Here is a 142,556-nt window from a genome sequence, read left to right as displayed (position 1 = left end):
ATATTTGCCTGTATTGTCCCTGGGCTGGCGGTCTGTTGTCAGTCTTCAATATTTTGTGGAGTTTGGGCCCACCGTAATGGAACTTACCATGCGAATGGTGTTTGTTTTACTGCTCAGGATGGCTCGGTGGACCGTTCACCACGGCTTCATGGCCATTAGCTCTTCGTGGTTGGAGAACCGATGACTTCATGCGGTGCTGAGAGGTAATTTTGCTGTTACCGTGATGGATGCAGCACAGTAACGTGGGTAGAAAACAGTGTCTATTTATGGGCCTCTCATCAAGATATATGATCTGTAGAATGAAATGTTTTCTCGGTACCAATCCGAAGAATTGTGTATGAACTGCTGACAGCTCAGCCCGTGCCTTTGGTGGTGAGGTAGTGAGAAGCAAGGGAGATGGATGCAGCAATTATGATGGAGGCAAAGTCAGCCGACAAATTGGCCATTTCCTTTTTTCCATTCAGTTAGGAGTGACAAATGGTTTAATTTACATTACTTCCTTACATTAAACTACAGTGTGTTCAACTGCCTGGAGATTAATTCAGTCTATGGATCTGGCAGATCGCATTTATTTGAATGTGTTTTCTTTTTAAAGGTTCATGTTGAATTTTGCTTGGTTCTAGTCTGTTAGGCTCCTGAAATGCAATGTTTGCAAGAGACCTAGATGAAAGGATTACAGAGCAATTAAAATTCCTTGTCCTTTTTCTTTTTCCTTTCTGGCACCCCTGTTTGTAGGGTGGATTGTTTCTGTCTGGAAGATCTAATTAAGCTTGCAACACTGAAAGATGGTAAAGAGTTCGAGGTGGCCTTTGCCATTCAGCTTAGGTAGGGCACGAGAGCTGCGTGATATCTTACTTATGTCATGTTCTCGTGTCGTTTGCACTTGACGTGACAATTCAAAATCTCATAAACAGAGATGAGAAGGATTGTTTAGCGGAGTCGCATTGATTTACAGGACTGAAAATGTGGCTTATCCTTTCCAGAAATGGGATTAACTAACTCGAACTTCTACAAAGAGGAATGTAGAGGCCTTTCTCACCATGCACTAACATTTTAGTGGAATCAGTCTGAATCAGTCCTGCCAGCCAGTGCTCAGAAATAAAGTCTGGTGTTATTTTTAACTGTGTAATAATGGATACAGAAGACAGCTAATTTCTGGGAACGGGAGAGCAGTTAACAGAAATAGTGAGTGCTATTTTCATCAGGTTTGGCTCTGTTTTCTTCTTGAGATTCGTCCACTGACACATCGAGGTGTGGGGTTTATTTTGCAACGTATCTGCTTATCAGAAGCAGCCACTGAGTAATCTCTGTGAGTAAATTTTGGTCTGTGATTTGTTGGTGAGTGTGCAGCACTCAAATCCAAGCTGCTTTGAGTACATACGCCAAATAAACACACCTTGCCTAGGGCCAGCGCATATCCTGACTTCCTTGCAGTTTCGAGTAGGCCGAATTAATGCACAGGCCGGAAGTCTGCTCCTCTTGCCAGAGCAGAAATTGATGTCAGCAGTTACCTGGTGAGGAGGAAGATGCTTCTTAGAGAGGCGATCACAAGGCAGACGTCATTTCAGAGTGGGTCTCAGGTAAGGGGGACAGGCTGGATGAAGTGACCGAGTGCCCCTAGGACGGATCTCTAAGTGTCTGCTACATTCTTGTGGTTTCCTTTGTCCTTCGCTCACCCCCAAACTTTGCAGATCCCCATCTGCACTCTTTACCCTGCCTCTGCACTTCCACCCTGCATCTGTAAAATGGGTGCAGTGGAATTGCTTTCCTCCCTCGCTGGACTGCAAAGGCTTGGTCTGTGAGCAGCAGGGACTGCCTGGGACTTCAGGCATCCCAGCACCAGCAGTGCCCCACATTCAGCTGTGTCTCGCTGCTGCTAATTGACAGCAGAGCGGGTGCCAGCTCCTCGGGACGTGGGCTGGGTGTATTTTCCTGCAAAGCCTACTTGCGTCGTTTTGTGGCTAAACTAATAACGGGGCTGTCTTCTGCTGCTCCTTGTTACTTCTCACTGATCTTATGATTTCTGCAAGGCCTCATCCCAGGGCACTCTCTATCTATTCATGTATTTAGGTCCATTTTTTTGCTGTGCTGCCTGAGAGCAGAAAGCCCAGCGTTAGGCAGAACGGGAGCAAAGCGAGGAGGAGGCAGATCCTGACGGAGCTCGCAAGGCCTGGGCTTGGTGAGCGGTAACCAAGGCAACGAGGCCTCTTTGGAAATAAGTGCTCGCTGCAGCCCCCCATTTTGTGCGGAGAACTGGGCAGCGGTAAAGATTAGAGAAGGCAAGGTAAGATCTGTTAGGCAAACAAAGCTGTCAGGCAGGCAAGAAGTGCCTGCCACCGAGCCGACTAAATTAAAGTAGGCCCCAGGTGATGCTGATGATTTGGCTGGTGCCCTGCGAGTGGTCGAAGGGGCTGTTAGAGCTAATCAAGAAATGAAAATAGAGATTTCAAGAAAAGGTTTTGTGTGAAACTAAAAGTGGCCACAGTCTGCTCTAGTTCGCATCGTGACTCTGGCAGATCTCAAGCCGCCACTGTTGTAGCAGAGAGTGCAAGCTTAGCCCAAAGCCTTCACTGGAGGGAAAAATTCCTACAGGTCTGATTTGAATTGCTTGATTTGACATGGAGAGAGACATAAGTGACCATTTTAAGCTACTTTTGTGCTCCTATCATCTGTAAAAGGCCTTGGGGGTAAGCAGGCATTATGGCTGCTTTAATTTACATTCATAATGTAATGCTCTTTGGCTGAGCCTTTTACCTTTATATCCCTGAAACACACCCTGCGTCTCCTGGTCTATACTTAGGCTGGGGTTTTAGTCTTCTAGAGAATGAACTGTAGGGAGAGGATGTTGTATAGGGACTTGTGAACCTCCCCAGTTGTGGGACAATTGGATCTGCTAGGAGACGAGCCTAGTTTTGTCCAAGCACATTTAGAAACCAATCCCTGGAGCTGAACCACCAATATTGTGTTGTTTCAGGTGAGCCACACTCAGGACTCCTGTGCTGCTTATGCCTTAGTTGTGCGAAGGGTGAAGTCAGTCGCTGCATGGGCTGTGCAGGTAACCTCAGGCAAGGTTTGACTCTGCCCCTTAGCATCTGTCCTGCAGAATCCTTGCCGTGCACTTGTCCCACTGCTGGCCGGTGTGATCACAGCCCTCTGCGAACAAACCTTCAGCTGCTGGAAGGGGCAAACCTGCCTGAACAAAGGCAGCAGTGGAGGGCTCAGTAGCCTCAGCTGTTCTTACCGCCCGGTGGTTTTGGTCACAGTGAGCCCAGCCTTTTTACTGTGCAGCGACTTTCTGCTTCGGTACCTGGAGAGTAAGTGGGTGGATAGCCAGCTTTTGTCTTCAGCAGGGCCTCGTCTCAGCCTTGTTTAAGTTGCTGAAGCTAAAACTCTGTGATCTGCGATGAGCTTTGTGTCGAGGGGAGTGTAGGGGCGAACTGGAGCTGATCTGTGCTTGGCAGCCTGCAGGATGCAGAGAAGCAGACCCTGCGCTTCTCCAAGAGCTCCTCCTGCCCTCGGAAGAGCACCCAGTCTGCATTCTGCTGCTATTGCTATAGTAACTTTCTGCCTCCTGATTTTGTTATGAATGGCAATGGGAAAAGCCTCCATGCAGGCTCCAGCTGATACCCTGCTGTTTGAAACATCCTCAAGGCTGGCTTTCTTTTTTAACCCGTGAATGGATGGTGCTTTTTAGCTGGGGGGTTCCTTTGTGAGTCTGTTTTCTTCCTTTTGTCTCTCTGCATTCAACAACACGCCATATGTCCACTGTACACAGAGAGAGAACATTTGGAGCAAGCAGCTTTATACAGGCAAAGATCTGGATCTTTTTGGGGAAGAGAGGGCCAGGCGTTTCTGGGAAGCGGTAGTTCACAGTGGTGTTTTTGTGAGATGTACGAGTGGGGTTCGGCAGCTACCAGCACTGGGCTCTGAAGGCTGACTTTGTCTGCCTTTATCACGATCCAGGCATCCCCTCTGCAGACACAATGCAGCCCTTTTCCTTCTGCCAGCACACCCTCCCTCTGGGACTTGCTGCTACCATGGAAAACAGCGTAAAGCACGGGTGGATCTGTTCTTTAACCAGTTGTGAGCAGCAGGTCAATCTTGGCACTGCGATGTACCAAATGGATGGATGGATCCCACCGAACACATGTGGCTTGTTCAAAAGAATGAACATTAAAACTGGGCAAAAAGCTCAGGAACTGGGGTTGCTGGCACACCAACAAACTTGATTTAGAACAGCACCTAAATGAATCAACCTTGAAAATGACCTTGTGCTCGAGGCTGTACTTATGCAGGTAGCAGGCAAGAAAAGTGCGATGGAGGAGATGTTGACACACGAGAGAGAGACTGAATTATTGTCTCCAGCTAGGAGACAGGTCCAGAGACAGAGCTCCTGGTGTTCTATACAGGAATTGAACCCAGGTTCCTCCCTTTTCTAACCTAATTATTCTTCCCAGAGCTAGTAGGAACCATTTCTTCCCAGCATGCTGCAATTTATCCTCAGAGCATCTTTTCTGCATGACTAAAATGTTTAGCTCCCCCGTGCAGCCCAAAGTGCTGCTGAAACGTTTTTCAAGATTTGCCTCAACTTGAATTTTGCTGCTTCTCATTAAAGTTCGAAGGTGTGAATATATTCTAGGCCCACAGAATCTGTTCTGCCTTAAATTAAAAAGAGATATCCCTTGGGGAAAAAAAAGAAAAAGAAAAAGTAAAGCACATCATTTTTACTTTATATTCTTGGTCCTCCAAACCAACTGGACTGTAATGCATTTTTCAGATAACAGGTATACAGTTGGATTTAAGTCATGCACATGTTTTTATTAGAAAATAACAGCTTACCTTAGTACTGTTTCTCAAACCTGCCTTTTGAGATTCTGATTAATTGGTTATTATTATTATTATAATTCAATACACCTCTTTAGTGATTTTATTTCATTATTGTGTTTTTCGTGTTTCTTACTCCCCACATCTGAAAGCATTTTCTAATCACTAAAGAATGAACAAATCCATCCTCTTTGGAGGGGATTATATTGCCACTTCGTAGGCACAGGTGAATGCAGTGACCTGCTGAAGGTCCCAAAGTGAGTCGGTTGTGGAGAGAAATGGAGAGATGGAGTTTTCATTCCCCCTCCTGTAGAGCAGGCGGCTGACAACACTGCTTTGCTTGAAAGGTGACATTGAAGTATGGGTGCTAAAATAATCCAATAAATAATTTTAAAATCTTTGCTTGTAAAGACTCACTCAAGTATGTGTATTTATTTCAGCCCAATACCTAGCTTATGAAGCCTTGCAGATTTGAGCCCTCTGCCTGACTCTTCCATTTGCATGCATTAGCAAAGCAAACAGGAAACTGTGGAGCAGCCGGTGCATGTTTCCAACTATAATGCTAATTTGTTGGCTTCTGTTTGGGAAAGAAAATAGGGAATAATTTGAGGGTGTTCCTTTGTTTATTTTTTCCCTTTGTACGGCTGGAAAAACTGATTCTGGTTAGAAACTAGTTGGGTATTGTTGGACCTGGGGAGCTCTGGCGTTTTCTGGGGCTTAGACTTCAAAATGTGGAGCACCAAATCTGGTGAAACATCTGACTGCCGGCTTAAATCTTGGTTGGAGAAATTACTGATTCTGCTGAGCCTCTAACACATTTCTACATCCAGGCTGCTGCTTTGCAAGGAGATGCACAAATCAGTCAGAAGATGTAGGTGCTTTGTAGGTTCGTTTTGTTTCACATCCCAGTTTCAGCAGTGAAGCTGATGAAGAGCACAATTTCTTGCTTTGAGCATGTTTATCAGAGTTAGATGCTGAATTCATGCTTTTTTTTTGTTTGTTTGTTTGTTTTTGTTTTTTTTTGAAATGTTCTTACACTTGCAGTGGGGCAGTGTTAGCGATCCCTGGGGCATTCCCTGTGTTCCTTCCAAATCCCAGCTCTGCAAACAGGCCTGGGGCTGTGCTGCCCATGCTGCAGATGTGTAGCAGCAGTGTAAAGCAGTTGCAGTGTAAAGCCCTTGTGAGTATTCTTTATCCAAACATTAGCAGTCAATATCAAACCTATTTAGCCATGCTTAAGATGCATTTGAACACTTCTGCCAAATTATTTGAGGATTTCTTCCCTTTTCCTTTTTTAAAGGGTTAAAATATTCGTGCCAGTACTTGGGGAAAAAATGCAGTTTTTCATGTGGAAATCCATGTTTTTCTACGCAAACATTTCCTTTGATACTACGAACAGTTCAATTTAACCTTAAAAAAACTGCTCAGCCCCCAGATGGGATGTTTCATATCAGATGGAAGGTAGGGCAGTCTGAAATGTTGTATTTTGATTCACTGAAGTTTGTTTAACAAATTGTTTCATGTTGACCTCAGATCATAACAACAAAATCTCAGAGTAAAAGGGGGAGGAAAGGCTGTTTTGCACAGAAAGCAGCACAGAGCCTGACCTCCTCGTACTGCTGCTCTGTGAGTTACTAACACGCTGCGTTCTCACTGAGCTACAAGAAGCTCTTTGGGTGATTTTAAACAAATCTTGTTCAAGTATACAGCCCATATCTGAGTGTATACATCTTGTGCTCTTCTTAAAGCACCACTGTGTGCTGGTGACACGTTGCTGCTCCTTTCAAAAGCAGCAGCTGGCAGCCCTCTGATTAGCATGCTACAGATGGCAGCAGGACGCAAGGGCCCTCCACCGTCCCCTTGCCGGAGCACCCCTCGTGTTGTCACCTCCCTCCCTTAATTCAGGGAGCCTCTTGCTGCTTGCTGGGGTGCCCGGATCTCAAGATCTCACAGTCACAGCTGCAAAGCAATGAGCTGCAGCCAGGGCTCTGGCTTGCGATGCCTGCAAAGTGCCCTGAGCCTGTTTCGCTGCTTGGGAGCGATGTAATCAGCAGGGGTGGTGGTTTTGTGCTTGCTGCGAGGCTAAGGCATAGTCCATGCAGGAGTTAATTCCCTGGGCGGTCAGAGAGAGACACAGATTTATGAAATAAAAGCTTGTAATGCAGTTTAATGAGATTAAATTTATTTAATAAGTGCAACATGAGGATGTTGGTTCGTGCTAGCAGCGACTGCAAAGCCCCCAGACCTAATGGGTTCTGCAGAGCAGCACAAAGAGCTGGTTTTTCCATTGCTGTTACTGTTTTTAGTCTTCCTTTATACTAATACTGTTATTCCTGGGTTTCACTTTTTTTTTCTGCCCCTGCCTAGATAGAAGGGCTGAAAACTACAGAGGCAGAGTGAACAGAGCAGTGGTTGTGGCAAGGAGGATCCCCAAGCAGGGCTGACTACAGGCAAGGGAGAGCCTGGACCAGCGTCTTGCTGTTGCTCCGTGTGACAGATTTCTTCTGCGGTTTTAGGTGGGCCATTTGAATTTCTATGCCTCATTTCCCATGTGTACAGTGAGGCTAATAATGCTGCCTTTGTCTGTCCCATCTATTTAAAATGTAATGAGATGAGATTTTCAAAAATGACAAATGGTTTCCAGTGCCTCGTACGAGCGCTGAGCTGAAGGCGTCGTCAGAAGTGACCGAACTCTCTCCTGCTGAGCAGCGTGGCCTGGCGAGGTTTTCAAGCTGTGTCAGCAAAATGAAGAAACCGAGCAGTGCAGGCACAGACCAGTGCAGGTTTCTGCTTCAAGCTTTTTCCTCTCAGCTTAAAATTCAAGTTCAGCAACACCAATGTGTCTTACCAGCTAGCGTTGGTTCTCCCAGAGAGGCACACTGGGACAGAACCTTTGTAAAAGCAAAGAAGAGCAGTGAAGCTTTGCTTTGTCTTGCTTTTCAGAGTGTGGGCTTTGATGGCACAATTTGATTTTGGCTTTTCAATTTCCAACATGATTTTTTTTAAAACCACTTGGCCTTCACATTCTTCTTCCTTCCATTGAACCAAATTCAAGCTCATGTCCCTTGAAACTGATCATGACAAAAACCTTGGCTTGAGGCTTTTGGAACAGATTGCTTCTTTTCTGTATGTTTATAATATCCTATAGCACATGACATGCACATGGAACATACTGGGAAGCTTTTCCTTTAGCTGTGTTTCACTTTCAAGTGTAGCACTACTAGAAAATCGGTTTGCTTTGGTAGGGTTATTCCCAGCTTTTGCCATTTAAAGTGGGATCAACCTGAGACAATGGCCCAGCTTATCTGTGATGGTCATTAGTTTTCCACTGTAGTGGCTCTTTCTCTGGTATTACTGTCTCTGGCATTTTTATTGCAGAATAAAGCATGACAGTCTATTTATCATCATCAGGGGGCTCAAGGTACTTTCCCTTTCCCTCTCCTTGTGCTCAGCAAGTAAGCCACTGCATGTAGCTGTTTTCTAAATGCCTACCCGTGCAGGGTGTTTGAAATATTCTCCAACGCCATCACCAAACGCAGACTCCATCAAGTGAAGCTGCTTAATGAAGCTTTAGAATAAGGTGCTTCTGTGTTATGAGCTGGTAGAGCTTTCATCCAGTGAACAAAGTTGATGAACAGAACCATAAGCATAAATAATTTTTTTTGAATTCACTTGGATGTTTTCGTCCAGCATCCCTTCTTTACTTGGGTTAGGGTTGTGCCTTCAGTCTCCCTTCTTTTAGCATGTTCTGCTTGGTCTGTGCAGTGAAAGGTCTGATAAGAGACAGGGGAAGCACTTCTGTGGTTGTACATGTGTGCGTGCATGTGTGGTGAGTATCGTAAGCACAGTTCTGGTCCAGATGTCAATTACCTCACTGCCTGTGAGTGCAGAAAATGGGTTTCAGTGCCAGAGGAAGTCTTTTATGAGCCCATCATCCTATATCATGAGTGCAACGTTACAGACAATGTCCCAAGATGTTTTGTGGCGTTAAGTATTTCCATCCCAATAAATAGGGAGGCATTTCAGTTTACTGGGAAGCGCTACATGAATTGCCATGAAGTAGTAGGGATAGGAGGGAGCAATTCTTGAGCTGTTAATAGGGCAAGGGTGGAACAGAAAGGGAAGGTGAGGCTGGGCTGCATCTTTGAAACAGCAGCAGCATGTTAAGCCCAGTGGTATTTGTTTATCGTGAGTCTGGGGGTATTTCTAGTGTCGAGTTTACTGATGACTCTTATTTGTAGTGATATTGTGCCCTGTCTTAGAGGAAACCAGTGAGCTGTAATGCTCAAAGTCAAACGAATGAATCATTCATAGAGCATGAAATGCTTTAGGACCCTCACTATTATTGTTGTCATCATAATTTATTAACACGGCGCTTAGTAGAAGGTGTGGGTAGCCATGTGGATCATGGCTCTGGCATGCTTACAGTGGAAAGATCTTCTCTGGAGAGACAGACAGAGCAGTCGGGGTGTCCCAGTGACAATACAAACGGTAACATTCACCCATTCTTCTTCCCATTTTGATGGGAGCTCCCTGATTTGGAAGGTCTCTGGTTTATGTTGCAATACTAAAGATTGTCGTGGTCCATTTTGGGACCTTCTGGGAAAATGCTGGCAAAATTTTAAATAAATTCCAGTGCACAAATCAATAGCTATTTCCTGGTGAGTCCCAGTTCCATACAGATTTTAATGATGGTAAGGCTGTAGCTGTCATTCTTAGAGAGGTGTTCAGAGGAAATGTTAATATTTAATGATGCCTTTTTGTGGTCAGATGGGTGAGTTCTCTTAATGACTTTGTCTGGAAGAAACATGCCTCAATGCTCAGCTGTAATCAATCCGCACAAGCTATTGCTAAGGCTTCAAAATGTCTCGGGACGTGTATGGACCTTAATGAAATCAGCAATTTTGGTGGAGCTTCTGTCTTCAGCAGTGAGTCCTTCAGAGTGATTCCTATTGCTGCTGTCCGTGATTATTGAGAACAGCTCATTTCGGAGCAGCCTGGTCCCCTTCACATGCTTTTCTTTTACAAGGACTGAATTAGTAAGGAGGGATTTTGAAGGTAGTAAGGCTCTCCGCTCCGGCTGGAAGTCAATGGGAATTGCGTGCCTAATTTCCATTTGTGCCTTTGGAAAATCCCCTTCTAATTGGCTAAATATTTGTACTATTGGCTGTGGGCACGGTGGCACAATGTGGCTTTCAAACCATCTGTTTCCAGGGACTGAAACCCACTGGCAACAAACCTTGATTGGCAGAAGTTCACCAAGGCTGGTTTACATTAGTTGAGGTTGCCGAGGACAAAGCCATGAAGGAAAGCAGAGGTGTAGGATAAGCAGAAAATAAAAAGGTGCATGGAAATAAATGAGCTTTGTTTCAGCATCTGAATGGACTTCACTCATTTATCACAAGACTTTCTTCTGGTCTTCAATGTTTTTGAAATAATGTGTCTCGTCTTTGAGGGCTCAACGCCAAGAAAAGCTGTCAACCACTCCCGCAATTATCAGATCCTAAAGGGAAGATGGCTAATGATTTTTCTGCAGACAACTTGCTCTTTCAGTTCTTGTGCTCTGCCAGAACGTTTTCAGCCCAATCAATTATTAGAAGGTTTGGTTTAATTCTTAATGTTCCAGGAACATTCTGGAAAGACAGTTAATCACTGCCACCTCCTGATACCGAGCCTGCACCTTAGAAAATGGAAATTAGAGCATCAGATGCAGGGGTTGGCAATAGGTAAGGCAGCAGCCAGAGGGAGAAGTGGTGGCCTGCCCAGCTTGTGGTCAGGCAGTGAGATTCACAGGCTGTTGTGTGGCACATGCAACAAAAGTTGGTATTTTTTAGGGCTGCGTGGTTTTGTGAGCCATGTTGGTTGCAGCCATCAGCACCTGGTCCTCGGTGAGCATCCCTGAAATCTGCCTGTGGATTTACACTCAAGTTTTTCTTTGAAAATCACTTGCTGGTGTATATAAGGTGGTCATTGAGGCTCTGCTTTTAACCCCCTGCTCCCAGGCATCGTGAAGATTTTCCTCTACTTTCAGTAAAAGCAATGAGCTACCTTCACCATGGAGCCTCCTCTCAGTGGACCCAGCTGAAAACACGCATCAACTTGATGTAATTCTGAGGTCGGAGCTGTATTCTTAAGTTATGACCCAATTAAACTTAATTGAAGGATTGGCATTGAGTTAAAAATGTCTGGTTTTTCACTTGAATTTGCTCCTGAGTGTGTCACCTGCACTTCACTTAGCGTAAGCACGTGGCTTGGCACATAGACCTGCTGCATTTGTATGGGTGGCTGCAGCTTTCTCGGGTTAAGCTTCCACCTGAGGGCTGCTGTTGGATGTGGGAGGCATTGAGCACAGCACCTCTGCGGCCTGGGGCAGGTAAATTGCCCTTGTGCAGAGGGGCTCTGTCGTCGTGATTATTTGCTGGATATCTGGGCATGGTTGTCATGAAAACCCCAATCCTGGCTAGATCCTAGGCACCCTGTAGCTTTCAGGCTAGAAGTCTATAAGCCATGTCTTGATATTGCCTGGTGGCCTCTTTCTTTGCTCGTTTTCACTGAGGAATGGAGATTTTGTGGAATTTTGCCTCTGCAAGTATCTGTATTTCCATGGGATCCTGCCTTGCCTGATAAATTTTGCACCCCCTGGAAGTATTAATAATTAACTACTTGCCATAGGAAGAGCTCGAGATTTGGAAGTAGTTGCTGTCATTTAATTTAATAATGGCAATTTAATGGCAGAATATAGTACTGTAATTTCTGGCTGGCTTCTTAACCTTTAAATAACGAAGAAAATGCTGTATTTGCAGCAGTTGTGTCTCACCTAAGGGCGGGAGGCAACTAAAGCAACATCAAGCTTACGCTGCATTGTTTCTGATTCAAATCAAGTTTGATTGTTCAGCCTTACCCTGCACACGTAAGTAACTATGGCAATGAAATGTGATAAAGCATCCTTCATCGTTTTATGCACGAGAAGGAAGCAGGCACGTCTCGGCCAGACAGAGGAGGAGATAGAAACCTCCGGAGCTGCTGCGGGGCTGGGGAAGGAGCCCGGTGCCCCCACGTTCCTCGGGGCAGCCCACAGATACCCCAGTGTGGTAGCACAGAGGGAGCTGAATGTAAGTGAAGAGATCTGGCTTTCCACTTCTTTAACAAAGAGCTTGCCTATTCATGTCTTTGTGCTCACGTTTCCCCCTCTATATCAATATCTTTTTATTTCTTTTTATTTTTTCCCAAAGGATCCCTGTGAAATCCTCCTGCTCTTCATGGGGACGACTTCTTGTCTTTGTAAACTCAGCCGTAAGCTCTCCAGGCAGGGATTCTCTTTTGTCATGTGCTGCTGCAGCACTTAAGGTAGCGAGTACTTGTGTCGCTTCAGACCTTTGTGCACTGGCATGAAAGAATCTGAATTGAAGCCAGTTCTGCCACTGCTTCCCGCTGCAGCTTCGGGCAGGCTGTGCAAGCCTTCTATTCATCACTTCCCTTATTTACGGTGTGGAGATAATAGGGCTAGGAGGCACTCGCCCAGAGGGTTTGATACTACGAAAAGCCGATGCAGTGATGCCATTCAATTCCCCTCTTTCCTTTCTTAAATGGTGGTGAAGATCATTATTTTTTTCCATATATTTCTAAATAGTTTATCTGCAAATAATTGTTCGAGTTCTTTGTTCTACTCTGCTCTGAGACTCCAAGGAGCAGTTGATGCTCACTGCATGCTTGGAAGACGAGATGTCACCAAGGTGTCCCCACCTTTGCTATTAATGGGGCTGGGGATGAGCTGTTAGCTCTGGGCTTGTTCCTGTTGATGCTGGGTTTATGAAATTCAGGTGAGGGCCTGTGCCACTTCCAAAGTGTCAGACTACAGAAGCTCGGCTGGACTCATGCAGATAAGAAGTTTCTACGGCTGGTCCCAAAGTCAGAGTGATTTGGGGGGACTAATTTCCCAGTGCACTGGTTGCTTGATTGGGGCTTTACTTACGATAGCAGCCCTTCTGTAGGAAAAGGAATAGAGGAGGAGTAAAGCTAGGGAGCCACATAGATGTGTGGGAATGTTTCAGTTCAAGTCTAACAATAAAAATGGATTAAGTTTGCTATGGCTGAGCATTTCTCAAGATCTGACACGTGACTTTCACAGGTGGGAGAAGAAACTTTATACAAGTTTCCCCATAATTTTTCAGTGGCCATAGAGGTGCAATGTGTGTATTATCCTTCTGTGACACATCCAGTAAAAGAATGTAATCACAGGGGATGTTTTATAGACCTGTGATTGTTTGGGAGTGCCTGACTTTCCACGTGAGTGATAGAAGTCAGCGTTGGTTTGATCTGTGAGCCTGGTCAGGGGCTCAGTGGGTCAGCTTGGGGTGAGGATCCTGCCAGATTTCCCTCAAGGACACCTGGAGCCAAACACCAAAGAGTTGGAGACATCGCTGAGCGTGTCCTCAAGGCACCATGGAAAGGGGAAGTGCTTGGAGCTGGCTGTTGGATATGCGATTGCCCACGTTTAGAGGGTTTACTGGGAGAGAGATATCTGTATGGTGAGAAACTTCAGCTTTGGGGAGTGACTTTTACCGGGTCTGAAAGGTTTGGAAGCTGCAGGCTCTGATTCTTGTCTCTGCCACTTCAGAGCCTGTAGACTCACGTTCCTGGCGGATCGGTTTCTTTCCATCCCTCTGCAGGTGCCTTTGTCTGTGGCCATCTGAGCGTCTTCCAGGGACGTGCCAAGCGATGAACGAGCGTGATTTAAGGCTACTCCTGAAAGCTGCGTGCGTTTCAGCAGGCTGCAGAACGTGTCAACACAATCGCTTCAAGGCTTTCAGCTTGCTGGAGCCCCTGTCAGCACTCTGCAGCTTCTGTGGACTGCCTGATCAGCAGCGCTCTGACCATTAATATTTATAAACCTTAAATAATAAAGGACTTCAGGGTACCTGAGAGACCATATGTTGGCTTCCCGTTCCCTACACAGCACCTGAGATCAGTGTGGCTACAACCCGGGCTGCTCTGGCCCCAGAAGGGGAAGGGGGGAGCGTTGCCCCTGGAGGGCCTCCGTCTCCGGGTTGCTCCCCCCCTTCATTAGTTACCAGAGCACATCCCCTCCATCCTTCAGGGCCAAGCTGCAGGCTTCTGTCTTTCCTTTTCGGCTGGAGTCTTCATGCATTTATTACCGGCCTTCGTTTGGTTGTGACCTTGGCTGCTTGGTTGTCCTTTTTCCTCCCCACCTTTCAGCAAAAACGCGTTGATGCGCGAGGAGAGACGGCCCTGAGGTTTTCATTAATTTAGTAATTTATCGCTTTGGGTGGTTTTTTATTTCTTTTTTTTTGTCCTGAATCTTGCCAAGGTGCTTGGTAACCATTTGGCCACAGCTGCCTGTGAATTAGCATTTCGCGTATGCCTGTGCGAAGACGCAGCCCCATGAATAATGCATGGTAATAAACAGCCTGCTCATTGGGCTCGGGGCAGGGCGCCTCCACGTATGGATTAGCCTCGAGGACCCGGACGAGCGGTATTAATAACGTGTGTATCAGGTGGAGCCGAGCCCATTGTGTGCCACCCCGCTTACCTTGCTGATAAAAACCTCTCTCGGCCTCGCCGAGCCCTCCCCTTGTACCCTGCAAGCCCAAACCCTTGGGGGAGCGACCCCCTCTGCCTGGCCACCTGTGGGCTCAATGTCTTTGATTCATCCCCAGCGGGATGAGTGGTAAAAGGGAGAAAAGGAGCAAAATCCCCATCGGGAGGCCCGGAGGGAGGCCGGGAGGCTGTCAGGGGTGCTGAAGGGACAGCTCTTGGCACAGCTCAGCACAGCTCAGCACAGCTCAGCCCCTCCTCCAGGGCTGCCTGCCCTGAGCCCCCCCAGCAGCTCCTGGGGGGCTCCCGGCCTCGTAGAGGCTGCAGTGATTTGGGAGGCCATCGCTCCCAGCTCCCGGAGGTAAGTCCTAGGGAACGGCTCGCCTGCCTCCCTCGCCCTCCCGGCTGCCCCTCTCGCTCTTTTCTCTCCCCAGTGCCATCCATTGAAACCTCCGTGTCCCCCCCCCTTCAAGAAGAGGCCCTGCTGGAGTCACGGCAGCAGCGATGCCCCCAAATCCCAGCCGGCTGGCAAATCTCGCCTCCCGCCAGCCCCGCTGAACCCCGCGGCTCCTCCGGCTCCGCTGCTTCGAGGCAAGTTGGGAACAATAGGACGGATTCCCGCAGCACGCCACCATTGCGGGCTGGGGGAGGAAGAGGAGAAGAGGGGCTGGGGGGAGGAAGGCAGCCCTCCTTTCTCCCCTGCCTGGGGGAGCAGCTGGAGGCGAGGGGCGCTGAGGCTCCGGCAGCTTCTCGGCGACTCACGGCGGCGGGGAAGGAGAAGGAGAAGGGGAAGGGGAAGGAGAAGGGTGTGTGCGTGGCCGGGGGCTGCTGCTCCAACCTGCTCGAGTCCATTTGCCAATTCACCAGTCGCATCACTTCCGGATCAGTCCCCAGTTTCTGCTGCAGAGTGAGGATTTTTTTTTTTTTTTTTCTTCTCTCTCTCTCTCTCCTTCTCCCTCCCTCCCCGTCTGGATGCTGGGAACTTGAACCCTCCTCCCTTGATTGCAGCAGGATCTGCCCCAACCTTCCCTCAACTTTGCACCGCATCAAAGAAAACAGAGCGAGCTACAGACTGTGTGATCCCAATGGGGGCAGGGGAGCTGCCAGGCACAGCCCTTTGCAATTGATGTTGCTGTATCTCTAGGACCCTGAGCGATCTCTCTTCTTTTTTTTTTTTTTTTTCCTCCTCTTTTCGCTTGTGTGTGTGTGCGTGTGTGTGCGAAGGATCCTCCTGGTTACGGCTGTTGTTATTTTCCCTTAGCAGGGAGACCACACCGAGCCATGGCTGAGAGGAAGCAGTCTGGCCGGCAGGGCGAGGAGGAAGAAGTGCCAGCCTTCTTCAAAAACCTGGGCTCGGGCAGTCCCAAGCCCCGGCAGAAATTCTGTGGCATGTTCTGCCCGGTGGAAGGCTCCCTGGAGAACAAGACCATCGACTTCGACTCCCTGTCGGTGGGCCGCGGATCGAACAAAGTCGTGGCGAAGCAGAAGGACGTTGCCCACCTGGGGCCGGATGCTCAGTCCGTCTACTCGAGGCAGAGCGGGAAGGGAGGGGAGCCATCTGTTGATTTCGGGAGAAAGGTGGAGATCAGGAGTGCCACGGGGAAGGAGGCGCTGCAGAACCTCAACGACAAGGTGGGTGCACATGTGTGTGTGTGTGTGTGTGTGTGCGAGGGGCAACTTGCCCACGGATGGGCTGCAGGGGGACCAGATCCTTCCCACCCTGCAGTTCCCTGCTTTTGTCACTTGCACATACGTGCCGGCAGTGCTTTCCTCGGAGAAGTAGCATCCCTGCTAGAGCCTCCTCGCCAGCCCTCTAATGTTATCCGTGTGCTCTCTGCAGGTGTGTGTGTGTGTGCTCGGGGAGGAGGGCAGAAGAAGAAAGGAGCCCCTGCACACACAGACACCCTCCCTTTCTCCGCCCTGCCCTCCGATTTGGTGCTAGAGAGCGACTTTTTTGTTTCTTAGGCGATTTCCCCGGCACAACGGTAGCGAAATGCCCCACCCAGCTGGTGAATGCAGCTCACGGGAGCAGAAACACGATTGTTAGCAAAAGAGCATCACTGAGCCTCCACCTCCAGGGACCCCTTCCCTGCGGGTTTCTCCCAGGGGGAGCTCGGGGAACCCTCCCAGCCCTGCTCCCAGGGGAAGAGAGGCTCCAGGGTGACCCAGGGGAGCTGGATTTCGGTACCTGAAGGCCTGTGGCTGCAGGGGGAATTTTTGCCTCAGGAAGATGTGCTGGGACTTTCACAGGAATGTGGTGTTCTCTTAAAAAAACCCTGAGCTCCTCCCAGCCTTTTAAGACTCCTGAAGCTATTTTCTGTCTCTGTGTGTGTGTCATGGTGTAGCAGAGCCTGTCCTTTTCCTGAGGCCAAACCCATTCAAGCCAAAGGTCTAGCTGACCATGCACGTTTTCTTTCCTCCATGAATAGATTTAAGCAAGCTTTATTCAGCTCCGAGCCCTGAAATACTCGGTGTATCCCTCTGACAATGCTGGCTCCTATGCACAGCCTGGAAGAGCTGAAATGAATGAAGCACCGACCAGCAGAGTGATCAATTTCTAGCAGCATACTGGGAAAGAGTTTCTGTGAGTAGTCCCCCAGCGGCTTTAAAGAGCAGGCCTTCCTTCTGCCAGCTGCTTCTAGGCTGGGCCTCCTGATTTTTTACTAGTGGACTGCGTGTACAGGACAGAAGTCTGCCCAGAGCCTGTAGCGTGGCCTCGTTCCCCATTTTCTCCTGCTGTCAGAAATGTGAAACGTTACAGGAGTAACACACAGGAGTGATGCTGGGGGCTCATCCTCCCCAGGTCGGACCCTTCTCTGCTGCCTCCTAGGGCAGTAACCAGCCACATTCACACGTGCCAACACCTGCAGTCACTGTGAGACCACAGAGCAGGCCCTGATCTTCAGCAGAGCTTCACATCAACCTCGAATTAGAAGGGAGCTGTGCTCCGTGCCTCTCCATAGCAGGTCAAACTAAAGTTTCCCACTACAAACGCCCGTGGCTTGATTTGAGTATGTTACGTGCCTACTAACTTTCCACAATTAATAAGCCTAACAAAAGAGCACTTCAGGAGTAAGGGGCATGCACCTTTTCAGTTTGGGGAGTCAAAGGGTTTGCAGTTTGGGATGTTTTCAGGAGTTATTTGATGTGCTGGTGTCCTGCAAGACACAAATGTACACAGGTGATTTATTCATTCTGAAAAGATGAATTATTGAAGGGTGCAAGCATATTAAAAAGTAAGTATAATATGGTGAAAAATCACAAGTCCAAGCAGAATATTAATTACATTTTTGTAAAAGTGATTTTTTTTGGTTCTACTTTTAAAGGTTGTCATGTAATATCAACCATGAAGGTATGGAGTAATGGGATAGTGCTAAACATTTGAGTTTTCTCATTAGCTTGGCGTTACACTGATGCCAGTGGATTGTGCTGTGAGGGGTTGTGTGTGTTCGGGTAAGTGCAGCCTTTTATTATAAATGTCTTGCTATGGATTGGCACTTTATAGCAGGAGTGTTTTAGCTTTGATGGTTTTCCAGCTGACTGCATCTACAGCTTGAATCAATGGTTAGATTCTCAGCAGGTAAAGCTGCCTTTACTTCAGAGCAGTTATTAGGAACGTGTTTATGGTGATCAACGCACTGAAAAAAAGAAAATATTGCAGGAAGTGGCATTGAAGGAAACATTGCGTTAAAATAAATGCAGGTAGGAGTTGAGATGCTAAAGGCCTTCTGAAGTTTTGCAGCTGAATTTGGCCTATTATTTTTGAACCTGAGTAGTCTGTACACTATTTCCATGTGACACAAATCTAAATTACAGTGGAAAGAAACAGCCTGCTAATTGATAGGGTCTTGAAATTATATAAATTATTTCACAAGAGGCTAGAAATCTTACGGCTTCTTTTTCTTTAGCTTGAGGCTGCAAACAGCTCCAGCTGTTATTATATGCATGTAAGAGTGAGCACACAGGACAGTCCATCCTCTGTTTGAGCAAAACGACCACATCACGAGCTGACGGGAATGGGTGCCGACCAACTGGAGCCAGCGGAGATGCTCAGAAGTATTTTAGCCAGTGATTGGATCCAAAGTGGGTCTGCAAGACAGTCATCCTTTCTGTCACTGTATAGAAAGATCTCGTATTCATCTCCACGGAAATAATTAACAAAGCAAGACTGACAAGCTATATTTTATTTTTCTGAGGTCTTAACTGTCCAGAGGATAAAGAAAGGAATGTAATTATTCCACATTAAAATGCAATATATTGTTCTGCAGGCAAAGATAAGGGTAATCAAATCTGTTTGTGTCTATCCTGTCTAGGGTATTCTATAGGCATCTATCATAGCCTCGCTTTATTGCCTCTGGGCCGTGGTGCCTCATAATTCAGGGTTAAGATCATCTCCAGAGGCACCAGGAAAGCTTTCGATCTTAGTTTAAGCAGCTCTTTACAGCGAGGCCTCTGGAGGCAGCGCGACCCATTCAACAGGTCGGAGGCAAGCTGTGCTACCGGGCAGCTGGCAGCCTTGGAGAACTGGCTGTGCCTCCATTTCTTCTCCTAAACTTTGTCACCTTCCCTGGTTAGGCTGCTACTGTAATGTCACCCCTTGGTGTGTCTTGGTTTCCTGTGCACATCATCGGTGCTCCCTCCATCGTTCCCTTCTGTTGAGGTTCTTCAGGACGGAGGCTGGCCTTTAGGAGACATCTGTAGGAAGAAGTAAGGTTTGATTGCAAGAGGGAACAGCAAGCTTATGGCTTGCTTTAATCTAGTGTGCACGGAGAGCCTTAATAGATGCTAAGACACTTGAACCCAAGTACAAGCCCTTGGGACCACAGGTCTCTTCTTACATCGCTGGCTAAAGTTCCCATGGCCATGCTCTTGTTACTCTGCTGATTCAGGCGGTGTCCCTGTGTAACAAGCAGTTGCCTTTCCATTTTTTGGGTCCCTTAAAAACAGTTCATGGACCTTTAGGAAGTTCATAGCGTTAGTGTAAACTACCGGTCTACTACAACAAAGCTATGTATGATAAGTGAATAAAGAGACACTAGGAAATTGTTTTTATTTTAGCATTGACAGGAGAGGAGAGTTCAAAAACAGAGTTTCATGAAGCTATTGATACAACTGGGCTTCCTGCTAAAACCTCAAAGCTCTCAGGATCGTGCTTGTTCCTGGAGAGGAAGGATGAGTAACAAGATGTTGTTCAGCACTCAAAAAATCATAGACTCTGGAACATTAATGGAACTGTTGTTTGCAACAAACTTGTTCCAGACAGCTGGAAATGTGGTTCTGATTTTAATTTGTTACAATGCCTGTAATTTCTTTAGCCAGCCTTGTTTTGACAATCACTGCTTGCAAAATAATTATACAGGAGGATGACTTGCATGATTTTTCCAATGGATCATAACAATTTGTCTGGCTGCTGAAAAAAAAAAAATAGAGAAACTAACAATAATGAACACAAATGTCAAATTCCTCTGACCTCTCAGATTCCTCTCAAAGCTATCAATCTGCATAGCTGGAACGTGCTGGAGCTCCAAGGAGCATATCGTGGTCTGCTAGAGTCACGTCAGGAATTCACCGACACCGCCCCCTCTCCTGCAGAAAGGAGCAAAGGGCTTTGATCCAGGGCCAAGTCTTTTGGGTTCAAGACTGGAGGGAAAACACCACTTAGGGTCAGACCCTTCTCCACCCACTTTGGAGCTGAGCTAAATCAGAGGCCTGGGCTTTAGCAGCACCTTGCAGAGCAGGCTTTATCTTGGGAGTAGAGACGGGGACTGGCAGCTGTGCGTGCCACCCTCATGCCAGCGCTCTGGCGTCATTTGATGTGAGCCTTTTGTTTTTACCCGGTGCTGAGCCCTCATTTAGGTCTGCCCCAAAGCTCTTCACCTACAGCACCACATCTGAGTCCTCGAATTCCTCATCTGTCTTGTGGCACGTAAAATCTGAGTCTGTCTCCTGTGGTGCTGTTACAAAGTTAGGAAAAGACTTCAGTAGCAAAGCTCAAGTGGAGTTTGTCTGCTCTGCGAAATGGGCAGGGTTTGGGAGCAAAGTACCAAAAATCAAACCTCCTTACTGCAAAACTCGCAGACAAGTGCAAAATTGGGTTCTTCACCATGCAGAGAGCTGGAATTTAACTTGGGATGGGTCAGCATTTTTTTCTCCTTGTCTGGAGTAATGATTGCCTGGTACGTTACAGGTAGATAAAGCTGGCTGACAAGCAATGAGAACCGTTTCTGAGAGCCTAAGGCTTTGGTCTGTAGGTTTGGGGGGTGGAAAAGGGATTATAATATTAAGAAACAGTTTAAATTGCTGTGAAAATAACTGTCTCTTGGATCCTACCCGTGGTTCCTGGGGGCCTGGAGATACTCATCTCTTTGCTCGGAAGGTAAAGGAGGAGCAATGACACAAATGCCCAGTGCCTTTGCTCCAAAATGCTGTACTTACTGCAGTAAAGGTCAAAGCACGAGTGTAAACTGTTCAGATGAGAGCACATTTCTGCTATGTTGTGTACTACCCATAACAGAGCAGCCCCTGCTCGGAGCCCAGAAGAGGGCTGACTTTTCTCAGTGCTAAGAATTGGTAATACACTAACTCTAGGGCAGCACCATGGGCTTCTTTGAGGACAATTAAGACTGTAGCACATCTGAAATGCTCAGGATGTTGCCTCTAAGAAACATATGGTAATAGTCTTATTAGAAAGTTATTTCTCAACCTTATCAAGGCTTCTTGGGATTTTAAAAGAAACAAAATCAATTGGACAGTTAATTCTAATTTGTAGATCAATTGTGCCTTTCTTATTGACCTGTTTGTGTGGCCAGAAAATGAATTGCTCCCCTCGCAAAGTCAGATGGTTTGTATTCAAAGTAAAGCCAGGTTACTTCTTTGAGAACTTGTATGATTTTACCTCCTCGTATTACCATGTTTGACCTCTGGTCATTTCCATAGAATGACACTTTGGTTTATCTCATAAGAGAAAATTAAAACTAAGATGCTCATTGGCAAGGATAGTTTCCCTCTGTAATTTGATTTGTAGTGAGTAATACGGGAGGGTTCTTTCATCACATTTTGGAAAGAACAGATATACTCCTGCCCTGGACAAGCCTGTATTTAACCTTCCCAACACCTAACATGCTGCAGGGGGTTGCTGTATCCACAGGAAACTCCTTTTAAGTCTCAGAGACTAGGAACTGATGGAGCAATTGGCATGTGCAGAACCAGGACGGAAAACTAGGTCCTGATCAGCGAGCTCTTGAAAGCTCTTTTGGCCCAATCCTGCTGCCTCTGATTGCAGTAACAAGAGCCTTGCTGACTTTGGCACTGGGTGATTCCCCACTAGGGAGTGAGGATTATTGGCATCTAACAAGCCTAAGGGGAAATCTAGAGCTTGTTGATGCACTAGCACTAGAGTTTCAGATACTCCCAGCAATGCTTTAAATCCATCTCCGATCCCTATTTTAATCATGTATTTCCATTTATGGGTTTTAAAATTTCATGGCAAAATGTCCTGGTAGATAAACCTTTAAGAATTTAGTAGGAGTGAAAGCAATTGGTTGTTGCAGGAGTTCTGTGGGGTTGGTTGCAATTACACTGCAGTTCCACAGGGGAAGAGACCCTTCTGATATTTTCTTTCCAACCGTCCAGTAACTCCACTGTGGGAATAAAATTCCGTGCTAAGTGTGTAATGGTATTCCACAGGATTTGTAAAGTTAAGGTTCAGAGCTAATGCAGACCGATTTCCACTGATGCCCGTGATGATTTATTTTATTGCTGTACAGAGATTTTTATATTCTTGTGCAATTCTCTCTCTCGACCTTTCTAGAAGACAAATTTAGACACAGACACTCCTTTAACATGAAGCATGTTTCTGCTGCAAAAAAATCCTGCACAAAATATCTTATACCAGATATTTGCCCAGAAATGGCTGGGAGCAATCTTGTGTATCCAGTGGCCAACATAGCCCCCAGTGACCCTCAGGCTGGCAGTGCAAGCGTGGGTGTGATGCTTTGGTTTCTGCATTTCCTCCCCTGCTCTGCCATTTGGTGATTGTTGCCAGGGCCTGCAGCTGTGCTGATAGAGCATCATTAAAGATGTTTATGTTCTTTTACTCTTCCTCCGCCTCCAAAGTGACTTGGCTGCAGTGACCTTGCTGCTCTTGTCGTAGTGGTGCAGTCAGGGAGCTGGGATGGGCAGGCTGGCCGGCCTTCGTCGCTTTCCTTCGGTAGCTTTTGGCAAGGAAGATTTGGGAGTGTTCTGTAGCACCTTCTAATTTTAGCCTGCTCAGCCTGCATTGATTGACCTAGGGAAGACAAAGTGCATCAGTGTTATCTAGAAGTCCCATCACTTCCCGCAATACCTTGGCAGGTATCAGCACTGCTGTGTGACAGCTGGACTGGGCACCAGCCTGCAGGGATTTACTGAGCACATTCAACTCCCTTCCTTTACCCTAGGAGCTGACTCCTACCACTGACATTTCATAAGTGTCATTTTAACTTATGGGGAGGGGTTGACATAAACTATAGTTTCACTGGGAGAATAAATCAGCTTTTGTAAGGGGCTCTCTGTATTACCAGACTCTGTTCCCACCTGTTCTCATCTGAATGTTGCCCTTTAGCTTCACTAGCCCATCTTTATCACTAGTGGATATCTACGGCACATATGTTTATGCAGCAGATGTTATCAGTTCCCTGATTTTGTTTAGCAAGGCTAAATAAGGCAGTTTATAACTGCATTAGTAGTAATTTTATTTACTTGTTTATTTTTGACAACCCTCTAGCTATGACAAGAGAGGAAATTGGGCTATGTTGCCAGTTGGTATAGAAAACACAGGAAAATGTGCCTGGAAGCTCAGTTCTGGTCCTTTAGATACAAGCTAAATCATAGGAAAGTTTTTAAACCTTGGTGCTGTGTACTTAATATTGATATTAATATTAAACGACCATGTTTTTCAGCCCTTTAATATCTTTTTTTTTTTTAATTTTTTCTGTACTACTTAGGTTGTTGCTGCAACATGGTGATGGGAAGGAAAAGCTAAGTGTCATCTGAAGATTCATTATTTCTTTCTGAACCTAGTCAGTATTGGATTCAAGTTATGGAATGAATATATTCAAAGTTCAAGAACTCCTTTCCTGAATTAGAACTCCATGTCCTGCCCATGTGCAGTAAGGATTACCTTTTCAAAAAAGTATTTTAAATATGTGTCTTTGAGCAGGTGAGAATAGTTTCAGAAATATTAGTGTGCTGATGCCATCATTCCTTTAGAGGTGCTTTTTTTCTTTTACCAGCACTGCGGTTTCCCAACTTTGAGCATAATGTGGAGAAACGACCTGGCCAGGGTCAGGGAGGAGAGGGAGCTCTGCAGATCAGAGGTTTCCTGTGCTCATGTTTGTGTGTGTTTGTCTGTAATCCCATTTCTACTCTCAGGACGAGGTCTTGAGATGGCAGCTGGACTTAGCATATCTCAGATCAGCTGCCCAAGGGCCTTGATGCCCTCTCTCAAACCCTTTTTCTCAAACGTAGGTAGCGTTTGCTTCCTCTTTGATAGCTGAAGGCTCTCTCTTACCTGGCAAGCAAAGGCAAGAAGCCATTCAGATACACAGTCGAGGAGGAAAACTAGCAGTAAAGAGAGAAAAGGTGCAGCTGCACTGCCTAAATTCAGCAATTTGATGGAGGTGCTTTTGTCCATGTTCTGAGCAGAAATATGCTGAGGTTTCAAAACTTCTGGTGCAGATCAGAAAGACGCAGGATATAACCCATTTGGTATTGCCAGTTCTAATCAAAATAAAACCCAGCAGGCTAACAAATTAATCATTTTGCTACTGTCATAATGAGACACTTTATCACTTGCTACTAATTGGATATTAACTGATTGGCATATTGGCTATTTAAATGTTGCCTGATGCCCCACCTATACCCACGAAAAGCTCTTTTACTCTTTCCCGTATAGCCTTTTGGGAACTACTGTACATCAAAGGTCCTGCTAGTCATCTGTCTGAGCAGATGTTGCCTTTGTAATGATTTACTGCAGCGGTATTTCCGAAGGTTTCCATTTCTGTGGGGTGTGCAAAGTGTTTTGGCTTTGCTTTGTGCGATGTGGCACCCTCAGAAGCTGAGGGAAGAAGGTAAGCGGTGGTTATTACTTAATCAGTCATAATGTTCAAAGAGGAGTGGATTTGGGCTAAATTCTGGGCTCTCTAAAGGATGCTTTGTGCCATTCCCTGGGGAAACTGCTGTATGAGGAGCCGGTGTGCACAGACATATGTTGGTGGGCACCCCCCTTTTGGCCTTGCACCCCGTTTCTTCGCATTGCAGCGGGTCAAGCACACAAAATACTGAGGGAGCCTTTATCCCCTTTAATCCGTTTTTTTCCCTTTTAGCCCTGTCACAGCCCCCGTGTACCTGAGGCACCCAGCGGTGCCATGAGGGCACCTGCACCCCCTCGGGCACAGCCCAGGCCCCTCCATCCCCTAAAAATCCTCAAAATTTGTCTCCGTGCCTCCAAGAGGGGACCTGGGCTGGGCGCGCTGCGCCTTCTAGACTAGGCGGGGCCGCCGCGAAGCGAAAAATCGGGGTTTTATTTTTATTTTTTATTTTTTTTCCCTTCCAGCCAGCGCCCAGCAGGGCGGGGCGGCACAAAGAAGATGGAGGGCAGCGCCCTCGTTGCCGCCGGGGCTCCTCACAGCCCCTCAACCGGCACCGAGCCGCAGGTGCTCGGCCCCACCGGGACCCCCCCCCGGACCCCCCTAAGCCCCTCACACGATCGCGCCCCCCCCTCAGCCCCCTGAGGGGCGCCGCAGCCCCCTCAGTGAGGGTGTGGGGGGGGGGGAGGCTCCCCCCCGCATCCCCTCCTCGCTCGGCCCCTCCCCTCCCGTAACCCCCCCCTCATTTGCATCCCCGCCGGGCCCGCAGCCAATCGCGCCCCGAGCTGCGCGGCCCCGACGGGGAGGGGAGGGGGGGGAGAGAGAGGAGGAGGCGGCGCATGCGCACTGCCGCCCGCCGCCGGCGCTCGCCCCCTCCCTGCGCGGCCGGGGCTGGGGCTGAGGGAAGAAAGGGCTGAGGCGAGCCCAGGGGCGGCCGCTGCTCCCCGTGCTGCCGCCTGCTCCCTTTTTCTTAGGATTCCCTTGAATTCAGGGACCGTTCGTTCTCATCTTTTTTTTTTTTTTTTTTAATTTAGATTTATTTTTTATTTCTTAATCGCGTTTTCCTTTCTTCCTGAGGAGGGGAGGTCGGGGCAGCGTTCGCAGCGCGGCAGACAATAGCGCCGCAGCAGCCTCCCCCCCCCCCCCCCTCCCTCCGGCTCCACCAACAGCGCCAAAAAAAAAAAAAAAATCTCTATAGATCCAGATATCTATAAATAAAATAAAAATCAAGAGGCCGAGATGTCGTACCAGGGGAAGAAGAACATCCCGCGGATCACGGTGAGCGGGGGCCCCGGGTGGGAGGGGGGGGCAGGACCCGGGACCCCCCCTCAGGCGGGGCTGGAGCCCCTCAGGGCGAGCCCAGAGGGGTCCCCCCCAAGGGCCGGGCTCTCTTTTTCCACCCCCAGAAGCTTTTTGGAGGCTCACCCCACAGCCCCCATCCATGGGGAGCGGGGAAGGAGCCCTATTTATCCCCCCCCCTCCCCGATTTCCTTTGCCTGGCTGCAGATTTAGGGCAGGGAGCGCGGATCCCAGGGCGCTAACTTCGCCTTACGTAAGGCTCGATAATATTCCTTTCTAACGGGCTGCTCCAGCCTTTCGTGTTGTGTTTTTTTTTTTTTTTTTTTTTTTTTCTGACAGAGTTTTCATCGCTGGCACCCCACGGACACACCCAGGCGAATCCTCCTGCCTCCGGCACAGCAGCCAGCTCCCAGACAGGGCTCACCAGCCTGACACCCGTGTAGGGGGGCTCGGGGCTGCCCTAAACAGCCTGTGGGGAGCGCGGTGATGACCGCAGCATCCTCCTTTTTTAGGGGAAAAGCCAGTTTTGCTCTAAGAGTCTAATGGCAGAGGCTAGAAAGATGCCCGTGCTTAAACAGTGCTGGAGGTTGCTGCCGAAGCGCTGCTGGGGGCCAGCAGGCTGACGCATTTTGCTCGTGACCGAATGCTCTGATTTATGTTACGTGAACCCGCTGCAGCCATAAGGATAGGGGACGGGAAAAAAAATCAGATCCCGGCTTTATTTGCTGCCGTATAAGCCCCAAATTTGTCCGCCGAGGCTGATGCTTGAAGGCGGCGGCTAATCTGCCTTGAGCCATCTTGTGCCTACATCGATGCGTACAAATTGACTGCATCGATGGAGCTGAATTCAGCAGCAGGCCCCTGCACGGTGCCGAGCTGCCTCTGCTTTTGTCTCAGAGGTGGCTGAAGCGAGCAGCAGGATCCGCACTCCTTGCAGAGCCTTCGTGCAGCTGCAGCAGGAGACCTGTTTACCAGCCGAAGCGTTCAGAGCATCCTTAAAGCAGTCCGGGGGCATTTTTGCTCATCATGATGTATAAATGTCTCTCTCTATATATTATTTTCTCTTCCCTAATGGATGCTCAGTGCTTTAGGACTTGCTGTCAGTGGCAGTAACCAATTCCAATAGCAGCCACCCTTTTTAATAGCACAAGGAGCCTGCACTAGAGGTGGGCATAAATACTGCAGTGTTTCTGGAAACGGTAAACATGTAGGGCAGTCCTGCTGTAGCGTCTGGCATTGAAAGACGAGCGGGTGTTTCACGCCCTGAGTTAATTCATTCAGGCTTATTGACATTCATGGCAGATCCGAAATTGAAATCTTGCGTTTTTGCTTTGTTTTTGAAATCGGTGGCGTTATTCGTGGAAGCTCTCCATTGCAGCAGTAGGAGGAAGGAGAAAAAAAAAAAGGGAGGGGTGGAAGGAGAGGCATTTAATGTCTCGTAGGTCTTTAGTGGTTATATAAAAGATGGATATAAAGGTATAAATTGGTAACTGATGCAATTTGTGTAGCCCTCTTGGTGTTCAGAGCCATGTCAGCTGAACATCTGCTGCTCCAGCTCTTCGGTGTTCTTATAAGCTCTTTGGGAAAAAGCTTGGTTCTTTTATTCTGTTTGACCACTGGAGTCCCGATTGAAAATGAGGGCTCTGAACACCCCTGTCACTGTCATTTGCTGTAGGTTCGAGGCACCCCCAAGTTCAAGTCCTTCCTTTTTTTCCCCCTTATTGAAGTCAGCTTTTGGTTTCATCAGCCTTCCCCTGGGCTGTGCTGGTGTAGCTTTGTCTTGTTGCAAAGACGCTTTGGGAGGGGGAGAGACGATCGGAGTAGCAGCACAGAAATCGGGGTCGAGGTGTGGATTAAATGGAGCGCTGCCTCTGCGTGGTTTGGTTTCAATATGTGCCTGTGTGATGTAGGGAGTGAAGGAACCAGAAGAGCACAGCCCAGCTTCTGTCTTTCATCCCTGAGCAGAGCTCTGCGGAGGGTGTTTCGCTCTTGTTTATGGCTACTGCAAGGAAGAGAAATTTGGTTTTGACCTAAAATAGCCGCAAAGGCGTGATGCGACCTGGGCTGCGATACAAAGCGCGTTGTCTGATAGCTGCCTTGTTATAATTACCTTTCTGTTCCTGCCAAACTGCCTCCTAATTGGAGGGCGTTTTCATAACACGGGCTTTAAAATCCTTCCCTTGAAGTGAATTTGCTAATGCGCGCTTAATTTTCATCTGATTGTGCAGCAGTGATCTGGAGGGGCAGTAAAAGTATCCGCTGAATTGAAACAGCGCAAAGTTGGACAAAATGAGTTTGTTTGTGTTGTGTAACCCCTGGCAACAGACTTTTGGTCCATTTCCCTGACAGCAGTTGACTCATAGCTGTCCAAGTCATGGCCCCAGTGTGTGGGTGCATGCAAGAAACTCTGCATACGACCAAGGCGGAGAAAACAGGCGCGTGGCTATTATGAATAGCCACGAATATCCTTTAATGCTTTTGCTGCAGGTGATGGCGTGTGCTGTCTTTGCAGGCTGCTGGAACCCACCGCCTTTTCCGTTCAGACATTTTTTTTTTTTGGATCATCGGCGTGATGAAAGGACTTGCAGATGAAATAAAATATTTTATCTTTCCAGTTGAAAGTGCAGCAATTGACTGGTGTTTTGACATGCGCTTCTGAATAATGCAGAGCTTGTTTCTGTCTCTACTTTTATCTCTGAAGTGACACTGCAGACTGTCAGCTTCCTCACAGAGTAATTATGTATTGTTGTGTGCTTCTTTGTTGCAGAGCGATCGTCTTCTGATCAAAGGTGGTAAAATAGTTAATGACGACCAGTCCTTCTATGCCGACATTTACATGGAAGATGGGTTGATAAAGTAAGTGAAGTGTGATACCACGGTGTGATCGGAAACGTACTGCACATTAGCAAGGAATAATTTACTCTGTGTGCCATATTAGGCTGCAAAGAAAAGTATTTCACACACGTGCTGGCGTTTGATGGAGGAACTTGAAAAACAAGGTGTTGAATTAAAAAAAACAAATGGCCCCAAACCCCGTTGCTGTTAAAGCCCAAGTGGAAGGAGGTGCTTAAACGTGCTTAATTTTAGCTGTGCGACTAGCCCCATGCTGGGATGACACACATGTTTGAAGTTATCTGAGTGTTGTAACATTTTACCAAGTTATGACTTCAGATATTTTGAATCCAGAGGTCAGTACCCTGACACATATAACGCTGTTTTAGGGCGGGAGGCTGGACTCAGGTGACCTCTTGAGGTCTCTTGCAGAGCTGTTTTCTGCAATTCCATGATACAAGGATCAATCCCCAATCCCTTAAAGTTAATAAGGATCCTGTTGTTTTAAAGGAGAAGGTTCAGACCTCTTTCCAGTACGCTTCTGTGTTTTCAGTCCTGAAACATGCATTTCTGGCACATTAAATATATTACAGATATCTTTGGAAAATTACTCTTAGGAAAAAATGGACGAGCCAGAGGTTACAAACAAGGAATTTTCCTGCTCTGGCTAAGACTGAGCACATGTGCTTTGTTAATCAAGGTTAAAAGTTAGAGGAGCCAGCCAAAGACAGCTAATTAATTGCGATGTGTCATCCACTATTGCAGTTTTAAAAACAAATCTGTGTGAAGAGCTGGACTGGAGAGGGCTTTGGGGGTCCCATCAGGAATCTGGTAACTGGTGTCTGCATGGGTTCATATTTGTGCAGAGACCACAGAGTATTTATACATGGAAGGGAAGCAGATGATATAGAGGCAAAAATTCTTTGTGTGTTCTCAAAACAACGCTCTGCTAGATAGCAGCACAGTGCTCAACATCAAGTGCTCAACTGCCACTTGGCAACCCCAGTCCAGTCCCAGCAAAGCTGCTTTTGTTGTGTTTGGTGCAGCGATGGGTTCTGCCCAGTCCCTTCTCCTCTCCATCTGCCAGCGTGGCTCCTTCCTTGCCTTCTTCTTAAGGCTAACATTCCCCCTAGGTCCTGAAGCATTTGCACACTTTGCTCGCAATTATGCAGCTGCTTCCAGGGGAAGAATAACATGTTATCAACTGTGTATGCTGATCCTGTACATCGCTTTATATGGAAAAAGAAAACACCCAAGGTTAAGCAGCACGAGGGGGTGTGTTTACAGACAGCGTGCCTCATCTCTCGTTTGTGTCTGACTTGCTGTTTGGAACCTGTTTACCCAGGCAAATAGGAGAGAATCTGATTGTGCCAGGAGGGGTGAAAACTATCGAAGCCCATGGCAGGATGGTGATTCCCGGAGGGATTGACGTTCACACCCGCTTCCAGATGCCGGAACAGGGGATGACATCTGCTGATGACTTCTTCCAAGGGACCAAGGCTGCGCTGGCTGGGGGCACCACCATGATCAGTAAGCTGGCTGCTGCTCTCTTCCAAAAATGCTTTCTTTTTCTCTAGTAGCAAGAGAGAAACTGGGCTGTACAAGTGGCAGCAGGTTCCAGCAGTGGGGATTTCTGATGTCTGGTCAGCTTGCTGAGAAAAGCTTGTGTAGGGGTGGGAAAAGGGATGGAAACCCCGGGGTTTCTGTGCCTTGCAGCTGTCAGTCATTTCACTCTCGTCCTCCCTGTTGGCAGGATTTATTTTGGTCCTTGTGTGACTTTGCCGCTTTCTCCGTAGGTCTGCTCCTACTGAACCCAGTGTGACTTTGACCTCTGGCTCCAGTATGAGCAGCAGGTTCTCCACGCCCCTGTGCCTCAGTTCCCTTTCTCCGCGATGCCTGAGACTCCAGGAGGCTTGAGCTCTTTCACCTGTAAGTTGCTGCACATACAGAGAGGGGAAGGACAGCTACTCCACCTTGGGCTGTCTGAGGATGGAGAGGTGCCCACTGTGCAGTAGCCACAGCAGCTGGATGCCAGTGGCCTGTACGATACATCTTTGAAAAGTGGGCCACTTATTTAAAGATTCACACAGGCCCAATCGCGTGTATGCAGCTTTGGCACCAGGAGTTCTTAATAATAAATGAGCGTTGTTCCTTTTTCTGCTCATATCCTCTTTTGGAGGAAGAAAGAATTGGGAAGTGAAAATGTCTCAAAATAAAAACCCAGACAAACTGACTTTCCTGCTGATGGCAGGATCAGACACCCCTGGTGTTCCCCTCTGGCTCCAAAACGTCTCATAAATGACTTCCCAGCTAGCTGGCACCACTCACCTTGGCTACAGGTGCTTGAATTGTCAGAGCCAGGACCTCAAAACTCTGTAAGTGAATCGCTGTTATCCTGCTTTGAGTTGGAGATTAAAAAATGAAATAATAATTGGGAACAAAAAACTCTCTGTTCCAGTGCTGCTGATCACATCTAAGCTGCACCACGGCGCCCTGCAGTCTGTTGCTGCATGGGGCAGTCGAGGATAAAGGTGTAGTGTGGCGCAGTATCTGAACATCTGGCGTTCCTTGGCGTACTGTGAGGTGCTGCCATTTCACAGGAGGGGGGCTGAGGTACAGAGGAATGAAAGAACGTGGTTCTGAATAAGTCCTGGAGTCTCTTGTCCAGGCCAGGTTTGTAAAGAGATCTTAGGCACAGCTGGGGATCAGCTGAACTCTCCTTGGTTCAAACCCAGCAGCTTATGAGCTCAAACATCCTCATCAGGAGAATGTCGGGAGCTCTCCTTGATCTCTGGCCTTGTGGCTGGACTCAGGTTAACGTGGGGCTTGGGAGGGGGAGCCAGGGGTCCAAGCACAGCCACCCTAGTTCAGAAACGGATCTTTTTCTGGGCCTGGACTTTACAAAGAGGTGTCTGGCCTGTGAACTTGGTCCTGAAATAACCTGGGGAATTATTTTTTGTAGTGCTATCAGTTTGGAGTATGAAGTTTGAGTGTGACGATAACCTCACCCACACAGAACGTAAACTGGAAACGTAGCTGTGGATATTCTCAGTGTGCACACTGTTTGCCTCAGTTACTCAGATACCCAGTTTGCCTCTAAATCTTTGCTGTCAATTGAAGTTAATAACAGCGAAACAACGTTTTCTTTTCAGCTTCAGTCCGTTGACTTTGTTTCATTGGTTGTTGGTACATTATCCGTACACCTGGTTCACGTTGTCCACTTGCATCACCATTTTGTGCTTCTCTGTTAAGCTGAATTAGATCAAAATCACATTCTCTGTCATCTGCATCTAGGCTTTTAACAGCATTATTTCCCCTGGGGCACTTTTAAAAACATTTTAAGCAGAAATGGCTTAGGCCAGGTTTTCTAAAGCAGCCCTTCCCTTTGGTTGCCCAGTTTCACTTGTGCAAAGCCCTCATACTTCAGAAGTGTTTAAACCTCTGTGTATGTTGTCTTTATGACTGCAGGATCTGAATTATCTCACTAGTGGTGTTCAGAACACATCTCGGAGGTAGGAAATCGAAGGAATCCTCCATCTTATAACTCCTCCTTATTTTACAGCCCCATGTAAACGGCCCCATGTAGGTTATGTGGTTTGCCTGTGGCTAAATTGGAAAATGGTGCTCCTGTTGTCCCCACCACCCTTTCCACTCTGCCATTCTGCCTTTCTGTCTCAGATTAGGACCCCAAACTGCACAGTCACCTCTGAGCATCAAATGGCTTCCTGGTGCCTAGCAGTGTTCAGGGCACCGTTCCTGGTGGGCAGGTACCAGCGACTGGAACCGACTGTAGGAAAGTGGGTTAAATAATCCAGCTAGACTTCAAAGCTTTGCAGACTGCTCTGTGTCAGCTCAGCTGTGCTCTCCGTGGGGAAATTACACCGCTTGCAGAAATGGCTTTCCACAAGGGAGCGAGCAGAGCTGCCCACGTGAACGTCTTCTCGGTGGGTGGCCGTTGGTTGCTCCCGAAGCAGGTGGGAGTCGTGGTCGATTCCAGCATTTATTCTGTTCTGGTAAATGGGGCAGCGTTTAGCGAACTGAATTCGTAGCATCACAAGCAAATTGCAGCCTGAAAATGGTGCGAGCTTGGTGTGCATTTTAAATGCTGTGCTGGGACTTCTCCACAGAGACTGCTCCTCGTGGAAGTGTGTGGAGCTGCGTGCCTCCATCCGTCAGGCTTTTTTGGAAGAGCTAGCCCGTGGATGTGGGCTTTGTGGGAAAAACGCCACAATTCTTCTTTTGTGTTTCAAGCAAACTTCATATTATCAATTTACAAACACCTTTGCTCCGTACGTTTTTCTCTTTTATGTGTAGCCTTCATTTTGGGCAGGAGAACAGGTTAATTGGCCTCACGGTTCAATTTGTTTCACATTTTCACACAGGAGGGCACTTTAAGGCCGTTCACAGCCTCCATCGTAGGGAAATACTTGTTTTCTGTGCGTTTTTCCAGCGAAATTAAAGCAAGAATCTTGGATAGGTTTCTGCTGGTTGTTGGTTTCATAAAAGCTGTGGGTGAAATCCTGGCTTCAGCAAAGTAAGGGAGAGTTTTGTCACCGACCTCAGCAGTGCTAGGAATTCGCCCTGCGTGTCTGCTGTGCTTTCACTGAACTCCTTGCAGCTCAGACCAAATTCCATGTTGTCCCTTTAATTCACAGGTCGAGCACATCCAGGGGAAGCGCACAGGAGCTCGAGGATGTAACCTATTGTTTCCAAGCCCTGTTCCCTTTTACTTCCGTTCCCCTTTAATGCAAATTCAGTGCTCCAACATCCGAGGTAGGAGAATTGGATTCTCACTCAGTGTCAAAACGGAGCAGCCCCGTTTTCTGTGCGGGACCAGTGGAGGTTTATCCAGATCTGGAATGAGGGTCAGTGGTTAGCAGTGGTGTGCCCTGAGTGAGCCCTTTTCTGCCCTACAGCACATCAGTTCTGCAGGGCTCTCAGCCCTTTTTCTGTTGCTTCTCTCAGAAGTTAGGGCTGATTTTTTTTTCTAGCTTCTCGTTCCGTGGACGCCATCTGAGCAGGAATTCCAGCTATGATCCTTCTGTCTCTGCCCTCCTCAGTGCCAGAGGCACATAGCAAGGCTCCAGCCGACTTAGCTAATGCATGAAAAATAAAGCTGGGGGTGCTGTGCAGAGCTGCGAGGTGAAATGTGGTGCTGCCATGCGATTGTTCTTCCAAAAAGGTAATTGGCACGATCCTGTTCCTGCCTTCAAATGCTGTTGTTGTGGGCATGTCAGCAGAGGGTGGACAGCACCCTGTGTGTCCTAGGAGAATACTTCTTTGGATTCTTGCCCTTTTGAAATGTCAGAATGCGGCGTTTGGGCGTTGCGCTGAGGATTCCAGGATGATCTGCAGAAGGCTTTGCAAGAGGGGGATGCGTTAGGTGGGCTGTGCCTCATTCGGGGTAGCTTCCCCAAGATCCCCTCTGTTCTGCGGAAAAACAGTCCTTCTGGAGTTTTGAGCCTGAAGTTGGCCTTTCAAGGAGGTTTCTCAGCCATGGAGCCTCTGGAGCCACAGTTTTATTGGGCTAAAGGAGGCATTTTTGAGCCCCCTTCGTCCCAGCTTGAGGCAGGTGGTGCCTTAGGACATCAAACATTTCCTGGAGCTATTAGAGAAGAAAGATACCGCAGTTAAGAGCAGGGTGGTCTCAAAGTCCTCTGATCGTTCAGCTGCTTATTAGCTGTGATGGGCGAAATCCCCTTCAGCACCAGTGGTAAAACTCCCCCTGACTTCAGCAGAGGCAGGATTTCCCCTCTCTGCTTCTAGCCCTTCGCAGAGGACGCAGCTAAGCTGTGTGTATTTATTGGCGCGCTGATCCTCCAGCCTGGTTAATGTCCCAGCGAGGACGGCGTCTGCTTGGGCCAGCTCCCACCCACATTTCAGCCCCCCCCGTCCCACCGACTGTGCTTTTCCCTGGGTATCCGCCGTCCCTGAGTGAAGCTGCTTGCTGACATCGCCTGTGTTGACTCAGTCGACCGCTGTTATAATCACAGAGAGAAATTACAGTGCGAAGAAATTCCAGCTCGTTTTGGCTCGGCGACTTGGAAGCCAGCTGCCTTTTGAACTCGCCTCGCAGTTACCCTAATAACACGGGGAACGTGCACCGGGGATGGGAGCTTTGTGTCAGAACACGAAGGGGAGCTTCACGTGGACGGCACTCTGCTTCCTAGGGCTTTCCCCTGCTCTTAAAGAGAGGGCTCACGTGCAGGGTGTGGGGGTTTCAGGGCTGTTGGGTGCTCAGCTCCGCCCCATGCCTAAGCCAGCTGACGTGGGGGCTCCTAGGTTATCACCACCTCAGCTTTCAGCTTTTAGCAGCTTGTCTTCCCAGTCTAGCTCAGTTCCTCACATCTCAGTTTTTGAACTGAATGCCACTTGGGAGAACGGAGCCACCCCAAATGAGATCAGAGCCTAAAACTGCAATAGGGTGAGTGCGGAGGAGGGCTCGGGAAAGGGCCAGGCAGCTTGGCATGGGCTATTTCCACCACCAGCGAAGAGTGGATCATCTCCTACCCCCCCGGCTGCTGCTCCTTTGCTACCAGGATTGGTCCCAACGTGATAGAGAGCAGGAATCTGCCCGGTGGCCAGAGGGAGGACAGAAGCAGAGACCCGGAGGGAGGAGACGCAGCAGCGGCCATGCAGTAATTGGTGGCCGAGCTGGAAGCACAAACCGAGTGTTTTGAGTCAAAGGGCAGCGACCACAGGGCTGCAGTGGCTCACCAAGTCTCTGCGGCTGTGCGAGCATGGCACCACGTTTTTCTGCAGAGATCTGACTCGGTTTTGTTGCTTTTTGCACCCTGGCAGCAGAGATAAAAGAGGAACTGTGCAGCAGGGAACCAGCACTTGGGGTACGCAGAGCTGCGGCGTACAGCTTGCCTCGCTTTCCAGCAGCTGGCAGCGGTTCTGCTGCAGCAAAGAAACATCCAATTCTCTAGAAATCTAATGAAAACGTCCTCTAGCTTGTACCTCGGTGATTTATACGGGCAGAGGGCTCCTTGAAGGCTGTTATTAAGATAATGACATTACCACACAGGAGCACAAAGTCCCTCTGGCCCTTTCTCTCCTCTCCCCAGCTCCCCTTGGTGCCTTTTATACCCATGCAGTGCTCAGCCTCTGCACCGGTTCATGCTAAATCTCGTTTGCTTCACTGACTCCCAGCTTCCTGCCGTCCTGTTTGCTGCTTTCATGCACAGCAGGCGTCAAATCACGGGTGAGAAAGTCCACCAGAAATGGGGGTGGGACTCCCCCATCGCCAGCTGCGCTTCTCAAGCTTTAAACCATCCCCGTGCTGTTTCCTTGCTGCTGGATGGGATCGCATCTCTTGCGATGGGGCTTCCAAAGGGGTCTTGTTGGAAGCAAACGAAGGGAATCTGCCAAGCCCTTGATGTCTCCTGCCAGCTAGCATGGTAGGAAACAGCTGTGAAGTCCTCAGCATACTTGTGGGGATTTCTTTTCTATTTTTTTTGTCTCCTTTGGGCTGCAGTGACAGTTTGTTGTGTCTTTGCCACTGAGGGAGTGGGCTCCTGTGAGGAGCAGCTGAGGACCTGAGGAGCTGTGGAGCTTTTCCTGAGGTTGTGCAGTGTCTGCGGTGTGGCAGTGGTGTTAACCTGTCACATCTTCAGCCTAAGGGCTCTGCGTGCTGCCTGGGCTGTCATCCTTTCCTAGAGCTGAACGGTGAAATCAGCAATCTTGGGCCTGGAAAATGGTCCTGGGGAGCCACTGCCATTCAGCACAGCTTGCCTTTAAGGAGATTTCCACAATTTTCCCATCTTCTGCCTTCCCCAGAGCTGCCCTGTGCCCTTGCCTCTTTGGAAACACCGATTTGGAGCCCAGGGCCCTGGCACCACTTCTCTTTTGCCCCATTGTGCCCTGGACCCTGTCGCAGCAAGAGGAAGGAACTGACCTCGATTTTTCCATCCATCCGAAGCGAGGGATTTGGCACTGGCTCAGGAGAAGTAACCAGTGGTGTCTGTTTATGCACTAGCACTTAATCCCTCTTATTCCATATCCTGCGTGGAGCAGGGTTTATGTTCTCTCCTTTGAAGAGCTGCTTTTCAACGCTTCCCTTCCCTTCATGTACCCAGTGCTGCGAGTCCCATGCCTTATGGAGGACACTCGGGGCGAAAACCCGATGGGAATCACTTGATAGTGCGTTGTCTGTGCTGCCAAGCTTGAGCTGGATCCTCAGCTGGCCTAAACAGATCACTGCTGTCTGGCCAGAACAGCTGGGAGCCGTAAGCAGGATGCTGTTGAACCGCGTGCTGCATGCACACAGAAGCTTTGCCCCCCAAATTCTGCAGGCTAGGTGAAGGCTGGAGGAAAGGAGCAGGAGGCCAGTGCTGGCTCGGAGCAGCTGGGACCGCAGCTGGTTGGCTTCACGAGGAGCTGCAGCGACTTCACGGGCATCTTTCCAGGGCCTTTGTGGGATGTGGGTCCTTTAACCGCAGTAGAGAAAGGGGAAAAAAAGTCTCCAGACCCAGGAGTCTTCCACCACCGCTGTCCCTTACCCAGGATCTTAATGGAAAAGGCAGAGGTGACACTTGGTGAGGTGCAGGTGTACGAGTTGGATCCTCTGGCTGCTGCAGACTGAACGGCAGGCCGTTAATTCTGGCAGCTAATTTTCTTTTTTTAAGTAACTTCATTTGCTGTCTGAGACAGGTTTCCAGGGCATGTGTTAGATCTTGCTAGATAACCTGGCTTAATCACCTTCAAGTTGAGACAAGGTCTTGAAAGAAGCAGCAGGAAATGGTGCCTCCAGCTCTTTTCTTGGCAGGGTTCTCTCTGCCTGGATTTTTCCCCTCCTCCCAGCGTTCAGTCCCTTGGCTTTTACCTTTCTGTGAGCTTGACTCAGCAGAAATCCTTGTCAGACAGGAACTTTTCACTTTCCACGGTGGGAATTAGCTTTGCCTGTCAAGAGAAGGCAGCAAGTGATGCCTGGAAGAAACGAGGGCTCCGACTAAATGTGCCGTGGCTCACTTGGGGCGGATTCAGCCGAGCGCTCTCAGTGCAGTGGAGCTGGATGCCTCGGGCCAGCAGAGCCTTTTTCCCTCTTTCCCTCTGCCACTCGCCTTCAGTTCATCGATGCCGCCCGTTCCTTTGAAACAGGCTCTTTGTAATCTTCCTGGTGAGAAGGAGAAATGTGGAAGGAATACAGATGAGCTCCTCCCGTCTGGCCTACTTGAATCATGCTTTCAGATCACCAGTTATTACCAGCTTGGGGCCGTGCCTGCTGCTTTGCACGACCCTAACTCCCATGGCAGCCCTGTGCATCTGTAAGGAATGTGGGACGGGCACATCGGAGTTACAGCTTCTGGTGAGACTTTTTCTTCCCTTGACACACCCCAGGGAGCGTTGGCACTCGCTCTGTGACAATATTTAATTTCTCTGTGCTAGCTGTCCATGACAGCAGATAGTTTTGTCACCGAGGGGTTATAAGCTTTAATTCGAGTTCACCTAGACACATTAAAAGTCCACAGAGGTTATTTTTACCGTGAGCTCAGTGTGGGAGTGCTGGGTGCCACCTAGCAGTGAGTCCCCGTCCTCCTGGCTGCCATCAGTGCAGGTGCAGACCCTGCAGTGCACGATGCACAGCTCTCGGTGCAGGCAGAATGTGAATTAAAGGGTAAAACCTGCAGGAGGAGGAGACGAGGCGAGCCCTTTAGGCTTCCCGGATCCCCAAAGCCTGTTTAAGCAATAGGAAGGAGCACCAGACTTTACCATGCAAATGTGAACGGGGAAATCTCTCATGGTGAATTTGCAAAGCCCATCAAGCAGGGCCGTGCTTTTGGAAGTTCCCCTTCCTGGCCGCTTCTGGGGCAGATTTTCACCAGCTTGCTTTGTTCCTGGAAGCACTCACATATGTGCAGCGTGTGTATTTTTGGAAGCTGGGGGCTCGGGGGTGTTTTACATATGAATGAAATCCCTGGCACGGCCCGCAGGCACCGGGAGCTGGTGAAGGAGTTCCTTGAGGCTGATCCCGTATTATTACCCAGCGCCGCTTTTGTGCAAAGGGGGAAAGTTCCCAAAGCACTGCACAGCAAGAGGTGGTGTAACCCGACAGAGCTTCAAAATCATAGCAGAGCATGGCAGCTGGGGGTTCTTCCCAGCTCAGCACACAGGAACCGGTTTGTCTCTTCCCAACAGAGTTTTATTTCTTTCAGATCTGATTTTTCAGGATTGGTACCAGCGTCCAAAGAGAGGAGTTCAGCTTCTGATGGGGTACGAACTGCTTTTCAGACTGATGTACAGAAACTCTTTATGCTCCATGAGCTAGAATAGTTTTGTGAGCCGTTGTAGGACAGCCGTAGCTGGAGAAAACCCCAGATGTGTGCGATGTTCTTACACGAAGCAGAATTTGGTCGTGGTACCAGGACCAGCATTGGCTTCTGCTGCTTGGTTGGACCCTTTGCAATGCAAACACCCCGTGAAAGGGGAAATGGCAGCTGTATGGAAATGAGGCACACCGAGCTGCCCCACAGCATGGATCCAGGGCAGCTTGGGCTCTAGCTCAGTCTGGCTTTCCTGATTGTGGCTGAAAGTTGAGGTGTTGGCTGTAAGAGTTGCCTGCAAAGGCTTGGTGGGGCTGTTTTAGACCCGAGGGAAGGAAATGGATTTCTGGGGGCTGTCCCCCACATTTCTCTCTTTAAGGCTGATCAAACCAGTGCCTCCTACAGGTTAGTACTGCAGCAATCTCAGCAGCGAGTTTACAGATGGCCAGAGCAGGGGTGTTTGGAAAATGGGTGAGTGCAGCGTGACCGTGCTGCTCGATCTCTGTCCCATGAGAGGTTTGTTAGAGAGGGAGTTTGGTTGTACCTCTGCACAGGGATGTTTGGGCCTCGCTCAGACCTCGCTTTCTTGCCTGTAGCAGTTTGACAGCTACCAAGGTGAGTGGTGTAACTGGGAGCAGATTGTTCGATTCTTACCAGAAGTGGAAGTGGTGGGATGGAGGTTGATGAAAACCTCTTCCTCCAAGCCTGATGTCACTTGGTCAGAGCCAGGGGCAGAGGAAGGCTCCTTTGGTTCTTGTCCAGCAAGGGGAGGTGTTTGTATGGCAAATGCACAGGGGGAGAGGACAGGTTCACCAAGCAGAACATATTTTTTTTCCCCTCATTTCTCCCATAAACTGTTTAAAAAAAGAAAAAGCATAGAATAGGAACTCCTTGCATGTTGTTTTATTTATTTCTTTTTGAGGAAAATAAAAATCTGTTGTCCTGAACGCATGAAACCCTCTCAAAACCATCACAGATTTCCACTGCAAGAGTTCTGGTTCTGCAGTTGTGTTCCTCTTCGTCTCCAGTGCCCCCCTGAGACAACCACGGGCAGCAAAATGCAGCCGAGAGGCCAAAATCTGCTCTTAGTGACGGTGATGCAAAACCAGAATTGTTCCAGCTCCCCAGCTGGTGGAAAAAGCCTGGCGGGCAGGGGAGCTCCGCTGACCTGAGAGGGACAGAACTGCCTTGCGGCGCCTGATCTTTTGTCCTCTTCTTTCTGATCGGACTTCTGCCCCTTGGCTGCTGCCGCAGTTGTGTTTTGCCTTGAAACCCATGGCTACAGGCAGCAGTTTGCTCAGTCCCATCCCCTAAAGCTTCACGGGCCAATTTCTAGGGAAGTCTTTGAAGTCCTGCACATCTTTTTCGCGAGCTTGAAGCGTGCAGTATGCCTGAAAGAAAGAGCAAGGCTTGTAATCACTCGAGTATCCCTGTGGAACTTGGCTCCCCTCCTCCTTTACCATGGTGACCCCCCGAGATACAAACCTAGCCTGGATCTACAAGAAACCTGCACTGGAAAGAAATGAAGCCTTTTTTTTTTTTTGATCTGATCTAACTACATGGTCATTCCAACTGCTGGAGAGGGTTATTAATTCTTGTTTGGACATGCAGCTTCCTATTCTTTCAATTTGGGTCCAAAAGCCATGAAATTATTAATCATATTTTGGATCTCATCGGACAGCTAAAAAGACGAGGGAAATGTCTGCATGACATCAGTGAGGGAATAACAGAGCATTGCAGTCTGCAAATGTAATCAGCGCGGCGCAGATCCATCCCATTCTTCTGAGGCTGCTCCAGGTTCTGATTTTCTCTGCATGGAGCCTAATAAAGTGGATCCGAACTGACAGAAAACAACATGTGATGTCATTCAGCCTGCCTTTTCCTCCAGTGCTTTGGCAGACGTGCACAAGCAAACGGTCTCCGTGCAGTTGTGTTAGCATGGGGAATGCCACTCGGTGCAGAGTTCTCGCCCTTCAGGATGATCTGTTTTGTTCTTGGGGGGAAAAGCTGTGGGGATAAAACTCCCAGCTATGCAAAGCTAAGATTTGATTGCTGTATCCACAGGATGTTAAGAAAATTCTTCATTTCTATTCCCATTGCTTTCCTGTGGTCTCACACACCAGCTTGTCTGTGTCCAATACATGAAGCAGAAAGCTTAAAAGCTGTCTTGCAGCTATCCTGCCTCATCCCAGATCAAAAAGCACAGCCCAGACTGTGGTTTAGAGGAAGAATTGGCTATGAAATGAGAACACAGGAGATGTGTGCCTCTTTTAGGTCACTTGACTTCAGATTTCTGAGCTCAGAAGAAATGCCGAGGTCTCTTTCTAGCCTAAATCAATGCGGAGTTGGTGAGCTGGGAGCCGTGTTTTGATGCTTCAAGCCCCAGTCCTGTTGCGGAGAGGTTTGACTTTGGAATAGCCGTGTTACCAGACAAGGCAGCTCTCTGTAGCTCAATTTCTTGACCTCTAAAAGGGTCCCAAGGCCATTTGACTACAGCAGAAGGGATTGCGGCATCCTACAAGCTGCGAGTTCGAACTCTTTGGCTGAAGCGAGGTCTCTGATTATGGGATAATCTCCTGCGAAGCTTCCTTGGCTCAGGCGAGGGCCTGACTTGCAGTTCACGTGTGTGGGTTTTGCTCCACTCAACTTTCGTAGCATTTCTCCCAGTCCCCACCGGTGCCAGCAGAACGCCGCTGCCGCCACAGACGAGCAGCAGCTCCTGACTGCTGAGCACGGAGCCGTGCAATCACCAGGGCTGAATTTAATTACAACCCTCTCAATAAAATGGCTCGTGACAGAATGTACAACTCCATAAATTCACCAGATTTCATCGCATGCAGTGGCTGTGAAGATTAAGTAGTATTAAAGAGGCAGATGTGTTTATAGCGATCAAGCTGCTATTTAAAGTTTGGGGTTGGGGAAATCTGCCTGCTAACAGAGAAACTTAAATGTCAAGGATTTACACCTTATAAACTCCTCTTAAACAATAGGCATGGTTAATGCTAGCAGGAGCCTGAAATAATGTGTAAAACTGCACTTTGTAATGGTGACTGGAGCCCTGCGTCTATGGCCTTATTACGTACACAGGTTTTGGGGCCAGTTGGCCCTAATTCCTTTTCATATCGACCGTATCACATAGTTTTTCTCTTTCCTGGTAGTGGCGTTCATTAGCTGAAGATGGAGGAAAAACTTCATGTGTGCTTTAGATGACACGTAATTAAACCAGTCGAAAAAAACCCTCTTTACAGGGGAGAGCTGGAAGCAAGGGCTATTAATAGAAACTCCAGGAAGAGGCTGTTAGCAAGCCAAGGCCTGCTCAAATGAGGCAGGATGGAAAAAGGAAAAAAAACGAACATGCCACAATACCAGGAAGCTATAAAACCCATTAATCCCCACCCATGAGGACGGCCGTCCAAAAAATAAAGGTTTGTTTGCAGCGTGAGGCTACGAGCTGAATTCAGCTGTCCCAGCGAGCTCTGGAAAAGCAGCAATTTCTCCTGAGCACAGCGAGGGGTCACAGGTATCAAGGCAGGGCTCTCAAAACACGTTTTGGAGAGCTTCGAAGTGCCAGAGAGATCTCAGAGGGGATGTTTGATGGCTTCAGTCTCACAGCATCCTGTAGGCTGTTGGTTAAATCCTGCAGGTGATCCCTGGTGCCCGTGCAGCACAGCCGCCTCCGTTCTTGTACCAGGCAGGAGCTGCAGCCATCCCCCTGCTTTGGAGAAGCTCTTACAGACCAAAAAGCCACAGCACATCGGGGTTTGGAGGAAGAAGCCAAGAAATGATGCAATGTTTCATGAAGCCACTGTGCAGAGCCGAGATCGGCTCCATTTTAAGCGTGCTGAGCTGCTAGCTGGTGGCCTGATACGGCTCCAGGGTCAGCGAGAGGATGCAGCAGCTGAATTAAGAGCAAAGGGATTTTGAAAGGCAGCCCTTAAGACCTGCACTGACCAGCGGTATCGGTAGCAAATGCTCACGCCTTGTGAAAGTGATGCTGTCACCTCTACCCGACTTAGGTTTTCATGCCTACATTAAACCAACGCTGCTCTGTTTTCCCCTCTGCTGGGAAAGCTCCCTCGAAATCAATTCCTCCAAGCTTCTGCCTTCCCCTTTCACTTAGCACCGAGTGCCTGACCAGTGGCTCTCTCTTCCCTGCAGAATCCAGCCTTTTGGGCTCGTAGGATGCAGCATTTTGGCGTGGCTGAACGCCAGCCCTGCTGTGTTAAAGCCCCGCATCACCTCGGTTTATTGTCTGCTTCTAATCTGGAGCTCCTTAATCCGCCCGAGGAGCAGCGAGGGGTCGTGAGAGGCAGTAAAACAGCCACGGGTGACGGGCTGGTGGGAGCTGGAGCGTTTGGAAGTGAGTACAGAGGCACCTTGTGAGCAACGTGAAGCTGCACGTGCCGATGGGAGAGCAAAAGCTGGCACGGCAGCGAGGTGCTGAAGTCTTGCTGCCGGTGGCTGGAACAATCCTGGCACGTGGGCACCCAGGTGCTCAAATCCCCCTGCGCTTCAGAGGGCGGCGAGCTCTTGATTTGGCTGGCAAAAAGACAAAATCCAGTAATTTTGGAATCTCATCAGCTTCTTACCAAGGGAAAAATTAGATTTGTTAACCGCATCCTGCTCTTTTTTTCCCAGAAAGCGGTTATTTTCCTGATGGAAACCAGCTCGCTACCTTCTCGGCTGTAGGCTGTTGCATTTTGGATCCTGTTCCTCAGAAGGTTGCAAGATAAATCTGCAGAAGGTTTGCTGTCCATAGCTGAGAAACCACCGTAATCCTAACCTCAGCTTTGCCTTTTAGCTTGCTGAGAGTGTTTTAAATAAGGAGAAGCATTAGGATTAAGCCCGAAATTCAGTGAGATCCAGGGAGCTGCTACAAGGACCACAGCTATTTCATTCCTCCTTTGAAGCTTTCAACATTGATGAAGTGCTACTGAAGCGATCTTTTCCTTTTCTGCCTTTTTCTTCCTTTTGTTTCTTTTTTTGGGAGCAAGCCTTGAGCTTAAAATGAGTCGGCAACTTCCTCTGCAGACCTCGGCGGCTGACATCATTTGCGCGAGGATAATCAACAACAGGAAGACGACATCTGGGCTTGGAAGCAGGACGAGATCAAGGCTGTGGTGGGCTGGAGAGCGGAGGGGTGACCACGGGCTGCTTTGTCTCAGCTGAGGCCACTCCATCTGCTGCAGGAGCTGAGATTTTTGCTTTTGGAGAGGAGAGGCTCTCCCAAACGTGGGGAGTAAGCCGGGGGCTTCCCAAGGGAGGAGGAGGATCAGCGAGGTCGGGCTAGCACGGCTGCTTTTCACGTGGGAAACCTCCAGGGTAATGTGCACGGCTGGGACCGCTGCGTGCTCCGCAGGCTCTCCGAAGACCTCGTGGCCTCGTGGCAGATGATGCCCAGGGGTCATCTTGGGAGCCTGGGGCTGTGGGAACCTAGCAGGATGGAGCTCGCATCAGCTGCTTCGTAGCGCTTTGAAGCACGGGGACCTAAAGAAAAAGCTTTTTGTTTTGCTCCCAGCTCTTGAGCTCTGCCTGAGGGCTGGAAGAGCTTCCTCTGAGCTGCGTGGGGGCGCTTCCCACCCTAGCACCCAGCAGGAGGAGTTCCACCCCTCGGTTGTTTTAACAACTGGCAGGCGGTGCTACCACGGAGGAGACATTTAGCCATGTCCGAGTTACCTCTGCGCTGATATTTTGGGCTCAGAGGATGTGAGAAATGGGGACGTGCTCAGCATCTGCTGCTTCTGCTGCCTCGCCTGCAGCAGCCCTCCGGCTCCAGGCATCCCTGCTTTGCTCTGCCACGGTGCTGCTGCCCCGGCTCCCTCTGGAGCAGTGAAATCCCACATTTTTGAAGGCTGGGGGTGCACGTTCAGGCCTCCTTCTTGCTGAGTCCTCCCACGTGGATGTGCTGAAGGGGTCTGTTAGTGACGTGTCCCATTTGGATGGGGCCAGAGGGTGATTTGGCTCTCGGGGAGCTCGAGGGAGCTGCGCTGAGCTGTGTCGGCAGCACAGCTTCCATATGAGATATCCCCAATCCCCGGAGCCGGCTGTAATGCACATATGCACCACTACCCCCGTCCTTATCCTTATTGTAACCAGCTGGGGGTTGACTTGGTCAGAGATCTGATAGAGCTCCCTCACCCCTCTCCCACTCCCACAAACTCCCATTACTCATCCTTGGGCAGCGCATGAAATGGGGGGTGATGGAGCTCTGATCCTAAACACCGGAGTCATTCCTGGGGCTCCTTAAGCCCTCGGGGTCTCCAGGCAGAATTCCCAGATGCCAACCAGCCACGCACTGCCTTGGGGTTTTCAGAGCTCTTCTGGCACCTTTTGTCTAAATGGAGACGGATTTAGGATAGAGATTAAAGAGGATTTGGGGGCTTTTTAAATAGTGAGGAAGACAGCTCTTGTGTTAAGGCCATTCCTGAAAACCTGGGTTTTCTCCGTGTCCCTTCGGTAACGCAGCGAGAATGTCATTCTTCTCCTTGTTCTTCATTCTCTGTAAGCTACAGATTAACTTTGGCAGGGTGACAGCGGGCTGCGTCCTGGCCAAGAAACAATTCAGCCTGGAAGTCAGCGGAAGGTTCCTGACCGTTACAGCTCGTGGAGGAGCAAGGGGATGATTTTTTTTTTTTTTTGCCAACAGGACGGTTGATCGGCTGGTGGAATTCGGCTTCCTTTTCCTGAGGGTGGTGAAAACCGCATCCTTCATCTGGTGCCAGCCACCAGGGAAATTTCAGAGCTTTCTGTCATGGCACAGAGGAGCAGGATGCTGCTCTGAGCGGGCAGACAAAGGCCTCCTACTCCTCAGCCCTTCAGCCCCTGCTGATTAAAGCTGCGTGGATGATGCATGGCAAAGAACTGCACATCCCATCCTTCCCTTTGCAGGCTAGCGCGGTGCTTTGAGGAGCAAACACAAGCTTTTTAGAAGAAAAGCAAATATTTTAACTGCTGTTTGCTGTGTCTTGTAGCTGCCTTTGCAAGACAGAGGGGGTGGGCAGAGCTTTGCAGGATGGTTTGGGTCATCCTCTTCCGTTGGTGCAGGTTCTGCACGTCTCAGACACCAGAGATGCTGTTACTGCCCCGGGTGGCTGAAGCCCACGGGTATTTCAGGAGAGCAGCACTGCTTTTGCAGCAGGCTGAGAGCTCCCGGTGCAAATCCATTTCTTACGGGGGTGCAAAACCAGCAAATCTCAGCCACCACGTTGGCGTGGGGGAGACACAACGCTTGGAGAGTGAGCAGGGCTCGAGGACTCTGTCCCTTAGCCTCGTGGAGATGTGAAGCTAACTGCTGAGCTGGTGGCAGCCCGGGTACTTACCAGTGAGGTTAAAAACAAATGGCTTCAATTTCTCTGTCGAAAATTGAAGCCTTGTTTTTTGTTTTTTTTTTGATTTTTGGGTGATATGACAGAGAATTTAAGCCAGGGCTCCAGGGCTCTCCTCCTCCCTGACAGTGTCTGCCCAGTGACCCGTGAAGTCTTGCAGACGTTCCCTGCTCTCCCAGCAGACAGTCAGTGCCTCAGATGCTGGCTCAGTTCTTTTATTTCACCGTGGCTAGTGAAGATCCCAGAGATCCCATACATTCAAACAATCTGAATATTGCCCAAATTATTGGGATGAACAACAAACCTACAGGTACAAATCTCATCACTGGTTGATGTTGTGCATCTGTAGTACTGGTGGTGATGTTCTGTAGCTGCTTATAAACCCTGCTGCTGTCAGACTGATGAGTTCAGCTAAAATGAGGATAGGACTGGAAAGATGCCAGAGGCAAGCAGGACCCTCTTCTCCTCAGGCAGTGTCTGTGGGCCTGCTCCTTTCAGTCCTTGCTGTCTTTTGTTGGGGATGTGTAGCACAAAATGACAGAGGCTTTGGTGGCCACTCTGTATGGCCAGCAGCAGTGTGTCCTGGCACTCGGGGTACCTTTTGTAGCATCCACAGAGGCACAGACAAAGGCACTGCTTGGATCCGAGGTGCTGAGCACTGAAAGCTGCCAGCAGATCCTCAGGCAGATCCTCACGGGGGGATCTTGCCCGTGTCATTGTGGATTTGTCACCCTGCTAGGTAGGAGGGGAGGGTGTTTATGGAGCGGCGGTTTGGGTTTGCTGCCTTAGGAAAGTCATTTGCTTCGTTTAGAAACAATGGCAGGCTGACAAGCTGTGGATGGAGCTGTGCCCTTCAGCTCCTGCTTTGTAGTCGGCTTCCTCGCTGCGGTCTCAGATGTGGGGCTTTGGAAACCAGGCCCTTCAAACTCAGATTTTAAGGGGAAGGGGAGAAGTGGACTCCTTTTTTATATTTTTTTTTCAGCAGCAGGTCCTGCAAGGCATGCTTTCTGCCTTAAACACCCCCGAAAGATCCCGAGCCAGCCTGACCAATGCTTCTCTTGTCTTTTCCCAGTCGACCACGTGGTTCCGGAGCCAGGCACCAGTTTGCTGACTGCGTTTGACCAGTGGCGAGAATGGGCAGACAGCAAGTCCTGCTGCGACTACTCCCTGCACGTGGATATCACCGAGTGGCATAAAGGCGTCCAGGAGGAGATGGAAGCTCTGGTTAAAGATCATGGTAAGTTTGGTTAGGGAACACACAAGGAAGCTTTTCCCCTCCTCATTTTTTAGGGTTGGCTCCCTTATTTTTCAAGACCAGATCTTTCAGAGGTGTTTTATTCTTACCTCCCAATAAAGCTGTTTCGGGCCCTGTCGTTATCTTGTCCCACTCTGGCTTCTTGCCAAAGTTTGGACAGTCAATTTTAGAAGGCTTTGGGGGATAAAGTGAGTTAGACGGAGGAGCATTGATTTACAGAGGAGAATCTCATGCAGGGAAGCCCCTTTGTTCAGCTTCAGACATCAAACTGCTGTAAACAGGGGAAGAATCAGGCCCAGAAAGAACAAGCCAGCGCCGGTCACTAACGGTGGAGAAGAGCTTAATAAAATGACCTCATAGGATTTTCCCCTCTTTAATTTCCTTGACGTTTCATCCTTAGGCTAGAGTAATTTTCCATCCTGTTTGTAGCTTAAAAAAAACAACCAACCTTTTACATCCTAATGAGTGTTTTCCCATAAGTGCTGGGTAGGAACTTTTCTCTTGTGCTACAGAAGGCAGGAGAGGGAAAGCTGACTTCTGAGAACTCCCCGTGCCGTGGTCAGTACAGACGTGGTGCAGGAGGGAGTGGGAGATCAGGCAGACATGCCCCGTCTCTGCTGTTGTGTGCAAGGCATTTTGCTTATTATTTTTATGAACTCAGCCTCCCACGGTGCTGAATCCACAGAATTTTTCTGATTTCAGTGTTAAGTGGAAGCCCAGGGGTTTAGCTGTCCCCACGAGCTGCACCGTTCCCATCGGCTGTGTTAATAAATGCCAGCTGGCTGGGGAGGTCCTGGCTTTGCGCTGCGATTTGTCAGGAGTGTGTGCATCTCGCCATGTGCACGTATGTGTATGCATTTCACAGCAGATTAAAGTCATTTATTTGTCTACCTATCATTACTGCTTGCCGGGGGGCTGATTGAGGGAATGGCTCCTTTCTGTGGGAAACGGTGTGTTCCTTGTGTGTGTGCCTGCAACGTGGATGTCAAAGATAATTCCTTTGCTCTCTTTCTACCAGGTGTGAATTCCTTCTTGGTTTACATGGCTTTCAAAGATCGCTTTCAGCTAACTGATTCTCAGGTAGGAAGGCTTAATGTTCACATCCTTCTGTCACCGAAAGCTGTGCATTAGTCACATCCAAGGGTTTACATTCAGGCTATTTGGATCTGACATTCTCTTCTGGTTTCAATCTTTGCATGTGTAACAGGACCGAAGGTTTGTAACAGTATCCAGAGCTCTGCCTCCCAGAACTCTTTTAAACAAGAAACAAAAAAACGCTGAAAGTCTTGGCTGGGGAGAGTAATGGTAAAACTCTCACTTGGAGGGAACTAAAGTTTTATTCCTGCTCCTTTAGTGTGGAAGCAATGGCAGATTGATAAATTGCTGCTTTCTGCCTTGACACAGGGCAAGCCAGAGATCTCTGGCATAAATTGTGCTTGTGTTTGTAAGCTGAAACGGAGCCTGGTCCTGAAAGAGGGGGTTCTGGCTTTAGCAGTAGAATCACTGGGACCTTAAAAAGGAATTGCCCTCCTGTTTGCTCCGAGTGGCTACATCTGAGCACCGTTTAATTGTTTAGATGGGTAGTTTATGTTTCTAAATGTGGTGGGAGGAGAGGAATGCCTGGGAGCCATTTGGAGCGGTGTGGGAGGCAGTGGTGTATGGCAGTCATCTCTAATGACTGGTAGGCATTTTAATGAGCCACCATTGACTGAGCAGGTTGTGGGTTTGTCAACCTGAGCCCTCTCAAGCTGCTTGGTGGAGTGGGAAACCACAGTGCCTGTCCCAGCAGTGAGCGGGGTGGGCACAGGGTCTTCATAAAAATCAGGCAGAAGGGTTTTTTCCATGCTGGGCACCAGTAAATGAAGGCATGGAACAAGTAAAATGCTGTGAGCTCCTTAAAATCACTCCTTGCAATTGCTGTTTCTTTCTCCAGTGTGTGTGCTAGAAAACCCAAACGCTGGTGTTTGAATACTGCTTCTTACAACAGCAATAGTATTCGACCGTAAAGATGGGGAAATCTAGTTGTAGGGGGAGAAAATGGATCAAAATGTATCCAGCAAACAACATCTTACCTTTCTTAATGCTTCCCTCTTTTCTATTCTGCACAATTCTGTGTGCTAAAGGAGATCTGATATATGGGTACAGAGACCTGAGGGTGCACTTGGGGTGTATTGTGGTGTGTGTTTTCTGTCTTCCAGATATACGAGGTCCTGAGCGTAATTCGGGATATTGGTGCGACAGCTCAAGTGCATGCTGAGAATGGTGACATCATTGCTGAGGTATCTCGTGTTTATTCTGTGGATTGTTAACTTCAAAATGCTGGGAGGGGTTTAAACACTGGATCCCTTTTTGCAAACAGAAAATCCTGGAGGCATTTAAAAAGCACAGCACAGCAGTGTCAAGGATGCAAGCAGAGCAGTGCATCAAATGCCATCCCCTTCACTGTCAGTAACAATTCAGGTTTTTGTGGCAATTTTCAGCCTGTGGTGGGTGTCAGCCCTCTCTGTCTGTCTGTCCATAACAGAAAGTCTCACTGCGTGCTGAAAAATGCTCTGCAATAACTTCGAGCAGGGGAGTGGGAAGGAAAATAACTTCCTACAATATCTGGGATGCTGGCGTTTGGGATCCGTTAAACAGCAAAGAAGAAGAAATGTTATTAATGCATTTGGATGTAATCTGATCTCCAGATCATTTTATACGTTATGCCTCAAGCATGCACAACTTGGTGGTGCAAAGGATTCCTTCATTGCCTGGCTGGTGAAAAGACCACCTGAGTCTTGGAGCCCAGTGGCCTGCAGTTGCAAGGATGATCTTTGCAGGAGATACTGTTTTTCTGCATCTCAGAGATTATTTTATAGACACAAATGAGGAGTGAAAGTTGAGGAGCTGTGAACCCAATGTGAAACAAATCAAAATAAAAGGCTTCCCTGACCTCCTGTGAACAAATCAGCAAGGGTTTTGTAGAGCTCTGGTTATTCTCAACAGTGGAAGTTGGACAGAACTCTGTTTTTAAGGCCCTTATGTAAAGCCCCATGTGACCGTCAGCGAGCGCAGATGCCTAGGATCTCACTTGTACCTCTTACAAACAGCTGTGTTTGCTGCAAGAAAAACACACGCTGCTTTAAATCTTTTCTTCTGCTCTTTTTTCTCTCTGCCTTAGGAGCAGCAAAGGATCCTGGAACTGGGAATCACAGGCCCTGAAGGGCATGTGTTGAGCAGACCCGAAGAGGTGAGAACCCCTTCCCATTTACTCCCCAGTTTGTATCATTCCTGCATTGCCACCAGGTAGTTCCTATTGGGCTGAATTTGTTCACAAACAAGATTTCATCCTGGCTATAAACAGCATTGCTGCATGGGGGGAGGGAAGAGGCTAAAAGGCTTCTAGGGACTGAGTAGGAACTACTCCATTCTACAGACGTGACCGCTATGGGTACTTCTGAGTAATTGAGGAACCCCCTCAGCTTCTCTACTGGAGAGAGGGACACGTTCAGGAAGTAATTTTTCCACCCTAAGGTTTTGTGTACTTTCCATTGTATTTGATCCTTTGATGAGCATTTTACAGTTGGTGGATTTTGAACACTGAAGGACTAAATGAGTTGCTGAAGGCACAGAAGATGTGTACCAGAGAGGGGAGCCAATTCCTAACTCCTAGGCTATTACTTCGGCATACCTAACCTTCATCCTTCCCATTGATTCCTCTAGGGTCAAGTGCCCCTATCCCATTTATCTCACTCCTTCTGGCCCCTTAAAAGGAGTCCTGTGAGTAAGAACAAGCTCAAAACTTTGAGATTGGTTCCCACTGCGTTCTTCATGTCTTGTCTTTCAGTATCTTTGAGCTAGACATCTCACCGTGGCACCACGGCTTTGTGGAGTCCATCCATTATGCACAAGAAATTATTTTTGTTCCTCTAAGATACCGGGGCTGTGCTGACTGCCAGATGTGGTCCTGCTGGAAGCTGAGCGTGTGAGATCATTCGCACATGCCCTTCATGCTCCCTCTCCGTTTCCTCCCCTTGATTCAGACAAGCAGCGTCCAGAGACATTTCAGTAGGAGTATAAATCACTCCGTTGCTGCAGGCAGAAAGAAAAAAACAAAACTGCTCAGCTTGGGCAGTGTGCGAATCCTCCCAGAAGTTGTGTTTGGCTGCAGGAGCTGGGAGTTTTTGCTTCCTGGAAGTTGCAAGCAAACGCTTGCACTGAGCCTTCCCCCCCACCTACCCCCGCGTTTTTATTGTCAGACATTTCGGCAGGCAGCAGGAGAGCAGGAACAGACGCCACTCAGACACTCGGGGCTCATCTGTGGAGCACCCCTAAACTTTTGTGGACTTCAAAGAAAAGCTGCTCCTTGTCTTGAAGGATCTGGCTGTCAAATTAGTCTGTCTACTTCAAAGATCGCCATTAGCGGAGGGGGAGCTTTTAAGAGCGAACTGTGCGGTTCCCTGGCTTTGTTTGTTTGTTCCATCTGTCTCCTGCACTGGGCAGAAATGTGCTCTTTCACCACGGACACAGCAAGGCTGCCTGAGGACACGTGGCGAGGACCGGGGGAGCCTCTTCCAGTGTCACCGGGCAGCCTCGGTGCAGCTGAACTCAGCTGTGCCGCCAGTGGAAGCGCTTGGTCCAAATTCTCCTCCTTTAAAGTCCTAGGAAACAGAGCAGGAAACGATGTCATCTGCTTCCCTCCCCTCCTTTTCCCCGACGCAGTCGTGTTTTTAAAAACACGCAGTTCTCTTCAAGCTGGCCGATGACAAAGGCCAGATCCTGAGGGCGGCAGCAGCTCCGTAATTCCTCTTAACCTCAGGAGGAGCCGATGTTTCTTGCTGTTCCTCTGGAGGGCTGGTAAATGCTAAATTGGCTTTTCACACTGTCCCTTACGGCGTGTAAAGCCTGTCCTAAGGACTTCATGATGCTTGTCATCTTGCTAAAGATCCACTTCATTCAGAGCTTCCCCTACAGCGCAGCAGCAGGAGTTGTTCCCACTGCCTCTTGCAGAGCTCTGGGTCAGGGCCATGTTGAACAAAACCAAAATGTTGGTTAAATCAAAAGCCCTGCAGAATTCAGTGAGATGTGTGTCTGAGCGAAGCAAGCAGCGTCTGGCCACGTGTGTTTGTGTCTCACTCAGAGCATGCACATCTTCTGAACTTCTGGGTTGAGCAGAAGGCCCGAATTAAGGCTTGCATTTCACTGCTGCCTCAGCTCACCTCAGTAACCTGGCGTTAGCCAAGGTGACACCATTCAGCACTTGGTCCCAGCCAGCAAAGGAAACCTGCCCTACACCACCACCCCAAGGCAGCATCACCCCATGGCTTGCTGTAAAACCCTCCCCCTCATAGCAGGGATCGTTCGGCAATGACTTTTCAGCGTGATCCCTCATTTTTTTGTTTTCATTTTAGCCACAAAAACGCTGAAAGCCCGAGCAGCCCAAGTGCTCCAGGAAACGTCTTTTTTTTTTTTTTCCAAGAGAACTGCTGTGCTAGGGCTTCTGATGCATGCTGGTAATTGCAAACATTCCCCTTTGGACTCGTCGTTGGGTTATTGTTATGTGCCTGTCACCATAGCATCTGGGCACAAGGCATGAATTCAGCAGCCTCCTTCTGCACAGAAAATATTCTTTTACTGCTCTAGCAGTTGCTTAAAGGCATTTCGGTCAAAAGCCTGGAGATGCAGACTTCTATCCCTGCTTTGGAGGTGAGGAAACGAAGGCACGATGTGGAGATGGACAGAGCTGCGTGTGCCTGCTTTATGTGGGCAGCTGGCAACGTGATGCCATTGCCTGGAAACGTTTCCCCATCTGACTTCTCTCCTCGCTTCTCAGGAGGGACAATTTTGCTTTTCTTGGCTCTTCCCTTCAGCCTCCCTCTTTCCTGCAAGTGCTGCTGACTGTGGCTTGCTGCAGTGGAGTAACTCCCTTCCTTGCAGCCTTTTCCACTTGGGTGGGGCAGCTGGGCCAGAAAATGTCCCCATGGTGGCAGTGGCACATCCCCACTGCCTGGGGAGGGTTAGTCACAAGCCCTGGAGTGGGGACAGGCTAGGGTTTTAACCCTTTTGGTGCTTGCAACCAACCTGGTGGGTTTGGGGGCTGGTTTTCTTCTAAAAAGTCCCATCTGGCCTTGTGTTGTTTTCCTTGAGCAGCCCGGCTGCCAGCAGAGCAGTACCAGGTGGGAGCAGAGCTGTTCTGGGCACTTGAGCATCCGTGTGCCAAGTACGGTGCCCTAAGGTGACAGATCCTTAATTTCAGGTATTCCTGCAGCAGACCGAGCTAGGAGCCAGCAGTCAGCACGTCCTGATCCTGGGACTGGTGCTGGTTTGCTGCTCTTGGCCTGAGATAAGGCACTGCAGAGCAGATTTCAGACTGTGCCAGGCCCGTGGGAGGTGCTGGTAACCTCTTGCTTTTGGAAATCAGGTGGCTGATGGCTTGGAGCTTCAGTTGCCTTTGCTGTTCTCTCAGAAGATGTCTGTGGTACCACAATTCTTCAGAGCAGCAGGCACAATGAGCATGACTCCCTTGTTAAATCCATCAGCTGGACTGCTTTGATTAGAAAATGTGATCTGTGAAAGTCCTGCTCACGTTCATTCGAAGAGCGAAAGAAAGCGGTGTCTCAGTCTCGCTGGGGCTCACTCTCTACACGTGCAAGAAAAAAAGAGTTGCTTTATGGGGTGGCTCACACTCTGTCAGATCCCGAGCCAGATGCTGTGGTGGAGGGTACAATTTAGCAGGCTTGTTTGCAAACGTGGCTTACCAGAATATGTGGCTACAGCATCCCTCTTCCGTGCGGGCTGGAACATGAATAGTTCTGCTGAGTTAACATTTTGTTGGTTATTTTTGCCTAGGTTAAAGAAGGGGCTTAATCATACTGACCCCGAGCACCTGGAGCGTTATTTTAGGACTTAGGCTGCTTGCAGGGAATCTCTGAAGCAGCCTGGGAGAAAAGGTAGTAGAGAGACAGGACTGGAGCCCGGTGCCATTTTAATTACCCTAATTGCACTGTACAAGTTTGCAGCTCAGATTTGGAGAGGTGGGAACTCTCCTCTCACCCTGCATGCCCTGTGACCCTGTGGAGGAGGATGGGGGAGTCAGGAAGGTTAGGAGGATGCTCCCGCTGACTTGCTGCTGCCTTTGTTTCACAGGTGGAGGCAGAAGCTGTGAACCGGGCAATAACCATCGCCAATCAAACCAACTGCCCCCTGTACATCACCAAGGTGATGAGCAAAAGTGCCGCTGATGTCATTGCTCAGGCCAGGAAAAAGGGTAAGCCAACTCCCCTGGATGGAAGCACCCTCCTAACTCATGCTGTTCAACTCCTTGCCAACACAAGCTTCATCCCTCCAGGAGAGGTTTCTTTTTCCAGTGTTACGTCCAGGCTCTTTTTCAAAAGGTCCCCAACAAGTGCTTCTGTCTCATCTCCCCCAGACAGGGGCTGTAGCAGTGCCAGGAGCTGTTCCTTTAGTTCAGCCTGGAGGCTCTCTCTTCACACCCATCCTACTACATTGAGCCATGTGCCTTCGTGTTATCGCAGAGCAATTCCCTGCTGTCTGCACTTAACACATCTCCATGGAGACTGCAAGCAGTGTCCTCTGTCCAGCTGCTGTGCACTTCCTTTGGTGCTTTCTGCTGAACTGCTCCCGGGGTCAGAAGTGATTCTAAGAGCCCTGACTGAGGTCTTTGGCTCGCGAGCCCTGCTGGAGTTAGTTGGAGGAGCTGAAGTGCTTCCAGCTGTCCACCGTGCTCCTTGCCTGTGAAATGGATGCTGTGCTGTAACAGCCCGGCATCCAGGCAGGAATTGGGCTCATTAGTCTGGGTTTGGCTGGGAGTTTTAATTGCCCCTGATAACACTGCCTGAGGATGCTGCAAGAACCAAGGCTTAGACCTGCCTTGGGTGCTGCTGCCTCGTGGCTCCTCTCTCTCGGTGAGGTCTGAAGGAGCTGCATGACCCTAAATGACACAGTGACTTCTCCCAGGTCCTGACTGTGCTGCCTTGCCCCCAAGAAACGAGGGTTACAAAGCACAGAGCGCGCCTGTCTCCCTGCTTCTGTGACTAAACCCTTCATTTCTATTTAAAGTGCTCTGGGTGGGTGAGTAAGCAGGAGGGATCGTTTCCCCCCTCCTTTCCACAGAAGGGGTGCATTTAATTTGGTGCAGTCTAAATAAGCCCGAATAGATACACAAATGACATCACTTTCCATCTGAGCGTTTGGTGCTAGAAGAGCTCATTTCCTACTGCAGCAAACGGATTCGGGTTTGTGTATGAGCTCAGAAGTGTTTGGATCCCATAATTCCTGCTAAGTGAGTTCAGAGCTGGTAAGGGAAACCGATCTCCGAGGCATCCCTTTGTGTTCATGGTGTGGAAGCAGCTCGAGCTGTTTGGGATGAAGTGTCCTCTGCTCGCTCCGTTAGTGGAGGTCACTCTGAAACGAGATGTGTTGACACAGCAGAGTGGCTGCATGGTGCACTGCCCCACAGAACAACTCGATCCCATAAGCCAGGGAAGCATCCTTTGGTTTTTCTAGATAAAGGACTGGAGACACACACGCCACAGAGATGCAGCATCGACAACAGCACCTTTCTGCCCTCACTGTCCTCAGACCACTGGCTGAAGGGTAGTCGTAGGGGTTGGGATAACAGACCACACACTTTCATCACAAAAACCGTAAAACTAACCTGCTGTGGCTGGGGGTTGGCCTGTCTGAGAGGTGCTGGGATGCTCCCAGGTGGCTGACCCGCAGAGCTCACTTCACTCAGCTTCCTGAGTGCGCTAGTGTGTGCAGTTTTCCTTCAGATTGCATTTTCTCCTTATAAGGAGAATTTGGGGTATAAATGGCACGCCATTCTCTGCTCCTTTATGTAAGTAATTCAATTTAAATGCTGTGCGTTACCCAACTGGGTAGCCCAGGAGGGCCACACACACTACCCTTGCCCTCCCAAGCAACAGAGGAAACAGAGCTGAAGACTCTCCAAAGCAAAAACAAAACCGAATTGATTCGCTAAAATTGAAAAAAAACGACTGTTATTTAAAGCCAGATGTTCCCAGTGGCATTTGTATGGAGGAGATTCCCTGCAGGCCCTGTCATTGGCGGATCTGGGAGCTCAAAACATTGCTCCCTGCAGAACAATCCTCCCAATGTATCGGCCCACAACAGGCCTCCCATTAATAGCCAGCGTGTGTTTCGCCTTGTTCTGATTTCATAACCCTATTTGTGGCAAGTGATGTCACGCGGCCTCTTCCTCTGCTGGTGGATCCCCTCCGATAAAGCTGCTCCGACATCTCCTGCTTCGGTGTGGTCCTGGAAGCAGCGTGCAGCCTGCTAATGGATCCAGTTCTGCCTCACCAAACACACAAGCTCTTTCCCAGCTTGTTTAAGAGCCTAGCAGTGGTTTGAACACGGTGGTGAAAGGTCGTGTTTCTGCACTCTGCATGGCGAGGTGAGGCCCTGCCGGCTGGCTCTTGCATTGCCTTTGCCAGTCTTGTGCTTTTGAAGCATTCAGCATTAACATTTTAACCACCCACACTTTTTGCAGGCAGGTACACATACACAGAGTGGCCAGGCTCAGAAGGCAGCTGGGCAGGCCCCTAACGGGGATTTGGGGAGCGTTTCATTTGGTGAGCAGATCTGCGGGGCTGCCAGCCTGCACCGCGTTTGAAGTTGCAGCATCTTGCAGCTGCTTGGTGTGCAGATGTTGCTGGTGCATTCCAGCATGCAAAAGCATCGCAGCCTTAAGGATCGGCTCTTCCTTCATGTGGTTCCAAAAATGCTAATAAAGAGGAAGGATGCACTGGTGGTTAGCGGACTGGACAGCGAGTCAGAAGATCTGAGTTCATTTCCTAATTCTGCCACAGATTTACCAGGAACCCTTGGGGAAATCACTCAGCTTCCCTGAGCTGTATTTGTGAGCCAGAAACGCTGCTGTTTGCTGTTTTGTCTCAGCGATGTGCTCTCTGCAGGCAGTAAACTTCCCATGGAGGAGTTGTATCTGGTCTGTGCACAGAGCCTGCTCCAAAATCAGCCTTGTTAGATCCTTCGTGGCTGTACATTTATAAAAATATTGAAGGTGCCTTTTTTGTTCCTTCCTTTTCTTCCTTTTCCTCTGGACCAGGCTGTGTCTCCTCACACTTACAGTTCCCCTCAGCCTCTTTCATGAGGTTCTTAGCCCCGAATCCAACACAGTGAATCTTTGGACATTGCTTGGTGCTCACCATGCCTGTGTTTCCCCCCTCCTGTAGGCACTGTGGTGTACGGGGAGCCCATCACAGCCAGCCTGGGTACTGACGGATCTCATTACTGGAGCAAGAATTGGGCCAAGGCGGCAGCTTTTGTCACTTCCCCACCGCTGAGTCCTGACCCAACCACTCCTGATTTTCTCAACTCACTACTGTCCTGGTGAGTAGAGCTCTTTGTGTTCTTACAAGATATGTTTCATCCCAGGACAAGGGGATTATAAAAATAATAGACATTGTTGGCAGCTCGCAAAAGGCTGTTTTATCTTTAGTGGCAAACCCGTGACAATAAAATACCTTAAAAAGCTGTCCTTGTCTGTTTCCAGTGGAGACCTTCAAGTTACTGGCAGTGCCCACTGCACCTTCAACACTGCTCAGAAAGCTGTTGGGAAGGACAACTTCACCCTGATCCCTGAAGGAACCAACGGGACTGAAGAGAGGATGTCCATCATCTGGGACAAGGCTGTGGTATGTCCTGGGCTGATTGCGTTGTGGCCAGAGAAGGAAACTTGTTTAGGTTAAGCCACCCTTCCACTTATGATTCTGCAGACTTGAAAATCCAGCCTGTAAAGCATCCAGGCATGTAGCAAACGTTCACTTAACTAGTGAATGGTTGAACCTCTCTGCCAGTAGCAGAATGGTCATTGAGAGGAGCGTGCTGTGTGCCAGGTCTGGATCTTCCCCTTTGTTTTTGTGTGTGCGTGTGTCATGTCTGATTTCTGACCTAAAATTACCAGTCTGGCAAGGAGGAGTTGGAAGTCTGTTCATTAAGTTCTGTTATCTCTTTTTGCACCTGTAAAATGTTGCTGATAAACAGATCGAGCAGGAGTTGTCACTCTCTTGAGTTAAAGTGGTGTGGCCAAACAGACAGAGTAATGAAAGGGGGGTTTGGTTCTGGTCCCTGCTGCACTGCAGCTGGGGGGTGAGTGAGACAAGTTCCTTCCTTCTTCTCCACAAGCAGACGTTCAGAGCTGAAGGAGCTGCAGCAGTGTGTCGTGACCTCCTTGCAAAAGCTCGGCCCCTTTACTTGAGCTTTTTGCCCCACAGAGCTCATTGGGAATCTGCTTTTGATGCTCCTGCCACCGGCTTTTTGGAGTGGTCCCCATCTGGCTAATGCAGTGCCTCCTTTTGTCTTTCCCCAGGTGACTGGCAAGATGGATGAGAACCAGTTTGTTGCTGTGACCAGCACAAACGCAGCTAAAATCTTCAACCTGTACCCACGGAAGGGCCGTATCGCAGTGGGCTCCGACGCTGATTTGGTTATCTGGGATCCTGACAGCGTCAAGACAATCTCTGCCAAGACTCATAACATAGTAAGGATGTTTTTTATGATATGAGCTCTGCTGCTCATTTCCTCCTGTCTTCCTTTAGACTATGCTGACAAGAACCAGAGCTCGTGACAACCGAGGGTTGTTTTTTTCCCCATGCCCCAAGCCCTGTCTGGTCTTACACCCAGCACAGCTCAGTTCTGTGCGCAGATGGAGAGGTGACTGAGCCCACAGCTGCAATCACATGAACACCCAGATATTTCCCTCGGAGCAAAGAGCTTGTTGGCTCTTTCTGAGCATCAGACGTGCGGATCTGAGCACACAGAGAGCTCTTCAAATCTCTTAAAATGCCAAGAGGCCTCCTATCACGACGTGTCATTTATGACCTTTTGGCTGCCTAGCAGTGGGAATGGGACTGCGCCTTTTCTCCTTGCAGTTAGTGCAGCGTGCCAGCTCCTGGCCACCTCAGCTGCAGATTTGATCCAGGTCAGTGAGTCTGAGTAGATTTACACCACGTACTGATCCGGCTCTGATTGCTCCAGGCCTCTGGCAGTGTTCAGGCTTTGCTGCAGATGTCCTGCCCCCTGGCAGTGGTGAGGAGCAGGATTAGTTGCGTGATGGAGGCCCAGAAGTTGGTGAGTACCCACCAGGAGAAGGGAGGTGGAGAAATACCCACTGCAGGCACTGTGAGCTGGCTGAATCCACAGCAGGTCTGTGCGTGGAGTCAGACAGGATGTTATTGATTGGCACAGGGCAGCTCCCACACTAATCAGACCCTTTTTCTTTTATGGCTTTGGGGCAGCACCATCAGAGGCACTGTTTGCCGCTGGTCCCCAGCAGCGTCCCAGCCCTTACACCTGGCTCCTCCAGCAAAAAAGCTTTCCCACCCTGTGCAAAATGGCAGAAAGGTCCCAGCACAAAGGGGTGCTGGGAGCCTCCCTGTGCCATTCCAGCACTGTCTCAGAGAAAGCAACCTCTGTTTGCATTTGTTGACAACTTGTTTCATTGCTGGCGATGAACCTATGGAATGTTTCCCTGGAAAAAACTCCTTGTTCTGTTTTCCATGAATGCTCTCATTCACTCTGGAGCTGAAGGAGCAAAATTTTCTTCCACACTTTGGATCCCTGGGCACATTCACAAAGGAACTTTTTTTTTTTTTTTTTAAAGGTTTGGTTCCCTTCTCTGTGACTTAACTCTGTGTCAGAATTGGTCACAGATGGCCTGGATTCATCCTGCCCCTGCTTAGACTTTGAGCAGAGGCATCCAGACCCAGAAGTCTGGCTGCTTTAATCACCTTAGAGGTGCTTCCAGCTTCATCACCTCCAATCTGGAAAGGAATGGCTTGCTCGTTAGCAGAGGGAGCTGAATTGTTTGCTGTTAGGTGCTGAATTTAGTGTCCAAACCTGGGTTTGTGCTTACGGGAGCTGACCAGCTCGAAGAGCTGGAAGTAGCTTGCTGGATTCAGTGTTTGACAGCTGTTGCCATTTAATGGCTGTTGATTTTAGCAAATGAATCAGACTGTTTAAAATTTCCTAACACAAATTTCAGAGACCTAATCTTTTGTGGAGATGCCCCGGTACAGTCAGGTTTGACTGCGGGCCACCTCCTGGTTTTGCCATAGGTCTCGGAGCTAGGCTGAAGGACGGCTGGATCCACCCTGGAGTCACTGCTCAGAAAGGGTTTTAGGCTAAAGACTGCAATCCCGCTGGGACTCCTGCAAGTTCAGACGTGGTGCCAAGACTGGGGAGGATGAAGGGCTCTCTTTCAAGTGGTTTGTTAGAGCTCGAAGGGCTGTTGAACAAGCAGCAACTTTTTTTCTTACAGGTCCAGCTTTTCACCTCTTCACCTCTCTCATTGCATTGCCTGTCAGAGCTGGCATTGCACCTGTTGGGGTGTTTCTGTGTGTCTCACACTGCACACCAGCCCTGTATCAGAGAAGAAATCATTACATGGGATGCCCAGAGAGTCAAGGCATCCTCCTTCGATCAAGAATAAAACAAAAGGCCCTTTGAAAGGCAGGGCAAGCGGTTGCTGCGACACAGGGCTCCATGCTGATTATGTGGCAGCAGATGATTGTAACATTTTTAAATGCTAGAGCAACATGCAAACATTTTCCAAGAATTCACACCGCTGTTGCCACTGTCTGGCAAGGAAACATGAGGAGCTAGGGAGGGAGACGGTGTTGTTCTTGGAACAGCCTAATTCATAAGTTTCTAACCAAGCCTCCTCCTTTGCCACCACAATTTTTTTCTTGCTGGACCCGGTTTGCTGTCGGTTTAACCGCCATTCTAGCTAACTGTAAATCTGCAGCCAGGCCTACCCATACTTATAACACACTCCAAGATCAAACTCTGTCATTAACTCAGTAAAAAAGCCCTGGGTTTGTCTCGGAGCTGATCACCAGAGTACGAGTCCCCAAATAACATGGTTGGAGTGCATCTCGTTCCAGGATGTTCCTGGGTGGGACATTTACCCGCCATTCCTTTAAAACTTCCCTTTTTTTCCATGGTGTGATGTTTCAAATCCTATTAATCGAGGATGAGCAATCCCGTTAGAGTAAAACAAGGTTGCCCTGGTCCCTGACCCATCAGCAAAATGCTTTTTTTAAATACATTTTTAAAAAAATTACCATAACTTTTCATATGAAACCCAGATAAAACTTTATTTGACTCTTCAATCCCATGCAGCTCAGGAAGGATAGGTGCCTAAATCCATTTTGATGGGCACGCTTCAAAGTATTTGCATTTGAAACTGGATTTTCTCTGTAAGAATCTTCGCAAAGAACATCGTGCATGAGTAAATCCTCAATAACTTTAAACACTATCAGGTTTGCTTCCATCTGTCCTCGAAACCTGGGGAATTAGCATGGCTGGGGATGGTTAGTTAAAACATGGCAGGCTTTGCTGGCACGAATTTGCATCACGTTGTCTTTTTGTCTGTTCCAGTCTCTGGAGTACAATATCTTTGAAGGCATGGAGTGCCGTGGGTCGCCTCTGGTGGTTATCAGCCAGGGGAAGATCGTGCTGGAGGACGGGAATCTCCACGTAACCGAGGGCTCCGGGCGGTATATCCCCAGGAAACCTTTCCCTGACTTCGTTTACAAGCGCATCAAAGCAAGGAGCAGGGTGAGTAGAAGTGGCTGGATGCACATTTGTTGTCTCTCTGCAACCCCTGAGTTCAAGTGGGTGGAAAACAGATGCAATCCCCTGGCTCGCTGAATACACACACTTCGGCACCAGAAAATGTTCCCGGGATAGGAGCCACATTTATCTCATTCCTCTTTCATTTTTGCTATTTGCTTGAGTCATGACAGGAGTATGCTTTGTCTTCAGCTTGGATTTGCTGCAGATTTTATCCTTCTGCTCCATAATTGTGCTCTGTCTTGGTGGCACCTGGACAGAGTGAGAACTGTCTGGTTTAGACATGAGTCAATCTGCAGATAACCCAGCAGGCTTCTCCTCCTGCAGGAGCACCACGAGAACTTACTGATAGCAGTTCTACATCAAACCTTTCAGCAACAGCTTAGAACTCTCATTTATTGTTAACGATACATTATGCTGCTTTCCCTTCTGTCAGATGCTCTTGTCTGGTGACTGGTGAGTCAGAGGCACAGCCCACTGCCTGGATAGAAGTGGGAATGTTTCTATTTTTAAGAGGCTAAAATTGTTGGAAGAGTGTTTTGGTAAAATACACCCAATCAAAACAGAAACCGCGTTTTGAAATGCCTTTAGTTGGTAAAAAGATGAGAGACAAGATGATGCCGAGCTCGGTTGCAATTTAGCTGCAGAGGATTTAAGAAGTTTATTTCCAGATGAAGTCAGATTTCTGAGGAGAAGGAGGTTTCGATGTCTGAGCTGTTGCCCTCTCCTGGACAAAACCAGAGCTGTTCCAGTTCTGCTGACCGTCGGTAGCCTGCACGTCCCTTGCAACTGATCTTTCCTTAATTTTCTCCTGAGGAAATTACAAGTTATCAGTGTTACAAACACAAATAATTTAGCACTGCAGAGAACAGCTCTGTGATTTCTGTCGTGTTCTGGCCTCCTGCAGAACTGTGTCTCTGACCTATAAATCCAATTGGGCAGCATCTCAACTGGAATAATTGCATTTAACCCAATCTAAAGCTCTGAAGCTGGAGATGTGAGGCCAGCCTGATTTCTGTTTGCGCAGCCTTGGCTCTGGGTCAGCATCATTTCCCTTTTGGGGTATGAGTAATAAGTTTCATTTGAGAGTTGTCGGGAGCCTTTAATACAGCAACAGGTAGGCTGAGATCATTAAAGGCAAGAAGTGGTGGTGCAGGGGAAGAGCCGGGGCTGTCTGTGGGCTGCAAACACCCCTGAGCTGGGGCCACAACAGTCCCAAACATCTTTTATTTTAGCCACGCTGCTTAAGAGGCCGGCTACCACCCAGGGACCAGCCCAGAGGAGGTTTTGTGTGCTTTCAAATCCTCTCGCTATAGATGAATCTTGAGATGTGTTTCTTTGGCTTAGCAGCAGCAGGCCAGCTGTCTAGGTCTGTTTTGAAGGCTGTTTTCACCCTGAAGGCTTCCCTGCTTCTGTGTGTTGCAGCTGGCTGAGCTGCGGGGCGTGCCTCGAGGCCTCTACGACGGGCCCGTCTGCGAAGTATCGGTGACGCCGAAGACTGTCACACCGGCGTCTTCAGCTAAGACATCTCCTGCCAAACAGCAGGCCCCACCCGTGAGGAACCTGCACCAGTCTGGGTTCAGCTTGTCTGGTACGTACTTGTGCAGGGCTGAAGTGTAGTGCCTCCAAACCGTGTCTTGTTTATGCTCCCCTGCTCTGAATTCTGCTGGAGCTGGAAGGTGATGAGAGCTCGTGGGGTGTTCTTAGCTTGGAGGTTTTTCCTTTAGAAAGGAAGAACAGCGTAGGAGCTGTCACGGAGTCCTGCTTATTTTCAGGCCGTGTCATGAACCCTGAGTTCCCCCATTGCTCGGTCCTCAATCGGGCGTCTGAGCAGGGCAGATTGCAGCAACACCAGTGGAACTTTGCCAGCTGAGCCCAGCTGCAGCCGTGGTATGCAGCAGATTCATTTCACAGCGTGCCATTTCCCTGCAGCGAGGGTGGAGCGGTGTGGATGGGCTCAGCAGCTACTGCTGGCACAAGGAGCTGAGCAGAGCCAGGACAACTGGAATCAGCAAACCGAGTGTGGCAGGGCGAGGCTCTGAGCAAAAAGCAGGGCTGGAAATGTGTGAAGAAAACAGCAAAAGGCTCGCTGAGGGAAAACCATTGATGTGTAGAGGACGGGGTGCCTGTGTTCACTGCCCAGCGGGCCTGACGTCGCTTTCTCTCTCCCGCAGGTGCACAGATCGACGACAACATCCCACGCCGCACGACTCAGCGCATCGTGGCACCGCCCGGCGGACGTGCCAACATCACCAGCTTGGGCTAAGGACCCCTTCTGCGCCCGCCTAGCGGACCAGGGGAGGGGACGGGGGCACCTGGAGACCCTTTTCGATTCTTTTAGAGCCTGTGACAGTTACTGCGGGCAACCAGTGAGGGGGGGCTGAAGTAAGGCGCCTCTTTCAGTCCCCTCAGATTCCCTCCTCATCTTCACCAACCCCTCTCACTTCCCCATCAGCCCCTACACATTTAAAGAAACAAACCCTGTTTTGACACCTCTGACATGCAAAAGTAAATGTAAAGAGGTTGTTTGAGATATGTGGCCTCAGTCCCATTCAGCATCTTTCTTTTAATGAAGGAAGGATAAAGTGAATTTCCCGGGAGCTGCCTTTAAGACACAGAAAAAAAAGGAATAAATAAATGTAAAAAAATAGCTTTTTTTTTTTTTTTTTTCCAATGTCAAGCAGAAGAGTAGTTCAAGGGTTTTAAACTGGATATTCTTTAGGGTTCTGTATTCCAGCAGAATAGCTAGGCGAGCACGGAGGGGCACGAGTCTCAGCAAGTAACCTTTCCCCACCACCGCCTTCAGGTCCCTGAGTAGCTGTCTGCTGCCAAGAGAGAGAAACAGGACCCAGCACTAGGAACACGCATCGCACCCTGCCATCGGGTGAGCTAGAATTGTTGGGGACTTTTCGTTCTGTTTAGTTTTATTATTTTTTTCCTTTTTATTTTCCTTCTGGATTTTGCTGCAAGTTAGGTCCTTGAGGATTTTTTTGTTTTTAACATCTGTGTATGTTTTTAATATGTTTGTATCATTGTGTTTACGAAGCCTTATCTCCAAACTGGGCATCTCCCAGTTCTCCCCAGTCCTTCCCAAGTCTCATTCGAGTTACAGCCCCCGCCAATGTCACTGCCACCCTGGTACTTCAGGTGTCCCCAGGTTCCGTTCCAGCTAATGCTTGCCACTTAGCTGCAATAGGAGGTCGCGAAGCAGGTTCATAAGCTATGATCTTCACTTCAGTATACTGGGCCTTGAGCTGGTGCAAACAACAGGGCTAGATGCCGGCTGAGGAGCTGGGACAGTCTCTTTGAGGAGCTTTGAGCAGTTCTTAGCCTTCTGGTCCTGGAGGTGGCCATCAATGAGCAGGGGGCCACAGGCAAAGAGCAAGACTTTGCCTGGGAGATTTCTGGAGCAGCCACGTCCCCTTTCCTGGCCATCTAGGAGTGGTTATTTAAAACTGTACAAGAGCTTATCTTTAGCTCTCGTCGAACGGCCGGGCGGGTGAGCGCATGCCTGAGCATCCGTGGCAATTCCAATTAGAGTCCAGATGCCCAGCTGTTGTAACTGGGAGCCTCGGAGCAGCTCAGTGGGTCAACAGCAGCTGAGAATCTCTCATCCACGGTGCAAATTTCACAGCCCCTCATTCCTTCAGGAATCTGCATTTGTGTAAATATTCACACGAAGGCCTGGGCGTTCCTCGGACGCCTGCTGCCTCAGGTTTTTGAAACCACAGGGTGAGAGCGGTCCTGGAATGAATTCAGGTGCTGCAGCTTCTGCAGCAGTCAGCGGGATCTGGGCACTTAAATATTTTCCAGGTCTGAAGGTCTTTTAGTATTGGAGGCTCACGTTTTCAGGACATGGAGAATAAATCTGCACCATTAGAGTCCCACCTACACTTAGCTGCAGGGCTCGATGGCCCCGAGGCCTCGGGCTGTCTCTTAGCACAGAGAGCTTTTCCACCCACAGTTACCACAGCATTACCTCCACTGTCTGTACGCCCTGGCACTTGGCTGCATCTTCTGCTTTTTCTTCTGTTTGTACTTCACCACGTACATTGACCTTGTTTTGCCGTATTTGTGAGTATTTTCTTAAATGGTGTTTACAGGTTCTTTTAAGGAAAAACGATGTATATGAAGGCTTTTAAGAAGCAACTACCAAATTTGTGGTTATGAAGTATCAATGCTGGGATTTTCAAAGGATCTGGAAGCTCTGTAGGTACCCAAATGCTCCCAGCTTCAGCACCTGATCCCTTTAGGCCCCTTTGAACATAAAAGTTAGGAAAAACATTGCCATCCTCATCCATGCATTTAGGTTTAACTCCTGGCTGTTTAGTTTTGCATAAAAGAGTTTGCACTTTGTTTGTGAAGTAATCCGTGAACGTAATATATATTGCAGCTATTTTCATTTTATTTTCACCTGTATGTTAAAATCAATTTGAACGAGTTGGGGAGAAAAAAAAAAGAAATGCAGATCCGTTTCAATTCTACGAAACACTTGCGGCTCTTCAGTATTCACTTAAGTCTTCCTTTTTTTTCCTTCACTGACTCATGATGACTTTTTAGTTTTAATTTGTTCTTCAAAAGGAAAAAAAAAAATCACAAAAAAAGATTTTTGCAGGCTATGTAAGCATGTTTTTTCCTGTGAGAGCTCGTCCGCTTTGTGTCTGTTTAATGAATGTCATATGTAAATGCTTAAAGAAAAAAGACGATGACTTAATTAATTAACCGCAGTGACTTGAAGCTCTAAAAATAAAAAAAAAAAGAAGTAGGATTTAATACTAGCTGGATTTAACCCTTGGATTTGTGATTGTGAACCATGAGTGGAGGAGCTGTAAGTGCTAAAGCTGATCATGTGTGTAGACAAAAAGAAGTACTGATATTTGCCCATTGTCTCAATGGCAAAAAAAAAAACACCCCAACCCCAAGTCTTGTGTTTTATTCCTTAAGAACTCTGTGTTATATTACCATGGGAACTCCTAATAAAGACAAAATGTTGTTGTTTCACTAGGTGCATCTGTGTCTCGAGGCGATACGTGTTGTGTGTAACCGCATACCTTGGCTGGTGCCTTCAACAGATAAAAGCAGCCTGGGCTCTCAGATCACTGCTAACGTAGGCTGATGATAGTCCTGTGTAGGAGTGAGCTATACAGTAGCAAAGCTGAAGGTAAGGCTCCACGGTTCCTTGGAAGGTGATGATAGTGAAGAGGAATTGATGGTCCGTGGTGTAGTTTCCTTTTGAGGAGAGAGAGACCAAGCCTCTTCTCAGGGAAGCTTTTTCCTTAAGGCAGCGTTTGGCAAAGCAGACACATTTGCCTGAAAGCTCCCAGCTCTACCTTGTGTGGTTAAGCAGAGATCACTGATGAAAGGCACGCAAAAGAAGCTACAACTATTGGCACAGTCCTCAGCCCTCCAATGTGTTTCTACTCGAACCCTCGTAACGGCGATGGAGGTGGGGAGGGAAAGTAGGGCCTCAGATGGAAGCCGCACACAGCTAACTGAATGGGGAGTGTGAGAGCTGGCTGGAAAAACGCCAGTGACACTTCCAGTGGTAGTGGTTGGGTTTTACAGTGTCGGAGAGCTGCTGGGATGGAGAGCTCCCTCGTGGGAAGGTCTCAGAACCAGCCAACGTCACGACCAGCTGCTCACGCCATCGGTTGCTGCATCCATGCATCCACAAGGACAACCCCCTCGGTGGTCTTCCCCCAAATCTGAGCATGGCTGGAGCCTACAACCAAGTGTTTAAATGCTCTGTAAATGCAATTAGTTTTCTCCACACAGCTTTAAACCTGGTAGTTCAGTCCAGTGCAAAGTTTTAAGAGGGTTTCCATTTGATCTGCTCAGAAGGGGATGGCAGCTTTTCAATTTTCCTCTGGGAAGAGGAACTGTGGGTTAAGTCCTCACTAGAAAATTGCATCGAGTGCAGCGATGGCCTCTGCAGCACCGTGGTTCAGCTGAGGCAGGCTGAGCTCAAGGTTTATGCATTTGAGTTATGGATGTTGATGAACGTAGGATTTTTACCAAGTTTTGCCAAATTTGAAGGACACCCATCAGCCGGCCAACAAGTGGAACAAACTTTTGGTTGGTATTTAATGAGAAACACTCAGCAGCGGTCATCCACTAATAAAATACTTGGATTAGCGTGGGGATCCTGACTCTGTTACCAATGACAAACAATTATTGAACTCCTTAGATGTTAGCAGTAACACAATTAAATGGGATAGAGCAGGGCTGGTGAGTAGCTGTGTGCAAGGTGTATTAGCTTGTCCCAGTGATAATATCACAACAGTAGGCACATTCAAGGCTAAAGCACTGATGTTTAGTTAACACACATCTGTGGAGCTTCCATTTGTTTTTATTCTATCATTATTTCTTCCTCCAGACTCGAGTGGAAGAAAGAAACTTCTTCCCCAGGAAATCAGTTCCAGGGACCCAGTGAGCCTATGATTGAGCAGGACTTAGTGCAAGAGCAGCAGCATCAGAACAGGAAAAAAATCGACTGAAATGTAGAGGTTTTGAGGTCAGGAAGAAGCAATCAACAGCCAGATCTTAACATGTTCTGAGGAGCAGAGCAGTCAGACATCACAGAGAGAGATTCAGGTCAGTGGGGCCGTGCTGCTTTGCTGCTGCAGAAGAGCAGAGGAAGAGCTGTATTTCATCAACTCGTTAATCCAGGTAATTCCTTATGCTGGCAGCACTGAGATCCAGCTCATTAGGTATGCACTAATTTGGTTCCTTGCAGGCCTCCCATTGACTGGTCTGCAGCCATGCACGTAGGACCAAATATAGGGCTAATCTGAGCTTAAAGTTGGTACAGAATTAGTGGCTAACAGCAGAAGAAAGGAAGTGGAAGATGAATTTAACTTAGTGACCTGGAAAAGTAGCTGCCAGCTAGCGAGGAGAGATGGGTTATCAGAGCTGAGGACACTGGGCCTTGATTTATTGCTTAGTGGAAGGGTGGCTGGGAGCAGGAATCATCACCAGCCCTTGCACCTAAGCTGTCCTGCTTCAGCGTGTACCAGGACCTGCCACAGGATTTTCCAAACCAAAGCTGCTGTGACCTAGGGCTCTTTTATATCCACACACATATATAGAAGCACATCCGTGTGCTGCTCTCTGACTGAACCAGTTTTGCAGCAGACAAGGTTAATTTGCGCTATTTTGTATTTCCTGCAGGCTAAAAGCAGTGTTTCTGCAAGTTAATACCTTCCACCACAATAATTGGAGGTGTCTGAGTGCATAAGCCCCGGGGCTCTTTGGCACTGGAGCTCCTGACAGCAGTCTCAGTCTCATGTCCCTAACTAAGGTACTATTTATGACTCTAGGTAGCTTTTCCAGGACAAAAATAATTAACACTAAGTTTAATTCACTTAAATTTCCCACGATTTTTATGACTTTTTAAACATTTTAAAAATTAAAGTAAACCTGCTTGTTCCCCACTGGTGCAGGCTGTAGGGTGGGAACTGGTTTTCTCTATTTTTTAACACGAAAAGTGACAGTTTAGCTCGCTACCATTAGGTGGCAGCAGGACACGTAAAAATGAAAATGTCAAACTCCCCAGAGGCACATGGATCATTTTAAGAATGATGGAGGATGTAATAAATGTAGAGCATGCACAAGGCTTGTGATTACTGTGACACAGAGATGACATATTCATATATCCTCCTATCCTCTCTATTATATTATCAGATAGCATTTCCATGTTAAAGGGATATGAATGTATTCTCAGGACATCCTCCTGTAATAAAATACAGAGTGAGCCATAAACATTAGCTATTAATTTAGTTACAAAACAAACAAACAAAAACAACAGCCTTTTTTTTTTTTTTAAACAGACACTGTCTTTTCTTTACAAAACTGTGGTATCCAAAACCAGAGATAAGGTAGATTTGACGAGATGGCAAGATTTTCCTTCCCGTGGAATGGTTCTGTTTCTTCCTGGCCATTTCCTGCCCTTCTTCTATGGCTAACAGAGTTTGTTTATTTTTTTATTTTTTGGTTTTGGCTTCATGCAGTTGTTCCCTGCAAAAAAAAACACTCCTGGTGTGGAAGGAGTAAGAGGGAAAGTATGAGCAATTGTTTGGTTTATCATGTTAGTTGTCCCACTCATTTCTCATTGAGAAAAAAAGCCCTACTGATTCCTCTTTCTGACCTGAAAAATATGCAGAATTTTGCTCTGTGTTGTTTTTACCAGTAGCAGAAAAAACACTCCATTTCCCCAAGAAAACAGAACAAAAACACCAGCCAGAGAAAAACAAACTCTTTCTTGAAAATAAGCAAAACTAATTCTGTTCCAGGCTAAGCTGTGCCACTGCCTCTTTCCAAGAGCTAGCTGCTGGCTTATATCTGCAAGGGAATCATTTCCCTCTTTCCTATTGTTCCTCCAGTTCCTCTTTCTTCTTGTGAAAGTGCAAGCTTTGCCAGTTGACTGCTCTGCAGTCAGAGGAAAGAATCTGCTTTTCTCCCACAAAGCAGGCCAGAGAAGTCACCTTTTGCTCACTGCTGGCTTGTGACGGACTTGTAGCCTTGGCACTCTCACTGTGGATTTACCACTGGGTTCTGGAGTGTGGGGTTCTTTCCACAAGCTTTTTTTTCAGCTATTAACCAGTCAGACTTGGCAAATACCTTAGTGTGAATCTGTCAGTGCTGGCTTGCAAAGCCTCAAATGGCAGAAAATCCTTTGCTCTTTTACTCCACGGACTAACCAGAAGATGACACGAAATTCATGCTTCTGTGGGCAGCTCAGGACATTAATGGCTGTTATGCAAAACATTGCTAAGATGCAAAATAGTGCAAATGCAAGAATAAACGCAGTAGGTCAGAGAGCTCTGTTAACTAGACAGCTTTGTCAGGTGATAACTTGTTCTGCCTTCTGAATTTCAGTTCTGAAACATAACCATCCTATTTTCTGCTTTTATTTCATTTATTTCAGAGACAAGTATTGATAAACCTTCCTGAGCTCACACGCTTAGATTCCAGTTTCATTCCTGCTTGTGTGACAGCCACAGCTTTCTCCATCAGCCCCTAAAATACCCAGCAGCAAGCAGAGCACGCAGCTGCAGTGCAGTCTCGTTTATTAAAGGTTAGGTGATGTGGCAATGAGGTGTGACTACCACAACTATTCAAATAATAGAGAGAACGAGCCCACTTGCTACCTTACAAAATTACACGGTAGTTTTATGGAAAATGATTAGTTAGACTGCTAACCAATCTCTTATTTTCTATAATTATGAGTCCTATTGTAAGTCCAAAAAGAAAATCCCTATTCCAGAGGCTTTTAAAGCTACTGAGCATTTGTGCCTTTCTTCTGAAGAGGAGCAGTTCCACAAGAGGGCATCAGATACACGCTTTTAGACTGCGTTTCTCTCCCTTAATGACATCAACTGAGCAGAAAAATGCACTGCATTATTTATGTGTGTACCTGTGGCTTTCTCTTCCTATAAGACAGAGGCAGAGAGCGAGGGAGATGTTTGGAGGTGGATGTCACCGTGGTGCAGTGTTGCACGTCTGGGACAGGGAGAAGAAGTCTGCTGCCAACACAAACAGGAATTGGGGACTGGGCTGGGACTAGATGGCATCCAAACATCACAGCTCGTCAGCTACACACAGGTTGTTGACTCCAAAAGCTTGCCACTTCCCAGAGATTTTGGGCAGTATTGTTAAGAGCAGGATCCTCGTGAGGTTAGATGTGGCCTTCCTTTCTGCACCATTTCATGTTGCCTCTTGGTCAAAGAGAAACGTGAAACCTCAGAGGACTCTGAGCTGAGCATGTCAGGGCTGGGACCCAAATCATCTGTGGGTTGACCAAAGCTGAACAGGAGCCCCTGTGGTTTACTCCTCTTTTCTCTCCTCCCCTCCCTAATGCTTGTCTGTTGACAGAGACCAGGCTTTCCCAGGCTCTGGGCCAGCTCTGTAACGACCTGCCATCCCACATCTTCGCTTCAAGTTGGGTGCATTCTGTCCTTTCCTCTACTAAACTTGCAGCAGCCACACTGCTGAATGCAGGACAAGACCCTACAGAAGCTTAAGGGGCTCCACTGTGAGCGAGGACTTAGCAGTTGGGTCCAAGTCTCATGAGAGTTTTGTATTTTAAGAAACCCAGTGAAGTGACTGTCCCCACTGTGGGACACCAGGGTAGGCAAGGAAATGAGCTCTTCCTGCCTGCTAGCATGGAGACTGGGAGGAATCAGCCTGAATTTTCCATCCTACTGTGAACCTCGCTCCTATAATTAGATCCACAGATTGGGCCCACATAGCGTCCTGACTGGGAGTGGAAGGTTTCTTCTGCTCAGCTCCAGATGTGGCCCCGGCCTCAGCCAAGGCAAACGCTTGGATTAACAGCTCCTACCAGGCAAGGTCACTCCAGACACCACCCCAAGCAGCCACAGTGGTGCAACTGCTTCGCCTGCTTTGTGGGGACCCTTGAGGTCGTGCTCATGCAGATGACATTCTTTCTCCTTCCAGTATGCTAAGGAGGAATCGGTTTGTTTGCAGTAGCCTAGTTTTACTGCACCTGAATTCATTAATCCCTCCAAAAATAACGTTGAAGGCATCAGAAAGCAGGCTTGCAGCTTGCCACGGGCAGCACCAGGCACCCCCAGCGAGCGCTTTACTGCTGGCACTGACTGAGGGTTTTTTTTTTTTGCATGCATGCAAAATCAAACGCCAGAAAAGCAGAAGTGAGTAAACTTTGGCTGAAAAGGGGGAGGGAAGGGACCTCGTTTTCCCTGAGCTACCATTGATTTACTGTGATGAGAGTTTTAATCAAGCCCTTGTACCTTTAAACCATAAGTTAGTAGAGGGGAGCGGGGACAGTCTTTTGGAGGACTTCCTGACATGCTGAGCTTTCAAGCTTATTAATCAAAAACGTGGGATGGGAGGAGGGCTTTTTGGGGCGGGGGGTGAGGGGGGTGAGTTGCAGGCCCCACTAAACTGCCAAATAATGTCAGATGGCAGAGAACAATGTGAATTCCCATAGAGCTCTATAAATAACAGCTATAAACGTGCCTCATAAATTACTCAAGGGGTTATTTTCTCCCACCCGCATTCCCTCCCTCACGTTCAAATTCAATTTTATTCATCCGGTTCCTCACCCTGCGCTGCTGCGTGGGAAGCTTGGACCGAAATCTCCAAGTGGCCAGGGCAGGGCCACTGCTGGGTCACTGCAGTGAAGATTTCCACTGCCACGGGCACAACCAGTGCTGCGGAGGCTTCCACCTAACGCCAGACACAGTCCCCATGGGATGTGCGTCCCAAAGGATGCCACACACCCTACAACCTCTCGTTTTGGCTGCTGCTGAGGGTTTGTACCTGAAATGAAACCCAAACCGTCAGGGACTTGAGGCACACTGTGTCAGGACAGGGGTTGCTTTCTCCCAAACAACGTTTTGGTTTTGTGAAGATCTTGGAGGGAGGGAATATTTCTGGCTCAGGCTGCGCTTTTGAGCAGGAAAGACGGAAAACGCAAGCCACACACAAACAGAAACAATGGAGGGGAAAGGTTGGAAGCAGCATCCCAAAATAACTCGGTGGTTCAGCCAGAAACACAGCGAGCCTGTCTGTGCTAAGAAGTGTTGCTTCAAGAGGCACAAGGCAGCCGAATGGGAGGAGCGTGGTAAGGATGGTAGGTGCTGCGTGTGCCTGTGTGTGTGTGCACAAAACCTCAGAAAAGGCAATTCCTGGCCATGCGTGCCTGAGCCAAGGTGACCACAGCTGTAGCCCTACGCGGTTTGAAGAGGTTTCTGCATGCACGTAAACATCGCCACGGATAAAAGTGATTAATTGGCAGATTAAAAATCTGACCCCAAAAGGTATTGTTCTCTGTGATGAAAGATGAGCCCGAGCAAGGATTTACAGCCCCGGCGTCTCATTGCCATAGTAGGGCTGTGCTTGCAGGCGAGGTTATTATGGTGAATGTTAATGACAACTGCATCTGGGTAAAAGCCTCTCCATCACCTCTTGCTGTCGATGCCTCTTCCGTAGCTATGGAAATGGCACCTTCTGCTCAGCTGCTGCTTCTGATTAAAATTCAAGTGGAGAGGGACAGGGAGAGAAGAAAAGCCAGGGGACAAACACAGCTGATGAGCCAGGCGGCATGGAGGAGAGGAAGGGTGCAGTGTTACCTGCTCAGCTTCAGAGGAAGAAAGGGTGCTTGGGCTTCGTTGCTCTGATGGCTGCAATTTAGAATGAGAGCCACTCTATTTGCCCGGCACAAAATCTGTTTTAAGAAAGAGTCCCTGAAAGGAGTAACTTATGCTGTGAGTGCCCCTAGGAATGGAAAAGACCAAGGCAGAGCTCTTTGCCCTGGACATCAGCAGATGAGCTTCTCCCTCGCAGAGCCAGGTAGAGGCTGGGTTTTCTGCCTGCGCTGCTCCCCGTGGGTTTGGCTGCTGATTACGACACTTCAGTAGTTTGGGTCTCTTTTAGCCTGTAAACACATTTGCGAGAACAATAGCAGCTTAATGGCAGATTTCAAAGGTCTGTCATCCATCATCTTCTAACGCAGCTTGTGTGGAGCTGTCTCTGCCTTCAACAACTGGAATACGGAAAGGGGCTCCTGCAGGAAGCGCAGGAAAGGAAGCACAACTGGGCTACCATAAATTTATCTTATTATGGCTGTGACACAGCGGCAGCACGGGAGCATCCAGCCAAAACTGGGGCTCTATTGTCTGAGGCAAATGCTACTGTGTGGAGCATTAATAACAGAGATAGCCAGAGGAGGTGTGTGACTGCACGCGATGCTTTCCATGTTAAAACTGGAGAAGAGAGGCCCAGAGGGACGAAGTCATCTCGGGTTATGCAGAAATCCTGTGGCAAAACGAGTGGAAGAACTGATCTGCTGGGCCTGGGCCAGCGCTGGACTGCTGGGCCATCTCGGAGCTCATCCTCCGAAAGCTTTTAAGGCATAGCAGCTTTCTTTTATGGTTGAAATTCCCCGTAAATATTGAATGATCTGCCTGGTGCCAGCACCGGTCGGTTCCCTGGGTCTGAAAGCAGCACGTGCTACCAGATCTGGGCTGTCACTGCCATCCTCCAGCAGTGCACAGCCCCCTGGGGACAGAAGTGCTGTCCCTAGAGGACTGCCTGCCCTCCTTCTGTGTCATCTCGGGCAGAGTTTCAGCTCACAGCCACCTGGTTCAACACACGAATTGAAGGTCCGACCTTATTAATTTGCAGATAATAGGATCTGCTGTGCCCTAGCTGCTACGGGGCAACCAGGACTCTCCGTGGGCTAATTCGGGTTAGGATGGACGATGCTGCAGTGCTGAGGCTCTTTACCACTCAGTGAAGGTAGAAGGTAGAGATGAGAGAGCATCGGGGTTTTCTGGGAGACCCTGCTGAGAGTCCTGGGACCATAAAAGCATCAGTGCAGGATATTGTCCTTTAAAACTGGTTAGAAGCATAAGCTCTATTCTGACCTGCCATTTTCCAGTGCAGGGCTGACTGACCCTTAATGGCCAACCCATACCCATCAGGTGTCTCCAGGGAAAGCCCAGGTTTGGCTCTACCTCGTCCTTATGTTTGCAAGGCAAGACGTACCACTTCGCTGTTCCCCCAGGTGCTAGAATCAGTATTTCAGGAAGCACCCTTCATGCTCAAAGCAGGCTTATTTTCCTTTTTAATGTGAACGCAGTGCTGGTAACAACACTAGGAGCTGGGCATATCACAGGAAGTCTTCTGACCCTGCAGCCTCACAACTGATGTGCTCCCCCTATCACGAGCTGAGTGATTCTCCGGTCCTTGGAGTGTCTTTAAGGCATTTGCTTGCCATCAGTAGGTTACACCGACACAGATTGTGTGGCCTGTGGGTTCTACCAACTGCTTAGATGTGAAAGGTTTTGTATTGTAACAAGCCTTGGCCCAAAAGACACATGTTCTGATCAATTTAATCTGTATAAATCCTCTTATTTTATTTTAGCAGAGCTGCTCTGGAGTCATATCAACTTCTGATGCCAGTTTTGCTGTGGCTCTTACTGTTTTCACAATGTTCCTGTGTATCCACACTGGGTTTGGAGCTGGGGTTATGAGGTACAAGTCATCCTTGGCAAGAGTCAGAATGAGCTTCATAGGCTGATAATTGAGATCAGATTCTGGCTTTTAGCATTTCCCCCCTCTGGCTCTGGCGAACCAATTGTGCTGGGAACTTCAGCTAGAACAAATCAGCTCAAAATAATTCTGAACAGTTTGTTTTTTCAGTTAGTGCAGAGAGAGAGAGACATCCCCATGAATAATTATGGATCTTTTCCCTACTAAAATTGTCACTTTCCCTCCTCCAGATTTCCCTGGTCTCACACATGAGCGCCCAGAACATTACCTGCTGCAGTGGACAGTAACAACTCAGCCAGGCAACATTCTCCCTTCCAGAGGGCTGGATCCAAACGGGAGGTGAGCTGGTATCAGTGCCAGTGTAAGAGCTTTTAGCAACAGGACAGGCTGGGGCTACAAAATCAGGACGGGAGCCACGTGCCATAGCAGAGGTGCTGCTGGTAGCTCTTGCAGGAGATGCCTTTTGGGGCATCCCACACATCTGGCTTTGGACCATCTCTTTGTTGTGCATTTTTTTGCAGGCACTGATTTTAAAGTGCCTGTAGGACCACTTCAATTTCCATCTGCAGGAGTGGAAAGAATATATTTTGGCATTCACTTTATTGTACGAAGAACTTAGCTAGCATCTTTTTACCTCAATGGAAAGAGTAAGGAAAACAGCCCATATGGTGCTACCTAGAGCTTTAATACAACCTTAGTGCTGATTTGTGATTCTACTTGCTCAATCATCATTTAAAACCTTTTCTCCTACAAGACTGGGCAAGGGAGAAAGATTTCTGTCCTATGACAAGCTGCAAAAATCAGTGCAAGGATGCTTCTTTCCCTGCTGGGAATGCCTACATCTAAGGTACTTGAAATGAGTGTCACACTTGTGCCAGTTTCTGGTTTGGGGTGCAGTGAATTCCTTCACTTCATGCCTCAGTTTACCCCTTATAAAAGAGAAATATGATTCTGACCACCTTTGTAAGGAGCTTGGAGTTCCCCTGATGAAAGCATCTCACCAGAACTATTTTATTATGGTAAAGAAGCTTAGATTTGTTCTTATGCCAGAGCCCTAAGTCAGATTCTCTGGAGCAAAAACCCCTTGGGCTCAGAATTTTTCATATCCATTCTCCTCTCCTCCCTGTCCAATGTTAATTTCAACAACCAAGAGCATGTCCTCTGTGACCGAGCTGCTCTGCCTTTCCCCAGCATCAAGAAATCCCTGAGCAGAGCAGTTCCCTTAACCCTGGCAAGGGCTAGCAAACCCTCAGAGCATCCCTGACCAAATCCCGGTGCTGCAGAGGGAGGAACCCAGCTGCAACAAAGCCACTGTGGTCTTTTGGGGAACCAGCTTTGTGGTTTGTTGGCAGCCAGTCCTTATTAAATGTGTGGGTATGGATGGTGCTGAATTTTATTGGGCAGCCCCATCAGACGTGATGAACAATGGAGATCTCGTTAGCGTAGCTCTTAAAAATCCCACCCCAGCCCCACCTCATGAAGCTGAACAGACCAAAATCTGGAGAAAAATAAATAAATGACAAATTTTGCCCTTTTTTTCTTTTGTGGGGCTACTCTGGTGTTAATAGTCAGGCCTTCGTTATCTCTTACTGGAGGCTTCCCCCCTCCTAGCACAGAGGCTGACTGGTGGTTGTTTGTTTGTTTTTTCTAATCCAACTCTAAAACAGTTTTTCCTGGTACTTTATTTCTAATGTGCACAATATCCACCAGAGGGCAAGATTCCCTCATCCCGGACTCAAAGAGATCTCTCCCCATCCCACATTAAAAACAGCCTGGTCCCAACTCACTTAAATCAATGGGATTATTTCCATCCACTTCAGTGGTCTTTGGATTAGGTCCTAGTGTTCCTTTAATATAAAAAAAATCCCGGCAAGATGTTTTATATAAACTTAGAAACAAGGTTTTATAAACTGAAAATAAATAAAAAAAAAGGCATTTATACACTCTGGGTTTAGCTGTAACTTGTCAGATGGATGTTAAATGGTCCTTTTATTTATAATACGTTTATTTTTTAAATACTCATGTTATGAACAAGCTACAGCAACAGAGGGGATGTAATCCAAAACCCTACAATTTTTGTTTTAAATCGTCTTTGTGAAGCTGTGTCTGCACTGTGATGGGGTGAGCACTGCTCATTAATACTTGCATTGCAAGGTGAGTGCCTGTGAGGCAGTTTTCTGCCATAATTTAGCAGAGTCTGTTGGCATGTGCTTGCCTATAGGCACTGTACCAGCTCACTGACTGAAATGGGAATTGATGAAACCTGAGGTTTGAAATCCTTCTTAGCCTCCTGGAGGAAAATTCCCAATGCTGGTTCTCGATCCCAGCCCAGAAGCTTCGTGCAGGGCTCTCTTAGGGAGTCAGGAGGCACTGACAAAGGGGTGAGAGACGTAACAGTGACAGACATAACCCCATCCGCACCGTGCCCAGCTGGGGAGGGACCTGCCTTCCCTCTGCGTGCAACATGCAGCCCTGTGCCTGCCTCTGGGGCACGGCATCCAAGCCAGTGTGCCCTGCCAGAAAGCGAGGGCACAGAGGTTGTGGAAGCACAAAACCATCTAAAATAAAACCCTATTGATCAGCAGGTGAGTCCCGAGGAGAAGAGGGTTAAAGTTACTCTCTTCTGAACCTCTGTTTTCTCAAGTGTGAATATAAAGAGCTCCTGGGTTGAATGAACTAAATCCCTTGCTGACCCATTGCATGAGTCAGGGCAAAGCCACATTTTCTAATTCTACAGCAGAAGAAATGGACATTAGAAACCTTTAATAGGGCTTAGACAGCATCTCAGAAGCACTGTGCCAGCCTCGCTCCTAGGAAGCTCCAAGAAAGGTGAGCGGCAACCCTGCATTGCTTTCAGGGGGACCAGAGCTTTGGGCAATGCAAAATGCTAAGAAAAAACCTCCCCAATAATGTTTATAAAGCTCTTTCACGTTTGCTGATGAAAGATGCTATTGAAGTACACAGTTTTTGCTGGAAGTTTTCCCTCCCACCTACTGCACTGTTTCTAGGCAAATATCTTGCCCTTTTGAATAATACGGCGTGGAGTGGAAAGATAAACTCATGTAATTATCCCTTTCCTCAGCGTGGCTGTGCTGAAAAGACAAACTGCCTCCTTCAGCATTACTGCTTGCAGAAAAATTGGACCTGACGCATCCGTGGGAAGATTAGACTGACTGAAACATTTTTTGCTTGCACCCTGGTTCTTGAGGATGCTACGGCAAGATGCAAAAGCAGCTCATAAAAGCCCTGGGGAATACAAAGCCCTCATTTCCACGGGGGAAATTATCATCTGCAACCTGTAACGGAGGTGAGGAGAGGTTATGGGGTGGAGGAGGAATTACCAGTTCATCACAAAAGCAGGGACACTGTAATACAAAGATCTGAGCTGGAGCCACTGCTTGAACGAGGTTCTCTGGAGCACTCCAGTGCCTGGCATTGCTTGCCCTGGCCTCCTGTTCTGTGCTGAGGTTATTTCAGTCTTCGGGCCTGCCAAAACTTACACTAGCTCTAAAAGCAGTTCATTTCAGTACCAGACCAGCTCAGGAGAAAGCTCAGGAACATCTGAGAAGATAATCTTAGCACGTCTCCCAGTTTGGAAGCGCGGTTTGCTACCCAATATCAGGGGAGTGGAAACTCCTATTTTGAGAAAAACCTCTTGACATCAGGCCTGCCCTAAGAGTTTGATTTAGAAATAAGGCAAACTGCAGATGCCATAGTCATACATCCGTGCTTGCTCTGGGCCAGGAATTATTCACCCCTGGGCTTTGTGTTGCATGACGGTGTCCCCAGTGACAAGCACTCAAGGAAGGCTACGAGAGTGACTTCAGCCTGACATCCAAAGGGAAGAGAAAATAATCTGAAGCCAAAAAAGAGGAAGCCAAGAGCATACTTTGTGGCTTGAACACGAGAGGTAATGTGCCAGTGTGACACAGACCAAGGACATTTCACTGGGGAACTTTGAGCAGAGACAATGAGGATGGAAGTGTCAGCTGAGAGCATGAGATCCTACCAGGGAAGCTCCCTTCTTGTGCTGCTTTCCTTCTCCAAAGAGATTTAATTCATTAGGTAGAAGTAATGGATTGTCAGGTTATCTTCAGTCCTATTTCTGGCTGCTGCAGTTCTCTCTGTAACAAGCTGTGGTTTAAGTATATAGAGAAAAATAAAACGTGCCTCCTTCTTGTTAGAGCAGCAAGTCTGAAATAATGAAATATCTGCTGGAAAACCGGTCGGTGCCTCTGTGCACTTAGGAGGATGACAAGCATTTGCAGCTTTGTAGCTGCCAAAGAGGCTTAGATTCTGAAATATTAAGTCTTTTTTTAAGGCAATGATTGTTGGTTAATTCCCTCATTGGTTCTAAGACCAGGTCCAAGAGTTTGAGGCTGCACAATTTCTTTACACACTTTCTTTAGACACTCGTTTAGTCTTATTAAAAGGCTTTCAGAGCTGGAGAAATGGAGAATTTGTAGATTTGTAATGTTGCTTCGTAACCTGTCTTGATGGTGATTTGCTCTCCCCAATAATAATAAAACAAAGTGTCTCATTACAAATTCTTCTGCCAGACACCAACTTTTTCAAATGAAGCAGAAAGACGGAAATGGCCTCAGTTTCTTCAGAGAGATCTCTGTGGTCCCAAGGGGGATGGAAGCCCCACTGCTGTGTCATGCTGCTTGTGCTGCACTGATCAGGAGCTGCAGGGTTGGAAGCTGCTGGGTGATATTACCAATACAGAGCTGGAACAGGCAGACTCCTTTTTCTTTAGCTGTCTTAGAAAATGACTTCTGTTTTTTTTTTTTTTTTTTTTTTTTAAGTGTTATTTTTTTTTTTTCTGTGGCTTGCTTCTTTTGTATTTGAATAATTCCAGCCTTGCCATTTACTGAGAAGGTCTCTCTGCTAAATTTAGATGAGAATGTTACTCGCTTTTCTAAGATGTGTTAATATCCCTTAGGTTAAGAATAATTAGATGTTAATTTTCAGAACCTGAAAGGAAATTATACCCCTAATTCATCATTAAAAGTAAAATAGCTGCTTTAAAAGTCATACATAGCTACATTAAACAAAGGTCTAGCCATTTTTCTCCTAAACAAAAATTAACCTCAATACAAATTAAGATGATATGATTCTAGTTAGATTAACAACACCAATTAGGCTAATGCATTTCTAAAGCTCCCAGAGTTTGTGGAATTCAAGAAGGCAGAAGATGAACCACTGCAAAGCAGCAGACCTTCCCCAGCTACGTTTTGCTTTGCTGGCTCTCACATCTCCAGCATTAACCTGCTTACAGGTTAATTGAGCCCCTGCCATGGGGCTCACAGACTCCTCTTCCCCAAAATTAGGAGCAGGTTTTCCTTTGTTGGCATGAGCAAAATACCTGCAGGGATGGAGAAACCCCGGGCGTATAAAGGGAAGGTAAGAATTTAGCCCTGTTAGCTCACTGCTGTGATCAACGTGAAGAGCTAATTTTGCCATGTCCATGTTAACATTTCCATGGGCTTCTCAGGTATTTGCAGGCATCTGCTCTTGATGTTTCTGAGGCTGACCTCCCCTCTTGCCTCCCATCCCTGAGACTTGGCCGGCTCCAGCATCTCCTCAGCCCACCACGACACCTCTGCAGCAACGGAGTGAAGGGGAGTGAATCCCTCCTTTACCAAGACAGGCCCCTGGTGGTTGAACCACGAGGAAACTGTTCTCTGCAAGTCTTAACACGGTAGCAATGTTGCTCAGTTCCACCACGTATTTTATTACTGTACAACCAGCATAAGAAACCAGCATAGTTCACAGGGTGCAAATAGTTGGGGGCAATAGGATCCCATGGGTGCATTCAGGAAGAGCCTATATGTGCTAATATTGGCCTATACACACCTTGAGCAGTTGGAAGGCAGATTTTCCTCCTTATATGTTGCCATTTCTGGTGGTGGGATCAGAAATCAAGCCTGGTAGTGAAGTTCATGGCTCTGAACTGCCAGTGTTAAACCAGTATAGCAGTGTTAAACCATATAGCGGTGGGAAATAGGACAGCAAACAGACTGAGGGCAATCTTTTTCCCTGTCTTCTTGAGTTACTGTAGCATGTCTTTCTCTTCCCACCTGTGCTGTCAGATCCTCTTCTTACCTCAACTTGCCTTTCAAACTCGCAGAGCTGAGCAGACCACAAGATGGCAAGGCTGTACCGAACATGCCCGGGACAAGTGCTGCGGATGCAACAGGTGTTTATTGGCCAATTTGATGTTTGCCACCTGCTTCAATAGATGCTGAATTGTATTTTTATACATAGCTGCCAGCAAAACAAATGTCCCCAGTATCCTGCCTGATGTGAACACTGGGTTCTGGAGCATTTAGGCATGATCCCTTTGCAGCACCAGGAAGGGGTATATGATTCTTACGAGTCCTCTGGAGCCTTTTAATATGCCCAGATCCATATGTAAATATAGCTTGAGATGAGATTTATATTCAGATATGTCCCGGTGAAGCCAGCAAACACTCCAGGCATGTTACAAATGAAACAACAACCCAACCAAGCCTTGTAATTTAATTTAACTGCCTCTTTTGGGGTATGTGTCATGCATTCAGAATTAGAGAACTGAATTCCCAATCAAATGTTCTTTGGATATAACAACATAGTGAAAAGCATGGAAGTGCCTTAAAATAGCGTACTAACAACCACATGGAACCTATTCTTTTGGCAAAAGGAGGAGGCAATTTATAGGTCTGGACTCACTGCTCATAAATAAGTACATGTTCCTTTTTCTTTGCATTGGCATGTTTTTGGCTTTTCAGATTTTCTGTGCACTTTATAAATTCTCATCTAACTGTTCAGACAGGAGATGGGAATGCACAGGCATTTGACGAGGGGGAGGGCATGAATTTATCCCATTTGAACTGTCTGAAACAAGTTCTCTATTAACATTGCAATGAAATTCCTCCTGGGCTGGTTATTCCAAGTTTTCCTGCCATGCCTATTCTGCTTGAAAACCCTGAGACCAAACCAGCTACTTGGTTTACCGAGCACGTTCTGAATATTATTTTCCTTAAGAGGAGTGGCAGCAAGTGAATTTAAGCAAGCAGCAATTGCAGTTTGTTGCCTCCACGTTTTGTGATGTTTGTTAGCATCAAAATGTCACATGCCTTTCTTGAGGTAGGTAAATAGGAGCTTGATTCTGGAGCAAGGCAAAGACAGGCAGAACATCAGAAACACACAGTCTGGTGATTAAATACAGCTGCCTCACAGGCTACCACACAGCAGTGCTTGAGCTAAGTACTGATAAAAACTGATTTAAGAGAGATTTTCCTACGCAGAAAGTGATTTTGCTGTGATGGTGTTCTGAATGAGGACTACTGAAACTGGAAAAAGAGTTGTTTTTCCAAAAGTCAAGATAAATATGATTAACAGTACTGCTTGTAACCAGCAGATTTGGTTTGTCCTCCCTTTTACATATGCCCAAGGAAAGAAATACTTTTAAAAAATAAGGCTAACTGGTAATATTCTCCCTACCAGCCTCCTCCTCCACTACATCTCCGGATATAGCACCATTAGTTTGAGATTTTTATGACTCTCGGGGGAAACGCGGAACATTCCTGAAACTGAAGTAGCATTTTGGAATCCCTGAGCTGGAGTCCAGATAGCGTGGTCTCTCTCAAGGATAAATCATGGGAGCTGCCAACATATGGGATATTTGGTTTAAGAGGCATGAGGCCAATAAACTTCGATACTGTTACTTGATTCACTAATAAATAGCAAATGTTTCATCTCAAGCTAGCTCAGTGTGATTTCCAGTAGCAACGTGATGATAAAGAAGTGTCACAACTAAGGGTAGGTAGTATTAATAAAAACCTAAAATCACGAGCTAGCTTTTGCTGCCAGCTGCCTCCACCTCAGCAGCTGTAATGAGGGAAAAACTACCAGTGAGGGAGCAGACAGCAGCTCTTCAGCTTCGTGTCAACACCAAACAACGCAGTGTGATCGTGAATTTTATCAAAATGACAATTTAATTGTAAAAAAAAACAACCAACCAGTGAAACAAAAGAGCCTGGCATAGCAAAACCTTAGCTGGCCTGAAATACTGCAGTGGATTTAATTTTGTCCAAGTGGAATTTCTCCAGCTTTCAACTCTGTGGAGTTGGTCTGTTATGGTTAAAAACTCATGAGTATTTGAAATACAATTTTCGGAAGGGAGACGCTGTGCTAGCTGGGGAATGTGTTGCTGTGTTCATTCATTCCTCTTGTCATTACTGGTAGGTTAACGTGAAAACTGGACAGAAGGTGGGTTCAGCATTCAGCAGCATGGGCTGGGTTGTTATTTCCTAGCTGTCAACTACCCTTTCCACCACTAAGGTTGTCATCTATAACGTGGTGATGTCATGTCATCTATAACTAGGTGTTTCCCTGGCCAACCATGTTCTTATTGTGAGCTTAAGGCTGTGTAACTGATGAAAAGTTGGGATTTGGAGGTTTGAGATCCTACTATTGATATTCCATTCTGATATTCAGTAATGACATGGAGTCAGGTAATGGTTGCTCTGTGTTACTGTTATTAAAATGTTGTCTGTGCTAAGCGAGCCTCAAGCTTCCACAGATCCTTGAAGCAGGGTAGTATTAATGGGGATTTCAGCTCAGATTAATTAATTCTACCAAACAGCAGAGCATGTTAGTTTGGTGGAGGTGCCATGCGTCTGCACTCCACCACTGGAAGAAGCGCCACGTAAAAATCCTGTCTCCTTGCTCAGAGGTGGACTCGTCAGTCGTTAAGAGGCAGCGTGCAGCTGCACAGCCCTGCTCTCCACACCCTTGGGCAGCTCAACCAGTAGTGATCACCAGGATCAGCTGCTGAAAAGAGAATCAAGTGTGTGTTGGGGGGAAGGGGTGAAAAAAGCAGAGCCATGTGCACATGTGTGTGTGAATGTCCATAGCGAGGAAATGAGTAACAACTGGGCTGTTTAACGAAGCCCTCTAACACTCTCTTCCCTTTGCTTTGCAATAGGTACATGAAGGTCTGAAGGAACAAGTTGAGGATCTACAAAATCAGGTACGTGCACTTTCTTTTGGTAAACAAGTTCAGGGCAGGTTTTCCTATTTAAGAAGGAAGGCATCTTATGCAGAGTTTCTAAAATAAACCTTTAGATTAGCTGATAACTCTTGACTTCTTGCAAGTTATTTTGTCCTTTTTAGCCTTTAGCCAGCAGATCTATGGAGGGGAAACTAACTGGTATCCCAACATACTATTATGCAAAGGAAACTTAAATGCTATCTTGTGCTTAAATGCTATCAATAATGTCACGGGGCTTTATTGTTGTGGTGTGTTATCAGCCAAGTGGGGAATAATACATGTAGGTCTGGAGAGTCGTTCCCTTATGCTAATTTAACTATTTGCTGGGTTAAACTGTGATCAGTTTTACACCAAGTGAAGTTAGTTGTGGCTCAGACCTCAAGGTTTTGTCCAGACAGTGATGTTATACCCTGTATGAAGAAAAGGATGTGTGTATGCTGATCAGGAGCAGAACACCCTCAGTTCAGCATTATGACAAAAAGGGCTTTGTTTGATTCTCTCACTGTTCATGGATCTGTAAAAGATCACCTGCGTTTCCTGCTAATTCTTCTAAAAAACAGTATTACTTCTCAGAGGGACTGCTTCTGAGAGGTTTGGTTTGCATCAACTGGGCATTACTCTGTTCTAGGCAAGGAGACAAAGGTGGTGGACTGCTGAGCTGTCCTGCTGGGACTACTGGGACTCCGTGGTGACCGACTGCTCAGTGCGGTAAGGAATGCTGGATCTGCTTCAATATGTATTTTTAATTGGGCTGAAGGGAAACAAGATCAGCCTTTCACTTTTTTCAAATATGGGAGGCATTCATTTTTTACTTCCCCTCTGCTTTTGTGCCAAACCATCAGGAAGAAAATGCAAAACGAAAAGAAAACATACCCAGAAAGCTTCTATCCATCACGAGCTGTGCTTTCTTGAAAACAGAACAGCACTTTAATTATAACAAACCATAAAATCTAAAAGATGTGCTCTGGTGTGGAAGTGTGTTTGGGTACAATCCTCAGCTGAAATTTAATCCCGCTCCTTATTTGTTATGTCTCTTCTGTTGCGTACAAGCTAAGGTCCCGATTTCAGTTAAACTCTTAGAAATGTTTATGCAGAATTTATTACCCTTCTCTCTGATGCATTTTCTGCATTTTCTCCTTGCTTTGGGACATAGCCTGTGAGATTAACAAGGCCACTTCTAATTGTATCTGGGGATCTGTCCCTTACAGAGCTAATCATTACAGTGGTAAGCTAAGCCAGCAGTGACAGATCCCTGCTAGCCTTGTCCATATAGGTGCTCCAAATGTATTTGCTTCGCACAAAGATAATGTTGACTGCATGCCCTGGCCAAGTCTGGAGAACAGCATTATCTCAGGGAGAGAGCAGCCGTTCTCCAAAGCTGCTCAGTCAATTCTGCAGCTTTCTGATAACGATCAGCAGCTGGAAATTGCATTATGTGAGCTGGTGGATTAACAAATACCTGTTTGGCTCACTTACACTTTAATGAACAGCAGAAGAAGGTTACTTTAAAACCTGATAGCATTAGGCCAAAACAATGTGTAAGAAAAAAACCTGGATGTTTTCTTGCTCTTGCTTCTCCTGAGATTGCCAGCACGATGTGTCACTTATCATTGTAAAAGTGTTTGAACCCCAATGAAGCTGTTGACTGCTTTGACCTTTGCCTGCAGTTAGATAACAGGACAAAAGCTGCAGCACAAAGATTTTTCTCCTGCAGCAGGCGATGATTATAACTGTAGTAAAATTTCCCACTGGGTCTGCATCTTTATGAAAAAGACCCAGTTGCTCTGGAGAGCATTAGTGGAATTTCTCTGGAAGATGAAGCAGCCCCCTGGCCTCAAGGGTCCGTGGGTTATTAAAGCATTCAGACTGAATATACATTAGGTATAGTTTAACTTAATCTATTTCATGCATTTTGCCTTAACATAATTTAAAACTTAAAGTCAGTAGCAGTTTCAGAAAGGGCCTTGAGCCGAATTTCCTGGCAGTGAAGTGGCTGTGCTGGCCCATGGTCAGGATTTGAGTGAAAGCTGTGCCTTTTCCCTTCACACTGAGGACAGGTGGAAGTAGCAGCCTCGTGGCTCTTTCTCGCTGTGCCATTAGCGCTGTCCTACCGAGGGATTTTGGCCTTTATGAAAAAGGATGCAATGAGGGCAGTTTATTGATGGAGCTGAGCGGACAGAAGCTGCTGAGAATCCGGATATCCGAGGAGCCGGAAAGGGGTAGGAAGTTTATCCCAGAAAAAGCACTGGCAGCATTTGCCTAACTCATGTAGCTGTAAAGAAAGGAAACAAGTGCACCAACAGGTTTTATTTTTTTCTCTGACATATGTCAGCTTTTCAAAATCATTGATGGTATTTTATGAGGCTCAGCATTCCTGGGACAGTTGGGATATGTCACATCCATTGCACAGAGGGGAATTTAAACACAGTACAAGTGCTCAGATGTGCTGAAGGTCAGAAAATCATGACCAAGTTAGGAAAATAACTATCATCCAGTATGTCAGAAAAAGTAATTCCTTCCTGTCCACACCTGGCAGGTTTGGGCACGTGTCCTGTAACAGAGGAGGAGCTGCAACCACTTCACTAAGAAAGATTGACGTAGTCCTACGTAGTCTTATCTGAATTTATTTTATATGTATAAAAATATGCTCATTTCCTACAAAATTTTCCTACCATTGACTAAAAATAACTTCTGTTATCCAGCAGTAAAGGTACCGATCACAAAAGCATTCTGACACTGTAAGTTGTTATTTATAGCTGCGATATTTTCATGTCCATCCTTAAATGTAAATGGGAATTCTGTAGAGCAATGTCTGCATCATTCAAGGGCTAAAATTTGGTCCTCAGTGAAGCTGAGGCTCTCCTACAATACAAAATAATACAGGGCAAATGCTTATTCTATGTCAGAGGAAGAACAGGTCTTTAAAAGAAGCAGGGGAGCGATGCTTGTTGTTTTTTCCTCTTGCAGTTTTTCTCCCTAGTTTCCCTGAGACCTAGGGTGAAATTTTCAAGGGTTTCACCAGTGACAACTGCAGGCAGGGCTCTCAAAGTTCCTAGTGTATCAGCTGTTCTGGAAATCTCTTTCCTTCTCTGTTTTCCCTTTATAAATCATGGAAAATAGTCATTCAGCACTGTCTTTCCCGAAGAGGATTTACATTCTTGGGTTGATAGACTGTTCTCTTAGTGTTTGTTTATAAGGGATACAGCAAAATGGACTGGATTTCATCTGGGACCTGATGTTTTACTATAAGCAAACTGAACGAGCATGGTAAGGACCAGTCTCCTTTCAAATTGTTTTGGGAACTCTAACTTTTTATAGAAGAAATAACAAGTGTGATTCCTTTATTTTCCCTGTACCTCACTCCCACTAAAACCACCGAGATCAACAGCATCAGGAGGACTCTACTTCACCCACCTGATCCTCTACTTGAGGGATGTGTGGGAAGGGAAAGGTCATGTACAAATATTTAAATATAAGAAACAAAACCAGGCAAACAAACCTGTGGCTCACATGTCACAAAGTGCACGTTCCCCCCCAATAATTTATTTGTTCACTGAGCAATATTTCATATACATTCAGTTTTGTTCAAGGAAATGACCAGTATGACTGTTCAAACATGTTGCATAATAAACAACGGGCCTATAAAAACAGCATATACAAAAGTCAATGACATCGGAATACCAGAAAATGCAGTGCCCATTTCAAGAAATGTCTTTAGAAACCATTGGCAGCCAAATTTGTACAACATGCAGGCGAAATGCTGCTGCAGACAGAGGAGAAGTAAAACATTTCTTGCAGCCAAAGGCTGGCTAAGCAAAAACGAACAAACAAAATAAAACCACACCAGCTTGCAACGAGTCCCACAGTCATAACATAAGTACAATCAAGTATTTAACGTTATTCAGCAAAGGTATTGTACCACAAAACAATGATGCTGCAATTATTAGCTGAGTGGAATTGGTGTCTAAGTGGAAATCTGCTGAAATGCAGGCTGCTGTTTTTTCTTCAGAAAAATGACCAAGTTTTGACAGTAGAAATGCAGATCGATCCAAGAAGGTCTTGTCATCCAGTCTGACACGTGGAGTGCTGGAAAAATCAGTTTTGCTTTTCGATAGAAGCACTTGGGCATTTTGACTCTGAAAAAGATCCGAAGGTATCGTGATGCTAAAGGAGAGGAATTTTTCCGTCTGGATTTAAGCCTAACAGATAGCAATCTACATTAACCGGCCCTTTGAGCATGTTGTGGAGCCAAAAGACATGTTATTTCTTATATTCGCTCACAATACAGAGCTCTCCTCTTTAGCAATTCATTTCCCCTTAGCTCATGCTTGCTATTTTTCTCCTTCTCTGCCAGTATGAGAAATATGCAGCATGTTCTGCGTCGAAGGCCTGACATTTTACTTGAATCCCTAATACAAATGCTTAATCTCCTCCTGGGAAATAAGTGATTCAATTATGTTTATCAAGCTGTGTGGAAGATCTTGCTTTAATGCATCAGAAACTCTCTTGTAGTGCCTCGGATTTTCATAATGCTGCCGTACATGAAACAATCTGCTCGTGAGTGCCTTCAAGACGCAGGTGGTTGTGTTTCTGGATAGGGAAGGTTTAGTTTGGTGCAGCGATAGGAAAAGACAGGATTAGTCTGGTCACAGGGTCTACCCTTCATCCCTGTCTCGTAATTAGGCAAGAAGCGGAGTAAACATTGGATGGGTTCATTCATAAAAGCGTTAGCTGGCTCCTGGGCTTCTTTGGAAACAACTTGAGGGCGGATACGGTGGTGAGAGTAATGAGCTCCGAGCAGAAGGATGTCTGGAAGTAGGCATGAGGAATGCAGAGAGAGAGCAGGGAGCACAAAGCTGCCTCCTTCCAGCAGCTCTCCGGGAGCTCTGGGGGCCTTTTCCTTCTAGCAAACATCGACGCTGCCTGGGGAGGTCCCAGATAGGCCTGGAGCTTCTTGCAATGTCTCACAGACTGGCTTTGCTTTTTGGCACTGGTGATGGCAGCAATCATCCCGAAATAACTGGTGCCAGCAGCCTCTCCTATTGAGTTGGTTTCCAGCATTGTCTTACTTATCCAGCAGGTATTAAGACAGGAAGGAGGGTAAAGGCACCTCTGAATTGGATACTGAGTTAATTACCAAGCGTGGAGTCAGTATGGGACAGCTGAAATCTTCCTTTGGCAATCACCGAGTCACTCTGCTCAGTAGCTTTATCTTACGCTGGGGTTCTTAAAAATCCATTCAAACATCAACATCATTTAATGTGAGACTGACAGCCATGCTACGACAAGCAACTTCCACTTCAGTCAAGCAATAAGAGCTTTTTTAACTGACTTCAGTTGCTTTAAGGTACTACAGCCCCTGTTACCTTTCAGATAATTGAAGAAGTCAAGAAGGGGAATTTTGCAAGACTGAAGAAGCTTTGTGAATCTGTTTGCTGACTCTGAGTGGAAGAGCAAGAGATGTTCCAATCTCTTTTCAATGCCATGGCTTTTCAAGGCATTAAACCTGGCAAAGGGCAATATTTCATTATACAGTGTGTAATTTATCCTTGGTCTTGGCAGAGCAGAAATCATAAAAATGAGGAGACGTTTGGATAATGGACAAACTTTACCGCATTTGGGACCTGAATAAGCTGAAAGAGTATGCGAAGCCTCCAAACCATAATACAGTAAGTCTGAATGAAAGCAAACTGTCTATACAATATACACAAGCAGTGTATGTTGTATATAACCCTCAAAGATTTCCAGCAGGACGCATCAATTAACCAGTCGATGTGGTTAGGTGGATGTGACGGAAGGAGAATCAGGACACTCCAGCGATCTGACCACCCTGTGCTTGTTTTCTAAACTCCCTGACTCGCTGCTGTTCCGTATTCCTAAAGTAACCCACACAACAGAGTCCTGGCTGGAGAGAAATTTTACCTATGATGATAGTGGCAAGGCAGGGGGCAATCTCTTGTGCTGCTAGTGCTTTTTGTACAGACCAACCTTCAGACTCTGGGGCTGTAACTTTTCCACCAGTGCCAAGATCACTTTAAATAACAGAAAAATCTGGGCTGGTTAAATATGCACTTATTTCCCCCCCCATAACTCCTTCTACAGCTTTTGAAACTTGTCAGTCCAAATGTCCATCAAGATGACAAGTGCCTGTGACCCTACTTTGGTGAGGGAACCGGGCGGTTTTCATGCAGGAATTCTGAGTGACCCAGACAAATTGGGCGTTTGTTTTTGCTGGCAGATGAGACAGCAGCGGAGGTGCGGCCAGGACCAGGCATGCCTGATGCAGAGGTCCCAGTGCTTTTCAGCGACGCTGGACAAAAAGAGCTTCTTCACATCATTTGATGATAGACAAAAAGGGTAAGGATTGAGACCAAGATTTCATTGTTCTAACCTCTGCCTCTCTGAGGCAGGAGCACTGCTCCTGTCCCCGATACCAGCCGGTGCCACCAGCACGCTGACTTCTTTGCACTCGCTTCAGATTCAAATTATCACTGCTAAAGATCTGCTCCACAATTAAACGAGGAAGCCGTTTGTTCTAACCCATGGGTAGCTCCACAACAACCCCTTGCCTGACACCACGAAACCTCAACAAATCTAAAACTACAAGAGCTGCTATGTAAAGTGCTGCAGAGGAGAGAGATGGCATGCATGACCTTGTTGGTCCAAGCTATAAAATAAGTTTACAGATGGGGTTAGGCAGCAAGTGCCTGCAGCAGGGATACCAAATCTTCCTCTCTTTGCTCACTTTAATGGGTGTTTTCAAATGTTTCAGAGTTCAGGTTTTCTTCAAATAAGTGTCCCACGTATTTGAACCCCGTGAGACTGAAAACCTTGGCTACGAGTCTCATGTGACTTTGTTATGAGATTTCCAGCTTTTCTGCTTCTGGTCTTGGCTTGAAATACCATGAGAATATTTTTTCGTGGTATTTCAACACTCCTGGTTTCAAATCCTAGGCGTTATTGAAAAACCTGAAGAAAAGCTTGAAGGGTGTGGGGTGGGTTTCTTATTTAAAATAAAAATGGGGTAACACCACAGACTTGCTGTCTGTGAATACCTGATTTTGGAAATAAAAAAGGGTTTGAGTCTAGGGCTTGGACTTGAAGACTTCTCTAATTTTAACCTGTTTGGGACATTCTGTAGCTTTCTTACCCAGCATTCATATGAGAGAACAAACATATTTGCTTAAGTCAATCAGCTGAGCTAGATAGTTCGTTCATCCAAGTAGAAGTGCTGGAAGGTGCCATTTACTGGCACACCAAACACAGCACAACCTTAATGGGCTGAAAAACACCGTGCTTCCAAACTCAAGTCTCCATCTCTGCAGGACCGCTGCAGGCTGGGCTGGGGGATATTAGCTTTGTGTTCCCTACCACTGTGTGCTCATTTATTTGAAGGCTTGGAAGTCCTCTGCCTGATGTGACTTATTAGCACCTGAAAACACCTATGAGATGTATATCTGAGGCAGCGAGTGCTGCAAGGAAAATGGACAGGGAGATATGGGACCTTTGTAGGTTTTCTGTTGTGTAATAGTATTACACAGTAATTTTAATGCATTGAGAACAGGGCCAAATGAAGGGGAAGACTCGCTAGCTTGCCCTGCCTCTGTGAACTGGTTACATAAAACACAGGCTAAAATTCATCTATGCTGTTCTTTCACTTTGAGCTCAACATTTATTTACGATGGGGGTGCCTTGTTAGCATTCTGGCCATGTAAAACAATGTTTGTATCTATAAGTGCATTTACACTCTGAGGTTGCTTCCTGCTTCCAGGATTGTGCAAAGGAAGAGTATTGCAAGAACTCTAAGCGTTGGATTTTACTTTTTGCAAGTTTTCTGGTAATGTTCTAGCTGCAAACATGTTTGCAGGAGGAAAGAAACCTCATTCATGCATAAATAAAATGCAGAAAACTGAAATTCTCTTGATGCTGGAGACTCACTACTGAGAGAGAGATGAATAAACAAAGATTCCTTATCAACATGACTGAGGTGTCCTTCCAAGGTCCTATCCTGTAAAAGTTAAATTATCTGAAGCCCCTTCCCTTTCCAAGCTAGTAGATATTCAGCACGGTGCAGGATCTGAGACATGAGTAAAAGCTTGTGTCTTGTTTCAAGGAAACTGCATTCTTACTTGGCAGGCTCAGGAGGAGTTATGTCAAGAGCTGCTTATTTCTAATGTTGTACAGAGAATTCCTCCCACTATTTCTTCCAGATGCTGAGTGGCTTATTTATTTATTTATTTATTTGGATTAGTTATATTAAAATATAACATGCTTCCAACTGCTTTTCCCCCAAATTCCCAAAGGAAGGCCCTTTCTCATGAGGATGTACATCCTTCAGTCAATTAATGAGCTTAACTCCCACTGCTCTGAAGAGGGATCAAGTTCCTGACTTCGTGGTACCAGGGTCTCTTGGAAGGCTTAGGGCAGTTTGCACTGGAGGAGGCAGAAGAGGAATGTGGTGTGACACTGGGCAGGGAGACAGCAAAGCATCAGCTCTTTTCCAGTGATGGTGGCACTGCGGTACCCTGGGATCTGACTAGTGCAAGCACCTGGGCAAGGAGTTTTTGAGTTTCTAAGTGGTCCTCTGCTGGACTTGGATCAAGGAGAACAAATGGATGAGTGGAAGTGACCTCTTCGAGCCTTATTTGATGATGCCTTACCTAGTTTTGAATTTTATCGGACCCACATCAAAGCGCAGACACCCTCCAAAGAAACCTAGCACGCATGCAAATTTTCATTTGGATTTGGATGGGGATTTCAGGGGGTTGTACAAAAAATAAAAGTTCCGGCTTGTCTCTGAAGCTAGGTGGGGCGCAGCCACTTGGACTGAGTTTCTCTTGGCAGTGGAATTTACTGAAATCCACAGCACCAAAGGAAACTTCGAGCGACTCCAAGCAGGGCAGGAGCTGAGAGAGTTTTGCTGTGCCCTGTGATTTGAAGTTGCTGCCTTTCCGGACAGCTGGAGGCCCAGCAGCCTTGTGGCCACTGCATAACACCAGATCCCCACCTGGCACAGCTCAGGGATGTCCCAGTTGAAGGTGTCATCCAAAGAGCTGCCTGGCCCCTTCAGCAAGGGGTGTAGGACCTCGCCAAACCGGGACCTGGAGATGAACAAAAGAGGCAAGACATGGTAGGAACTCATTCTTGTCCACAGTCCCTTAACAAAAAGTAAGCAGAGATCTGTAAACACTGTCCCAAGACCTGAGCCTCCCGACCTCAGTTCTCCTGGCTGTTAAATCAATGTTTATCTTTTTATTATTAAAAAGTCACAGAAGCGGCTCTAGACTCGGAGCTGTCTGAAAGCATTCATGCTGAAATCAGTACGGGAACTTTGTAGTTTGCTCTTTCTCCATCCTTGCACCTAAATCAGAGCAGTTGGCCTTTACAACGAGGGAATAGAGTGAAAAATAAAGCCTTTAAACATCAGGCAAATCACTTGCAGGGGCCAGTCTTATGGAAGAGCATAGCGTGCTCACCATCCACTGAAGCCATTCACTGTCTTTTAGGCCCTTTGGTCAGGTCCCAGCACTCCTCAAAAGACTTGGCACTGTTTTTTGGTACTCTATTCATTTCACCCAACCCCATTAAGCTGTCGTAGCCTCTACTTCTACTTCCCAGTAAAAAGAGCAACTTGCAATTAAAAGAGCAACCTCCTGTCTGCACAGCCACAAGTTTGCCAGCCTACCCTAGTAGGCACGTTGAGTCCTTTAGACATCCTCCCCGTTTTCGCTGAGGGAGATGGTATGGATTTTAATCGTTGGCACTTTACAATTTTCGTGGGCCACATTCCCCGAAGTGCCTGCACAGCAGCATTCCTGGAGGAAACCTTTGCTTTTCACTTTGGCAGCGGTGCAGCTAGACTTGTCCTTAGAAACTGCGTTTTTTGTGGGCACGCTTTGCACGGCAGAGAATATCTTCCATTCGCAGACCCCATCGGACTTGGAGATCTTATAGAAGGTTTCACCCGAGCCGACGGGGATACGGACCACACCTTTGCCACTTTCCATGCTTTGGCTAGCGGGATGGTTGAGGTTGAAACTTGGGGATTGCTTCTTTGCTGCGTGCTTCCTCGGGAGGCACTGCGCTCTCAGGACGTTTTGGAACGCTTTCTTAAACTCTTGACTCGAGCACGGATAGATGATGGGGTTGATGCAGCTGTTTAAATATCCAAGCCAAAATGTTATTTTAAAAAGCGTGTCCGGGGGTTTGATTGCAGGAAAGAAAGAACCTAAAATGGAAAATATACAGAGTGTTAAGGCAGAGGCAATGAGAAATTGCAGGTAACCAAAGAAACTTAAACACTGGAAAAAAATAAATAGGATTCTGTTCTGTCTTGCAAAATTTATGACTCAAAGCCTAATTCCTGCAGGAATGAGTCTTTCAGAATGTATGATGTTGTGCAATTACATGGATGTTATATCAGAGATCAATTCAATATTCAAGACATCTACTTCATTAAACAGGCATTGTATTTACCCAGTTACAGCCAGAGAGCCAAGAGGACTGATAGCAAGTGATAAAGGGAAATTGCTTCCTCCAGGACTTTTAATTCAAGGTTATGAATTAACTATTAATTGGCTATGAATTATGGCTATATTGGCTATGAATATGGCTATGAATTAACTATTAATTGGCTAACGCCAAACAACAACCATGACATGGAAGTCATCAAAAGGGGTTTCAAAGGGCAACAAAACCACACCACTTCAGAATCTGAGAGATTACTGGGTTGACTACATTACAACCAAAAGCCTTAGAAATGATAAAGTAGTGGGTGCTCATTTTCCCTTAAGTCTTTTGGGGAAAAAAAAAAATCCACATTTTTCTTTTTCATGGCATGCATCTAAAATTCGGAGAAGTTAAGGGAAAGGTTCCTTCTTATGCCAGTGAACACTGAAGAGGGTCTGAAACTGGAATATACTGGAAACTGGTGTATACTTGCAAGCCTGTCTCCCAGAGACCATTCAAAGAGCAAGAACTTAGGTGGCTCCTTACTAAGGAAAGTCCTGTGGGCCTTCTCATTCCATGAAAGGCAGGACAGCATCTAAAAATATTAAAAACTGTTTGACAGAGGTTGTTCAGCAAATCAGTGACAGTCATTGATGATGCACTTGTTAGTCCTCACTGGCACAACAGTCAGCTTCAAGTCACCATGCCAATTGAAATGGCATTGCTAACAGCCTTTTGTTAAAGCAGATTACAGTACACGAGTGATATTGTAGGATTTCATCCTATAAGAAATCTGCTGATTTAAAACCTTGGGAATGTTTTCCCTAATGCAAATGTTTGATTTTTTGTTTAAATACAATTTGAGTGCCTTACTTCTTCTATAAGCAAGTTCTTCACTTTGAGTTGTTTGAATAGGATGTCAGTAAACACTTAAGAGATTTCCTCCTGGAGAGATGTTACTATAAAACTGTATTTAGGATATCAAAGAGTCAACGCTGCTGCTGCTTACGGAGAATTGTTTAGAAATTTGTTGCTTTTCCTGAATGACACTGGAAAGCAGCCATTGTAACAAGATCCTTTAATTCTCTTGTTGGTACTTCTCTTTGCTTGGAAATAAAAACAGTATTGTCTGAATGTGAATGAGGCAGAAAACCAAACTGCGTGTGATGCTGGGGGAGGAATAAGTGATAACAGCACTTCTAAGACACCAGTCCTGTCAAATGGATCTAGAACGAGAAAAAGAGAAAAATATTTCCCATGTGTTGTCAAGGGAAAGACTGTTACTTACTTTCCTATATTAAAAAAAAAAATTCCATCACTCCACTCTCAGTAATTACCTTGGGTAGCAGATCATGGGCATGGGAAGCAAAGTCATTTCCCAGAAAACATAACTGGCTCGTTTTGGCCTTTATAATCAGGTGTGTAAGAAATGGATCTTCTAGCACTGACCTACGCTTTTTTTCCTGCTTCCTCCCAAAAATCATAAGTTGTGCATGCTGGAAGAAATGCTGGGGAAGATTTTGTCTATACATTTGTCATCCTCTGCAGTTTACCTATTTTCTGCAGGCAGCTCCTAGGCTTTACACGGATCGATCTGTTTCTTAGACCTCCAGTGACTCTGGAAAAGCTAATAATGTAATCAGGGAGCCTCCTAATTAAATTCCGAGAGCTGCCGAACTTCGCTTTGAGTCTTTTGCTTCCCGTCTTTGCCAAGCAAAGCTACAGCAAGTGCAGCGAAAGCCGGAGAGGAATTCTCAGGGTGTTTTTTGCCTGTGTGAGAACGTAGCAAAATATTGCCTGCACCGGAGACGCAAATAGTGCAGGGTGATTAATGGTGCGCTCCTTCTGCTTCTGCTGAGCATGGTTTCATGGTTTGTGCTGCGTGGAGCAATGCTGTCTGCCCATGGCACCGGCTCGGAGAGGCCCTGGTGGCCCCAAGGACGTGCTGCTGTCACCGAGGTTATCGTGCCGATTATCCCTGGCTTTGGAGCAGTCCCCCAAGACGTGAGCTGTCAGGTGCACGGCGTCGGAGCGGCCGCTGCTTTGCAGGGAAGTGAGTCACAATACCCAAAGGCAACGCACAACGTACCAAAGGAGCTTGCTCTTTGTATTCCAGCAGCTCAACCTCGGTTTTCAGCTCCAGGTGCAAGCTGGGCAGCCAACGCGAGCTCGCTGCTGGCTAGGTACACCGCTTTCACTATCAGTTTCAAAGCTGGCAAGTGTTTTAAGGCCAAAAAAATGTTGTGCTAAAGACAGCAATTGCTATTTTGCAGATTAGCACGAGCGAGCAGGCACGTCTCAGCAAATTACTGCTGCTTTCCTGTAATGAAAAACAACTAAATAAGCTTCTCGGAGAACTTGCTGGCTGAAGCCGCTGGCAGATGAAAAATACAAAAGGATTCGAAATGCCCAAATCCCGCTCAATGATCGCTTTATTTCTTCAGTTAGGTGCAGAGTATCCACTGCTTCCCCATCTCGTATTAAGGCAAAAGGTGAAACAAATCTAGGTTTAGGGAATCAGCAACGTGGGGCTGAGTGTAAAAATGGGTAAACAATAACAATTCCTGTTTGCTGCAACTTCTGGCTCCCTTTAACTGGAATGCAAGTGCCTTGCCAAAGCCTGCTAAAAATAGTAAAGAGCCAGTGTCAGACTCTGTCTCTTTTTTTTTTTTTTTTTTTTTTTGGGGGGGGGGTAAGAGGGAGATCTGCATGCTAATTTATTAACGTAACCATTTTTGGTTCATCAGTGTAGGGATTTGTTGCGTTGGAACAATGCGCTGTCAGAGAAAGGAAAAGAAAACGAAGCAGCTTTAAGAGTGTACGAACTTCACTAGGGTAGGTCCCATCACACGCTGTCATTAACTCATTCCTTCCAGAACGGATACGACTCAGGTTTGAGGACAGTAGCTTTTCTCTGCCCTGCATTTGGTCGTGCTAGTCTGTGATGTTTCACAAGTTTAGACCAGCTAAAGCTCTGCCTACAGGCTTTGTTATAACTGCGTGGTGTCCTGTAAATGGTCCTAGTGCCAATAGGAAGAAACATGGTCAGCGGAATCCTGGTGGAACTGGGGCTAGAACTGATAGTAAAATTAGAGTAGAGATACTGTGCACCTTCTTCTTGCTTATGCCAACAACTTATTCATCTCCCAGACCCGTATAAATCAAGGTCAGTTTGTCTAAACCTTGAGCCGCTGAGCTATTGTATAGGGCAGAGAAATTATTTCACCTCCTGCATCTTCTCTACAGTGGGCCAAATCCTTCTGTACGTTGCAGGACTGTAGCAAGGAGCTATGGGCTCATTAGTATTTATGTAGTGCCTCGACAGAAGTCCGGTGTCCTCTTCAAATGGCCCCAGAAAGCAGTGCAGACACCTGGTGAGCTCCGTAGTTCAGCAACATTCCCTAGCTTATTTTGTTCCCTGGCAGAATATCCGGCAAAAGGGGGAAAATATTGTATTCCCCAGGTCCTCGAGGGACCACCGTGCCTCCCACAGAGTATTAGGAATGTGTTCTTTTCTTCCAGGAGTTTAAAATTCAGTAATGTTGCTGTCATGATTGATACCAGTGGTGGATGTATCTAGCAAGTAGGAGTAATTTCCAAACAGCGCTGCTGAGCCTGGTGATAAAGTATTTTGTTCAGTGAGCAGAGACATCTAACCAGGTGGAGTCAGACAAGGTCAAAGTGGGAATAAAGCATGGGTGGGTTTTTGTTTGTTTGTTTTAACAGTGGCTGTGATTAACCATGAGAAAAAATAACAAAGCGGAGTGGTGAATTCTCTCTTTTTTTCTTAAGGTATTCAGTATAAGGTTGTCTGTTTCCTACGTAGCAGTGAGGCACTACAGAGAAAGCAGGTGAAAAACTTTGGTCTGTGACATACAGGGCGGTGAAGTAGAAGACCTCATTTGCCTTTGGGCCTTTACAATTCATAAGTATGGAGGTATTGTATTTAAAATTAATAAAACCAATTGAAGTCTGCTTATAGAAGCAATCACAGAGGCTGTGCCCCCCTTCAGGGGGGCAGCTAGCTCCTCACAAACTCGTTTCCAGCAAAGCTTTGTTGGCACAACTCATCCACCCTTGGGGTAAGCAGTTCAGAGACCTCGGCCATCCAAACCTTGGCCACTGAGTGGCTGCCAATTAGTGTCAGCTTGGATTTGGACACTTGCCTACTAATAGCCAGGGCTGAGAAAAAAGAATTATAACAGCATCTGATGAGCAAGCTTTCCAAATCGTCTCACTCTAAACTGGTTGTCTTAATGGCCTTAATGTCTTGCCTGGTTACACTGTCAGGGATGAACTAGTGAATAGTGGCAAAACTGAATACGGTTCAGAGCTTTCCTCGTCCATTGTCCCTCTACAGTTTGTGCTGGAAGAGAAGTAAAGAAAACTTCAACTGATCCCTTAATGCCTTTGACTTTAGATTGACTAAATGATGCTTGAATCCCTGCTTTGTTTTCAAAAGGTTGAGGATTTTCAAGTGTCACTAGCACAATGCAATTGTTTGTTAGATGAAAATTAAATAAACCAGAATGTATTATTAGCCTCCTGAGATCCTTTGCCATTAAGTATTTCATCACTCTCCCCTGAAAATGTCAGGATTGCGTTCCCGTCCCTCATCGTTTATTTTCCTGTTTGTGAACTTCAGGTTTCTTCAGATCTGCCAGAGAAGTTTTCCCTGCACCTCCCGGTGAGTAAGTGCCAATTCAGTCACAACGATGTAATTTGATTTTGTCGTTAGTCACAAGTTACAGAGCTGCTTGATTACAGGTTGTTTAAAAGCCAGTGCTGATGTCGGGTGTCACTTCACTGACGGACAGCACAGAGGGATTTAGAAGCTCCCAGGCTTCAGAAATTTGTAGTGTTTACTCTGTATCGTCTCCTTTGCACCACAGGAAGAAGATCCTAGAGATTTTATGATCTGTGGACCTCACTGTGTTGTTAAAGTCCAGCTCCATGGCTAAATCTTGCAGCTCTGATTCGGTTCACTACTTTTTCTCCCTTTTTTGTTGCATGTCACAAATGTTGTGGTTGAATCAGAGCACAGGAAAAGGCAGACGGGGTGGGATGGCTCCAGTAGTGCTTGCGGGAGATCAGGGCTGTACCCAGGTGTGCTGAGGAACCAGCACCAACCTGCAAAATGGTCATGGCCTCGTATTCAGAGCCTGCAGGGAGCAGCCGTGCATGGTACCGGTGCTCATTGTGAGCAGAGAACCACCCAGTGCTGTTAGGGCTGTGTTCTTAGGGCTTTAGGAGTCCAAAAGGGTCAGGGAAAGTGCACGTTTTATACCTTGCTCAAAAGTCTGAAATCTTAACATGTCTTGACTGGCACCTGGGAAATATTCCTCTATAATCACAGCAAATTGAAAATAAGGAGAGTGGTGTGGTTTGCAGAGAGGCGAAGCTAAAATTCAGGTCCTGTAATCTGTCCTATTCCAGAGCAATTGCCCTAAAGACCCCGAGGATGAAGCGCAGAAGAGCCCTGATTTTCTCCCACGGACTGACTCTACCAGGGACTCTCTGGATCTCTCGTGAGTCTGCCCTACTAATGTACATAAATGTGCTTCATCGGGGGTTCCCAAGCTCAGTGTTAGCGTTGAACTTTATTCCATGAGACTGGCACTCCATTCTGCGTCTCAGGTCAAACACAGACCACCCCATAGGAAGTATATTTATATATACATACGTATAAATATGTATGTGTATTGCTGCAGACACGTAGCAGCTGCACTCTGTACATATATGCTGTCCCAGCACGTCTCGCCCCACAGCTCCCTTATGGAAAGTATCTTCTGTGGGAACAGAAGTGGGATCAAAGAGCCCTTCAATAGTAGGAAACGCTTCTGGGTTTTGTATAATCAAATTAGGGGAAGAAATGCAGAACAGTGGTTAAGTATCGAGTAAGAAGAGACATGAGGAAGGGTAAGAGCCTGCATCTGGTAAGACTTAGACGTTTACAGCCAGCATATCCCAGGACCTGGAATTTGGGGCTGATTCAGGGGGGAAATGAGAATGACATTGTGCTTAGACATCCCTAAAATGCAATAAACAGCCAGAGAAGGAGGAACGAGAGGTTGTTCCTCTTCGCAGGACTTGAATTCAGATCTCTGGGGCATTCAGTGGGGTGTGGATATTTCTCCAAAGGAGACAGATGGAACAGACAGAGAACTGGAATGGGTCAGTCTGGGAATGGTGCTCTGATTATTTGGATTTTTTCAGCCCTAATTTATGCTCTGTTTCATGTCGTACCCACTTAGGATGGATGATATTTCTGGCAAAGAGCAAACATCTCATCAAGCAACTATTTCCAGATTCACTGTGCGCAGATGCAGATTTAAAAAGCAGATAAAAAAAAAGAAAAAACACGGGAAGGTAAACTGAGATTTTCTTACCTGTGTCAACTTAAATAATGACATTGCTTAACAAATCAATCTAATTGCCAGTGAAATTCTGGCTCCTGTGCTGTCACTGCAGTGGAATGGTTCTGGCTCTCATTGCTAACATTTTTACGACATTTGATATTCCTCCCAAAGTCCTAGCTCCCGGCGTCGTGCATTTACAAGAAAACTTTAGCTTTCATTTAAAAGTTAAAAAAAAAATCTGATGGTTCAGATTTTTGGATAGTTTGATGGATAGTTTGAACAGATGAGTCTGTCTCAGCCTGTCTCATGATTTTGTCACTGTGTGACTGGTGGTCGTGATTTTTGGAGTCTTTGGGGTTAGCAACACTGGAATTACACTCCTTAGCAAGAGCTGAGTGTTTAGCCCTCATGCATCCAGATTGAAGACAAAGCCTGAAATCTGCTGGGTGGGGTGGCAGAATTATTCATCGCCTTTCAATCACTAAATTCTAAATGGCACCATGATGTTTGAGAGGAGAGCGAGTGAAAATTACATTCGTGGTTCATTTATTCCAGGAGCCTGATGGTGGTGACTACAGCAAGCAAGAACATTTTGAAGACAAGGACAAGTCTCCCTGACGGGTAGTTCATGCTGGAAAGCCATAGGTATGAATCACGAAACGTAGCACAACTCACTCCACATTCTCTCTCGTTTTCAGCTTCAGTGGCTATTAATATTAGCATTTTTTTCTGCTCCTTTGCTGGATTATGAGTCAGTGGGACATAACATTTCAGGATGTGATAACAGCAGAGAACTGTTGGCCATGGGGATGTCAGTGGTATTTTTGCCATTGGCTTCAGGGTGGCTGTTATCAACCTAGGGCAACAAGGCCTTTGCAGTCTGTGTTTACAAAAAACACCCCTTGTGATTAGACAAAAAACTTGTCTCTTGACTCTTCATGGCTTATTTTCTCCCTGTTCAATGACTTAACACACACGCTCACACACAGCCATGTTCCATGACTCAAAGAGTGTTAAATACCCTTTTTTTCTCTAACCTGTGGCTGTCACTCCATAGAATAAGCTGGGGCTTTATTCTATTTTTTCTTTGTTCTTTTTCCCCTTTATTTCTGTTTTCCTTTTTGTCGCTGAGGGAACACACTGAAATGCTAATGAAGGGAATCTAGCTCGGAATATTCCCACCGTGGCTGGAATTCAGCGTTTTCTAATATAAAAACTATTGTTGTCCCAGCTTTTATTCATTTTACTTTATTATGTTATTATCAGCTGAACAATGAAAAGAAAAAAGCCTTTAGATCCTAGCTTCTCAGAGTACTGGATGACCGAGCCATGATGATATCAAGGGAGGGCTCGGGCTGCTTGCCTTACTCTGCCTTCCAAGTAAAAGGGTGGGAGGGACAGGAGGATCCTGAGCTTCTCTTTACTACTACGAGACCATATGGCCGATTCTACAGAAGAAAAGGGGTGATTTGTGAAAAGTTTTATTTACCTTCTGTGCAGAGAAATGCCAGGATAACATATTGCAGTCCCATTGTGCTTCCCTGGAATGCTGGTACAATTGCACACAGTTCTCCTCCCCAGGGAAACTTTTGCTTGCTCTTCCTTACTTTCCCCATCAGCAAATTTATTTCCTCTCCTGCCATGTAAACACCTTCTCTTTGACATTGCCTTCACAGGATAAGACAGCACCAGCCACTGTGTCAGTATCATCAATCAAAGTGATCTCGATTCTATGGGAAATTGCTGACTTGCTGTTCAGCTCCTGCAGTTAACCTGATACTGAAAGATCCCAGCTCATTTCTGAATCTCCCAGCGTGCTAATTCCCATTATACCATTGGTTAAACGATGGGGAATGGATGAATCACGAGCACTTCCTTTTTGCGCCTCTAAAACACCTTAAAAACCACGTTTAAACTGCTCCCGGTTTCTCACTCAAGTTGGATCCTGTCTGTTACTCTGAAATGATGTTCCCAGTTTTTGCTCATTAAAACACCGCTGTCTGCAGGAGTCAGCAGGTAGGGAGCAGGGAGCTGCACAGTATGAATGTCAAGACAGCAGCAGGCAGTTGGATCCCTGCTATGATGAGATACAGGCGAAAGCAGAGATCCCCACTTCACTTCTCTGGCCCAACTCTGTCATATTCTGGCTGCTGGTGACAAAGGAACATGGCCCAGAGCCCAATTACTTTGCCAGCAAGTGGGCAGGGTGGAGGATGGCTCATCCCCAAACAGTGGGAGCTGATCAGACCGTGTTCTGACAGGAGAACTGCTTCTGAATCGAGACTCGGATGATCCTGAAAAGAACAAGAGGCCAGCAAGCTGTATCTGATGTTGTTTTTTTTTTTTACTGGTAACAAAAATCAGGTGGGTCCTTGAGGAAAATGTGGGATATTCAACACCCTAATAGACAAGTGGGAAGCTTTGTATTGTCCCAGCCTTGCAACGTAGAGGAGGACAGGTCAATTGTGCCTTTGCCAGCATGATTAAAGTAGATGAATTTCTGTATCTGATAGCTTGTAAACAGCTGCAATTTTTTTTTTTTTTTGGCATGTCTGGTCACCTTTGGCTTCCAAAAGGAAGTTTCCTATTTCCAGCTGAGCTGCCTGGGTATGAACTCATACCTCTGGAGCCCGAGAAAGGTGTTAAAATGGAATCAGCCACCTTATTAGAGCGTATTAAAGTTATGATACCTATAACAAGTGCAACCCTCACAGGGAAACAGATGGATAAATCCACCAACCTCCAGCTTTTGGTGCACGTTCCCACTCCCTACCTGAGACATTGCATCAGTGGCAGAGAGAAAATTGCATTTTATGCTTCTGGTTTACCTCTAGTAAAAGTAGGCAGTTATCCTCCTGGACTCCAGTTCAAAAAACAACCACAAAACAGTAATTAGAAACCAGCCGCAGATGGGCACGTAGGCAGGATTAGAGGATTCCCTTGACAGGGCTTGTGTCAGTTCACAAGACTAATTTACTACTCTAAATATCCTCCAGCGTATCCTCTTTTCTGCTCTTCTTCATCTTGAGAATGATTGACAAACACTAAAAGCCTCGCTTGCCCATTTCAGTAGCCTGCATTGTAATTTCCCTCATGGCACCCTGGATCACACTTTCTCTTTTGTCTTTTTTTGTGTGTCTGAAAGCAGCAGCCACAACCAGAGAGATTTAAGCGAGCTTGCCACGAGAAATGGACAGCAAACCGGGCTTGCAGGTCATTAGGATGAAGCATCAATCCTAACACAGGCCTGTTTGTGTCACACCCAAACCCTTTTTCATTATTCCGTCAGTTCTGTGTTTGTTTCATCTCAAAATGACCTGTAACTACTGTTATCTCTGATGCTGAGAAGTAACCTGAAAAATTCCCGGAGCAGCTCTGGGAGCCCCGCTGTCAGGTGTAACCTCGTCCTCAGCATCACCTTGCAAACTCGTCCCATTGCTTGGGGAACGCACTCAACTTCCAGACTCGCCTAGTTCTGAGCATTTCTTTTCATATCTGTCTGTCTATTTCCCTTTCTAGGGACTGCAAGAAGAAAACAAACCAACCAACCGAAAAAAACCCACACAAACAGAGATGGACGAAGCAGGCTGTTATTGTAGCACAGCCCTAGGTGCCCCAACCAGCCTTAACTGCCCTGAGGAGCCTCATCTGGGACCTCTACCAGGACCTGCCCAGCGGCCCAGGAGCTGCACAGAAGGTCAGGCTCCTCTCCTTGCTCCAATCTGAGTGCTGTAGGGAGGCTCAGGCTTGTCCTTTGCTCGCTCTGCTTTGTTGCTTTACGTTTTTGAGGTGGTTTCAGGACATCAGCTGAACCTGCCGGTGATGCCGCCTCTGCCTGCTTTGCTCAGGTACAGTGAGGACATGTTTTTGGTGGGGACGTGGCTGCTGCCTGCACTGTTGTCACCCTGGATCACCCTCCCTCAGGGAGCAGCCCTGCCTTTGCTGCTCCTTGACATTCAAATTCCTCCAGAAACCTGTTCTCAGCTTTCTATTTCGGCTTCAAGCAACCCATAGATTTGTTGGAGCCTCAGAGATCGTGGTTGCTCTACGATAATTATCACTAATTTAAAAAGCAATATTGATTCATTTAAGGCATCTTTTTTTTTTTCTTGCTTTTAAAGAGCTTTGGTAAAATGTCAAACATTTGTGTAGAGCAGCAGGATTTTGTTTTTTGGCTGCGTCGAAAACAGAAGTTTTGCGATGAGAAGGTTTTGACTAATTTAGGAAAACTAAAATGCAGTTCTGTTGCTCAACAGCCTTCCTTGCTAGGTCACAGAGCTTTGTTTCCTCCAGTGAAGCAGCGCCTCGTGGCTCGAATACACGAGTGCGTGCAGTAAAATCCCCTGCTCGTGCTGGATGAGTGGGGTGCTGTAGCACAGCTATGTCTTGAGCAAGGAGCCAAACCCAGGCTGACTGCAGTGCGGCCAGCACTGAAGCTTTTAGAGCTGCTCTGGCTACGTGGATCACACCAGGGGTTGTTAGTCAGGGAAGCTCAGGTCCTGTGGGCTGGCAGTAAGTGGCTCATAAGTGGCTAGCACTTGGGAACGTGGTCGTGAAGTCTTGCTGAAGAGAAATAATGGTCAAAATCAGGAAAGGAGGCAGTGGATGTAGTAGATAATTGGGAGTAAAAGCCACAGAGTGGACAGGGAAGTGTCCTTTCCAGCCACCTTATCTGGAGGGCCAAACAGCCTACCTGCACGGAGTAGGGTGCTCTCACAGTCTGTCTGCAGCAAGCAGCAGTCGTGCTGAGTAAGTGTTACACAGAGAAAGTATTTTGAGTTCCTAAATAGGCCAGTAATCTATTCAGCTGATTAACTTATTCTTCTGCCGAGTATGTCCCTTCTACGCTTATCCTTATAGAAAAGGTTGATGCCTGGTATAGAATAAAGAAAGTTGGGTGGATACACCTGAAAATCTGCTTGGGAAGCAGTTGCAGAGAGCTGTAGATGCCTGCAAACTTCAGCCTTTCTGTGCAACCTAATCCAAGCACTGAAGTGTTAGGCATGGTTCCTCTTAGGCAATGACATTTATAGGAAGAATCTGTGCAGAATTTCACAGCTTTTTCTGGTTTTTTTGGAGGAGGAGGTAATAGCAATTCAAAGGAAGATTAGCAGAATAAAGAGCACTTTACCCTATCTGACTTCCACTGCTGCAGGGCAGACAGAACCTGGACTTACTGAGAACGGATACCTTTTATAGCTGCCACTGCATGTGAACAAAGGACCTCACAGTTCATGCTGGATCTCAGATGAAACCCCTATTTAGGTGTTGTTACATCTTAACCCATTTCAGTCAGTCTAAGCCTGCCCTAAACTATCAAGGAAAAAGCACCTCTTGTTGCACTATGAAAGTAGCATGTCTAGAGAGGAACTGAGATTTAACTAAGGGAGTACAAAGATTGATTGCAGATTTAATTAGAACTTTCCTAAATCCAGGTAAGTTTTGTTAAATAATTCGTGAGGGTGTGTTGAATTCAAAGAAGCTCTTACGGGAAAGCTTTGAGTCTAAGAGCAAGTCCACTGGCCAGAGCTAAAGCAGCAGACGGAGTGCATGCAGCAGTGAAAACCTGACTTCTTCCAGGGGAGGTCATCTGTTTGGACACTCATTTTACACAAGTTTTGTGAAGGCTGAGTTTGCATTCCGACATGCAGTGAAAACAAATCTTAACCCACCTCATTTATTTTCATGCGACAGGATTATCATTCCTTGGCTTACTCCACAAACACTGAAGCCAAGTGAGAAGGTGCGTTGGACTTAAAGCCTTTGCACAGCCCCTTTGCCTGGAATGAAACTCCATCCAAGAAGGTAAGAAAGACATTACTCACACAGATTGCCACTGGCAGTCTTACACACTGATTTCAATTAAGGTATTGTCTCATGGCAGGGAAACTCAAGTTGTTTCTGCAGTTATTTCAGTAAAACCTGCTGATCTGGGTGTTGTACCTTTATTCCACTCCTGATATCCTTCTGTTACTCTTGTACTCCCCATACATACACCCCAAAGCTTCCACCCCTGTTTATAATGCACCTGAGCAAGCCAGGTGTTACTTGTTTTAACTCGGCTCTTAGCTGGTGGAGCTGATGCTAATAGATGTGGGGATCGTGAGCATGCTGTAAATAAACCAGTAGTGGTTCCTGATCTGGGAACAGCTGCTGCATAGAGTGGCAAGCACCTGCCAGTCACCTGAAGGGGATTGTATAGCAAAGGATAAGAATTTCTGACTCATGGGGCATCCTTCACTCATTTGCTTCTGGAAGTCTACAAATAGCTGAAATGACCTGGAGCAGCTGATGGGACTATTTATGCATCTGTCCCATTACAAAAAAAACGCTGCAGGGCTGGGCTTTTGCACAACAAAGTTCTTGTTCTCCAACTGGCTGTATCACGAGCTCCTCGACTGCTACTGGCTTCAGCAGCAGAGAGGGGAGTGCTCTGTGCAGCAGAAAGTCAGCCCTCTGGAGCTAATCTGCTGCGTGATCCTCACTGGACCACTTCTATTACCTGTGCCTGCCTTTGCCTGTCTGCAGGGTAGATCTGAAAATGCTTATCTTTTGGGGAAGTGTTCTGCCTTGTAGAGATGTAGAGTGCCGTATAAAATCAGCTGTGGATGAGTGTCTGGTTTGGGGTGAAACTGTCTGCTTCAGGATGTTTTCTTGCTTGTTTTTGAAGACTTCTCTTGCGCCACTTGTCTGTTTATTTTTTATTTTTTGTCTCTAACAGTAACAAGTAGGTCTTGAAAGACTTGTTAAAGGCTTTAAAACTCACAAGAAAAGAAAAACTAATAATACAGGGAAACTAACCTCAAGTAAGTTGCCTTATAAGGGATCAAAGAAAGATGCAAAGCCAGTCTTGAATCAAGAAAATTTCTTAAATCCAAAGCAAATTAGCAACAGCTCTGTGTGGGCAACCACATTAGCAAACGAAAAGTGTGTTTGATGCGTTCTCGCAAACCCTTTTTGGGTATGTTTCAGACATCTTGGCAACCAGCATTCCAACGTGCTGACATCCTGGGCAGCATGAGCCAGGCTTTTCAGGGCTCCCCCTTATGTAACATCGACATCTCAAACTCCAGCACTTCCCAGCATTGACCAACACAAAAGAGTCTCTAGTGTTTGGTTTTTCAAGTGGCAACATTAGTGGCAGGTTTTTGTGAAACAACCTGGTGTTCTTGGTAAATCCACTAGAGGTTAATTGAAAGAGAACAGATTTCTATAGGGTTAAAAAAAATAATAATCCCTCAAATCTTTCTTTTAGTGCTTAGGTAATGCTGACTTTTTTTTTAATCGTGCACATTATTCCACTACTAGCTAAAACTTCTATTACTTGATTTTTCCTCTACAGCGTAAGCCTTTCCATAAGAAAAGCTACTGAAATTGAGCAACTCAGATTTAAGGTTCTGTGTTTCAAAAGCTTGTATTTAGTAGAGTTCTGCACAGCAAACTTTAGGGCAATATGCCACATACACTCAGATATAGGTATAACATTAGTATTCTGCTTTTAAATCCCGAAGTCTCATCAAAGGTGACTGAGCAAGGTTTAATTAAAATTCTAATTACTTTATATTTCAGTGATAGCAAAGCAGAACAAATTTCTCCCCTTTAGAATTGCAACTGGTGAATAAATATTCATAGTCAGCGTGATGGTTGAAATGGCAGCCAGTGTTTGGCCAGTGGGCGCCGTGGGTTTCTGCATAGGATGCGAGCCAGAGAAGTGTAAAATTAGTTTGAAGGAGCCTCGCTGCTGTGTTGTGACTGGCCAGATGATAAATTAAAGCACATATTCGTTTGGAATATGGTGTTTCGTGGTGTGAAACCTTCTGGCAGGAGGCTGATTATTCTTCGTAGTGGGGAATCAGGTCCTGAGCGCTTTGGGAAATTTGGTCCCAAGGCTGTAAACTGCTGCTTTGACCCTGAATACTTTTATGTCTTGACCTTTTACAAATTTTTATCACCTGGAAAACCGGCCACAAACTTAAACACACGCATAAAGGTACCATTCCTATAGCAGAGTCGGTCAGAAATTAGTCTTAGTTCTGAGAGAATATTTTCTGTATGGAAAAAGGCTGTTAAGGTCTGTTCCACTATTTCAGAACTTTATGCTTCCCTTTCAAACCCAATGAAGCATCTCTGGCTCAGACTTTCATTTTTCACGTTCACCGTTTCGTGCTGGGGGATGTTTTGATTTTTTGACAGCTTTCCAATGGAAAACGATTCCCTCAGAGCTTTTCTGATCAGCTCTATTGTACGCAGGCCAAAACACAGCCCTCCCTTCAGGGAAGGTGCCCTACAAGCGGATTTCGCGTTACTTACCAAGAGGCATGACTACAAAAAAAGGGAGCCAGCACAGAACGAAGCATCCCACAACTATTCCCAGGGTCTTGGCAGCTTTCTTTTCCCTGGAGAACTTGAGGAGGCGCACCGAGAAGTGGTGCTTGCTCTTGGGGTTGGACGCGGACCCGCTCGTTTCGCGAGTGTTTTTCCGGTGGATCCGTAGGGTGACTTCTTCCGACCGGGATCTCTCTGTCTTCAGACCGGAGCTGAGCCCTTTGTTTTCCCTTTTGGCCACCACGTACACGCGGCAGTACATCACCAAGATGATGGTGAGGGGGAGGTAGAAGGAGCCTAGGGCAGAGAACAGCACGTAGCCAGGCTCTTCGGTGATCTGACAGATGGTTTCGTCTTCCGGGGCTGGCTCCTTCCAGCCAAAGAGAGGTCCGATGGATATCACCAGGGACAGTGCCCAAACGCACAGCAAAGCCAGGAGGCCTCTCTTCTCTGTCACTATGCTGGGGTACCTCAGCGGGTAGCTCACCCCGATGTACCTGTCTATGGAGATGATACAGAGGCTCATAATGGAAGCAGTGCAGCAAAGGACGTCGACGGCTGCCCAGATGTTGCAGAAGATTCTCCCAAAGGCCCAGTAGCCCAAAATCTCCATAGTGGCTGAGAAGGGCAGGACAGTGGAAGTCAAGAGGAGGTCAGCTACAGCCAGGTTAATTATGTAATAGTGGGTAACGCTCTGAAGATGCCTGTGGCAGGCTACAGAGAGGATAACCAGGATATTACCCAAAACCCCAAAAACGATTAATCCCCCTAGAATAACACCGAGCAAAATGGCCTTGGAAATGTTCACGGGCCCCACGGAGTGGGTGCAGTTGGAGCAGTCAGATGAGTTTCCAGGGAGGAAGACCATGGTGAGTGGCTGACAGTGTTCATGCATGCACTTCACTCCCTTTTCGGGTAAAAAGAGTGATGAGATCAGTTCTCAGAAAGTCCTACAGGCGACATTTGCCTGGCTTCGCTGGGGAAAAGAGTTTCTAAGAAAGTCTTGGAAGTGCAGCACCGGGATTAACAAGAAGGATCCAGAAACAGAATAGAAAACCTGCTTTTATCCCTAAGTTCTTGCCATCCTAGCACAGTTAATAGCCACCATTTCAGTCAAATTTAACCCTTTGGCATTGTTCTTGGGGTGCAGAAGTGAGGCTGAGGCTCCTTCTCCTACATCCCAGGGTAGTGTGATGAGAAGGATTGCAGGAGGAATTACAGCTTAAAGTCATTTCTGCCTTCTTGGCAAGATTCGATGTTAAAGTACCATAAATATTCCAAAGGGCCTCAAATTTAGGTTTCTCTAAGAGGAAGTCACTGATGCTTTAATTGCGTTGCGTTAGTCCTGAGCCCATTTTACAAGTGCCTTAGCAGAAACCTGGCAGGGTGAAGGCTGCTGCTGTCTGCTCGGCGGTGTCATTTGAGATACCTGCCACCACTGGTCCTCAGGGGCTGAAGGGTCACTCAAAGCCTCCGCGTGCCGTGGAACAGTTGGCACCTGGGCCACGAATAGAAGTTGGTTTACATCAGCTTCTGGCTTGCTCTGAAGGGGAGAGTGAGGTTTGCCATGTGAGTGACGCAGGCTGTTGTGCTCCTTTCACATTATCACCCCCTGCAAGAGACAAAGACACAAACAATGTGTTTCCCAGAAGCAGTGCTCGCTTACTGCTATGGTTCCCATATAAGAATAGAGCGGGAAGCTGTTTTAGGGAGCCTTCCTCAGGCTGGCTCCAGCCAGTGGAACCAACCTTTTTCAGCCCAGCATTGTTTAACAACTGAGGGACCAACGTGCATTTTGTTGCCTGAATTTTCTCCCCAGGCTCTCAGCAGAAGCCTGTTGTCCTGTAGGGACAGCAATCAATCCTAATTATCAGTTCACCTGCAGAGAGCAGCTCGGGAAGGGAGAAACCCGCAGGACGCAATTCAGGACGACAAACTGTGCAGCAGGTTTGTAAGTCCAGAGTTTAACCTGAGATGTATTTAAGTGACCCCATTACCCGTTGTGCTACTCATCAGTCCAGCTGAACAGCCCGTTTTAGGAATCTATAGGGAAAAGCAGTTTCTGCAAAGCAGAAGATGTTGCAAGGAACAAGTTTCCTACTGAGTGGCACAACATTTCAGAGGATCTGGAAGCCAAGCTCAGCCTCAGCTGACTAAATATGGAGAAAGGGTACATCAGATGGCAAAGTGAGGGTAAGCCTGGGAACTGAGACACGGGGGGCACGATGGAAAGCTACAAGTGTCAGCTGAAAGCCCTTCACAGCAATAAGATGTGGATAGAGTGTTCCCATCCCAAATATTGATCAGACGTCTGGAAAAACCACCACTAAGTGTTCTGGTTAAGTCTAAGCTAAGGTAAGGCTCTGGGAGTAGTAGGAGGAGGTCTTTCAGATGAAGCCCTCTTGTTGCTCCTTACGCAAACACCGAGCAGCAACAACTGCCATGCAGCTGAGTCCCCAAACTGCGTTTTCCCTCAGGCAAAGAGGGGCTGAAGCAAGTCTGACTGCAAGCCCTGAAATGCCCAGTTCGCAAGCAGGGGGCATGGGGGAGGGGAGATAAAAGGTATTCCACTGTGGGAATTTGCCTTCCTTGCAGTGAAACAACATTGGACCTTTGTATTTTCTTTTCAACAAGAGGGAACAAGTTGAAGAATAATTCCCAGAAAGGCAACGACAGATTTCAATCTGCACATCAATGAAAAGTGGCTAGCACTGAGCAGCTGTAACCACTCTAACCGTGGTCAGTACAGATGGATAAGAAAATTAAGAAATGATCCAACTTGCTTTTTAAGCACAAGAAACAAAACTTCCCAGCAAGCTGAGGAGACACAGCAAAAAAAGAATGACAGATCCATGCCCCAACCCCACCAGATAACATCCCACCTGCGGAGAGAGAAGGCTCAGAGCAAGAGCATGTCCCACACCCTGCTGCCTGCCCCGCTCCACGCTCACCTCTTAGTCTCTAGAAGGCAGCACAGCTCCTCTCAGCATCTGGAAGGGAGATTCACAGCACAGCACAGCAGGCTCCTCTCTTCACGCAGAGATGGGACTCTCTGCCTGCAGATCCACTGCCTCTCTCCCTCTCTCTCTCCCCCCTGGCGTTTTGGTGACTCAGCCTTGCTCTGCTCCCCTGGCCCCCGGTGCCTGTGCGGGGTCTGGCTCCAGCATCCCTCAAAGCAGCCTCCCCAGTTGCGGTGCTCAGCTCCACGCTGTCAAGGAGCAGCAGTAACTTTACAGCCCTGCTGATGTAGCAGGCAGTATCCTTGCCATTACCGTAATCCCCTGCCGTCCCCGTATTGCTCCGAAAGGAAGAGCACGGATCTGCTGCCAAGTGGTGCGTGCGGGGTGGTTTTTTCCATGCAAGCTCCCAGTTCCTGCGGAGATCCCACCGTGAAAGCCAGCTAGGAAGCTCCTGCTTGCGGGCTAACAAGTAAATCTTGTTGTGATACAGAAAGAGAGTTGTTTGCCAGATAAATGGGGGATGAAATAAAAAAGCAAGGGGTGCAGCTGGGCTGAGCACGCAGTCTGCACGCTGGGACAAAGTTCTGGGGTATCCAGCACAGCTAACCTGGAAGTGGGGGACAGGGAAAGCCTGGAGAGGTGGGCACTGAAGATTCCTCCTGTTTTTCCTGCTTTGTTTTAAGGAGAGTGAGAGCCACTGGCATGGTTTTAAATAGGAAGATTATAACTATTAAAGCGTACAGTTAGGGAAGCTGAGTGTGAAGCGTCTTGGACACAGTGTGCTTTGGAGGAGAGGTTCATTTCTGCGTGGTTCTTTCAGATTCATTTTTTAAAAAGTGCCCTGAGTCACTGGTGATGAACAGATGAATATTAAACAGGTGGCCTGAAGTGAAAGGAGGGGAGCAGAAGACAGATGAGGATTTGACAGCCGGGAGAAAGCCATCCTGCAGCCTCAGGGGTGAGCCACGTGCCAGTTTCCCCACACCACCCCATCCACCTCCTCATCCTGGGCAACAGTCCTGAGAGGAAAGGCTGGGTGCACGTTTTCTGAACTGAGACAACTTTAAATGTGATGCTCAAATCCCCCAGGAGAGCACCAGGTGAGGGCTGGCACCACAGGTAACCCTTTTCCCTCCAGCAACCTGGGCTCAGCTTTCTCCTTGGATAGCCGTTGCTGCTGGGAGGGGATGTAAAAACAGGTAACGTGAATGTGTGATTTGTGCAGATGAGGCAGAGTTTGGGAAAGTGCAGTCATCCTTATCCTCTGACAGTTCCAGCTCCTGTGTCATCTGCAGGTTTGATTTTTGAACAAAAGATCCCACGAGAGGAAATTAGAAGGGGGGTGAGGGGAGGAGAGAATTCACACTGACTTTTAGAAGCTTGCGAGCTGTGAGAAGGAGAGGTTTGTAAATGCTCAGCCCCCATCCCTCCTCTGCCCTCCTGGCACCTGTGCTGCTTGTCCCATAGATGCACGGCTTGGCTTTGGAGGCTGTTCAGAAGCCTCGAGCTGACAGCAAGCCCCTGCACAGCCCGGACTGACACCCTGTGCCACGATTTCCCTGAGTAACAAAGGATGTCAGGAGAGGGAGAAGCCTAAATTAATAAAGGAAAGGTAGAGTTAGTAACGATCCTAGAAGACCATGATTTGTCAAACCTATTTTAGATGCTTGCCTCTGGATGAAGCAACTTGTGCTCTGTTGTCACACTGTACGATTACCTTAAAGGAGGCTACAGCGAGGTAGGGATCAGGCTCTTCTCCCAAGCACCAAGTGATAAGACAAGAAAATAGCCTTAATTTGCACCAGGGGAGGTTTAGGTTGGATATTAGGAAAATATTTGTCACCAGAAGGGTTGTGAAGTGTTGGAACAGGCTGCCCAGGGCAGTGGTTGAGGCGCCATCCCTGGGGGGCTTCAGAAAACATGTACTTGTAGAGCTCAGTGATGGGATTTCATGGTGGCCTTGGCAGTGCTGGGTTAAAGGCTGGACCAGATGATCCTGGAGATCTTCTCCAACCTGGGTGATTTCTGATTCAATCAGAAACTGAGCCCAAGTGACTCAGGAGGAGGGACGAGGGGTGAACCCTGCCCAGGGTTTTGCTCCTCCGGGTCCGTGTGACCTCTTCATCCTGGTGGCTGCTTCCAAGCTCTTAAGTGCCCGATGGAAATAAATTTATGTTCGTAGCTTCAGCTATTAGCGCTGTGCTCAGAAACCATCAGCTCCCGATGAGTAATACCCTTGTTGGAGGACATCTTCCTGGAATGGAGGGAAGCAGAAGGAAGTGCCAGACAGCCCTAAAATCCTCCGAGAAAAATGAATGCATCGTGGTGAAGGATTCCTACAGCCCAGGCTCAGAAGGGGCACCGAACGAAGGACAGTTGATGTGTGTCATCAGGTGAGGAGGACAGGGTAGGATTACTGACACAGCCGAGTTTTAAGCAGTCTTTGTGCTCAGCTCTGCCAAGATCTGTGCCAGAGCTGCACGTGTCTGTTATAAAAGTTCTGTGCTAATCAGAAAGGATTCAGGATAAAGCAGTGGGAATGACAAAAATCTAGAAAACGTCACCTGTGGGGCTGGAAGAGGTGGAACTGTTTAATCTGAAGCTTTGCAGCTCTGAAGACAGGGCAAAGGCTGCTGGTAGAGGCTGTGAAATACCCAACACTGGGAGTTTTTAAGGCCAATTAGGCAAAAATTTGTCAGCAGCATTTACTGAGCTATGATCCTCTCTAAAGAGGGGACTAAACATCCTGTAGGATCCCACACAACATCTTTTTCTGCAGGTAAGATCTGCAGAGAAGGGCCGGGCTCTGCATTCAGGCAGTGGAAAGAACGAGAGTCCTGAACGTGGTCCCTGCTTCTGCTGCAAGGGCTTCAGAAATCCATCAGAGAAGGTCTTTGGCAAGCCTGCTTCCAATCTTCTCTTCCCTATCTGTGAAGTATAATGCTTTCCTCTTGCTCCTCTTATTCATGGAGACTGTAATCCTGAGGGCAGGGTTGTCCCCAGCTCTGTCTAGATAGCATTTATCACAAACGAGCTCCTTTACTTACTGTATTGCCAATTATGTTCATTAGCAAGGAAGGGCTCCCAAGGGAGGGCTACAGGCAAATGGTGCACAGCTGCTCGGTCACTTCCCAGCCTCTGGTCCTCTTTTATTCCCTAGCTTGGTTAAAATCAGAGCAGGGTCGGGCCAGATGGCCCCAGAGGTCCCTGCCAACCTTCGGTGTGCTGGGATTGTCTGAGACCAGCAGTGGAGTAACTTCAAGAGGTGCTGCAGGCTTTGATGAGATGGGAGCCGTTCACCCATTCAGAAAGCAATGGAGAGCACTGCATTGAGAGAGCAGCCCTCGGGGTTTAGTGGGGGTTTAGCTTATGCTTGGGTGAGAAAGAAAATCCACTCGAAGGCAAGCAATGTTAAATGTTGCCTATTAAACTTCAGCTCGAAGGAGGAGTAGTCCCATCCCTCTGTCTTTTAAGATTAGGAGAGCCCGAAGCTCATAGCACGGCCGAGTGGAAGATAAATGGGGCTGAACATTTTCCAAGCAGATTGGTTTGCTTGTTTATATTAAACACGTTTTAATAGCGAGGTGTTACAGGTGTCTGAAATTTTCCATCCTGGGATTCACAAGGACTTTTCTCACCATGCTGCTGAATCACTAAGCAGAGGCTGATTACCAGGAGAGGCAGAGCCATGCTTTGCATGCGGCTTCGTTAAAGCTAACGATAATTTCTCAGCTCGCAGCAGATGAAGATTTGGGCCACTGGATTTTGTGTCTGGGTGCGGGTCTGAAGACCTCCTAATTAGGGCTGTTGTTACAAGTTTATTTCCATGCAACTCATGGAGAATTTCCCAGTCTGACTTATGACTTGGGTGCTCTGATGAAGTCTAACCACGTATGGAGAGCAGTGCTATTTTGTAGCCTCGGGAAGATTGATTTTCACCTACTGCTGAAACAAATCTACCCAGAGCTGAGTGCCTACTTCAGTTTTCATTCCTCCTGCTTCTTTCTTGTTTACCTCCTGTGTCTTGCTGGGCACTTTCCCATACCATTACTGCTGCTTTCCTGCAGTGAGACTTTATGCCACTTCTCTCTGCTTTAGCTTCGTCTGAATCTGCAATATGTAAAGTGGTTTAGGGGAGCAGAAGGTGAGTTTAAACAAGGCAGACCGAGCTAAGTAGGATTTAAGTGCTTCATTCAGGTTTATATATATGCTGCCTGCCCACCTGTGAGAAGCTCTGCAGCACCTGCCTTCAAGCTGCTGCCTCGATTTTTCTCCCTGAATCTCCCTTCCTCCTCCCAACTTCTGGCTGGTGAGGCAGGATCTTTGTAGGGCCAGGGCTTGTGCTTCCAGTGTGGCACACGCAGCTCTGTGTACAGCAGCCCTTACAACATCCCTGTGACGGGAACAATACCAGGGTGCTGCTTTATCTCGCCCAGATCTGAGCTAGATTTAGGTCTGGTCTTGTGCCTCAGCACTCGCTGCAGGCCTGCAAGTTTTCTTTCCCATCCAAAGCACACAGCGCAGCTCTGAAAAAGCCTTTGGGAGAAGTCGTGTCTTTATTCAGAAACATTCCCTTAGTCCAGCAGCAGGGCTGGAAGGCACCACGGGCTTTGTTTGTCCCCTCGTGTTGCTGTGAGTGTTGGCTGGTTGGCCAAGAGCAAGGCATCCTCTTGCCATATGGCCATATGCAAGTGAGACCTCTGCTCAGCCTCCACCTCCCCAGTGGCCTGGAACAGCAGCTTTTGCCGGAATAATCTTCCAACAAAACATAACAAGAAGTTCCAGCTGATATATAGAGCCTCTCGTCTCCGAGGAGCCTGTGGTACTTGTGTAGGGAAGGAGGGGCGATGCTCGTGATCCTGCAGCCTTTTCCACGGGCTCCCAAAACTTGTCTTCTGAGCTTACTGGACTCACTGTTAGGACAGAAACTGCCATGGCAAAATAAATCAGTGCTCCATCTAATCGGAGAGCCTGTCAAATAGGGGCCAGCACAAGATGTTCCAGAGAAAGAGATGGAAGCAGTCAGCGTGCCATAACTCCGCAGCGGGTCCGACAGGCAGCAGCGTGCATAGACACGATCACTGTAGGGTAACCAGATGAAAGGGAGATGACTTCACCTTCAAAATCCAATAGATTTGTTCAGTAGCTGTAGTACTCAGCACTGATGCAGCCTAAGGTGGCCACAGGTCACTTTTTTTCTGAATTAACAGATGCTCATCAGATAAGTGCCTTATTAGTAAGTGGAATCTAGCCAGGAGGACAATGTAGCAGGCATCTCCCTTCTGGCGTCAAAACCCAGATCGTATCTAACAGATCCGCTTGCCAAATCTCTTCAGGCTCTTTGCTGTAGACTTGATGACAGAATTTGGCTGCATCTTTAAGCCTTGGTTGTTCGAAGCTGGACCAGGAGCAAGGGGACTTTGTGCATCACCAAACAAAACTTCTGAGGAACAGAAACCCCGGTGCCTGTTTCTCCCGTTCCCATTTTCAAGATGAAGCCACCCAGATGCTCAGCCTTTTCAAGGCCTTTCTTGTCCTTTTGTGTGTTTTTTTTTTTTTTTTTTCTTTTTTCTTTTTTTCTTTTCTCCTTCTTGCAATTCAGGAGTGATTGCATGAGCTGAACCAGCACACTGCGGCTCCCAGGTCCTGTCTGGAACCCCTGCACGCTCTGCCCTGGGTTCTCGCCCTTCGGCTCAGCAAAAATGACTCATCATCAATTTTGGAGAGGATTTTACCTGAATTTCCAAAAGCTGATGAAAAAAAAAAGTGAATCTATAAAAAGCCACAGCTTTCACCTTCTCCAAGGCAGCCTGCTGCCCTGCCAGCCTAGCCCTGCAGCTGATGCTTTGGGGCAGACGGGTCGGGAGCCATCCCATGGCTTTTTTTTTGCCTAGGCTGAACTCTCCTGCTCCTTCTGACACATCTGCTCGCTTCCTCACCCATCTGCTCCATCATGTCTTGAGCACCACGGGGTTGGAGCTGCCGTTTTACTTCGGGTCTGAGCAGAGCAGAGCATGCTGTGCTCCTAATTAAGATATTGAGGTATTGCTGCACCACCACCACCAAGCAACTGCATTTTAGGTTTTTTTTCCTCTCCTGGTGGCTCCTTCCTCTTAAGGACTTCCAATTGCAAAAGGAGCTCGCCGCTTCCATGTGCCTTGTACTGTGACAAAAATCACTGCTCATTTCTTCTTCCGTTCCCATTAATTGCCTTAAATTATTTCGGCCTATAAAATTATCTACAACTTGTGTCTTGATGGCAAACCAGTAGACATAGGTGTTTGAGAGATGCTAGGCAGAGTTTTTCCCCTTAAAGCAACAAGCTGTAGCTTTCTTCCACAGTACGTGAGCATTTTAGTAATAAGTTCTTTCTCCTGCCTCAGTTTTTGTCTCTCTAATCATTATTACTAAAATACACACACCAATAATTCCCTTCCTCTGAGCCAGCCTCTTAAGACTGCATAATACAATTACTGCAAATTAGCATCTTATGAAAAACAAAGAAACAGCACAAAGCCCAAAAACCCAAACAAACCCTCCCAACTGCCTGACATTTATAAACTCTCCTTAAAACACTAACAGGCGAGAGTGGTAATTAGATTTGCAGAGCAAAATGTTTTTACATGTGAAGGACTTTAATTCAATAGCTCTGCACATTTTATTTACGCTCGATCTGTGTCCCTGGAAGATTTGCAGTGGAAATGTCTTTTCTATAAGGTTTTTAGGTGAAGGAGTGATGCCCTGTGCAATTTATTGTCCTCCAGAGCCCTGGGGACGAGGCAGGTGAGGAAAAAATCCTCATGGTTCAGCAATGGGGGAAAAAAAAATGAAAAAAAAAATCCCATAAATGAAAATATTTATATTCTTAATTTTTTTTTTTTACTACTCAGTGCCCATTCTTACTAATGTAGGAGGATAATAGTAAAATTGCCCTAGGCTCGGTTAGCAAATATGAGCTTTTTGTGAGGATTTCTAGATGGTACATGATGGGCAATCGTGAAACAAAATACAAGCCCAAATACACAGTTTGTCCATTTTTCACTTAGGAAGTGAGTTAAAAATAGGTCAAATTATTGAATTAGTCTCAGAAGCTCTTCAGTGTTCATGGAAGGAATAGTCTTACATGAAGAAGGTGCTGGAGCAAGTTCTTTCATTCCTGATCCTATTTTGGTATTTTTGAGCCTCCGGAGTACCTGTTTGTAAAGCTGCCCGTAACAAAAGTTCCCCAATTTATTTATTTTTTCATGCTGATGAATCAAAGGTCAAAAAAGGAGCAATTTTTTCTGACATCTTTCACTGTCACAAGAATTACTAAATAGCTTAAATGTAAAATGGCAAAGTATTTGGGGTGAAAGCACAAAAAAAAATGGTAGAAATTGTTTTATTGTAAATCCAATTTACAGGGAAGAAATGATGTACTGTGCTGTCTGCTGTTCTTCAGACCCAAGCATAACTGCAAGCAGATTTCCAAGAAACTGAGTGCAATTACAAGAAAATGTGTCCTTCTCACTGATTCTTTCTAGGGACTAATTGGGCTCCATACTGCATAACATCTATAAATGTGAAAGGAACCGGATTATTCCACTCACACGGACAGGTTGTCATCTAGAGGTACGGACTGCTTGTTGCTGGGGCAGTAGAGCAGGATTCTGGGTTGTTCTGTGCCCTTGTGCCTGCTGGTATCATGTGAAAGAAGCCAAAAAAAAGCAATGTTGCTCCTGCAGTGATGCTCAGGATTCGTGTTCAGGTCCTGGCACTGGTGAGTCAGCATTCGGTGTTGGCTTCTGGTTGCTGTCTTAGTTCTCTGGCACTTGCATTGCCTGTGTGTTGAGATAGGCAGAATTTATTGTCACTGAAATCACTTTCTTAGTGCTACGTGGCTGTTACCACCTCATAAATGCCATCTTATTTCAGAGGCGTGGTGCTGGTGGTTCCCTTGATAACTTTTACCATCTCCCCACGGCACATTCTGCTTGTCAAGGTTTTTAACCTTTTTTTAAAGTGTTTTCTGAGTTTCCTGCGGGGTGTGCAACTGCTTTGGGCCTGTGGGAAGCAGCTCTTGATCTTGGAAAGAGGATCAAACAATGAGGCATCCTTGTAGCTGCTCAGCTTGGAGCAGCCTCCTCCTTTACACTGCTCACTAGCGAGGACCGGTACAAAGGCAGACGTGTTCCTAATCACCCTCGTGTTAATAAATCCCCATCCCCAAGGGCTTGCAGAACAGGAGCTGGTGATGGTGTACGTATATTGGACTGCTTGCTCATCTTTTAGTGGGCCCCCATGCACAGATTTTCCCAGGCTGGCTGGTGTCAGAGTGCCAGCGCACGCTGCTTTTTGGCACAAACCTGGGGCACGATGTTCTCTATAGCCTGAAGGATGGACCCAAACCAAAGCGATTTTCCCCTCCAACATTTTCCGTGCACAAACAATACACAGAATTCCTCTGACCGAACGTCAGAGAAACCAGGCTCGAGTGCTGGATTTCACTCTGCAGCTTCGTCCTAAACTTAACGGGGTGTGGGGAGGTGGAGGAAGCAGCCCCATTGCTTATTTTTAGGTGCCTAACTCTGTTCCTAGGCAATGGGAACAAGTACATCACTGGCTGAAGCAGCTAGAGCAGGAGACTGAGTGCTGGCTGACACAAGTTCTTGTCCCACAGACTGGAAAATCCCATGCAAAGGACGCTGATCCAGGAGCAAATTGAATTTAGAAAGTGTCTTTGAGAGTGGGTAGGGAATGCTGCTGCTGCTGCCTATTTGAGCATTGGTCTAGCAGATGCCAAGGGGGGGAAGAAGTCCCTCTTGCTTAGGACTTCAGCATGATTTGCTCAGGATAATAATAATAATAATAATAACAATAAATAATAATAACAATAATGATGGAATTCCTGTGATCTTGGAGCACGCTGCTGCTGGATCTTACACTCACAGTGCTCCAACACGCTTGGGCTCAAACAGGGATTCATCTTAGCAAAGAGGTGAAGGTGATCAAGGAAGAGCAGCTAAATGAAAAAAGTTGGACATTTAGTTGCTTCATCGGGTAAAGAATGAGTAGGATCTCACAATATATATATATATATATTTTTTTTTTTGCAAGTGAATTTTCTTACAAAAACAATACTCAGGATAATAAAAAATGACCGTGCTGATTTCCCAGGGGCAACACTAACCAAGCAGCATTATTAAGGAATAAATAAATAAAAAAAACTTGTGTTAAACACTGTAGCTCTCAGGGGCTGGCAAAGTATTCATTTACTCACATCACCTGAAATTAATTGCTTCTTGCAGTGGGGGGGTTACCCACCACAGTAAAAATACACCTCAAAAATTAGTTGTGAAAGCTATGTTTTCTTTTAAATGAAAAGAACGATTGTAACTGCATTTTCCTGCTTTCATTCTGCCTGATGTGGGAGACTATTAGTGAGCTGAACTATAAATGTTTCGCTGATAGAAAACTAGAAATGAATTGTTGTTCCTTGCAATTTTTGCCTCCCACTCTTTACAGCATAGCAGAACACAAAACTCTCAAATCATCAGAATTGGATAGGAACTGCAGGGCTTTTTTTATTTTATTTTTGAAATTGAGTGTCTGGAGTGATGCACGGTCTTTTCAAAAAAAAATAAAACAAAAGTAAAAAAATTGAACGCTAGGCAGAAAACGAAGGGTTTTTTTTGCATGATGCCAGTGCCAAGCCTAGAGGAAGGGCATTCTGAGACGTTTCACAGACAAGCAGGAAGCCCATAAGAAAAGAAGCAGTCGATGAACTGGAAAGGTATGCAGCATCCATAGCCACCGAGGGAAATTCAGATGGAAAAGCTCTCGCTAGGGCGAGTTAACGCTTCAGTCAGTCAATATCAGCAAAACCTCACTAACTTCACAGCTATTTGTGCAGTGAACTATCTAGCGGGAGGAAAGCTATCAACTATCTGTGCTGACTTCCAGCGGTTTTTGTCCAAAAAGTGCAGATTATTGAAGGCTTGGTGTTGACCTGGCAGTCGCTAATGGGTAGCAGACAAAGCAGGAATTCTCTTTAAAGCCGTCGCGTGGACCTGTGTGCGTACGTAATCCCCTTGCTGACCTCTGTCCAAAAATATTCTTATTAGAGCCCAGTAGGGGAGGATAAACCCATTTTGTAGTAACTGCTGAAGTTTCATGTTTCAGTTTCATCCCGGGTTAGAAAAGCAGCGAAGGCTTTCTCCAAACCAGAGTGGCATCAGTTCTCCTTTTGTGCATCGCTGCTGCATGGTGGATCGCGCGAACTCAGGAGCTAATTCTAAGCAGATGGACCTGATTTTAGTCACTCTTTTTTTTTTTCCAGCTCCTCCATTTCTGTGTCAGCAAGAAATCCAGCCACATTGGGAAGCGTCCTCCTTTTACTTCTATACAAGGCAAACCCAAGCGCTTCTGCTGTCGCATTTACTTCTTGGCCCCCCTGAGTTTCAACCAACAGCCACGGCTTTCGCTTTAGGTCAGTGTTCAAGCAGTTCCCAAGCTTTTCTGCCTGCTCTCATTGAGCAAACAGTGGCTTCATAGTTTCATGCTGTAAAACTTTTCCTGTTTGCTGGCACTCGGTGTGCGGGCACGACGGAGCTCTTAAGGGGAGAGACCGGTCTGCGCTGGGCATTGGGAATGCACCGAGCTGGGAGGTTAAAGTATGCGTGACACAGAATCAGGGGGTGGTTTGGGTTGGAAGGGACCCTTAAGGGTCTCCCAGGTCCATCCCCCTGCCGTGGGGGTGTTGCTGTGGCTGGACCAGGCTGCCCAAAGCCCATCCAGCCTGGCCTTGGGCACCGCCAGGGATGGGGCAGCCCCAGCTTCCCTGGGCAGCCTTCCATCAGCGTGGACCCAAATGTTTGTGCTGGAAAGTGGTTTTCTAAGGATTTTTATTTGTTTTTACCGTGTTAAAGTAACAGTAACACTAGCAAAATCAGTCATGCCTTAAATTCAGATTGAATTTTTGCCTGCACAATAAGCCACAAAGCTATCTAACATTATATATTTCTGTAAGAACCCCTGCCATCCACTGACAGCACCCTAATGTAGTAGTCCCACCTCGTATGACATCCCTTTCTGGATGGATCTTCCCTTTTAAATCACATCCTGGTTTCTGGGATACCCAGCCACAGGTAACTCACTGCCAAAGCAATGTGTCTGTGACACTATCCCCTTCTCTCTTTGCTCTCTGAGATTCCTGTAACACAATATTGTGTGGGGAACATCTGCTGTATCATTCTTTTAATTCTTTTAATTTTCTAGGTGTGTAATGAACGTAGAAATCTGCTGGTTCGGATCAGCAAAATGTCCTGTCCTTTGAGCAGGGACCTGCCATTTGTGCTCTGAATAGCCAAGCACCAGGACAGGAGCTGGCTCCATCTCACACTCCCTGGCCATTCACTGCATTTACACCCTGTTCTCCGCAGGAACGTCAGAGCATCTGGAATAAATCAGGTCTTGGAAGCCACTGGTTTATGCGCAGGCTCCAGTTTGGGGGTTTAAATGATGCAGGATGGTGTGATGAAAGCCACCCAGAGCTGCCTTGTTTCTAGCTCATGATTTAAAGACTAAAAGCCTCTCCCATCCTTCAGCTGTCCCGTGCCTTACAGGAAAGGGAGGCATGTCATGATAACAGGGGAGGCAGCTCCAGCACTGCAATACTTGAGAACCCAATGAATATTAAGCGAGTGTTATTAAAGTTATTTAAGGGTTCTTAAATTATTCTGGGCCTATAAAAACCTGAGGCAGATTAAATAATGGCTTCTGGGAGGAGAGGATTGATCCCAGGCATCCCAAGTAACCTTCTGCTCGGTCCTTGTGGCTTTTTCTTTCTTGCTGGTGCCCTGCATCTGCCGCCAGCTGTAAAGCTGCTGCTGTGGGTGCTCAGCAAGATGTACAGCAGCTGCTCCGTGCAGACCGATGCCCTTGTCACAGTCAAATGTGATGTCTTTAAATCACATTTAAAGCTGAGGAATACTAACAAGGGATAGGGGACAGTTGTTACTGGGCTTATTCTCTGGCTATGCACTTGTATTTATTTTTCCCTGTGCACTATAACATCTTTCACAGACGTGGCGTTTATGAGAGATCAGTATAAAGAATGGCAGAGCAGTATAGGAAGAGCAAGATTTATGGTTTAGGTGCAGGACCGGGGACAGGCAGAGCAAAGCCCTCTAGTTTGAGTGGATTGTAAAATGGAGATAAAATGATCTTTCTGTAGGGCTACTCCTGAGTTAAACTAAATATGAACTGTGAGCATGATGAGACAGCCGACAATATAATACTCGGGACCACTTGGTTATTATTTTTATATCATCCAGCTTGTCACTGGCTTCTGCATCCCATATCCCAGCTTCTGTAGGTGCCTGCAGAGCAGTTCCTGGGCGTTCCCAAAGCTGGGACTGGGAATCCAAAGTCTCTTGTGATGCAGAGAGCCGGGACGAGGAATGAAGCAACCCTAATTCCGAAATGTCTGTATTTTTAGGGAGCTGATTTGTTATGTGCTAAGCGGTGCCTTGGGAATCTCTTTGCTTGAAACAAACCGAGGCTCTCTGGCGTTCGGCTGGCAGGCTGCTGCAGGGCTTTCACATCTCAGAAACTGCTCATTTGTGGCTGGCTAAAATTTCATTGCGACTCCATCAAGAAAACAAGATGGAGAAACAATTAAAAAATAATCTAACGTGTGCAATAGCTGGTGGTGGGGAGCAGCGCGAGCTCTTCCAGGCTTGCAGATTTGAAACTGATTCCAGGCTTACAGATTTGACTTACATTTGAAAGTCTTTCCTGAAAAAAAAAACCAACTTGTTAGGGCTCCTGGTGGTTCCCAAATTCTCCTGTGCAGTGTTGTTGTGGCCGGGTGATCGCCATGCCTGCAGAAATCGCGGTGCAGTTCCCTCCAGCTCAGCCCCAATTTCTCTGTTTTTCAGACCAATCTGTTTGCGAAGCACCACAAGAGGCAGGCATTCGATCACTTGCGGTGGGAGCTGAGCTCAGCATCTAAAACAGCCGCTCCCTGGGACATTTCTCTTTATTCTTGACTAGGACATTGGCCATCCTGGGCACTCAGCCTTGCCCCAAGGCAGCACGTCTGACTACAAATCTCCTTCTGCTGCATCTCTGCTTTCTGTGCTGAGCACCTAGACTATTGCATTTCATCCAGAGGAACGTCCCTTGCCTGCTTAGAAGCAATGTTTGGATATTACAGTAAATATCTCTTTAGGTGAAAACCAATTTAAGCAGGGAGCTGAGCGAAGTTATGAACAGTCAAGCGGGGCTGGATCCAGTCATTTACTCCCAATGCCTCTGGGTGGGTAAGGCAGGTTTAGCTGTAGGAAACGGATTAAATGATGGCCATGGGGCATATCCGAGAGGAAAGTAATGCGTCCATTTTCCATTTTCGTGAATTTATTGCTCCTTTAGAGATGTTCCCAGGGCACCAGTGTATTTGGGAATGACGGCGGTGCTGGTAAGCAGCCAGGCGCAGCAGCAAGCCCCGATCAGCCTGGCTTGCCAGAAAGGCAGCGTTTTGTGGTCGGCCCAGATTTTTCTTCTGCCTTCAGAGATATTTCCTGCCATTGACTCATCTGCGTCTCTGCCCATGACTGAAGACTCAAAACATCAAGGTCAGGAAAGCACGTGATCGAGATGCTTATCAAGACCTGCCCGTGCAGAATTTGGCCAGAAAACCCGTCGAGAAAACAGCGAGACCGCGTGTGAAACTGCACCAACTGATAGCTCAGGGCTGGCTCGGACATCTCTTGGTTGGTACCTTGAATTCAGAATGCTTTCTCCTGACAGACACAGGGAGAGCAGATAGCCAAAGCAAAATGTAGTCAACTGGAGTTGTCTATTTTTAGAGCTAAGGGAAAATAACTGGTTCCAGAGCTGAGCGGAGACATACGTTACAGGCCTGACATGCATTTACTCTGAGGACTTGCTCTTGGGATGGAGCAGGGAGTGGTTTGATTTTATTAATGTGAGACAGCAAGAAAAGATGGTAGGGCACGGGGTCAACAAGGGCTGTCTGGCTGGCAACTGGAAGGGTTTTGAAAAGCCTGTGGTTTAACCCTGGATGAATTTGATTTTTTTCTTTTTTTTTGGAGTGTTCTTCAAAAGCAAACCTCATTGCCATGCAGCAGGGATGCTCACAAGTCCCACGCTTGCACGAGCAGACCCGTATCCGTGACTGCTGACCAGCCTCTGCCTCCAGCCAGGGGCTCTGAGACCCTTCCAGCCTCCCTGGGGGCCAGGAGAGCCTTTGCTTTGTGTGCAAATTAAACCCCAGACAGTCCTGAAAATGCCAGTGTGTGGCGGGTACACAAACGCAGCTTCAGCACTTCAGGACTTTTTTTTTCTGTAAAATAACTTGGCTAGCATAGCAATCTGCCACTCACTAGATAGCGTTCCTGCCATCCCCAAAAACATTAGAAATAGAAAGATATTGGATTGTGCTGCTAGAGTGGGCTCCAACAAAAAACTGCAGACCAGAGAAATATCTGTCTGAGCTCTCAAGGGAAGGTCTGGCTGGGTTGCAGCTCACTTCTGATCATTAAATCTTCCTGGGATGGACTTGAGTTTTTCCTTCCAATGTGCTACTTGTGCACGGTGCTGTAATAGGGGTTCTAGATCTATCTAGGGAAGCCTACAGCAAGGCCAACACAACCCTTCTGTGCAGTTTTCCCAGGAGAAACAAAACCTTTCAGGCTTGAGGAGGAGCTGTCCCACATCACGGACAAGGCTTTGGCTCTCATAGTAAAGAAATGGTGTTGAGTTCGCAGGGATTGATGATGTTTTTTAAAGAGAAGGTAGCAAAAACGCACAGAATTGTGTGATGGTGGAGAACGGATAAAAATAGTTGAGGTCAGGGCAAGTGTCTCATTGTATGTGTGGGGTAAATGAGAATCTAAGGAAAATGAGAATCTGTATGCATGAGGTAAATGAGGTAAATGAGAAATCTGATGAAGGAGAAATATGTGTATGGGAAATCAGTGGGTCTTGCTACTGTACCTTCCCCAATCCACTTCAAAATAGCCTGGACAGAGTACTTGATGCACAGAAGTGAACAAAAGCCTCTACAGCACCCTACAGCACCCCGTTACCGATTACCTACATCCTCTGAAACCCGCTGACTGACCGACTAGCCCTCGTTTCAGAAAGACCTGATCTCGGTGAAAAACAAAAGCCATCATTTTTATATCCTCCTCAATAGCAAGACTTGTGGAATGGGAATCCTTCGAGGGACAGGGACCTGCTCCACCTACGTTGAAGGACATCCCTTTCCCCTCACAGAAGGGAAAACACATTTCCACTGCCCTTTTAGCCTGGTATCTCTTCGTCTCTTGCCCATAGCACAGCCAAGTGACAAGCGTGGCTTGGAGATGGAGAAAAGTCCTGTGGTACCCGTAATGATAATTGTGGTAGATTTTCCTTTCTTTGATGTCAGCCATCAGGAGGATGCTCTGATTCAGGTCCTAATTAACAACCCAGATTCGGAGAGGTCTTAAAACATGCACGTGGTGATTTCAGCCCATCTCTGGTTAGATCCAGGCTCCTAGGAGCTGCGGGAGGGGCAAATTGTTCCACGTTTCTAATAACTCCTGATAACTTCTTCCTTTGCAAAGGCAAAGGGAACTATTTTTCTTCTAGGCTCCTTTCCATCAATAGATATCGATCACTTAACAAAGCTAGTCTTTCAGCTACGGAAGGCCTTTGATTAAAATTTTACTTGGCAGCCTCTTGGACGAGATATTTTATCATCATCATGAACACTAGGGCCCCATAATGTGAAAAAGGAAATGAAATGAGGAGGCAGTAACCTGAAGTAAGAACTGAAAAATTATGTATTAAATGCCAGACACATACTCTTAGATAATACTGTGCCACTTTACATATTGTACAGTCAATTAGATTTTATAGGGATGGCTGTAATTACTGCAGAAAAATCTCAGGGGCTAAAGAAAAATAGAAAAAAAAAATCTATTTAAGCATTTTGAATAGCATCTGTGAATCTTAGTGTTTTGGTGAAGAGGCTGTAGATTTTTTGCTGTGTTCTTGTGGCGCATCAAATTCTCTCCACCTCAGAAAACCGAGGTGCATTTTCGACAGCAAATAAACTGTCCCCTACAAAATCTGTTCTGATATAGCTGAATTTTCAATCTTTCTCTGTTTTTTTGCCAGAAAACTCTGTACCTCATGGGGAGATGGCTGATATTAGGGATAAATGTGACTGGAGATGAGTCAGCTGCAGAGGGAGGAGAGGACTGCTCAAGTAACTTGCTGGAGAAAGAGAAAATATCATTTGAGATTCGAGGAAAAGGAGGCAAGCATGGCTTTATTTAGCTGTAAGGCAGCAAGGGTGATCAGGGATGACAAAAGAAGAGCCAGGAAAGCATTGATTCTGTTGCAAATGATCCATTGTGGGCTATGATAGCATCTGGGTGGGCAGGTTAACTCTTTTTTAGGTGCTACCCCAAACTCTTTGAGCAAGGAGCTCTTTAGGGCTTGTGCAGTGCTACTGTAGAACTAATGCCATATTGAGCTGAAGAACAAATTTGGTTAAGCATGTTCCTCTGAAAAGACATCTGTTTTTAAATTCACGGTAAATAGTTGCAACCACAGTCATTCCGGGAGGATGAAGGAGGCATCCAGAGCTTTTGTCATTTCCCTGGGTAATGGGACTGATGTGGGGACCTCCAATATCAAAGTCCTACAGGCTTGACAATTGCTCGGGAGGAATGTCACCTCTCACAGCAGAACCAAGCTGCTGTTGAGGAGGACATGAAAGCAAGCAGACACATGGCAGAACGCACATGAAGTTATTAATGATCTGTTAATTATTTGGCTTCCTGTGCTGCTTCCAAGTGCTAACATGACAAGTCAGCAAATTCAAAGGAAATGGAGGTTTGGTTGAACAAAATGTAGGAAGTGGCAGTCTAGTTGTTCTTTTCCAGGCAGGTAAGTGCTAATTAGTGTATTCATCTAATTACACCCAGCTCTGCAATGAATGTGCTTGTATCTGACCTAGCTACTTTGGTTGCCTTTATAATATATAGATAGAGATGTAAACACAGACAAAAAGTGAATTTTTTGTCAACAAATTGAAGGTCCTACAGCTTGTATTATCTCTCCCACTCCATGAGAAGATAATTAAGCAAGGACAACAGTTTCCTGACTGAGGGGGGATCTCTTATGACCTCAATTAGAGCATGGGAAAGATTGAAATGTTTTTCTTTGGTTTTAACCTAATTCTCTCACCAGGCCTTTTCTTCAAAGGCTGTGGATCAAAAACTTTTTGAATGGTTATTAGATCTTTATCTGAGAGTAAGAAAAATAGCACAACATCTGGAAAGGTTAATGCTGATTGACAAATCCTTCTTTTAAAAGGCAAAGCTGTATCTCCGTGACCTAGAGCTGCCAGCAGTAAAGGAATTGAGCAGTCTGAGGAAGGATGGCGCAGGACACACAAACAACCCCCTGGAAGTGGGGTCCTGGGAGAGATCCCCCAGGAAAGGAGAGCAGTGGTACTAAGGGGAGGAGAAGCTCACGAGTCCCAGTTCTCACAACCCCTGTAATGAGAGGATTTGAGGTTTTGTTGAAACTGAATTTGTTCTTCAAAGCCCATATGCGTGCCCTTCCACTGCACCCGCTACACAACAGAAATAGGTAAATGGAGACACATTTACTGATCCCTCTAAATGTAGAAATAGTAGTGTTCTCATTATACAGGCAAGAAAGTGCCTTGTGGTTTATCTTCTTCTTCTCCTTTGTCTTGAAATGTTACAAGGTCCAGATTTCACTATGGCTGGAAAAATACAGCTTCAGAGGCCACCATTACAGAAAGTGCTGCAGTGTAGGTTTTCTATCGGAATGAAAGGCTTTTTGTGGCACAATATTGAAGGGCTGAACTCAGATTTTCTGCTTGTTTGGTTGTGGCTGGCTGGAGTATTTTCTCCGTGACTTTTCTCATCTGGTCACCATTTGCAATCAGTTACGGTAAATGACAATTTTGCTTGCTTGGCAGTACTAAGAGCTAATAAATTTAAGGAAAGCTATTTGATACAAACAAATCAACGCTCATTGATTTTAGTTTTTCACCTCGAGTCTTTTGTCTGTCATTTCAGTATATTAATGAGCTCATTAATAGTTCTAGAGAAGACTGGAAGGTGTGGCCACTCAACTTCATCCATCAGTCGTACACCTGCTGCTGTCAACACGAAATGGTGCTACACCACCAGAATGGGATATGAAACTATTACTATAATGGAGACAGCAGTGTAGGTCAGTCTTCTATTATTCATAGTAAACTATATTTAGAGCTTAATAGCTCCACTCTGCATTGACTCATGGGTACATGGCATACATATTAATAAGTTACATTCCACTAACAACAAAAGCGTGACGTTGGTTTTCAGGCATCTGCGTCTTTGTAGTATTTCTGGTTGATGTGTCACTGTTAGGTGTCATCAATGTATACCAGCCTATCGAGTCATGACTCATCAGTCTTATCTTGGAAGACTGTATCATACACGATTACCCAACCCCAAGATATTTACTGTTGTGTTCTAAAGCAAGCACGGTCACATAGCCTTGATGTTGTTTGTGATAACAGAAACCCTCCTTTATTATTTTGGCTGAGTAGACTTTATATTTATGCATAACTCTGTGCTTTAGCACACTAAGCCACCACATCTTTGTTGCTACTCCCAAATACCAGTAGACCTCAGTGAAGAACCTCAAGCTGCCAAGCAAGAAGGAAGATGGTAGATAACAAGAACAATAGGCAGACAAGTAATAAAAATTCAGCTTCTTATAGCTAGATCCCAAAGATGATCATTTGTATTCAGCCTTAAGATGTAGCAGATTGAAATACATTTAGCTGGTGATACCTCTCCCTTTGTTGTCTTATCAGTTTGGATACAAAGATATTACTATTGGACGGTTACTCAAAACCTGATCTGTTCTCTCTCTGAGCTTTAATAATTAAACCCGTTCAATGAAATGAATTCATTGCGGTGCTAAGACAATGTGGTTTCAAAACCACCAGCTTTTATGTTGATTAAAATATTTCCCTAGGCTGCGATAAGCAGCCAACAGCTGGCTTAGAGTTTCTTGGTAAGTAGGATTGCTGTGTCTAATTCTCATATCTTCTGGAAAAGAACACAACCTTGTTATAAAGGAAGAGGTCAAAGGATGCACAAGCTGAAACTCACAATTTAATTCTACCTTTAGGTGAGTTTTAAGTATGGTTGTGTCTGCCAAATGGCTGTAGTTAAGGGGTGGATATTTCTGAAGCCCAAAGTACCCGCTCGTGGCAAAATCACTCTCGTTGAGTTTCAAAGACAGGTGGATGAAGAGAGGCTGACAGAATTATATCCCCAAAAGGTTAAGCCTGTCAGAAACCAGCCTGAAACGCACTGCATTAACTTTGCCCTTTATCGAAGTAAATATTTATTGGCCACATGAACTAAACCAGAGCAGAAGCCTTCGCGTTGGTTGCAAGGAGCTCCCAGATTCATGCAGAAGGTTGTGGGAGAAGCAACAAATCCAGCAGCAGAAACTGCCCAAACTTTCATTTGTTTCTCTCCCCATTTCGATTCAAAGCTTACAATGTCTTTATGATAGCACAGCTACAAATAAGTTGGCTGTTCATCCACCGTGAAATGATTTTTTGAATTTGTATCCATTATCTGAATAGGAAGAGGCACTGCTTCTCTTGTTTATTGTGCTAGCAAAAGAGCTTCCAGTAACACAGAGATTATTTTCGGGATAGCTTTTCAGGATAGCTGACTGTCTTCTTGTTTTGTTAGCTCTGTTGAACTAGTTTGCGACACCAGTGCCAGCTTCTTAGGAAAGTTTGTTGGCCTCATCTTCTTTGAACTAATTAGTTGGATGTAATGTCCTTGCCTGAAGCATCAGATGAAAGGGTATAGATTTTGTTAATGGCTGTCATTCAATTTGATTCTCTCTCTGGCAAGAAAACCTGAAATACTATACTATACCAACTAGTATTTTCTTTTGCACTTTCCAAACTTCGCTTCACTGTTTCATGAGACAGCAGGTGACACGGTTCCCTCCAGGCACATCCACGCTGAAGTCAAAACTGGCAGATGCTTGATGTACCGCGCGGAGGTGTGTCTGCTGTGGGATGGAGCCTGCACCTCAATGTCATGCTGAAGCCGTTCCCCTAGCAAAAATGAGCTCTTGCTTAGTTTATCCAGGTAGTTCCAATCTATACCTGTAGTGGAGACAGCTCTTTTACAGACTACTGCTCGTGGAAAGTATTTAGAAAGCTTTTAGCTCCTGCCATAGCCTCTTTGCAAAATACCTGCGTGTGAATTTGCAGTCCTTGCTATAAATCTGGCATTTTAATACTTGAATATGTTACAAGCTTAGTTTTTGGGAGAAAAATGCTTTGCCAAATAATATTGTTAGTTAAATAAAATGTTTTGAAATGCCAACAATACCATTCTCTATTATTCAGCGCTGCATTATTTCTTTGTAACTGAGTAAGAATAGCTGAAAGCAGATGTAAATTGTTCAGCCTAATGCAATTATTTGCATTCAGTGAAAGGTTGAAAGTAAAGATCATAAAGTGAACATTTAAATCCTTTCAAATTTAATCATATAAGAAGTCTTTAGCAAATGATTTGACCTTTAACAAAAGTTTTTCAATATTTATGAAAAACTGTAATGATATTCTTTCCCACTTAATTGCTGCCTGCACAGAGATAAGCTTTTGTTCTGTTCACGGTCCTTAGGATTCCATTTGAATAACCATCCTCCATTGGGGGGTGTTTGTGGATTTCTTTGAAGTCAAAGCAAATCAGGGAGGCAACAGTAGCTAATTCTGCACTAGTGGTCATGTTGAATTGTAAACAGAAAAACCCTCTTGTACCACTGATTTACTTAATGGCAAGCTATACATGCATTCCCTCATACGCAATGTAAATAAAAATAACAAAATTTGATCTGATTTACTGAAGAGCGTTGATCTAAAATGTACATTTTCATCTTATTTAAAAATAGCAGTAATGTAGTCCTCGATTATGCAATGAATTCCACTTACAGCCACGAGAACGAGTACACACATCAGTGTTGATTTTCACAGACCAGCAAACACTGCCAGAAGCTGCAAGCAGAAGAGGGGATATTTAGCCATTAAAAACCAAAATGATAGAGGCTGATGGAAGAGCTGTGAATCTGCCTGAAGGTGGGAAAATCGCTCAGGAGCTCGTGTACGGTCCCAGGCCTTCTGCAGCAAGGAAGCAACGCATTCAACTTCACCCCCGGTGCCACGTTTTAATTTCTGCAGCACATTGTTCCTCAGGATCCTCTGGAGTACTTTGGGACCTCCCGGCTCCTGTGATTATATGAGAAGATGCTAAAGCCCAGATGGAGCTGCTCATTTATTTTGCTGCTGCTGACAATGAGAGGTAACAATGCTTGCCGATTTTATTTATAGAACGAGCTGTCGCGATGATTCGCCTGGGACCAGCAGACGCCTCCAACCACCGTGTGAAGCAGTGAATGCCCACGGCTCTCCAGGGTCACTCGATATTGATCAGCTAACGCCGTGCTGTGAACAGCTGGTTGGGCTAGATTAGAAGTGTGACCTGGGAGGGCTGGAGTCTAATAAACTAGCGGAGCCACAAGCTGCAGAGACCAAATGATTCGTGTCCTCTGAGCATTCACTGAACAAATACTGTCACCCTAAGAGCACGCAGAACCAACAAAGAGGTTTTCTTTGGAGGCAAAGAGACAGCTGCTGTAATTAGGGTGGGACACAGATGGGACATATTGTATCCAGGTTAACTGTCCCTTATTGCAATATGTCGCTCGCTTTAAATCTAGGTAAGCTGTCTTGTGGTGATAAATATTCAAAGCCTAACAGGAGCAGGGGCTGAAGGCTTGTACAAAGCTTGCTGCCTTATTTTGCTGTCTTCATAGGAGATGCATGGTCCCTCAAGCGTGCAGTCCTAAAATAAGCAATGCTCACCCTTGTGGCGTGTGGCCAGAGGAGCTTTGTTGAAGTACGCTGAAGTACGGAAAGACATCTCATGGACAGAGAGCCAGTCAGTCTTTACAGAAGAGCTGTGACCAGTGGAGATTCTCAATATAGCAATATACCATTATTCTGAGTTTGATGTTTTACATGCAAATGATAAGGACTCCTTGCTCGGAAGAGACTGCAACCTCAAAGAGACAAGATAGAAGAAGAGAGACATTAACCCAGATTCCCATTACATCGCCCAGTCCTTTGGGCGATCCACAGGTGTAGAAATTGCATCCTCATTTTTTTTTTTCCCCACACATTGTTAGCAGTATCTGTACACATAAGGAAAATCATTGATGTAATTCACTTCATCTCCATCTGTATCTCTGTACAGCTCTTTAAGAAGACACGCAGGTTAACTATTCCACCCCATGGCATATGCAATATTTCCCCCCTTCTACAAATTATTTGGCAAGCGTGAAAGTAAATATATGAAGATGTTCTCTGAGACATCCTACAGCTCATCCTGTTCTAGAGAGATATAGGAAACCCATTTCAAGAACATTAACAGATCCGAATAATTCGGTTTATTCCTGTTGATCTCTGTGAGCTAGAGTGTCTAGAAAAATGCACTGCCTCATACATTAAGTTAATAGGGAAATTTTTCTTGTTATTTAGAAGAAATTGTCAACTAAATGAATATGAAGGCTTGAGAAATTTATCAGAAGCCTCAAAAATAGTTGGTTTTCTCAGTTCATTCTTCTACCTCTGTATTTTGGCATGACTCTATTAGATTTGTCACCGTTTAAGAGTCATGGTTAAATGGAGGAGGACTTTGGAAGGAGGAGTTTGGAAATTGAATCATATATCTCCAGAATTAAGCTAAACAATGCTGAGAAATTCGTCAAGTTGCAGAGGGAAAAAAGGTGGAAGCTCTTTTCTCTACAAGAAATGCAAACTTTACAGACAGTAAGAGACAGCTGGCAGTAATCTATTCCAACAGTGTTTTGAGGAGGCATATGTTTATGGCAAAGTAATTTCAAGGCATCGCAGAGGATAATCATAGGAGCTATTTTAGTCTCTAATACTTCACAATCTCCATCACCCCAGGAGCCATTAATATATCTGAGTTGTAAACTGTTCTCCAAGTTCCTCTCACTGTTTCTCTCAAACCCGTGAGCGGAATGACTTTGAATGGAGTCAAGTTAAAAGTTTAGTGTTGGGGATTGTACGAGGCAAAAGAAGTGAACATGTCTTAACTTGGAAGAGCAGAAGAAAGAGATATTGAAGAGACATTTGTGTTACACCAAAGCCTTTTCAGTATGAAGAGATTTAAATAAACATAAATGCACTTTAGGGTTCTTTAACGCTGCCAGCATGAGAACTGGGCCCTCTTATTGTACGATGGCTTAAAAGGTTTTAATATAAGAAGCGGAGAAGCTGCACTGAGAGACAGAGTACACTCGACCAGATAGAAAAGGAAGTTATTTTTCTCCCCTCCTACTTCAAACAAAGGTCAGTCATCCAGTCCTCTCCAATTTTCCATTTTGCTCTGCTTTAGACTTTTCTAGCCACCTCCACCCCCTCGCCAGGCAGGCCTGATTTGCTTTTTTTGCATCTGACCTGAAACATGCCAAAGCTAACAAACATCCTTTCCCATTGACTTCAGCAACTGCTGTGTGACGTCCTTAAAATACGGTTCTGATCTCCGTCCTGCTGCCTTCGCATCGATACGAGTTCATTCACTGCAGACGGGTTCTGGTAATGATGCTGTTGGAGAACAAGAACTAAATCAAGGCATCGGTGACAAATGATGAAACCGAATAAATAAACTTTGGTGTCAGAGATCACTTCAGCGGGGGGTTGCGCAAATATTCTCACAAAAATCAAAGCATAAAGGGAACAAGGAAAATAAACTATCCAGCAGTTGTCCCAGCACTTTCAGGCGCTGGTTCCTGCGATCCCATGAACAACAGCGAACTGAAAATATTCGCTAGCATCTCTTTGAACGATTTAACCAGGTTCAACTGTGAGTCCCACTGGCGTGTGATTTCTAGTGTGAAGGAAATCTACTCTATCGTCAACAGGTATTTTATTTTACTTTGCTGACCTCGGTGCAGCAGCGTGAAGGCATTTCTTATCTGCAGAAATTCCCAGGAGAAGTTAGGGACACAAACAGCGGGAGGCTGAGCAGCAGCAGGGGCAGGGGAGCAGCGTGCTCTTCCCATGTCCCGTTGGTGGTTCTGATGACAAGTCTTTGGCATCGTAGGATGGTTGCGGAAGCCAAGAGACCATGGGCAAACTTCAGTCGTTTCTATTTTTGTGGTTTGTAGGGTTTTTTAACAATTTCTTGCTCCCTTTTCTGATAGTGCAAAGCCGCGGCACCTTTGTAGTTGGATCTTTCCTTGTTGGCTTTCCAGAAGAATTTGTTGCTCAGACCTAAGTTCTTATAAGGCTATGGGCTGCCGTTATTTACCATAAAATGAGCAGAAGTATACCTAATATCCCCACTCCCCTGGCTGTTTTGGCATCAAGGGAGCTGTAGATTAACTTTGAGTCCCGTTGGCTGCTTGACAGTAAAATCCTCAAGAATTAACTTCTTCAATAAATGGGAAAATAATTCAGTACGATCTAGGAATGCCTTGGCATTGCAATATAAGATTTAATAGTAATTCCTTGCACTTTCTGTTCTCCGGATGAGAGATGCTTTATAAATATAAGGGGACATTTATTTCAGAGGAGCTCAGCTTGCTGGGTGCAAAGCGTGTCTAAGACTGGAGGGCTCTGGCTGAATGTTTCTGTTCCTCCTGGGGCAAGTACAGTTTCAGAGATTCCCCTGTTCTCAGCTCCACATTATCCCCATTTTGGTAACACTCGTTTTGTTAGGTTGATTCACCTGATTGTAGAGCCATGCTTTAAAACTGAGTCAGCTCTGTTTTGTTGTTTTAAAGGTGGAGGCTATGCTGGGCTAGAGGCAGAGTGGAAACCAGATCTTCTTCCAGAGGAAGAGCAGCACATAAAAGCAGCCAAGGGGGTAAGAGGTTGCACGATATGCCAGAAATCTATATGACATTTAGATACTTAACTGGTAAAGCGAGGTGGAGGCTTTCAAAGACACAGCTTAGCTTTGAAGGGATTTTGCAGAGCACTTTGGCATATGAGGCACCTGAATTCCCATTGAACCTCATCGTGGGGCATTAAGCATCTGACAACCCCTTTCTTTTGTAAATACACCCTTCAAAGGTTCCAAATATATCCCCTATTTTATTTTCTCTAGGTTTATGTGAGTTTTTCCTGTGTGCACCTACCAAATTTAACTCGGTCTGAGGCAGCTGGGTGTGCCTTGTCGTTGCAAGGCCAGTGGTGTGAGCAACACGAACGCTAAAGAAAATGAATTCATTACCAGCAACTGACAGAGAAAAATGCCAGTCTGCTGGATGGCACTGGTGGTAGCTTTTATTTGCTTTCCAAACATATTTGCACAAAAGCGCTTTGCCAAGAAAGACAGTAAAAAGGCAAAAGAGAGAGAGAGAGTGTTAAATATAGAATGTATTTCTGCATTGTGCTAATAGCATCATGAGGACGTGGGCCATCCAGGCAACAGCACCAGTCCGTGACGATCTCTGAGCTGAAGCATGTGATACGGACAGCACGGTCTTAAAGCAGTGGCTACAGCAAAAGGTTTGTGACCAGCCAGTTGACAGGGTTGATGTGTTCAAGGAGTGGGTTATGAATATATGATTTCACAACAGCTACGTTCCTAAAAATCAAAGCCTGTACATGCTCATTTGAAAGGGGACGTCGGCTGCGTAGACCCCCTTGTTCCCCCCAGCACCCTGCTGACTGCTCAGGGTGTGTAGCTTTTCCTTGTTATGCAGCTGGACAAAAAGCAGAGCAGGGCAATGAAATGGTTTGTCCCTGTTAGGGATGCAGAGGACTGAGAAGCGTGCCCCAAAGACATGCTAAAGCTACGCGTCCATCTGCCTATGCAGAACTTCTTCCCTGTGATAGATTTCCTTGTTCAATTCCAGCTGGTTTGAGCACTGGGGACCTTGAATCCTTTGGGAATTGTGAACAGAAGGCACCTGACAACTGCATTAATACTTATGCTGGAAGAGGTCTGCTAGTCTTTTAATACATGTAGTGTTTCTTATATCTGCATGCAGCAGGTTATTTGTAGCAGGGATTTAACCCTGGATCTTTTTATGTAAAGAACAAGGCTTTATGTCCGCAGTAAAAGGTTGAGCTGTTGGTTTATACCCCCTCAGAGATGTCGGTCACTAGAGGGAGACAGAATCATGCTCTGCAAGTACAGACTGCCGCTTCCAGCGCTGCCAGCCCTCACCCCGAGCTGTTGTTAGCAGTAGGTTGTGAAAAATGTTCACATTATTACATTAACAAAACAGTTTCGTTGACAGTGATTGAGCCAATCTGTTCAGCCCTGACAGTGAGAAATCTCTTCTCTGCCTGTAAGAGCAATTTGTGTAATTATACATGTGTCAATGAAATGAGGTAAGGAATAAATCAGTGTCAGGGCACTAAACCACAGCCCATTTCTTCCATGAACCTAGCTGAAGTCTCTTCTTGTATCAACATCCTTTACATTTATTCAGCTTGGTATCTTTTAGCCCTCAAATCTCCTGCTTTTTCCACAGAGGGTTAACATCGTGGTTTTTTTTTCGCTCCAAAAAGCAATTTTCCCTCAGTTTCAGAAAAGTAATCACCTCCCCCTGCTCCAGTCAGAATATTGTTGCCTGATGCAGCATTGCCAGGCTCCAGGACAGCAGCAGGATGGAGAGCTGAGAGCTGTTGCACCCTTAACCCCCTTTGACCAAGGCAGGTTAACAGCAGCAGGGGTAGCTGTCATTATGCTCGGACATCCTGTAAGTCCTTATTTCTGCAGGCAGAGAGCCAGTGGGCTCCAGACGGTTATTATTCTTATATTTAAGTAGTGTTCAAGGTTTAATGTTCTTGGAACAGGCAACTACTGGAAGATGCAGGCTTATGGAGACCGCATCTTGGCAACACCTCTGTAAATAGCCCTTTTCCTCCTCCTCACCTTCCTTTAGGTGTCTGTGTCATGCCGATAGGGAGTATTGCCAGGGCTGAAAAGCCCTTTTAATTACAAATTCTTAGCCAGGACTGGCGTATCTTTCTTATAAGATCTAGCAATGGACCCTGATTTAATTTGGTGTCTCTGGTTTATCCTGTACAGAGAATAACTGTAAAACTGCCATAACAATTGCAGTAGTAATGCTCCAATTATTGTGCAGCTCCAAACAATCATCACCGCGGGGTTTTAGAAGCAGCTCTGGTACAGACCATAATCGTTTTTAAGAAATAGCGTTTGATTCTGTGATATGATAGTCAATGGAAGGCTTCCCGGCTATTTTCATGAGGTCTGATCAAGTCTTTTTCCAAGACCATTTGAGCGCCACTTAAAAATATATTGAACAAACGCTGCAATTTCCACCTTGTGCTTAATTCCCATCGAGTGCAGGGTTTCACGCCTAACTTGCCTGCGATAAAAACCACCAGTGGGATCCTCTCATACATCACCAAAAATCAGGTGTTTCTTTCCAAATGATTTTGCAGAGCAGAATGTTTTATTTTTATTTTTTTTTTTTTTTCGCTTAGGTAAATGGGTATCCTGCAAATGACAGCGCTTGCTTTCTGCAAACCAAGAGCTGGTGTGTTAAATCGAGATGCTCTCCTCCCCTTCTGACCCAACCAGTAAAACTGCAGGCTGCTTCCCATGCTTTCTTCAGTGAGGATGCAGAATCTCCCCCTGCTGGCTAGGAGAGCTGTTGGCTGCTCAGCTCAGGGGGAATTTCTGCTGGCAGCCAGGAGGTTCCGCACCTGCCTGGTGGCGGCTTCCACCCTCCTGTGAACAGGCAGAGAGCCTCGTGCGAGGATTTCTTGTAGGCAAAAAACCAGGCTGCATGGCTGAAATCATTTATAGGGGTGATTTAGCAGCAGGTATGGAACAGGACAGCAAACTTCAGCCTGTACAAACCTCCGAAGCATGCCAACCAAGCATGGCTGAGAATTTCCAACCTGTCCCCTTCCTGCATGCTCACAGAGGAGGAAAGCACACCAAGGGTAGAGCCTCGCTTCTCCCAGTGCTATAGCTATAAGAGATGAATAATCAAGTAACCCAGCTAAGAACCGATCTGTAAGAGAATTGTAAGAATGCAATGGCTATTTCTAGTGGAGGAAGGGGCAAAAATACTCGTGACCCATTGGGGGACTTCAGAACGGAATTTTGTGCCTCATCACAAAAGATCAGCAAGGCCATTTAAGAGGATGGAGGGGAAAAAAAAAGGCAGGCATTTAGAGAAATAAACATTCTGCATTATAATTATGAGTTTGGTTCTTTTAAAATAAACAAAACAAATAAACAACTGAAGTTCAAAATCCAAGCGTTTAGGAAAGGACTTCTTTTCCCCAGGCTCTGGATTTCCACAACCGAGCACTGCTGCTCCTTTCACCTTCCCCTGGGGGACGTGCTCCAGCAGCTGCAGGTTTGGGCAGGGTGCTGAGTTGCAATCCTGGCAATATTTGCCATCCTGCTCACTCGCTGTGAGTAAAACCCTCCTTGGTACTAAAGACCAGCAGAAGTGCTCTGCTGCTTCCTCTTCCAAGTAAGTCCGTGGTGGATTCACTCGTCTGCATATAGGCTGAGCTCTGCCCCGAGACAGCATACAAAAGGGCATGTGGGAAACACGTTCCTCTGGGTGCCACTTTTAACCCAAAACAACGTGTTTGAACCTGAAAACAGGACCTGTGTGGCTGCTCAGTGTCTGTCTGAGCAGCTGCTGTGCCAGCCTGTGCTTGGCCTGAGCAGACGTGGCCTGAGGCCAGCAGCACAAAGCACGGTGTCCTGCTCGAGTTTTGGAGGTCCCCTTAACAACCGTATCCTAAACTAGGGGGCTTAATGTTTGTAATGAAAAAAAAATAATAATTTCAAACAAATCTATAATTTCTTTTTCTCTTTTTGTTTGTGCTGAGATGGATGAAGAGGAGCTGTACGGGCAGACTTCTGAGACTGCAACTGCTCTGGTTGTCTGCAGACAAAGTACAGCGTGGCACTCACAAGACTTGAATAAAATTTTTTAGTAGTGACACTGAGGGCTTTTGACCAAAATAGTAAAAGCTCAAAGGCCTTCATGGAGCAGGCAGTGATCTTTCCACCTCAAGGGCTATCCAAACTCAAGAACAGGCCTAATATACTGAGCAGTGTCTGAGTGGGTAGTGTATTCAACTCTTTTTTTATGTCTGCTTCTTTCCTTAGCAA

At 46.6% G+C, this 142,556-nt stretch overlaps 2 protein-coding genes across 2 annotated transcripts; one reads left to right on the top strand and one right to left on the bottom strand.

Moving 5' to 3' along the window:
• Positions 1-25,679: 25,679 nt before the first annotated feature.
• Positions 25,680-67,111, top strand: DPYSL2 (dihydropyrimidinase like 2). Its single transcript, XM_084302373.1, has 14 exons — positions 25,680-25,784; positions 28,573-28,661; positions 29,983-30,167; positions 47,300-47,464; positions 48,501-48,562; positions 49,681-49,761; positions 50,643-50,711; positions 54,608-54,728; positions 57,700-57,856; positions 58,020-58,161; positions 58,836-59,006; positions 61,907-62,086; positions 63,527-63,692; positions 64,276-67,111. Exons 1-14 carry the CDS (start codon positions 25,746-25,748, stop codon positions 64,365-64,367), a joined length of 1,719 nt encoding a protein of 572 aa, XP_084158499.1. The 5' UTR covers positions 25,680-25,745; the 3' UTR covers positions 64,368-67,111.
• A 27,777-nt stretch (positions 67,112-94,888) lies between these two features.
• Positions 94,889-111,182, bottom strand: ADRA1A (adrenoceptor alpha 1A; the record flags this gene model as incomplete). The annotated part of the gene is made up of 2 exons (XM_084302235.1): positions 94,889-95,409; positions 110,300-111,182. The coding sequence occupies 2 exons, from the start codon at positions 111,180-111,182 to the stop codon at positions 94,889-94,891; spliced, it is 1,404 nt and encodes a 467-aa protein (XP_084158361.1).
• Positions 111,183-142,556: the final 31,374 nt, after the last annotated feature.

The sequence above is a fragment of the Netta rufina genome, assembly GCF_964035555.1.
Source record: "Netta rufina genome assembly, chromosome: 27".
NCBI lineage: Eukaryota > Metazoa > Chordata > Aves > Anseriformes > Anatidae > Netta > Netta rufina.
Note: the sequence above shows the minus strand (reverse complement) of the source record. Positions and strands in the feature narration are given on the sequence as shown.

Bases quoted from the DNA above. Each gene is read 5' to 3' on its own strand.
- DPYSL2 (XM_084302373.1), top strand. From the start codon at position 25,746: ATGTCGTACCAGGGGAAGAAGAACATCCCGCGGATCACG. The intron at 47,465-48,500 runs GTAAGTTTGGTT...TCTTTCTACCAG, and splicing joins AGCTCTGGTTAAAGATCATG to GTGTGAATTCCTTCTTGGTT. The intron at 58,162-58,835 runs GTATGTCCTGGG...GTCTTTCCCCAG, and splicing joins TCATCTGGGACAAGGCTGTG to GTGACTGGCAAGATGGATGA.